General features: G+C 44.6%; 1 protein-coding gene and 1 pseudogene across 2 annotated transcripts; both read right to left on the reverse strand.

Annotated features, from left to right (window-relative positions):
• Positions 1-9543: 9543 nt before the first annotated feature.
• Positions 9544-67434, reverse strand: Morc2 (MORC family CW-type zinc finger 2). Of its 2 annotated transcripts, XM_048343308.1 has the most exons (28): positions 67404-67434; positions 50328-50709; positions 42753-42806; positions 41908-41942; positions 35083-35151; positions 34465-34555; positions 30525-30633; positions 26805-26964; positions 26588-26699; positions 26238-26363; positions 25679-25758; positions 24518-24600; positions 24187-24272; positions 22189-22329; positions 21941-22095; positions 21678-21806; positions 21007-21112; positions 20557-20689; positions 19064-19138; positions 18602-18985; positions 17931-18056; positions 17444-17522; positions 16517-16658; positions 16187-16411; positions 16002-16095; positions 12054-12242; positions 9937-10615; positions 9544-9895 (listed from the first exon to the last, which is right to left on the reverse strand). In XM_048343308.1, exons 2-27 carry the CDS (start codon positions 50393-50395, stop codon positions 10547-10549), a joined length of 3120 nt encoding a protein of 1039 aa, XP_048199265.1. In that variant the 5' UTR covers positions 50396-50709; positions 67404-67434; the 3' UTR covers positions 9544-9895; positions 9937-10546. The 2 variants fall into 2 exon arrangements, with proteins under 2 accessions (XP_048199265.1, XP_048199264.1); XM_048343307.1 differs by lacking the exon at positions 67404-67434 and having other exon boundaries at positions 50328-51817.
• Positions 49988-50123, reverse strand: LOC125349791 (annotated as a pseudogene).
• Positions 67435-124854: the final 57420 nt, after the last annotated feature.

Here is a 124854-nt window from a genome sequence, read left to right on the forward strand (position 1 = left end):
TCTGCTGGGTTGTCTGCAACTTTCTGTATAGACTGGTTAAAGAAGCTTAACCTAAGGCCTGACTTTAGTGGAATCTCCTAATATTTTCCTGGTTGCTTTTAAGTACACTGGTTTTTGCAGGCTAGCACCCCACTGGTTTAGGCAGTGGCCCTTGGGTTAATTTACCAGAGCAACAACTTTTATGAATCAGATATTTCCAATAAGGCTAGGATTTTCTAGGCAGACATAGAATGATTGGCCTGTAACCATTTCTCACAAGTGACGTCTCGATCCTTGTACACCTGTTAGCACTGTCGTTTTTATATGCCTCTTCCTTTAATCTATCCTGCCTCATTTAGCAAAAATGTTTCTGGTCCCTTGATCTTTTTTTTTTTTTTTTTTTGGCCAGTCCTGGGCCTTGGACTCCGGGCCTGAGCACTGTCCCTGGCTTCTTCCCGCTCAAGGCTAGCACTCCGCCACTTGAGCCACAGCGCCGCTTCTGGCCGTTTTCTGTATATGTGGTGCTGGGGAATCGAACCTAGGGCCTCGTGTATCCGAGGCAGGCACTCTTGCCACTAGGCTATATCCCCAGCCCTGGTCCCTTGATCTTAAAGGGGAGCTTCTGGGTAAAGATCATCCACCTTCTGTAACTTCTTCAGGCTGACTCAGGGGTGATGACCTACCTAGACAGAAACCTATAACTTTAGTCTACTTTACCAAAGGGTTGCCAGGATCAGATGTCCATTAGGAGCTTTACTCCAAAGTGGAAATTACATACAACAATTAACTTTTAACAACTGCACAACCTTTTTGGACTATATTCTGCTTTGTAAAAGCATTTTCCTGGCTGGCTAGGGAAACTGATCTCTGATGGCCTAACAAGGCCTAAATTACCTTTGCAGGCCTTAGACAGATCTTGATAAGGATACAATCTCAGGTCCACAAGCTTCCTTTCCTGAACAGATATGCCAGCTCAAAATTCACTCAGAGCTTTGAGCGGATGCAGAGGGTTGGGATTTTAAACTATCCCCCCATTTGGCAACCTGAGCTTTTGACTACCCACTATCACAGGTGACTGGCAAGTTCCTGCCCAGTTACTTAGTAAAAAGCCTTTAAAAAAAATCAAGAATGGGAAGTGAAACTTGTCCTAAATGTTTGGCATTAGAAAGGCATGCTTACAAACTATTATCCTATGACCTCCTGTCTCTGATTAACTTTTGAAGGGCCCAAGCACAAGTGACTCTAGGATCTGACACCATCTCTGCCATCCAAACAGTGGCTTGCTGCCTCTGGATGCTCCATCACTTGTCCCAGAAGTGTCTTTTCCATGCTGGGATAAATGCACCTTTTGCATTTCCCTTGGTCAGTTGCTGGTTTTGAACCCAGGGCCTGAGCGCTGTCCCTCAGCTCTCCAGCTCAAGGCTAGCACTCTGCCAATTTGAGTCCCAACACAACTCACAGCTCTGTTCCCAGAACTCTACTGGCCAAGTAGAGATGAAGACTCTCACAGGGACCTTTCTCTGCCCAGGCTGGCTTCGAACCGCAGATTTCAGATCATGAGTCTGTACATAAGGCCACTTGACTCCAATTAAAGCATCAAGGTAGTCAACACAGAAGTAACTTTTAAGCATGATCTTACATGGAACTTACTAAACTTGTAATAATCATCTGTCCTTTTCTGTGGGCCTGCTGGACACTGTTACAGAAACCTCTAGGCAGGGCTGGGGATATGGCCTAGTGGCAAGAGTGCTTGCCTCGTATACATGAGGCCCTGGGTTCAATTCCCCAGCACCACATATACAGAAAATGGCCAGAAGGGGCGCTGTAGCTCAAGTGGCAGAGTGCTAGCCTTGAGCAAAAAGAAGCCACGGACAGTGCTCAGGCCCTGAGTCCAAGCCCCAGGACTGGCCAAAAACAAAACAAAACAAAACAAAAAAACTCTAGGCAATTAAACAATCATCTTGGTAGCCCTAATTTTTCTTTTACCCAATTTGAAACAAACATTTAGGACAAGTTTCACTTCCCAGTCTTGATTTTTAGAGGCTTTTATTAACCTCTGCTTTAACATTTACGCTTTAGCTTTCAATTGCATTTGAAGACCTCTGAAACCTAGGGACACTGGGTTCAGCACATTGCCTCGGGGTGGCTCGTTTTAAAAGGGCCATTTTTTTTTTCAGTCTGAGTTACTGCCTAGAAAACCTTAAACTCAAATGACAATTTTTCCTTAATGCAAGAATTACAAGCACCCAAATTACAAACACAAGAATCCAGACTTAGCACCTTTGCTTTTTTTTTCCCCCAAAATACATCCAAATTGCAAAATAGCATAAAAATCAAATTACATCATACAGATAAACCTTGTAACCCTCTTTTGAAAAGTTTTTTTCAATTTTTAACATCCAAAGGGATAGTTTTAGATGCCAATTAAATCATTTATTTTTACCATCAGGTTTCCAGTATTCATCTGCAAGGAAAAGATACAGGACAAAGAAAGGCCTCCATTGGCCTGTCCTACAGACCGAAATCCCCATCCTACTCCTTGTGGCTTGACGGTCGTCTTGGTGCCAGCTTACTCTTTCCCCCCACGCGTGGACTTGTTTAGCTGCACCTTTGCCAGTTCACTCCTCACTCCTGAGGACAGGCACAGGCCCGTCCTAGGTTTTTCCTGTCCTATTCTATTGATCTCTGACCGAGAAGCCCAAAACACTTTTTAACAGTGATAATCAAACCTTTCTATCCAAATTTCTGACATTTAGTCCCAAATTTTAACAGTGGAGGGAGACAAATTTCAAGTTCCCAATGCCTTTTTAAAAAAAAAAAAGCCAGATAGCTTATTACAGTGCAAACAGCCGTATGCATTAAGATACCAGATTTTTAAGTATAAATTAAAGAAATCTTTTATAGTTTCTCTTTAAACAATGCAATAATCCTTTAAAACATTTGGTAACACCCAAACTTGATGGCCTTTTTGGAGTTTAAACTTAAACTCACACTTTTTTTTTTAACATCATGGCTGACAGTTTTAATCTTGAACATGTTCATATTCACACAAGCACACACACACATATACACATACACTCGTGCCAACGTTCTTAAAGCATGCAAAATAAATATCGGCCCTTCATTTGCCAGTGGCAAAAGTATTTTTGCCAATCTTACTTTTGCAGATGACTGAGATTTAAGACAAAACTTTTAACAAATGACTTTAGCATTCTCCAGCCTCATTTACCAGGGCTTGCTTGTATTAGCAAGGCATTTTGGCACGCCTAATACTTTTATGCTGAAGAAAGCTGGGGTCCCCCCCCCCCGCGAGCAAAACTCAGCCCACCCAGTACTTGTCTCTAGTCTTAGCCCAATTTTGACTAGAGCATTTAAAATTTCAATTTACCTTTTGAATACCTTCAGTTGGGGAAGAAGGTGGTTACCTGAAGCTGATCTCCTAGCCCATCAGGTGGCCTGTCTTTTGCCAATTTAGGCAGGAGCACTTTACAATTTCAATTTATTCTGAGACTAAGATTGGCCAGCTGTTTGGACTAGGTCCTCAGCTGCTTGCACCCTCCCAACTGCCTTCCTTGCAGAAGGGGACATAGCATATAGCAGGCTCTGATTCCCCCCCCACATAGATTCCAAATGAACACCAAAAACATGGGAAACAAAGATCTATATTTAAAACTGGTACCAATTCTACTAACAGAACAAGATAGCACAAGGCAAAACAGAGAAACAGAATCTTACCTCCCTGATTGGATGGCATGTCCAGCGTTGACGAGCTGGTCACCAGGATGATGGAAAGACCAGGGGGCCCTGAAATGTTTCAGGGTGTGCCTTCCCTGTGGAGATTTCCATCCCTCGGCAGTCAGCGCCCCCAAGGCCACCTGCCAGTGGCTTCAAGGAACCCAGATGCCCAGCTCGGCACTGGGAAGAGACAAACTAACCCACAAAAATAGGACAGTAACAGACAACACCAAAAGTGGCTGCAAGATGTTATAAAATAAGCCAGGCTGTTGCCACCAGCCAGGTCTATAAGAACGGACACTGACAAACATGAATACCGTGCTTTGAGACCAAGAAAGTCCAAGAGAGAGGACTTAAAGAGACAGGTGGAGCTCACAGACAGACACCCAGGTGGGACTCAAACCCACACTTTGGGGGACAACATCAAGTCTCTGTTCCAATGGAGTACCCAGGAGGGGGCTAAGGTGTCCCTTGCCCGCCTCAGCCTCTGACAGCAATACTGCATCCAGTTTCTCTCCTTGAGGCACTCAGGCGGAACTCCACAAAAGAAAACAGACACAGGTGGAGTTCCACAAACAGGTAGAGCTTCACAAAGCAACCAGAAAAAGGAGGAGAGAGAGAGAGAGGAGAGGAGAGGAAGGAAGGAGGAGAGAACGGAGGGAAGAAAGGGGGGGGGATATGGCTCAAATGGTAGAGCCCAGAGTTCAAATCCTAAACATTGGAAAGGTGCTCTACTATCATAAGAACTAAAGCAATACAAACTGAATCCACAATGAGATGCCAATCCACACGATCAGACTGGTAAAAGATTGCCAATCTAGCAATATTAAATGTTGGCAAAGAAGTAGGAAGTAGATGGTTATACAAGAGGCCAGCAACTACTAGTTTGCAAAGTAACATTAGTAAAGTGACAACGGGAATGAGCTATAACTCCGCTAATTATAATTCTGCTTTTATAATTCAAAGTCTTACATGCATGCAACAGGAGACAAGCTTGCTCACAGCCAAGCTGTAATAACAAAAGGTAGCTACATACCCAGCAAAAGTGGCTCACACCTGTAAGCTTTGCTACTTACAAGGCTGAGAGGCTAAGACTGGGAAGGTCAAGGTTTGAGGCCAGCCTGGGCAGAAAAGTTGTGAGATTCCCTCCTCAAAGGAGAGCTGGGTACAATGACCAGTGCCTGTTATCCTTACTATAACAGGAAGTCTAAGAGAAGTGTATTCAGGCCTAAGCATATCACCTGGCAGGAAGCAAGACCCTATCTCAAAAAATAAGCAGCACAAAAATGGCTGGAGGCATGGCTCAGTGGGAAGAGTGCCCACTTGGCAAGCATGAAGTCCTGAGTTCAAACTCCAGTACTGAAGAAGAAAAAAAAAGGAAAAAGAAAACACAGGTGTTAAGTATAATTCTCTTTTCATAATGGTGTAAAATACGCTACCTACATTCAATAGCAGGTGACTTTCTGGAACATACTGTTGAAAGGCTAAAACAAACTGCAATGTAGTAAATAATCTCGTCTGTCCATCTAAATTGGATAACAGGCAAAGCCAAATGGCAATAAACACAAATCCAAGTCTTTAAAGTGTAACAAAGCACAGAAAAGATTCAAGATGGTAGTGATTTCTGAGCAGAGGGGGATGGTAGCCAGGAAACTATGTTATCCCTACTCTAAAATACTTAATATGGAAAACATTGCCACTACTAGTGTCTGGTAAAAATAGCTGTTGAAAGCAGCAGCTTTAAGGAAAACACTATATATAACTTGAGGTGGGATTTGTTGTTTTGACAGGGTTTGGCTAGCTCTGCCTGGCCCTCCGGCTTGCTAGGATTGCAGAAGTGAACTATGATAGGCTATGAAGGCCACAACCCTCATTTTATTGTGCGTCTGCTGCCCCCTAGTGACCAACTCAGAGCTATGGTGAATCCCAGAAGACACAAGGGAACTTTTAACCCTTCAAAGTCCATTTTACTCAAACCAGGCCAATACCCCTGCTCAACCCTCACAAGTGATTTCCCTTCACATTAGGAACAGCACCTAGATAATTAGTCACATTCTTTCAGAGATTCCCTCAAGGAAGAATTTGCAATTAAGCTCTTACACTGGCAAATTTACAAATTGTCTCTTTAAAAGTTAAAATAAAAAACCTTCAAGTGTAGTGACAGGGAAAAGTATTCCATCACAATAGTGATAAAACTCATAGATATGAATTTAATCAAAGTTATACAAGCTGTATAAGGAAATTAAAACGTTTATTGACTGGGTCAGAACCTTTATGGAGAAATTATAAAATACCACTGGAGAACATGAAAGAAAGAAATCTTAAGCAAATGAAGAGGCATTTCATCGTCTCTCAAGAATTTTAATATCATAGAAACGTCAATCCTCCAAAAATACTAAAAAATTTTATGTAGTCGTAATTTAAATCCCAATAGAAGCATTTTTTTTTTTTTGGCCAGTCCTGGGCCTTGGACTCAGGGCCTGAGCACTGTCCCTGGCTTCTTTTTGCTCAAGGCTAGCACTCTGCCACCTGAGCCACAGCGCCGCTTCTGGACATTTTCTATATATGTGGTGCTGGGGAATCGAACCTATAGGGCCTCGTGTATCCGAGGCAGGCACTCTTACCACTAGGCTATATCCCCAGCCCCCAACAGAAGCATTTTTAACGGCTGAGGTGGGACAGAATTTTTGCAAAGTGATTTAAAATTTCATGAGACTAAATTCTAATGTTTTTTCCCCACGCCGGCACCAGAGCTGGGCCTCAGGGCCGGCGCGCGCACTGGGCTTTCCCGCCCGACCAGGTGAGCCTCGCCGTCAGCCCGGCGCGCGTCCTTGTGAACTGGAGTTTCACGAAGCTTTCTTTCCAAGTCCTCCACCTTGCAGAAACAAGGTCGCGGGGCCGGAAGGGCCCCCCCCCCACACCAAGCTCCCTGCGGATCCGCACCCCGAGCGCGTGGCGGCCCCGGGGCGGTCCACGCGGCCTCAGGGACGACGCCGCTCGGCTCCGTTGGCCCGCACCGCCCGCCTCGCGCGCCGGCCCCGCTCAGGTGCCCCGGGCGGAGCCGTTGGGCGGCCGGGTGTCGGCCCCGTAGGCCTCCGGAGCTGCGGCTGGCCGGGCGAGAGGCGCCTGAGGTTCCCACGCAGGCGATGGTTGCGCCTCGGAGCCCCGTGATTCGCCCCCTCGCCCGCCCAGGGACGGAGCTGGGTGAGAAAGCCGGGAGGGCGAAGGACTTCCAAGGATTCTGGGAGCAGCGCCCGGAAGCGGGGTGTCTGCGCTCGCCCATCCCACGCCCGCGCCCCCCTCGGCCCCGCAGCGCGCCAGGGCCCAAGCCGCGCCTGCAGCGGGGGGAAAGCACCCGAAGGCCGGCCAGACGCCGATCGTGCGCGGAACGGAGGTCGAGGCCGGAGGCTCCAGGCCCGCAGCTTCGGGACTCTCCGGCTGAACAAGCCGGGAGCCTTCCAACCCTTGTTCTACTTTAGAGGAGGAACGGAGGGGCTCATCGTTAGTGATGCCGGTTGGGCCTGGCACATGGCAGTTTTCTGAATAAAAATGGCAAGACTAGCCAGGCACCGGCGGCTGCAGTCGTCCTCAGGAGACTGAGGTCTGAGTATCGCGATTCGAGGCCAACCTGAGCAGCAAAGTCCATGAGACTCAACTCCAGTTACCCCCAAGACAGCAGTGGAGGTGTGCCTCAAGTGGTAGTGTTCCTTGAGCAAAACTGCTCAGGGATAACCCCCAGACCCTGAGTTCAAGCCCAGGACTGACACAAAACAAACTGGAGATCCGAAGGCGTATTTTCTTGGAGTTCTGCCTTCTGGGCCGAAGCTGGCTGTGCAGCTACCCTGAGCACCAAGCACAACGTGGCCATTTCACAGGGAGCCTCGGGCCCCACCAACAATGGAAAGAACACTGCAGTGGAAACCTCAGAAAGTTCCAGGCACCTTGGTAACTATCAATGACTCCCTTAAAACTTGGCTCAGTTGCACAATGACCTTCCAACCGGGTCAAGTAGCCACTGGAGGCAGAGTACCCAGGTCAGCCCTTCTATGTAAGTAGGAAAAGCTGGGAGCTCTATGGGGCTTGCCTTGTTGGTTCTTATTGCTGTGCACTCCTGGCTAACACTGTCTGAATCCAATTCAGGAAAGGAAACTGGACCCAACAGGGAAAAGCCTCGAAACCAAAAGGCAGTATTCCTCAAAGAGGGAACCAGAAATGTTTACTCTCAAATCCTTGCCTCCCTGTAGTAAATTAAAATGCCATGCCCTTGTCCTCTGAACGGCAGGAGACAGCACTTACTCCAAGCTGGAGTTGTTACCTACGTCCCTGGGTTAATTAAGGGCAAAGATACGACACTTTCCTATGGGGATATATTACCCTTTGTTTTACCATCTGATTTACAAAGGGCACGGTAACCCGAGAGTTGGAAACGCATACAGCCCTGTACCCGAAAACACAACTGGCTAGTGAAGTTAAGCTCAATTCCATCTGACTCATAAGTCCATCACTTCTCACATTAGCAAACTGTTGAAAGAGACGTAATTACAATACTGGTAAGTGAAGGGGTGGCCATGTGGTCTGTAGAAGCTGGAAGGCAGTTGGGGAATGTAGCTTCAAATGGTTAGTGCACCCACTGACAGCAGCCTCCCCTTCTGGAATCTACCCTCTATACAGGTGTAAGTTAATGAAAACACAGCATCTTTCAAAATGGTTCAAAACCCAAATGTTTATCACTCCGGAGAACTGTTAAATGACAATATATCAAAAACAATGACATTCCCTGTGGTGGTTCAGAATAAAGACGACCCATATAAATCACTTCGAAACAGGCTTTTAGATAGACTCGGTAGAATAGGTGGAAACAGAACAGGGTGTGTGTGCATGTGCTCAGGATGGATATGTCCTCCATAGTCCAGCCGTGTAGTGTTTGGATTCTTACCATGCAGTGTGCTGCTTCCCTCCCAGATGGCCCAGCCCATCTCTGCCCTCCCACATCATCAGACCGCTCCATGCTGGCTGGCCATGGAGACACACGCATTGCATTTTGTCTTCCTATCCAGAACACCAGGAGCTCTGCCTGGTAAAAAAGCTGCAGAGGTCAGAACACACACCTCCAGAGTGAAGTTAAAACGTGGCAAGCTCAGTCTTTCCCTTTCTATAGATGTTTTAGGAGGATGCAACTGAAATGAGATGGGAAAGGTCTTGAACACCATTAAAGTCACGGTACAGAGAATAGAAGAGGAAGGTTCTAGATTTCAGAGAACACAGTTTGAGAGTCTCATGGAGAGTTTATATAGTATTGCATTTTGATGACATGTATGTAAGTAAAAAAAAATTGAATATTTTTACTTCAACCCTCCAGTAAAAATGCAGGATCAACTTCCTTTCAGATGGAAACAGGTTTGGGGACAAAAGTGGCCCACAAACTCACTGCCTGAGGGTCAACTGAGAGCTGGGTAAGTGGGTATAGCCAGTTCAAGAAATCTCAGGTGCTTCAAATGTTCCAGAGGCGGGATTGCTTCTGAGCAGCCTTCTCTTGGGGGCATGGTGTAAGGCAGCCCAGGACCTACCCGTCACAGGTGCTTCCAGCACACGTGGGAAAGGACATCAGATTCCATGCTGGCTGGGCTCCCTTGCATTGCTTCCCTGTCTTCTGGAGACCTCACTAGGCAGCAGGATGCCCCTGCTGACTTGGGGTAGGTAATGTCCAAGAGAGTGAGTCACTGGTACAAGGTCATAGTTAACGTCTTGAGGCCCCAGATAAGGAGTTGAGGGGAATGGAACCAGAGTTCTTTCAATGTTCATTAGAGAATACTCAGCAGCTCTTTCTGACCCTGAGAAGTTGTCTGAAGGACACAGCTTCTGGGGCTGTGACTGGGCAGGGAGGGAAAGCCAAGTGTGCTTGCTGCAGAGATGCCTCTTAAGTCCCTGAAGTAAGAGGTTCCCTGGTCCCCTCCTTTTAGTGTTCCATGGGGCACAAGAGACAGAGAAGCAGCAGGAACAAGTACCACTGAGGCAACCATGGATGGAGGCCTCCTCCCCGGGAGGGCTCCTTCATACTCCTGCACCTTCCCTGAGGAATCGATCCTTTGGAGTCAACACCTGGAGTGCTATTCAGGCCAGAGGACTGACCCATAGGAGCAGCTGCTCCTCAACCTTGATGCACACTACCAAGGCAGGAAACCTGGCAGCCTATGGCTGAGGAATCGCTCCCCCAAAGAAAACTTAGGTGGTACATGGGGAGGTTGAACAGCAAAGATCTTTCTTCCCCAAACTAAATACCACAACCACTTGGGTCAACTGCAGACGAATACATCTGACAAGAGGAGCTAGGAGGGGAGTCCCCTTGGATGCTGAGCCTGCTCTGACCACTGGCCCCGGGGACCTCACAGCTCTGGAGGACTCTCGCCCACCTGCATCTCCCAGATTCCATTTTCAGTCCCCTGGAAGAGAAATCACTGTCATCCCTGGAGCTTCTCCAACTTTACCCTGGCACTAGCCTCACCACAACTGAGGAGCCAGGAGCCGGAGTGGCTCAGGCTCAGCCAGCCAGTGTGGCAAAAGTAGGAAGGTTTTCCATCCTGTGCCTGAGTCACAGGCACAAAATGTATGGTCTCATGGCAGGCGCAGCATCGTCTCTTTGTAAAAAATAAATATTTATAAACTTAGGGAGGAAGATTCAAAGAAGAGGGTCTTTTCCTCCAAAAGCACACATGTCCTATGTAAGTCAAAACAAGTTATCAGTCCAGCAGCTCAGGAAGGTACCCTCCTGAGGAGCTGCTGTATGGAAGGGCGGGGGGGGGGGGGGGGGGGCGGATCCCTGGCTCCCGGCCTCTCAGTCCCCCTTGGTGATGAGGTCTTCAATGTAGGCATCCAGCTCATCATCTGTGTTGATGTCTATGTCCTGGAACAGAGCATGGTGGGGGGGTTAGCTGGAGCCACAAAGTGAGGAGTGGTTCCTGGGGCTGAGGCCAGGGTCCCCTTTCATTCCCTTCATTCCATCTGTCATTCCTATCTTTTTCTATCTGGTATTAGGATTTGAACTTGGGGCCAATTTTAGACATACTCCCAGCCCTTTCAATACTTTGTTCATTTTACAGAATGAATCTTGTGTTTTTGCTTGGAAACAGCCTCAGACTACAACCCCTCTACTTATCCTGGCTGGGATGAGAGGCATGTACCATCATATCTGGCTTACTGGTTGAGATGAGATCTCATGTTCCTGGGCTGACCTTGAACCAAAATTCTCTCATTCTCCTCTGGGATTTCAGACAAGAACCACATGTTTGCCACCTTCCTGTTTGCTTTTTTCCTTTTGGCCAGTCCTGGGGCTTGAACACAGGGCCTGGGCACTGTCTTGAACATTTTGGGTCAAGGCTAGCACTCTCTCCCTCTAGCCACAGCTCCACTTCCAGCTTTTTGCTGGACTTCCAGACTTTCTTGCTGGCTTTAAAGAGGACCCTCAGATCTCAGCCTCCTGAGTAGCTAGGATTACAAGTGAGTCATGGCACCTAGCATGACCTGTCTTGATCACCTAATGCCCATAATTTTCTCGTAGGATATCCAGGCTTCTTGCTCCTGCCCTGCCTCTACCACCAACCTCCCATTTACTTCCCTCAGATAATGTGGGAACTTTATTACTGGATTCCCTTGTTCTAAACCGCATGCCCCCACCCAGTGTGTCTTATACTGAAAAGTATGGCACCCCACATTTTCCCAGTGATTTGCTGTTCTCAGGATCAAATCCCACTTTCATACCAGCCTGCCCCTCCTGCAATAATCAGCTTCCAGTCCCAGCTCAAATATCTCCTCAGATGCCACCCAAATGACCCTAGTCAAGCAGCCAACCCTGGCATTTGGTCTCTTATTTGTTACTTCATGGCACCACCATTAGTAACTCTGACTCATCCATCCCATCATACTACGAGGCTGCGAGAGCTGGGACTTGCTCTGCCCTGTCTCCCTCTCCCAGGACCCCAGGAACAGACGCAGAACAGGCACCCCATGTTCACTGCCTGGAGTACCCTAAGGGGCCCCTTCCCACTTCCAGACTACGCAGTTCCACCCCAGACATCATCTGGAAAAGCAAGAACTTTATGGTTTGGAAGATGCTCAAATCAGGCTGTACATGGGAGTGTCCAAACAAGGGACAGAGATGGGTTCGGTGGCTCTGGAGGGGAAGGCCCACCTCAAGCCCTCTGGTCAGGATGCTGTGCAGCCAGGGTTGGAAGCAGAGATTCTTATGGGTAGACAGAGTCCTGTGAGAAGGCGGTAGGAGGTGCCAGGCCCCCTGCCTGAGAGACCAAGTGGTCCAGCTGCAATGGAAGGGCTGCCTGGCTCACCTCCTGCACCTTTTGCAGCAAAGCCACAATGTTGGTCCTCAACTTCTGCAGCTTCTCCTCTGTCTCACGAAGCTTCCTCTCAGAGGTGCGCAGACTCTCCTCAGAGGCCTTGGCCCGGGAGTCGGCACGGCTTTGATAGGAATTGCACAGATTCTGGAGCCCTGCTTCATACTGCTTGAAGTATTCTTTCTGTGGAAGGAAGCCAGGTGGAAGGAAGCATGAGTTCACAGGACCCAGGGGAGAGACCTTAGCACTATCTTACACGGCTGCCACTTTAGTGTACAGTGTCTTGAAGATAGCCACAGATGTGTTTTCCTTCTGCTGTTTTTATATTCTGAGGAAATTATAGATTGACAAGCAGCTATTCAATATTTTTTGTTGAGAATGTAATTTTTATGCTTTATACAACATAACGGGGGATTATGAAAAATGGGAAAATTAAGTCTATATGAAAAATGGGAAAATTAAGTCTAGTTAATAAAGACATTTTTTAGGGTTGACACTGTCTTCTACTCTGTCTCATGCAGTACTGTAACTATAAGGATAGAATAACAGAAGGCCCAATATTCCTGTAGGTAGCAATCAGAGGTCCCAACTAATACACACCTGATTTAAGGTTAACAGAAGAGGAAAATGCAACAGAAGAATCAAACTGAAAGAATCACTCAGAATCCTTTCTACAAGGAATGAAATCAGAGCAGTCAACTCTTCTGCTGTCTAAGGCCACGTGAAGTGCCATGCCAAGCTGGCTAGAATGACCAAAATGCACAAGAAGGGGAAGAAGAGGTGGCTTCAATGAGCTCACAGTGGCAGCTAGGAGTGTGGTGACAGCACATGGCCTCACCTCTCAGCACATGTCCTGCCAGAACATATATGAATGCAGACTGTCTCCAATAAGAAAGCTCTACAGGGGCTGGGAATATGGCCTAGTGGTAAAATGCTCGCCTCGTATACATGAAGCCCTGGGTTCGATTTCTCAGCACCACATATATAGAAAAGAGCCGGAAGTGGTGCTGTGGCTCAAGTGGCAGAGTGCTAGCCTTGAGCAAAAAGAAGCCAGGGACAGTGCTCAGGCCGAGTCCACGCCCCAGGACTGGCAACAATAACAAAACAAAAGAAAGCTCTACAGCAACCACTCTATTGGACAATATAAATTCTTTCATCTGGGGGAGCCTTTCCAGAAAGAAAACGCAGGGAACAGACGAGCTACTGTTAACCCTGACTATCTTGAGATAAAAGCTAGCAGACTGATGAGTTTCAAATCTAATCTTTTGTGAATACAAGCCATCGACAATCCAAGATGTGATCTTCTAAGGGAAACATTCTGAGGGTCTGGCAGCATAAATGCATCAGTAAGTTTATAATAGGGTATTTATTGTTCAATCAGACTCCATTGTGGCCAAGATAAACGACATCAGCATATCTGGTTCACCTCTGTAGTTTTTGAGATGCTTTCAGGATTTCCCTAATTCTTTTATGGCTGAGAGAAGCATCACAGTCTGTAACCCTTCCCCTTCTATCTCAGTGCCAACGAGGCATGAGCTGTAGTTCTGGTAATCCCAATTTACTCTCCATGAGGTCCAGGAAAACCAAGAATGCAATATAAACTTGAGTGGCATTTCCCACATGCAGCTCCATCATTTCTAAGTACTTAGGGTGGCGGCCACTCAGGAGTCCTTGGGGGCCCAAGGGTGAGCACCACTGTCCCCCTGAAATCAGCACTGCCACTGCCCAGAGTCAGCTCAAAATCACAATGCCCCTACATGCCAGCCCATGCCTGGCCAGAAGCCTACATCCAATTTTTTTTTTTCTAAATATTTAATGTATTTGCAGGGCCTCTGGAAGGCTTTGTGAAACTCCTGGTCTGGCATAACAGGAAAAAGAACTAGCATTCACAGACTGATAAGGTCATATGAATTTAGCAGAATCAAGTCCCTGACCCACCCCCACAGCCCCACCCTCTCCAATTTAAAAGCTAGAATGGTTTTAGACATTACAACAATCAGAAGTTCAATGATGCATGCTGAAATTCTATTTCTCTGTACAAAATAAGCTGCTATTATTTAGAGACTCAGACTCACTTTGACTTTGTTTTGGACTGACCAGTCAGGTTCACTGAGTTCCTGCTGTATCCAGGCTTTGCACTGAGTTTGGCAACAATGTTAAGCCAAAAGCAACAAATATGACTGACAAGATACCAGCCAGACCCAGCTGTCCTGTCAGCTGCTTGTTGTCCTGAGATCTGCCCAGAGCACCCACAGCCTAAACAAGGGCAAAAGCTGAAGCCTCCAGTTTTGTGTGCAAGAACTGTCACAGGCTCCTCAAGCACTTTACCCTCTCATGCACAGTGACAGCAAGACGGCATTGTGGCAAGAATCAGACCTGTGCGAAGAAGTGCCTGAGTTTCTTCAACCCCTATCATTTCATTTTTGAAAGTAGAAAAGCGAAAAGCCCCTATTTTTCTCTCTTGCAAACTATCAAGCAGCACTCAGCTACCACAGGAGGCTCCACATTCTGGAAACTAATCCAAACTCTACTGGAATCTTCCTCCCTTCCCTAGGAAATCTTACCAAAGAAGTATCCCTCATCAGAAGGATGAGGCTGAGCTCCTGACCTCTCATCTCTGCTGGCCCTTTGCGTATCACCAGGAACATAGTGTAGCACAAACCTCAGCTCATCACTTCCCTTACACTTGCCCTGTTTTCTCTCATTTAACTTCTAATTCCCCACAAGCCTAAAGTTCTGCTTCTACTGTCACATATCACTCAATGACAGTCTGTCAACACCCTCTGGCCCTTTTCCATAATCCTGGCTTCCATTCCAGTCCTCTCACCTCTGACCTTTTACAATTAACCTCTCTGCCTCTCCATCCAGCATCTATCAATCCTGTCCAAACATACTACTACTACTACTACTACTACTACTACTACTACTAAGATACCCACTTCAGAGGCTGGGCAGCAGACTACAGCCCCTGGAGCAAATCATCCAGCTGCCTGTGGCTACTTTCATGTCATGGTGGCAGAGCTGAGTAGCTGCCACAAAGGCTAGATGGCCTGCAAACCTGTACTTGCTAACTAGCCTTCTATGAAAAAGCTGTAGGCTCCTACCCTGGACATGGTGCAGAATGATGGCTCCTGCAACTCAAACCTTTGCTGGTCCGGCCATTCCCTGCAGAGGTTAGGCCAGCATGGACACCCAAGAGGCACCACTTCCTACTCTGTCCACTTCTCTCCTAAATGCTCAACTCAGAACCTGCTGCCCTGACCCTATTGCCATCTTCCCTCCCCACCCCACCTGAGCCTCTGCCAGTGGAGTCCTCACCTCAAACAGAGCACTTGCTGGACCTTATTTCTTCATCCTTTCCTTCCCTGGCTGCTGCAGGCCTGGCCACTATCCACCTCTCCCTGCCCTCGGCATGTCTCTAATGCACCTTAAGTGTCAGAGAAAGGATTGGAGGAGGTGACACATCAATATCCGCTGGGCCATGTGAGCCTTGGTGCTCATCACACACCACAGCGTCTGCCTACCTACCACTCGGCCTCATGTTTCATACTTTTCTGCTACCTGGGAAAAGTTTTTTTGTGTTGGAATAAAGAACAGGTATGTTAAACCGTATCTGCTGACTGCAAGGAAAGCTCAACATCTAGCATCTGCAGTGAGTGAGGCTGGCTTTCTGCACACTAGAGTCTGCTCCAGTCAAACCACATTTTCTCCACAACACAGTCCCTTCCTTCCTTCTGAGCAAAAAGAAGGGAGGTCAGGAAATAGAGTTGTGGCTCAAACAGCAGAGCATCAGCCTTGAACGAAAACTAAATTCCAGTACCAACACACACACACACACACACAAGCTGAGGCGGAGTGCAAAGCTGAGAGCTAGCAATCTCAGGAGCAATCACAAGCACAAGCATGGAATGGGGACGCAAACCAAAGGCAGGCAAGACTTACCAGAGGAAAAGATATTAGCTCGTGTGAATTCATAACACTCAGCTCCTTCTTGGAAATGGGAAAACTCGGAGGCAGAAAATATCGTAAGCAATTCCTAAGCAAGAAAGGAGGTGGGAATGAGGACTTGGAATGGCGTGGTGTGGAGATCTACTGTCAGCCTAGAGAATAAAGCCAAAGACACAAACCGGAGAATCTGGACCAGCAGGTCAATGGTCTCATGGCTGGTGTTTGGAGCAGTGGTATCAGGCTCTATGCGGGCACATTCAGAGGTAGAGGGCTCTACCACGACCACAGGCTGCTGGACCAACACAGCCTCCTCTTCTTCTCCACCCTCTTGCTGTGTGTCAGGGCTTTGATACTCTGGAGAAGGTGGCTTCATCAGCCGCACATCTTCACTGCCTTTCTCCACCCTATGGGGCACAGAGCTGTGTCAGAAGGTCCTGGGCTCCTAAATGCTGCCTCCTCCCTTTGTCCCTGCTGACTTGTCATCCTGTCCTCCTAGAAAAGGACATTACCAGCGGTCTCTCGGTGTTACATCTGTGGGCACGTAGTCGAACTTCACCTTCCACCGTACCACATTCTTGCCCACTTCCACAGCTGTCACACGGCCAGTATACCACTCCTTGTTCACACGAACCTCCACATGCAGCCCTTTATCTGAGAATTCAGAAGTGAAAAATCAGAGAACTAGATTACTATCCCTAGTCAGGTCGGGGGGGGGGGGGGTGGAGGATAGGAACCCCAGACACTTGCCCTACTATCCCAGGGACCCAGAGTCCACCATCTCACATCTGCCATGACACTGCTGGAAAGCAAGAGGATGAGTGAACACCAAAGAATTGGTGTTTATAAAAAAAAAAAAAAAAAACAAGCTACAAGACAAACTATTGTAAACTAACTGTACAACTTGGGGGGGGAGGGTTGGGGATGAGGGAAGGTAAGAGAAAAATGAGGGAGGAAGTAACAAGTTAGACAAGAAATGAACTCACTACCTAATGTTTTAATGCATGTAACTGTAACCCCTTGACAATTTTTTTTTAAAAACCCAGGCATAATGGCATATAACTATAATCTCAGAAGGCTGGGCAAAAGGATCACAAGTTCAACAACAGCAAGTTCAAAGCAAGCCTGGCTACATAGTAAGACTGTCTCAAAACAATACTACATATCCATATGCACAGACATACACATCATACAGCAGGGTTGGGAACATGAATAGTTCAATGATAGAGCAAGGCCCTAGGTTTAATCATTAGCACTACAAGCAAAATTAAAAACAAACAAACAACCCACTTTGGAATTCTGCTTGGGATTCTACTGTGATCACTTGTTGCACCAAGCCCAAGCCCAAGCAAGACCTCCAAGCCTTCGGGAGCAAACTGCTGCTAGTGAAGGATCTACTTCACCACAATGGCAGGCTGCGGGGACCTCCCCAAGCGCACCTTTCTGAGCATTTTTGAGTTCAACTTGGTCCTCTTCCCCAGCACTATCTGATTGTTGCAAGGAGGCATCTCCAGTGACCTGCAAAAGACAGACTTATGTATTACTGGCCACCCACAGTCATCAGTGGTGTTGTCTTGTGCTGCAATTTAATTCACTCTCTAAAATCATGGTGCTAGGTATCTTCTCTTCTGTCATCTTTAAAATAAATTAGGTAATCCCTCTGTACATCATCTTTATTATAATAAAAAAAAGGATGAGGCATATCACAGATATGGGGAAACAATGATCCCAGACCCCCAGCAGGGCACCAGTGGGACTCTGAGCCTGTAATTAGAGCCAATCTCTCTCTAAATCCTTCTTGATACTATATTTCAGTTACTTGGTTTGTGGAAAGCTCAGGTCATCAACACAATGAGAACCAGCACAGACTGTGAGCACACAGGGCATGAGGAGGGAGGCTTTGAGAACCTCACTTCAACCACCCACCTCGTTTGATTCCTTCTTTTCCTCCTTCACAGCAAACTTGCCCCGTTTGCACCTCTCCTTTCTCTTTTCAGCCTCTTCCTCAGTATCTTCATCATCAGAGATCACAAGACTCCGCTTTCGATTAGCCTAGAGTAAGAAGGTAAGAGATCATTCAGGTGTAAAGACACAGGAAGACTCTGTGTAGGCTAAAGGGGGCTATTCCCAGAGAGGGCTGCACCCTGGTCCCTGCATGACCTTTCTCAGTATACAGGGAAGCAACCTCCTGGCCCTTGCATCATGAGGAACTTTGCTCAAAGCTTGTTCTTCGAATGCCTGCCTGGCTAGCCAGTTGTAGCCTCCCTGACACATACTGACAACTACTCGAGCCCACCAAAGCCACCTGTCCCCAAGACACCAACCTCTGCCTACACAATGAGAAGCCAGTGCTAGTGACTCCATTTGTGGAAGATCAAAGCTTAGGCAGGAAGAACTTCCTGGACAGGAAATCAACCTATTCCATGTCACTGAGCAAATCCCGTTAGTTTTCTTGCTCTTTCTCCTTGGGGCAGCAGAAAACCTGCTAGGTTTGGTGACCTTCCTATGGCTCTTCTAGTACAGCAGTGATATAGCACAATTCTATTCCTATAACACTTGCAGTTGAGTTAGGGGTCTGGAGGGTCAAAGCAACTCACCGGGGAGAGTCTAATAGGTGTCTCTGGTTTCTTCACCACTGGATTCTTGATGGCTTTGGGGGACGGGATCTCCCGAGGGTTCTTGGAGTTGGGCTGTACAGATGATGGCGGTGGCTGCACCAAAGGGGCAGGCCGGGAGACAGCCTTGACAGGAGCACTCAGAGGCTTTCGGGGTGGATCGGGTAAACTGGGCAGCTTGGAAGTACTGGCCGCCTCTGCTCGAGCTGTCAAAACAGGAGGCTTTGGGGAGCTGCTGACAACAGGAGCCTTTCGAGATTGGTTGGTTGATCTGGCAGTCTGCAGGGAAGGGGGTCTGCTTGGTGCATTCTTGATCACAGCAGGTAAAGGGGGTGACCGAGGACGCTGAGGTCTCCGTGCAGGTTCCTAAAAAGAATCCATGAAGAGCAAGAGCACTGATACCAGCATAACAGAGGAAGAGCCCCACCATGTCCTGGGCTTTACCTCAGAGGATGGTCTAGTGGTCACTTCTAAGGGCAATTTCTTCAGGTCAGCTTGTGAGCGGATGGGTGTAGTTTTCTGCAAGCCAGACATGTTAAAGTTGTACATCTTGACACATTCAGGTGAACACTTTTTGAACCCTCACTATGGGTCCCAGACAGTAAATAGACAACTAAAACCTGAGCCATAATCCTAGTCCTGACAAACCTCCTACTCTTACTGGAGAGTCAAAAACTAAAGTTTAGGGCTGGGAATGTGGCCTAGTGGTAGAGTGCCTGCCTAGCATGCATGAAGCCCTGGGTTCGATTCCTCAGCACCACATAAACAGAAAAGGCTGGAAGTGGCGCTGTGGCTCAAGCGATAGAGTGTTAGCCTTGAGCAAAAAGAAGCCAGGGACAGTGCTCAGGCCATGAGTCCACGCCCCAGGACTGGCAAAAAAAAAACAAAAAAACAAAAAACCCTAAAGTTTAGACTATCAGCAATTACAGGATACTATGGGATTCATCCAGCAACTGAGAGACAAGGAAAAGTGTTAATGGAACAATTTCTCTAAAATGAGCCACAAAATGGGAGAAAGGCCTAATAGAAGAGAACTTTTTCTAACAAAACCAGAAAAAACAGGTACAGTACAAAAGACATTTCAATTTAGAACATTGCATAAAGCCAGAAAGGAAAATAAATGCCTTGCTGTAACAGTTATGAATCATGAAACATATCTAGAAAAGTATCTAAAAAAATCTAGTAAAGCTGAGAAAAAAGAAAACAAATGTTGATATAATAAATTTAAGAATTCTAAAGGAAATACAAGTGTACATATAAATAATTGTCCAATCTTAAAAATATAAAAGAAGCCAAGTACTGGTGACTCATGCCTAGCTACTCAGGAGACTGAGACTGGTGGATCTGCCTGCCTTGGCAGACACTTTTCCCCACTGAACTACCAAAAGAGCTGGAAGTAGAGCTGTAGCTCAAGTAGATGCTAGACTTAGGCAAAAGATGATCAGGGACAGTGCCCAGGCCCTGAGTTCAAGCCCAGAACTGACACAAATAAACAAATTACATAATGCGTACCTTTGCCTATCTTTTACATATGCAGAAACTAACTTTGGGAAGTTTCTTGAATTTCACATCTAGAAACTCATCAAGAAAGATAAACAGCAAAAATATATACAGGTACATATATGTGTATGCATGTAGATAAACAATATAGCACATGAAAAATTAGAAGGATATTTAGTTAATATTGGCTATGTATTTTCTGGAGTTACACACTCTAAATAAACTGGACCACTTGGGAGCACATAAGCAAAACTGTTATTTGAAAAAATAAGCAAGGTATACTTAAAAAACAGGAGGTTTGGACCTAAGGCCCAGGATGGAAAGCCTTGCTGAGCACACATGGTGAATGAAGAGCACACAAGGGTCACTAAGAGATTCCAGTCCCAGGCAGACACAACACAGGATGGTTGTCTGCCCAATGTCCAAGACCTACACACCTGAAGAGCCTCCAACTTCTCCTGCTGCTGGCGAATTTTCTCTGTCAGCTGCTTTTGCTTCTCTTCTTGTGTCTTTGTATCCTTTTTCAATGTTCCCAAGGGGACCTTCTGCTTCTGTTCAGAAGCCTCACACCTGGAGAGAAGGGATTATGGAGGTCATATCAGAACAGGGCCCTGTTCCTCAGCCAACCCAGCTGTCTCTCAAAGGAGAGATAGGAGCAACCAACTGAGCTCCAATGCATGGAACTGGCATGTACTATGGGACATATTTTTCCCTCCCTCCTGGGTGCTAACTATGTGCAGCAACCCAGAGATGCAAGGATATGAGCAATGACTCAAGAAACAAGTTTCTTATTCCAAGAGTGAATGGAAAAGGGATGATGGGCTGTGTGTGCCTGTGTATATGAGTTGGGGGAAGAGAAAATACCCACAAACCCCATTAGGGCTCACCGGTCCTGCTCAGGATCAGGGTTCATAGAACAAACCCAGGTGTCAGGGTAATCTTTTTCTACTGAACTAAGCTGGAAGGGGAGAGTCCTCCACTTCAGACACAAATCTGCAATACAGAAAACACCCACAGATGTTCCAGCAACACCCAACAGCATTATCTGGAGTCTTCCTCATAGCCAAGCCCAAGCAAAGATGCCCCAGACTTTTCACACAAAGATCTTTCTTCTGCCGTGTCCTTATAGAGCAGTAAATGTTCTTGGGGACAGTGATTAAAACAAGAATGAAAACTTATTATTTTTTGGTGCTAGGGACTGAGCTCAGGTCATTATGCATTCTAGGCAAGTTCTCCGCCACTGAGCTACATTCAATATCCTGGGCTCTTAATGTCCCTAGCCTCTCTCCTGCCTGCACTGGGATCCTGCCTTAGTCATCCACTCAATGGCATCAAATCCACTGCATCCGGCCTGGAAGGTTAGGTAACTTTCTGCTTCATCTAGAAAGCAAAGCACTGGCATAGCCTGAAGACTATACTTACAGGAAGGACCATATAGTCATTCGGATCCCTAGTATGAGCCAAGTCAAAAAGTGCCAGTCAAATCAGGACACTGATGCAATGGACACTGGGCTACTATGGGAAGAAGTCAGAAGAGGGTTCTGGCCACTCAACTCACCACACTGAATAGTGGTTGGGATTTCCATAGCTCTCCGGCGTTTGAAACGCAGCTCACTAGATGGGGGCTGGTTCCAATTGGCAGAAAGGTAGCCAAACTCATCCCAGAACTTGATGATTCCACGCTGGGCTGAAAGGCAGGTACATACCTGTCACAGGCGCCAATCTCACCCTCTTCCAAAATTCACCCTCCCAGGCCACAAGAGCATCTTAAAGCTATAGGTAAAGAGAAAGGACAGAAGCCAAGGAGCCTGACCCCATTACCAATGGCAATGTCCTTCCAGTACTGTGCTAGGTGCTCCCCCATTGCTCGGAGCAGGTGCCGGTACTCCTTGGCATCAGCGAAGTCCTGCTTGTTGTGCGTAGGCTCCAAGACCAGGTAGGGCACATCAACAACTCCAACAACCCCACCACATGCCCTGCACAGAGAAAGAAGACACAGGTGTCACCTCACTGAGAAAAGGCCTGCATCCATGTCAGGCTGGAAAGCTCCCCAAAGGTAGTTTACTCACATGCCCCCTTCCAGCTGTGGGCCTACTTTCTCATACATCTTGATCAGGCGACTACAGTTATAGATGAACATACCATCAAGATCTCGGTGTTCAATGTTGACCCCAAAAACAAAATTTAATTCCTTAGGTTCTTTGAGTGCTCTAAAAAAGATAAAGGAATTCAGATAGATCTAGTCATAAACACACAAACACCATGGTGACAAAGATGGTTAAGCTTAAACTTGAGATACATTAACAATAAAAATGCATCGCCAAGAGTAGATGTGTGATGTATTAGACTTGATAAGAATCTGCACTGATAATGACTCTAGCTTTCCTTAACTAAAAGCACACAGTTTTTCATTTTTTGGTAACAAAATAGGAATGGGCTATTAATGGGTTACTATGAAGCTGCTGCAAATCTTTGCAAAGATAGTTGTGTGGTAGAACACAAGGTCATCTTCATACCTTCTTTGACACTCCATCAACTAATAAATACTCTATAGTGATTTCTTGTGGTGGCTTTTCTAGCCCAGGTTGGACTCAAATTCACAATTCTCCTGCCTCAAGCTTCCTAAGTGCTATCATGTATGACCACATCCAGTTCATAAACTAACTTTCTGGAGAGTAATATTAGGGTCTGAATCCAAGGTCCTCTATCTTGAGCCATGCCCTCAACCTTGGTAGATTAATTCTGAGAACAAAAATTCACAAGAACATGTAAGACACTACCACATGATTGGATCAAGAAAATCTTGGAACTGAAAAAGCAGATACGGGCTGGGAATGTGGTAGAGTGCTTGCCTACCATGCATGAATCCTGGGTTTGATTCCTCAGTACCACATGCATAGAAAAAGCCAGAAGTGGTGCTGTGTCTTAAGTGGTAGAGTACTAGCCTTGAGCAAAAAGAAGCCAGGAACCCGGCCTAGAAGGCCACTTGTGGTCACAGTTTCAGCTCCGAGTCTGGGCTGCAACCCTGGCTGGTCAGTTTGCTTTTTACTTCCCCAATAAATCTATCCTGTTATCATCTTAAAAAAAAAAAAAAAAAAAAGGGCTGGGGATAGAGCCTAGTGGCAAGAGTGCCTGCCTCGGATACACGAGGCCCTAGGTTCGAGTCCCCAGCACCACATATACAGAAAACGGCCAGAAGCGGCGCTGTGGCTCAAGTGGCAGAGTGCTAGCCTTGAGTGGGAAGAAGCCAGGGACAGTGCTCAGGCCCTGAGTCCAAGGCCCAGGACTGGCCAAAAAAAAAAAAAAAAAAAAAGCCAGGGACAGTGCCCAGGCCCTGAGTTCAAGCCCCAGGACTGGCAAAACAAAAACAGAAATTAAAATAATTATAAAAACAATGAAAATTTTAAAAAATATTTTAAAAAAACCAAACAGGAGGAAAAAAAAGAAAAGCAGATAGCTAAGCAATGGACTTAGATGGAAGGAAAAGGAAACCTACACCTAGGGCAAGGAGGCCAACCAGAAGCAAACCAGCAATTCATGCCTCAGAACCCAAGCAGCTCCACACAGACACACAGAGCTGAGACCAGGGACAAATTTAAGGCCCAAGGCAATACACTGTCTAAACAAGAAAGTTGACTTAAAACAGTATTCTACATTTGTAGCCAATGAGAGCAGAATGAACTATGGATATGTATGTGCAAAATTAAAAAAATTAATATATTGCCAGGTGGTGGAAGCATAAGAAAGTTTTAAAATTTTATTCCTTAAATGAGTATTTTGTAGAACCAAAAAGAGAGAGAGAGAAAAGAGAAAGAAAATGAGAGAAAGAAGGAGAGGGAGGGGGAGGGAGGGAGAGAGAGAGAGAAAGAGAAAGAGAGAGAAAGAGAAGTGATTAAGGGCTGGCAAGGGCAACTTGGTGTTCAAGGTATCAGGTCTGTCCTTTTTCATACAGAATCAAAGACTAAGAGCTCAAGGTAAGAGAATTTGACAAGCATTCGGGATCACAATATTAAAAGTAAACTAGCTGTCACAATGGCAACTTGGCCACAGAAAGCCCAGGTGCTCACCGTTGCTTGGCCTCCTTAATCCTCTTCTTAACGTCAGCTTCTCTACGCAGGGTGATGGCAGTGTTCTGAACCTGCCGTAACATCACCTGGCAATACACAGCGGCAGCGTATGAGGGACAAGCACTCCAGGACACAGCATGTATAGTTTTACGGCTTTACATGGAAAACATCTCACTGACATGGATGCAAAATCACACCTGAGGATTTCCTGCTTTCTGCAGAAAATGGCTGTCACCAAACTTGTATGCTCTATTTCATTTACTAGGCTCACTTGCCATGGTCTTCTCTAGGGCTAGAAACACTAGAGAACAACATAAGGCTAGGACCTTACCCTAGAGTCCCGTGTGAGGTCTCCACCCAGGCGCACTTCTAACGTCCGAGCTTTGCTCTCTGCCTCCCGGGCCTTCTCTTCAGCTGAAACCCAGAAGAAACCATCATAAAGAATTCTAAGGTTCAGGGCTAGGGGTGTGGCTCAAGTGGTGGAGCATTTGCCTACTAATTACAAAGTCTTAAGTTCAAACCCCAGTATCACTAAATTAATTAATCAATTAATTCAGAGGTTCCAAGTTGTCATTCCTCTTAGACTTATAGAACTGCCCCTGCTACACCAGAAGTGTGTGCAGAAACAACAGCTGCTAGATAATAAGGGGAAAGACTCCAGTTCTGAGCTGCACAGTTGCTTTAACCTGTCATTCAGAAAGATCATATAGGCACAAAGGCTTATGCCTGTAATCCCAGCTACTGGGAAGGCAGAGATAGGGAGGATCAAGGTTGAAGGCCAGCACAGGCAAAAACATACCCCTTCCCCTCTCAATCAATAAGCCTGTACCTGTAGTGGCCTGCACATGTGACCCCTGCCATAAAGAAGGCTGGAAGTAGAAAAACACTAGATCCTACCTGAAGAATAACTAAAGCAAACAAAAAATTTTAAAGGCTGGGGTGACAAAATGCTGCCAAGCAAGCATGAGGCTCTGAGTTCAAACCCAAGTAGCACCAAAAATTAGTAATGAGAATCATGGAGACCTCAAGAACAGGAGACACTACATATACTTGAATTGTGCTTTTCAAACTTCACAAAAAGCACTTGAGGCAATGCAAGTTAAACCCTTAGCATAAACTGAAGGTTAAAGAAGTCTTCAGTCAATCACTCCCATCAAGCAGCTAAGAAGACAGCTGGGAGCCCTGGGGATAAACCATGAGATTTCTGCCCTGGAGCTGAGAAAACCAATTACACAAGTATTTGGGGCAGGAGGCAATGTAGGATTCTTCTTGACACTATTTTAGGTAAGTCTCTGTAAATGATGGAAGGAGGGAAAGCCAAATCCGGAGAGAAGTTCTCAGGGGGTTGGACATGAGAGAAGTTCTCAGGGGGTTGGACATGAGGAAAGAATTACAGGGGAACTAGTTCTGAAGAACAGTCTTGTCCGTGGCTGGACCCCCCACATGAGCCCCACTCACCCATGCCCTCCCCCAACATAGGGAGCAGCATTACCAATCCGAGCTACATGCTCTGCTTTTTTCACCTCCTGCTCTGCACGGGTCTTGAAACGGCTTGATGTGTACTTGTACATCCTGAACAATGGAAAAAGGAACCTAAGGGCCCAGGAGCCGGAGGCCAGTAGCCAGCCTGAGCAACTTCTTTCCATGCTGTGCTGCCCTGACCCCTTGTGATGAAGCAAATCCAAACTTATTTTACCAAAAAGATCCAATTCCTTACTGTGTTTTTGCTATTCACTCAGTGTTGTTAATCTCACATCAGAAACAAGCCTCCATTGGGAGGCTCTTTTAACTTTTCTATGTAGCATTGCCCTAAGAGCTCACCATGCCACTTTCCACATCTCAGAAGGCAGTATGCTCAGAAGGGTCAGCCAGCCAAATGCTACAGTTGACCCATCACCTCTGCCCCTCCCTCAGGACCCAGAATTGACTCTGGCAAATCAAAAGCTGACCAAATGCAAACATCAGTGAGAGTCCCTCACTCAGAGTGCACCACTCTCAAAACGCAGCCAGGCCCTGTCCTCAGCCTAAACCGAGGCAGGGCAGGCCCCTACCTGGGCTTGTACAGGCAGCAGGAGAGCCTCTTGGTCTGCACTTTGTGTCCATGGATAAATATCCTCATTCGGGGATCAATATAGAGCACAGCAGCATAGGCACGGAAAGAGCGCCTTTCTGGCTTCCTGGAGGCAGAAAAGAGCGATGTCATTTGTCCTACAATGAACACAAATGAGTAACAACCAAGGCAGTACACCTTGTCATGTCCCCAGCACAGGTGCCCCATATAGGCGGCAGCTCTCAGCTCCAACAGCTGTGATGCAGGCACAAAGAGAAATCCAGAGGAGGAGCTCTCCCCTCTCTCAAGTCATTTCTTGAAAACAATCCACTCTTCCCCAGCCATACTCACGTTCCCTCTGGGGAGGTCTCTGCCATCTGGATATCTTTCGGATTTGAGACTATGTCTAGTTCAGGCTCTCCATTGTCCATGAGCTTGAGATTAAAAATGATCACCAGGGTTCCTGAGGAACAGAAAGCCTTCTATTCTGACAGCCAACTCTGGCCCATACCACTTTTGGCCCTGGAGATCTTAGATTCTATAGGCTGCAGGCTCAAAGCCTCCTTACCGCTGTTCCCAGGAATCTTCATGAACTGGGTCATCACTTCTTCCTCAGTGCGGAAGGGAGAATACTTGTAGATGAGTTCTGTCTCAATAGCAAACTTTTCTACATTGTCTGTGACAGGTTCCCGGGTCCGAGAATTCCAGGTGGGCAATGGAACTATCACCTTTGGAGTAAGCACAGGTGAACTCTGGGAGTAAGGACCCACAGCAGCCTTCCCACAAAGGAAGCAGTCTGCCCCTCCCCAGTGATTCCATACAGCCTAGAGTTAAGGCCTATGCATTGAAGTCTGGCACCAGAGGTTCTGTGGCTTCTCCTAAGATTCATAATGGTTTATGTCCAGCTGCAAGGGCAAGTTCCTGCTTGGGATATCCCTACCTATTTTCTTCATTTGGTTAAAAATTTTACTCTTACAGCTAAGGAAAACATACTTGCAATGACCTAGTGAATCTAAAAATGCACAATCTACTACTCAGCAATTCTACTCCTGCATAAATATCCTATATCCTACAAATGTACAAATGTACAAATGTACCTGCAAACAGGTGTAGGAATGATTAAATATACACTAAAGACTGGCTATATTAAATAATGAAATATTTATACAGAATATCACATGATAATGAAAATGAATAAACTGACAACTTGGCATCAAACATGGATGAAATCTCAAGAACATAATGTTACATGACAGAAAGTATGAAAGAATTCTTCCAGTATGACTTCATTTACATAAAACTAAAACCTTAAACTCCTAATTGTAGATAAATATACAGGTGACAACTGTGTAAAAAAGAAGATAATTGTCCCCAAAAGGACCTGGAGGTGTTTTCTACAGTGGCAAAATTAGGAATCTGATTGGTGAGAGGTTCACAGGAAACTTCTAACATTTGTTATAATGGCAAATGCATGGGTGTGGACTTTATAGTTATCCTCTCAAATGTATATTTATTTGAGTACATTCTTCCACATGTACAGTTTGATTTTGCTTCTAAGTAATGTTTTTGAAAAGTATTATCTTTACTTGAACACCTACTTCAAACATTATTCCCCCTAATACTGCCAATCTCCATGCAGAGTCCATCGGAGGCTGGCTGAAGGGTATTTCTCTGTACAGCAAACCAGTTGAGGTACCTCAGGGGTCTGAACCAAATGGCCCATCCTTAGGACAAAGGAACTCTATCTCCACAAGTGCCAGGGTGATAAACTCCAAGAGTTTTGAAATACTTCTGGTTTCTAAGAAGCTTCCTACTGAAAGCATTCAACCACAGGGCTGGTTTGGACACATTCCACTGAGTCTAAACTATGATCTTTATTTTGAAATCTTGGCTGAGTTCACACCAGAGTACAATCCAAAATAGTGACATTCTAGCACCAAGTAAGGAAAAAATTTCAACCTAGCTTCTCCACCAAGGGAAGTGAGATCCATTTGTGTTCTGAGAACCTGTATCTTCATCTCCATTCTTAACAGCAGCCTTGGGTGACAGTGGCATCAGTTTGGACTGTAGGCACTCTTTTCCACAGGCTCATCACTCCTGCTGGGCACTTCTCCTTCAGCTTCAATGTCACATGCTCCTGCTTTTCCTCCTACCTTTTGGGTTGTCCCTGTGTCCTTTGCTGCTTTCTCCTCTCCCTGATCTTTCCGTGTTGGCATGCCCAGATCCCAGGTCCTCTTCTCACTTCCCTCTCTCCTTTAAGTGAGCTTATCTACTATCAAGAAGCCAAGCACCCAGACTTTTCCCAAGTCCAGACTCAGACTTCACTTACATAAACTTATACTCTCCCTTCCAAACTGCCCCCTGCCATTCTTCCCCAGCTCTGGATAGTACACCATCCCCAACTGCCACATAAGATCCTTCAAATCACCCACAACCCCTTCTCTTCCTCCAATGATCAGTCACCTGTGGATCCTTTATTTCTCTCACCTACCTGCTATGATTCTCACTAGGTAAGCACAGCCAGGCTTTCTCAGCTTCCCACTTCAATGCTCACACACAGCCCCATCTTTCTAAGCTGACTTTTGTGAAGGCATCTGACACTAGCACACCCTACTCACTCAACAAAGCCCTGAGGTCAAGCCTCCCTGTTCCCAGAGGCTACCACCAGTCCCACCCTCACCGGACTTCAGGGCCTGGAGCAGGCTGTTTACACTGACATGAACAGTCCTCTACCAGGAAACATTTCTCAACACCCCAGCCCCACTATGCCTTCCTGTCCTACCTTCTCTAGGAAGCTTGTTTTTTGTTGCTACAGCATACCTCTCACTCCAGGTATGCTGTATGAAGTGACATACTGCACCAAAAAGATGGAAAAATCCATGGGCTTGCTAACTAAAGACAGTAAGAAAAGACAGGCTGCCATTTCCGACATGAACTAGTTTACTATGATTTTTTTAATTTGATATGATTTTAGATCTCAACAGAACCAATATGAATTCACTCACAGCTAATCAACCAGCTGAATTCCACCAGCTGCGCCACGGACCTCTTTCTTTCTACAAAACTTCTCAGACCCCCTCAAGCTCTGACTTCCATTACTCACAGACAGAGGGAGCTAAGTCCAGCCAATGGCCAGACACAACTTTCCTATCTCCCTCAATTAAGAAACAGCTCCGCAGATCTCTGAGCTACCCAGCCACAAAGAGAAGCAACTGAGTATGTGGGTAGCTTACCTTGTGAATTACTAAAATGTTTTTAAAATAATACGCTGGATTTATTATTAGGCCATTTTTCTAGCACAGCAATAATCTTTGGGGCTATGTAGCAGCCACTCCTAAAATGAGACTAACAGTCAGCTGCCACTTCTACTGAGCACACAATGATTTTTTTTTCCATTCTCTTGTCTACTTCACTACTTGCCTGGGCTCTATAGGTGTCTGGTCTATGGCTTCTGATACAGGCAGTTTCAGAACAACACATTCTCTCAAAAAGGAAAATGTACTCACAATGCAATGCACAAAATTACCATTATCTAAGAAAGACACCATTATTCTATTATTACTACCAGCTATGATTTTTTACCCAGCGCTCAGGAAGCCCCCCAAATTCTTTTTTTTTTTTTTTTTTTTGGCCAGTCTGGGAACTTGTACTCGGGGCCTGAACACTGTCCTTGGCTTCTTTTTGCTCAAGGCTAGCACTCTGCCACTTGAGCCACAATGTCACCTCTGGCCTTTTCTATATATGTGGTGCTGAGGAATCGAACCCAGGGCTGCATGTATATGAGGCAAGCACTCTTGCCACTAGGCCATATTCCCAGCCCCCCTCCCCCTCCAAATTCTTCACAGCTAACACGGCTCTCTGCAGTATTAGCTTGCACAGATGAGATCCAAAGGATGCTGCAGGTCTAGAGGAGTTGCAAATCCAACTCTTGGTTCCTGCCACTTGATGGCCTCATTCTCAGAAATAGATAGCACTTCAGTGCTCTCACATTTGATTTCTTGCCCCTCATAGTGGCTCATGATTATAATCCAGCCCAAACCATTAAAAAATGGACTGGGGGTGTGGCTTAAGTGGTACAGTGCTTGCCTAGCAAATGTGAAGCCCTAAGTTCAAATCCCATGAGCTCATACACAAAAAAGAGATTTTTCCTCTCACACTAAGCTATTATCTGCCTTACCTTCTGCCCAATTCATGTGCCCAGCTAGTCCCATAACAATGACCATGTGCTACAACCAAGCAGCCCTAGGAATCTGCAAGTAGCAATTCAGGCCAAAGGGGAATGACATACCTCATCGATGCCTTCTTCCTCATGAAAGGTGCGGGACAGGAAGAGACAGGTCATGGTGTCTTCTTTCTTGGTGAAGAGAATAAAATCTTTCCCAATACGCATTGAGCCTCTTTACAAAACCAAAGGAGAAAACTGGTTATTCTCGCAGGAATTCAAAAGCTCATCCTAAAGAGAAGTAAACCCCACTCCCACCCCTGCCACATGACTGAAACTGAGAGCTCTCCTCAAGGTCTCTAAACTGAGATCCGCAGCTCTGATCAGTCTTCATTCAGCCAACACTCTTTCCTTTGCTTTTCTGCTAGCTTGTAATTACTAGGCTTTACCTACAACTTTCTCAATCATACTTAGCCTCTCTTTCCATCTTTCATCTTTCCATCTTTCCAGTTATTTACCACTGCTCATGAGCATCATATTAGTTGGATTCTCAGCCTATCATCACAAGGAAAACAATTTACTGCTCTTGAGCTCAGGGTTCATCCCAGACACGAGGGTCACAATGTGCCGTATGCCATCAGATGCCATTTCAGTAGGTGGCACCAGGAACACATCCTCTCTCTATGTGGGCCAAATTCAGTTCCCATTCTGGCTTTCCTTAACTAACAAAACACGCTTCCTGTCCACTTAGCAAATGGTAGAACCAACAGTTCAATACCTATGCTCATGTATGTTCCAAAAGCCAGAATGAAGCCAAGGCTCAACCAAACACAGGGGCTTTTGACAACTGTGTTCAATGAGACTTATGACTGACTGGCTGATGTGTTAATAACCGCAGCCATCCTCTGTCTCAGAACTGCTTTGCCATCTGGAGCTCCTTTGGACAGGCAGGTCAGAACTGAGTCTTCCAGAAGCAAAAAAGTCTGGAATTGATAGCTTCCTCCCATCTTAACTACATTAATCCTTGGGGGGGGGGGGGGGGGGCAGCAGGGACAGGCCTTACGAGGCAGCATGAGGAAGAGCAGAAGCATGAAGCACCAGTGGGAGGTCTACCCACTCAATAGTAAGGCTGTTTAGCTTCTTTCTTCTCAGAAGCTTCCGGGGCTTTATGGCTATTATCTCACTATTAGTCCTCACAACATCCTCAGGAGATGACAGAGGTGGAAGCCTCGTTATTCTCATCTGAGCACAAACACAAACCAGACAGCATGCCAAGCACACAAATGAACGTCATGCCCCATTTCCCCAAGCACTCAGGGAAACTCCTGGGACACTTTCTAGAGATGCCCTGGGGGCTGCCAAATCCTGTTTCTTCTTCTCCTCCAGCACCCCAAGTGCTGGTATGGCTCCTTCTCCTTCAATTTCACAGTATTTCTCTTTGTTCCCAAAAGCTTATGACTAGCAAAAGGAAGTACATCTCTGCTTTCTGAAAAAGCTGTGCTTGCTCTAGCCTGGCAAAGACACTCTCTCTTTTCTTTCCTCTTTGATGATGACTATAGATAAAGTCTGGATACCAAGAACCCCAAAACCTGCTGGTTTCCCTGCTTCTCACAAGTCACCTTTTCCTGGTACTCTTTTCCAACTTCTGAACTGTTACACAGTGCAACAGACATTACATGGTTCCCATTTTAATGGAACCTTCACAAGTCTACTGAATATGAAACCTATAAGTGTTCCTTTCCAGTCTTCTATGTACTTTCTGAGTCACATTTCACTTGTTCCCAAACCTCCCTGTACAACAAAGAATGTCACATGTCAAAACCTCATTTTCTTCCTTTTTTGTCAGTTGTGGGGCCTGAATTTGGGGCCTGGGTGCTGTCTCTGAACTGAGCTCTTTTGCTCAAGGCTAGCACTCAACCACTTTGAGCCACAGCTCCACTTCGGGTTTTCAGGTGGTTAACTGGAGATACGAATCTCGTGGACTTTCTTGCTTGAGCTAATCTTGAATAATGATCTTCAAATCTCAGCCTCCTGAGTAGCTAGGATTATAGGTGCAAACCACCATTACCTGGCTAAAACCTCATTTTCTAGATTAGGAAAGACATACACTTAGAGAAGTGAAACTGAGCCCCAAGAACTGATAGGATAAGATTCATAGAGGATAACCCACAATCCAGATAGGAAATCAAGGGTTTCCACTAACTCTAGAGAGACCTCAGTTTTAGGAGGACTTAGATCACCTGTATGAGAATCCCTCGAGAATGTTCCCAGATGATTCACTTCAACTGGGAAAAATACAGTTCCCTTGATCCTATCAAGACTCACTAAATACTAAGCACAAGGGGCTTATACATGTTACTCTGAAAGATCATGGTTCAAAGCAAGCCTGGGCAGAAAAGTCAGTAAGAATCCATCTAGCAAAAGCTGGCCTGGAGGCATTGCTTAACTGGTGAAGTACCAGCCATGAACAAGAAAGCTGGGCAAGAGCACTAGACCCTGAGTTCAAGCCCCAGAATCAACAAAAAACCATTAACAATAACAAAAAAAGAATAACAAAAATCCCCACTGAATTAGGATAAGAGCTTGCCATGGAAAGATTTGAGAAGCTAGAAGCTAGAAACCAGACTAGGGATTCTCACAGCAATGACAGCAACCTTTAATTATTTGGTATGTATTATAATCTCTATTTATTTAAAAAAAAAAAAAAAAGAAAGAAACCACAGCTTACAGAAGTGGGTGAGACAAGATGTGAACTTTTGTCTGACTGAAATGAACTGAACATCAGCTCTAGCATATAAATACAGTTAGAAAGACCTGTTTCATATTCTAGCTGTGCAAATAGATGCTTACACTTTTGGGTAAGTCACTTCACCCCTACAAAACCCCATTTCATTTGAAAATGGGAATATAGTCCCTATGTATCACTAGGTTACAAGAATTAAGTGAGACCACCTATGTGGGGTTTTCAGCAGTGCCCAGACTAGGGTAAATGTTTATTTTTACCATCTGGTTTCTAATCTTGAGAGAAAAATCAAAGTCCAGGAACCTAGTCCCCGATTTCTTTGGAAGCATTCTCTTTCTCCTCCACCCCAGAAGCATATGGCACATGAGGCTCAATAAAGATTGTTTGTTTGTTGTTGTTTTTTTGGCCAGTCCTGGGGCTTGGACTCAGGGCCTGAGCACTGTCCCTGGCTTCTTGCTCAAGGCTAGCACTCTACCACTTGAGCCACAGCGCCACTTCTGGCCATTTTCTGTATATGTGGTGCTGGGGAATCGAACCCGGGGCCTCATGTATACGAGGCAAGCACTCTTGCCACTAGGCCATATCCCCAGCCCCTCAATAAAGATTGTTGACACATCAAACCATCAGCCTCTCTCAAACAAAACAACACATTTTCACAGCATGACTGGAAACGTGACTCCTAATTCCATTTGCACACACTCCAATTCCACTAAATCTTATTCCATCCAAAGGTATGTACAGCTGGAAATGAGCATTTCAGAAATAGAAACCTTCCTCTTGGGGCTTCACTCAAAACCAGAACAACATATTCCAAACACTTTATAAACAAGTGAGAACCAAGGGTTGAGGGAGTGGTCTCAGGGGATTTGGAGATATGAGGTAAGGGCCTTTCAAGAAATGAAAGATAACATCCACCCGGGGGAGTTCTTTCTCACACACACTGGCTCCTCAGTACTTAGCACAAAGCATGACATACAACAGGTCCTCAGAAACACTGATACCATGAAGTCAACCCCTCACCATCTTCTATGTATCCCAATTCCATAAAAGAACTACTCATGTCCTCAACCACAGAAGAATTTTCAGTACAAGGAGAGGCACAGTTCTAGACCATCATGCTCAGAGAAACACACAGCTTATTTTGACCGCTTATATTTTTCATTCTGTACAGCATGTTGAACTGGATAAGCAGTTGGTAAACTACTCCCAAATCACTTCTTTGTAATTTTTTAGAGTTACAGTCATGGAGGGGTTAGTGGGAGGACAGTAAGGGCATCACGTGTTTTTGTGTTCAGCCCTATGACGGGCTTTTAGTATACTTACGATTTTAACCCATTCCCATATTGCCCGATCTGAGTGGACTCCGGTGTTCGCTTGGCTGACTTCCCAAACTGGATCACACTGGCAGCATCACCTGAAGTGGCAGACACAAGAGAAAGTGAGAAGTTGGTAATTATCTCCCAGGCTTCTCAAAGTCTAAGGTCTAAGCCTTGTTAAATCCAGGTATGGTTGTGTGTGTGCTAAAATCTCTCTCCGAGAGAACTGGCAACCATGAGGCACATGGAGGCCACAGGCATGGCTTGTCAGGACTATTGTTGTGCCATGTTTTCTGTTACCAGAACATGGTAACAGGCTGGGAGAGACCTCAATCCTTCTGGCCTCAGAATGTTGGGCAAACAGATGAATACCACATCAAGAGACAAGTAATCTGACTTCAAGTTGCCATTCAGATTGTATCTCCTATGTTAGGGCAGGACCTAGCAGATACACAGTGGAATTAAACTTGAGATGATGCAACTGGTCTCTCACTTGCCAGGTTTCTCACTTCCCCTACAGCAACACTGAGGCCATAGAAAACAAAGTTTAGTAAGTATTTAGTAAGTATTTTATAAAAATGGTTTATGTCCTCCCCAAAAGAAAAAGAATCATCTCATCACTTACTCGGATCCATTCCTGCTCCATCATCCAAAAAGCAAAGCATAAATCCTCCTCGAAGGTCCTCTCGTCTTTCTATAAAAAGAAGCTGCCATTAGTAGGCTGTTCTTCACTAGAGGTCAGCACCATGGGTATGAACCAAAGAAGAATCAATGTGAAACTTAGTACAAAAGGGTCAGGTCAAATCTAGCTTCTCCTGTCCTAGATGATGTGAATTTCAAAACTCTTCAGGATATGAATCTCATCCCAAAGTTGTTCTAATGCCAATGTATAACAAAGATTTGAGAGAATCTTAAGAAGGTGGTATGTACTACCTAGTCCAGCATATACCCATACCGGGGCCCACTGAATATGTGCAATTTCACATATAACATCAGTCAGCCTTGTCTCTTAGCCTGGATTACTATCACATCTGCCCTATGCCATGGACTCCATACTCAGTAAAGTACTCTACTACATGCTGTTCAAATTCAGAGGGTATCCCTTTTACTTTGCGACTTAAATCTGGGAAAGCCTTTAGTAAAAAGGATGAAGCGGATCATGATATGACACAATGGAAGCAGCTACCATCTAAAAGAATTACTATATGACATTAATATATGCTCTTCTCCAGGACAACTACAACTTGGGGGCTAATTTGTACTCATCACTTTTCCTACTAGCAATGGGTCCTTGAAAGGGGGTGAAATGATACAAGGTACAGTGTGGCTGGACCTGTCTGATTACAACAGTCCTCTGGAAATAAGATCCAACAGCCATGATAAGACTTCCTGGCTAACAAGAAAGAAGTGGCTGCCATTTCAGTGGGAAGATGAAGTACTTCTCTCAGCAGATGTCTCCTGTAGCAACATGTGGTAACCCAAAGCAGCCTGGGTCTGGCATGTCAAAGACAATGAAGAAGAGATTCCCAAACAGGGAAGGTGTTAGACTAGTTTCCAAAGTACATTTTGACTTAATAGTAGGTGCTAGTCTTAGAATCAGAAATAATTATGAAAGAAAGACTAAAGCAGAGGTGGAAGCAGGGGATCCAGACTAGCTTAGCTAACATCAACCACCCAAGTACAACTTGCTGTTCATGGTCCACTGCTTGGCACAGGGACAAAAGTAGCACTGCTACTAAAAAGGAAGGAAATCTTTAAGTATAAAAAGGACAAGCCTAAGGGTATTTGGAGCCTCATTCATAACAGAGGACTTTTTTTTTCTTATTCTCACACCAACCCTGTACAACTATTACTGCTGGCACATCTCTTTTAAATGCTCTTTGTCCTCCCCTCAGGCCAAAAACTCAAGTGAGTTATTATTGCCCCCTGGCAAATAGACTGGTTAAAATAATTTTAAAATGCTATTTGAAAGGGCTATAAACCACAGAGATTTTCAAGTATCTTAGTGTTCAGGAAGCTGAACACGCATCTCAAGTGCCTCTTGAAAGTTCAGGGTGGAGGGTCTTCCTGGAAGCACTACTAGTAAGAAAATTTCTCCTCATTACAATGTCTCCTGTTACTAGAGAGTCCAAATGAGATGTGGTAAGCAAGAACAAATACAAGAAAAGTAGGGGGGAAATATCAGTGTTTCCATCTGGCAGAAGCAAAATGCTATATTGAGATTCAAGCATAGAGTCTGCTGGCAGTAGAGTTCTAACTTTAGCTTAGAGCCATTTGCATACACAATGCCATAAAAAGTACATGAAACTCTAGGATCTTGAAATTGGCTCATACCAAATACATCTGAAAAGTCCCCAAGATTACTGGCATTCCTTGAAGTACCTAAGAAGCTACTTTCTAAGCCTTGCAAGCTGTTTCAGCACAATCATCACTTAACAGTGGCTCAAGGACTTTTTAAAAATGTATTTTACAGGGCTGGGGATATGGCCTAGTGGCGAGAGAGCTTGCCTCGTATACATGAGGCCCTGGGTTCGATTCCCCAGCACCACATATACAGAAAACGGCCAGAAGTGGCGCTGTGGCTCAAGTGGCAGAATGCTAGCTTTGAGCAAAAAGGAAGCCAGGGACAGTGCTCAGGCCCTGAGTCCCTGAGTCCAAGGCCCAGGACTGGCAAAAAAAAAAAAAAATGTATTTTACAAGAGTTAAGAGACCATATGTTAAGACCATATAATGACTGTAAATGTTCAGGAGTGTCCAGGTCCGGAGAGACTAGATAATTCAGAATTAACTTCAATTTATAAACAGTATGGTGTCTTCATGTGGTGGTGAGGTACATGTAAACCACTCTTTATACAATGACTACTAAAAACATTCTATGGTAGGGATAAGAACAGTGACCAATACAGATAGATGTGCCTGATATCTTCATGGAGTTTGTAGTCTAATGAATTCTAATTTCTGTCACTCTGCAGCAGAGGAGATAAAGGATGGGAGAGTTAACTAAAGGAGAAGCTGGGGCAAGAATCCACAAGAGCAAAACATAATGTGCCTCAGAATCTAAGAAGAGCTTGTAAAAAGACACACTCTGGGTTGGACCTTAGTCTGACTGCACAGATCTAAGGTAGGGTCTGAGAATTTACATTTTTTTCTAGGTATTGAAATGTTCATGGGGTGAAACACCCTTTAAGAAACACTGATGTAGCTCCAGCAAGAAAACTCAGCAGGAATCCCTGCTCAAAACTATCTCCTCAGACATTCCACTATTCATTCCTTAACAGTTGCTATTTGACCAATCAACTGAGTGATTCCTAAAGCTTCCAACAAAAAAATCAGGATGGATGAGAAATTCTAAATCAAGGAAAGTATAAAAGCAGCTGGGGTTGTATGCGCCCTTCCACAGGTACCTCTTGGAAACAAGAAGAAAAAGCCAAATTGGCTTCTTCACAACTGTTTCAGGTCCTGATGGCAGCTATGCAAGGTTATCAGAACTAGGTGGAAAACTGAACTTTTAAATTTCTTTTTTGACACAGGATCTCACTATGTAGTTCAGGTTTACTGGGACTCTCTGTGTTGGTTTTGAACTTGTGATGCTTCTGCCTCAGACTCTCAAGTGTTATGATTATGGTCAAGCACACCAGCAAAGGGCTGCACTTCTAAACTCCTCTAAACACTTGTCAGTCTAGCTTCTCCAGCCAAACCTGATACCCCTCCATTTAACTCCTGCTGAGTTGGAAATAGGTGAAGAGACAGGTATAGTGGTGTACAACCTGAACTTCCAGTACTTAGGAGAGTGTGATAAGAGGATCTTGACTTTGAGGCCAGCCTGGGCTACATACTGACACCGTCTCAAATGAAAAGAAAAAAGAAAGTAAAAAGAGATATGAAACAGAGCTCTAAGTCAAAGTTGTAAATGATAAATAATGGTGTCCTTTACAGAAGCTGTTATGAAATGACATGCAAGTTCTTCATTTTTATTCTGTAGTCTTAAACTTCACATACTCCAAATGAGCAGAATTGGTTATTTCACCTTTGTTTAGTCTCCACTTACTATCGTCTTGGATCACAAAAGTGATCCCTCTTAGAGAAGGCAGGTTACTAACGCTCCCAGAAAGATGAAAAAGTCAATAAAGGGGCTGGGAATATGGCCTAGTGGCAAGAGTGCTTGCCTTGTATACATGAAGCCCTGGGTTCGATTACTTAGCAACACATATATAGAAAATGGCCAGAAGTGGCACTATGGCTCAAGTGGCAGAGCAAAAAGAAGCTAGGGACAGTGCTCAGGCCCTGAGTCCAAAGCCCAGGACTGGCCAAAAAAAAAAAAAGTCAATAAAAACTCAGAATCTAGGCCAGGCACCAATGGCTCATGCCTGTAATCCTAGCTGCTCAGGGGGCTGAGATCAGAGAATCACAGTTCAAAGCTAGCCCAGACAGGAAAGTCCACAAGACTCTTTATCTCATGGAAGTAGAGCTATGGCTCAATTGCCGGGGGGTGGGAGGCGGGGGAGAAAAAAAAAAAAACACTCAAGAGAGTGTCCAAGCCCTGAGTTCAAGCCCCAGAACCTGCACTAAACAAAACTCAGAATCCTCATGTAACAGGCAGGCACATCTTCACGGTCAGGTTGTAACTAATAATACTTTGGGTAAGTGAATACCTCTGTACTTTGAAAGACTGGCTCCTTTCTCTTCCTAGCTTGTTGTGTTTTTTGTTTGCTTGCTTGTTTGTTGTTGCTGGGCTTTTTGTTTAAAACAGGTCTAACTATTTAGTTCAAGCTGGACTGAAATTCACCATCTTCCTGCCTCAGCCTCCTACTGCTAAGATTACAGTTGTGGTATCATGCTCAGCTTGCCCTTCTTAGATTATTTGATGAGCTTCCCAGGTTCAATGTCAATCCAGTTTCTGAACAGGAGATAAGACAATACTTTTCCTCACTAGAACTATAAAAGATTATGATCCCATTGCTTTTATCTTTCCTTTGAATGCAGTTAGGCACTGAGGTAAAGTGTGAGGTAAAGTGTGAAGTTCAGGATACCTCCACCAATACTTGCAATCTCAAAATACTATGCTGCTTTCTGCTTCCATCACACCATTTAATCCTTAACTACCTCGACTGTTCCCTTAAGATCTAGTTACCATTTTCTAATCATTTGTAGTGTGTTAATTGTCCCTCCAATTAGAGACCAAGACCTAATTAGAGCAAAGGCCTAATCTCATGCACTCTACATTTCCCAAAGCACAACAGGAGGAACACTAAGCTCAGAACAAATGAGCACTGGGCATTTTTCAATTAAGTTAAAATCCAACTGTTGTGCATCATTCTGAACAACAAGAACTATATTTTCTTGTAGAAATCCACCCACTGAAGGTGGCATGGGGGGAGATAATCTTTTCTTTTAATGTTCTTCCAAATACTCAGGTATGAGTATGTGTTGCTGATATCATACATCTTTGGAGTGAAGGCCCACTTTTCTCTGCCTCATCACCTGTGCAATGTTTAAAACAGCCTCTGTTCTTTTCAAAGTAACTGCTACCATTGTTGAAAGCACATTCAGGTGCAGGTTGAAAAGGCACTGTCTTTACTAACCTTCTTAACATTCTTCTGTTGTACCACTTTTTCCTGTTTCTAAATCTAAATAGCGTCACAAAGTGAGACCCTGTCTCAAAGGTGGGACCACTTTTCAACAGAGGACTTTCAGAATTGAAGAAGTGTAGCTGATATGTACATGTTCTGAATATTTTCTTTGTTCCAAGTATTTTATTTATTTTTTGGCCAGTCTTGGGGCTTGAACTCAGGGCCTGAGCACTGTCCCTGGCTTCTTTCTGCTCAAGGCTAGTACTCTGCCAACTTGAGCCATAGTGCCACTTCTGGCCGTTTTTCCCCCCTATATATGTGGTGCTGAGGAATCGAACCTAGGGCTTCATGTGTACGAGGCACGTACTCTTGCCACTAGACCTGTTTCAAGCACTTTATACATGAGAACTTCCGGATCTATCTGGAGCTTCTCCATAATTATGTGACATTAAAGGTTTGAGAACTATTACTTGTGTACTTGTTCCCAATCATCAAGTGAGTTCATGAAGAGGGGCTGATAACTATATAACTATATAACACTGTGTAACACATAAAACACACAGACTTTCAGAAGCAAGACAATGTTATTTAAAATACGACCTCAGCCAAGTGCAGTGGCTCACAGCTACAATCCTAGCTAATTGGGAGGCAGACATGAGAAGGGACACAAGTTGAGGTTGGCTGGGAAATAGGCGTGACCTCATCTCAACCAATAGTTGGGTGTGGTGGTATGCACCTGCCATTCCAGTTATGTAGAAACCAAAAATAGGAGGATCACATTGGTCTATGTTAGCAAAAACACAAAGCCTATCCCCAAAATTAAAGCAAAAGGGCTAAGGACATGACTCAAGTGATGGAGCAGCTGTTTAGCAAGCAAAACGCCTTGAGTTCAAACCTCAGTCCCAAGTACATTTCCCACTATACAGTGTGTGTATATACATGTAGATATAGGTAACTCTATAAATACACACACACACACACACATACACACACTTCTCGACAGATTTCAAGAAGTGTTAGGATAAGTCATACCAGTCTAACTGGGTTTAAGAGCTGTCTTCCTCTATTCTGTCTCTAGATTTTTAATGTTTAAATGACCAAAAATGGTGTTGGTACAAATACCAAACAACAAACTATTAAAAATAAATAAAAGGCCAGCCAAATCTGAGGATCACAGCTCAAAGCCAGCTTGGGCAAGAAAGTCTGTGAGACTCTTATCTCCACTAAACTACCAAAAAGCCAGACTGTGGCTCAAGTGGTAAGTGCTATCCTTGAGCAAAAGAAGCTCAAGGACAGTACCCAGGCCCTGAGTTCAAGCCCTAGGACCGGCACAAAAAAAATAGTAACTAAGGATTTTTTTCATTGTTTCAACTATTCTAGGAAAAAAGAGAAGATCTTGCTATAAAACAATCAAAAAGCAGCTGTTATAGGTTCCAACTCAAACTACACATTCCTTCCTATCAAGGACAGGGTTACCTGAGGCAAAACCAGTGCTACCTCACTGGCAGCTCTTTTCTGCAATGGATACCAGCTACACTCTGGCTCGGACCGTTGTTTACCAAGCATGGCAGGAGAAAAACCCCAACAAAATCTCCCTTTCCAGCAAGAAAACCAGAACTCAGTCATTTCAGTCCTCGCTATTCGACTCCATAAGCCCACAATTCTACTGGTGCTTCATGCACACAGATTAGGAGATCTACTGCTAAGTTTCCAAACCAATATTCTTGGTTTCCATGACATGTCTGATGAGCTTTGGCCTGTTTCTACCTATATCAAAGAGATTTTGCCATTTCCCAGACTCCAGAAACCAATTATTTCTCATCTTCTTGGGTACTTATTAAGAACTGGACATTAGAAGAAAAGTTTAAGGTGAGACTTACCAGCATAAATATCTATTCTGGTGGCATCAGCATCTCTGCAAAGAGAAAGGCAAGAGCCAAAAGAGAATATGAAATATCAATCAAGTTAATTGTACAGGCATTGGCAACTATAAGCAAGTTCACTCAGAAATGATTTCAAAATACTATGAACTCTTATCCTCCTCTTCCTGCATAGTCAGGAATGGCCAATAAGTTGCATGCTTGAATGTTATTTCCATATTCAAGAATAAGAACTCCAAGACAGTGTTTTCATAGGATAGCCAAAAATAAAATATTTATTGACTAAGATCTTGGACTATGAATGAATCCCAACTTGTATTTAGTCTTTCTACAGTGACATTTATATGCATCTATCACTAAGAACTATTAACAGTGCTAAAGAGTGATTCCTTCCAAGTACAGCTCCTAACAATGATGTTCTGGGAAGATACAAAACTCTGGCCTAGTTACACACACACACACACACACACGCATTCATTAGTGAACTGCCTTAGAAACACAAATTAAAATCACAGCTCATCTGTCCCATTAGTTTGCCTCCTGTTTCTATCATATTTCTTTGCTTTTCACAATTATTAAACTCTAATACACAAAGGAAGGTGGTTAGGGAGATGACATTGACTATTTTTAGGCTAGGACAGAAATAATAATGAGCAAATTTAAGCTAATCAAGAAACAAAATGGAAGTGCCAATTAATGTGCTAGTAAAAATTTTTGTTGCTAACAGGCCCGTTGGGAGTTGCAGCTACTACAGAAATGTCTTCTTCTCAAGTCTTCAGAGAGCAAAGGTCACAGTGATCCAAAGTTTCCATTCCAAGCAGTTTATATGCTAGCAGAGTACATACCTTGCATTATCAACCAATTCAGCAAGAGCACCAAACAGGAATTCATGAGTAGTTCTGAAATTACAAATGCAGACACTCAGCAAAAGAATTATGAATAGATATTAATTCCTACTAAACCAAAGCTCTAAATATATAAGAGATTTTAGGAAAAAGGAAATAAAAATCTCCATTTGCATTATTGATTTATACTACTGAGTGGGTGTGTGTGTGTCCAGTCCTGGACTGAGGCTTGAACGCAGGGCCTGGGTGCTGTTCCTGAGCTCTTTTGCTCAAGGCTAGCACTCAACCACTTTGGGCCACAGTGTGGATTCTCTTGCAAGGGGTGGCTTCAAACCATGATCCTCAGATCTCTATCCTAAGTAGCTAGAGTTACAGGCATAAGCTATCAGTGCCCAGCTATGCAACTGAAATTTCAAGATTTTGTAGAATTCCCTTCAAGTGGTAAGCAAGTCCTTCTATCTGCTGAGAAATGTTTACTCTTCCTATTTTGAGTTGAGCAACCTATTCTAAAGCATTAAAACTCTAAATGTACTAAATGTTAAAAGTAGAGATATTCTGTCTAGAAAAATGTTTGTATTTTATATTTCCTTACATTTTGCTTTCGGTCAGGTTCTACATACCTCATGGGAAGAATCAGAAGTATACATTACATGTGTACACATCTTTACATTGTGAATGTAGTACTTGGGTATTTTCTCAAACTGAACTTTCAGCAGTTTCCTAAAAGAAATGATCATTGGCTCCCTCTTCTAAAAGGAATCAAACAGGATTCCCAGGAGACCACACCAAGATCTTGTCCTTAAAAAGGATAAGAGAGCATTGAATTCCTTTCTTTAATGTCTTTAACCAAAACTTGAGAAAGTCAGGATTACTATTATTCTCTCCTGCTTTCAAAGGAATGCTCTTGCTTTAAAACTACACAAAAGCATATGTGTTTCCTTTTCCAATTCACACTTTCTTTAGTTTGTGCCTTTTCCAGAATAGTCTTGATTAAATCTAGTAGCATATGGTCACATAGAGCCACCTAGAAAACCAGCTTGACTTTCATCTTGAGAAAATACAAAATCACTGACTCATACAACATTTAGCATCATCAATTTTTCCTAAATATTCAAGTAACTATTTCTGCTTTTTTTTTCTTGGCAGCCAATACACAAAGTGAACTTTTCTAAAAATGAAGAACACAACATAACAATATTAACTAACCAGCATCTAAAATCTCTAATCATATCATTATATTGTCATAATATTTTCATACTGTTATAAACTGTAAAAACATTTATTTATAAAATACTCAACTGAACTGTCCAGGATACAAGATACGTTTTATCACCAAATAACTTAAAAAGTAGTAGAGTTTGAATTCTTCTGGCTAAAATGTAATTCTTTTCTTGTTTAGGTCCCAGATAGGGACTGGAACTCAGTACCTGCTGTTTTTGCTCACTGGCTATGGCTCTACAACATAACCACTCTTCCAACCTCTAAAATGCAATTCTTAATTATTTCACAAGGAAAAACTCAATTTCTAAAAGCAAACCTGCCTAAAAGAGCCATATGTTTATATTTAACTCTCAGCTGAACATGCTGGTATATGCCTGTAATCTCAGCACTCTGGTGGCTGAGACAAGAGGATCCTAAATTCTAAGTTAGCCTGGGCTACAGAGTGAAACTCTGTCTCAAAAAGAAAAATGTGAATCTAAGAATTGCTCTCAAGCTTTGAGTTTTCTACTAGTCTGATTGATAATGACTCATAAACTTACAAAGTAAGTTAGTTTTCAATACTCTGAATCCTTTTAACTAAGAATTGCTGCTTAGGCATATAAAATAACCAATTCTGTTGTAATATTTCTTACTTAAAATGAATCAGTACTCTAATGTTAGGTCAAGTAATCTCAGAAATACAGCTCCTGGAGAGAAAAAAAGCACTTCTGTACTAAGAATAACCGTAATATCCAAAAGCACTAGATTTGGAATGTGAACAAAAAAATGAAGTTTCTAGCCTTTGGTGGCAAGAACAGTGCATAGGAATTATCAGAAAAATTAATTGACACCTCCTGCCATGAAGGCATGGAAACTAAAAATAAAACAGCAATTGTATTTCGGCACTACCTATTCCTGATAATTGCAAATGAAAGCAGTATTTAGAATGCAGTAAGATCTCAAAAAGACAAGAACGAACTACTTCTAAATTTTCAGTGTTTTGTAAAAAGTTTAGAAATATGTCTTTATACATGTAGAATCTAAGAAAGAATTCCAGAGACTTGAAAAAATTCCAAAGTTTTCTTGTCCCACATAATATCAAATTGGTCCACACATACATATTTCAAATATGCTAACAGATACCTTTAAGTGACAAATTTTGGTAAGATCAGACATTCAATTAATAATAGATCTCTCAGATGCTAACATGATAGTTTGAAATATTTCTTAAAATCAAAAAAATGAAAGCATGCCAACTGCAAAAGTTCCCTTTTTTAAAAGATATTTTGCTAAACAATAATTCAATTTCAAGAGAGGTACTCATTTTAGATGGCACTTGAGATATGTATCAAAAGAAATTATTTTCTTCATAGAACTAAAATTCCTTTGGATGTGATCCAAGAAAGATCATCCATCTGGTAGAAGACATTTTTTTTTTTTTTTTTTTTTTGCCAGTCCTGGGGCTTGGACTCAGGGCCTGAGCACTATTCCCTGGCTTCTTTTATCTCAAGGCTAGCACTCTGCCACTTGAGCCATAGTGCCACTTCTGGCCGTTTTCTGTATATGTGGTGCTGGGGAATCGAACCCAGGGCTTCATGTATAGGAGGCAAGCACTCTAGCCACTAGGCCATATCCCCAGCCCCGACATTTATTTTTATTAACTTCTGCTTTCAACTGGTCATGCCATAGTAGAAATAGTTCTGCAGCTCAGCATTTCCAATGACAAATTCATATGTAAATTAATTAGCTTGTTATCTAAGGACAATGGTCTCCCTATTTATAGTCAGTCACCAATAGATTACCCACAAGTCCATAACACACTGGCAGTTTTTGCTGAGTTATTGGTTATGTTAAAAAAGAATTGCCTTAGTTAAAGAGAGTGAATTTACTTTGTTAAAAAGAAACATGGGGGGGCTGGAGATATAGCCTAGTGGCAAGAGTGCCTGCCTCAGATACACGAGGCCCTAGGTTCGATTCCCCAGCACCACATATACAGAAAACGGCCAGAAGCGGCGCTGTGGCTCAAGTGGCGGAGTGCTAGCCTTGAGCGGGAAGAAGCCAGGGACAGTGCTCAGGCCCTGAGTCCAAGGCCCAGGACTGGCCAAAAAAAAAAAAGAAACATGGGAATAGGGTTCTGGTGGCTCCCATCTGTAATCCTTGCTACTCAGGCTTAGGATCACAGTTCAAGGCTAATATAAGCAGGAAAGTCTGTGAAACTTCTTTCAACCACCAAAAAAAGCTGGATGTAAAGCTGTGGCTCAAATGGTAAGAGTATTAGCCTTGAGAAGAAAAATAAAAGCTCAGGGATGGTGCCCAGGTCCCAAGTTCAAGCTCCAGAACCAACACACACAGAAAAGTTCTGTCTCTGATCTTACAAAAATTCTGGAGCAACTATTTTACATTCAAATGGCTTGTAAATGATAAGAAATTGAAGTCTCTGAGTTGACAGTGTTCTCTAAGTTCACTTTACATATGGCTAAAACAACTTAGAAATATCATATGTCAAAGATAAGTTAGGGGCTGGGGATATGGCCTAGTGGCAAGAGAGCTTGCCTCCCATACATGAAGCCCTAGGTTCCATTCCCAGCACCACGTATACAGAAAACGGTCAGAAGGGGCGCTGTGGCTCAAGTGGCAGAGTGCTAGCCTTGAGCAAAAAGAAGCCAGGGACAGTGCACAGGCCCTGAGTCCAAGGCCCAGGACTGGCAAAAAAAAAAAAAAAAAAAAAATCAAAGATAAGTTACTCAATGTGTCAATAAAGACATAAAAAATAGCCATCTTGGAAGAAGAGGGATAAGAAAAAACAGGATTCTGATCAAAATACACCATATACGTGTATGGAAATGTCATGATAAAACTATATACAGTTTAATAAATGCCAATTTAAAAACTTTATATGGAAAAAAACAGCCACCTTAATTAATACTTAAGCATCCTGCTCCATCAGATCACACAGTGGATGTCAAATCAAGTGATTTAGGATATACATCTTATGCTAAAGGATATCACCACCACCACAGTAGCAACAGTATTCATAAAATCCACCACCAAAGAGTAGTTAACAATGTAAGATGACTTTTATGTAAAGACTCTAAATTTACTAAGAATTTTTCTGCCTTAATGACTAAAATCACAATACACTAACTTGGGGTTTATATAAACTAACATAATATCTGGGCATAAGTGGCTCACATAATCCTAGCTATTTGGGAAGCTGAGATCTTTGAGGATCAAGATTTAGTCAGCCCAGGAGACAGATCCTCAAGACTCTTATCTCTGATCAACTAGCAAAAAGCCAGAACTGGAGGCTGGTTCAAATGGCAGAGTACCAGTTGTAAGCAAAAAAGCCAAGTGAGAGTGAGGCCCTGAGATTAAGCCCCCAGTATTAGCACAGATGTGCTACTAATGAGCTACTAATACTCCCCATTATTTGATGTGCACCATGTATGAGCTAAAAACTTTATATCATTTGACAGTGTCATTATAAGCACTACATTACCAGATTAGCTCCATAGAGGAAAAAAGAAATTGAAGTTCAAGAAGCTGATGTCCGTCCAAGGACCCAGCTATGAGTCAGTCAAATCTAAGCTGAACTACCTCCTGAGACCAGACTTTTCCCTAAACCACAATGACGTCCATCCTTCTACTTTGGGCTTTGCAAGTCTACATTAAATAGGAGGTAAACAAGACACCATTTCTTTCCTAATTCATAATTCAGCAATACTGCAGATGTCGCACATCTTAGAATGGTCTTGTAGTTTAACATTTTAACAGAGCTGACAAGGTACTTTAATAGCAATTTTTCTTCCCTGAAGGTGTCTCACTAAGCTACCTAACATGGAAAGTTCATCTTCCACTACTGTAATTAACATTACAAGTAATAGCAGGCGAGAATTAATTTTTTCATTTCCTCTGAGAATAAATGTCCATTCAAGTTATTACAACAAAGAAATCTCTTGAAATTAGTTACTAACAAAACAACCCAGATGCCAAGCCTGTGGAATGTGCTAAAATTCCAGCCTTGAGGAGACTGAAGTAGAATATGGACTTTGAGGCCAGCCTGTGCTACCTATTAAGCCTGTCTTAAACAAAAAAAAGCAAAAACAAACAGAAGGGGAAAAAAACTGTTCTACTGCTATTTTCTTCTGTTTAAGACTAGACACAGGGCTGAGAATAGTGGCAAGAGTGCTTGACTCGTATACATGAACTCCCCAGCACCACATATACAGAAAACGGCCAGAAGTGGCGCTGTGGCTCAAGTGGCAGAGTGCTAGCCTTGAGCAAAGAGAAGCCAGGGAAAGTGCTCAGGCCCTGAGTCCAAGGCCAAGGACTGGGGAAAAAAAAGACTAGACACATTCAAAAGCAAAACAATTTCAAAGGTCAAAGTTGTGATCTAGATAGGAAATTCCAGACCTCCCAAAATGATATCCAACATTATGTTCAAGCAAATAATTTCAGTTCAATATGGGTAGGTAAAACTCACAAAAAAAGTTCCCCAACACTACCTTGAGCACATAACTGGTATTTGATTCTTTGCCTTGGCACTGCCCACTTACCATTAATAACCTATGCAATAACAAAAGAAAAAAAAAGGGCAGGGAGAAATAGCTCATAATCCTCAAATTAGATAAGCAAACGCAAAATCTTTTAAAGCTAAAAGCAAAGTCTTTTAAAGTCTAAAAGTGCTTTATAGACAAGAAAGCAGGCCCATCTAAGTAAGACTGACTGGATCAGCACTTTTGTTTAAAAGCACTAAGCACTGAGGCCAAATCAATTTTGTACTTCAAGGTACCTCTAATCTGACACTCAGCAGGTGTAACCATTGGTACATTATCACTTTGAGACTATTTCCTCAAATAAAAAACAAAAATAATCACTAATCCACAGGTTTCCAATGGCATGAAGCAATCAACTGTCGACCCTATTATTTTACTGCATAAAACCTATGGTCAAGCTGGAATAAGAACTCAAGACGCCGAAAGAGATTTTATGGTCTTTTGAGATTTTGGCTCTGATCTATTGTTTGAAAGTCTAAAATGGAAGTCATTCATGGAACAAAATCATCTATAAACATCTAAGAAGCCTTCATTTGAAGGCCATTATATACAGCAGTTTGAAGATAGAAAAATGATATTGAAGGTTTTGCCTATGGTTGTACTACCGCCTTTGACCAGTGATCTCATCTAACTAGGTTCTAGATTCATCATCTATGTGGGAATTGACCTGTGGTACCTTCTCTAAAACTGAGCTCAATAAAAAGCTTTCTAAACAAAGCTAAACAAAACCACCCTCAGCATGTGGCAAATCACTTAACTACTCAAAACTGAAAAAGTATTTCCCTGACTAGAAAAGGAGGGGGGGAGTTGGACCTCATGAAATTCATCATAATTAAAATAATAGCATCTGCCACAAAAGCTAAAGTTCACTGTATGATTAATGGATACGTGAACACTCAAATCTGAAAGTGGTTCTTCAACTAACTCTGGGACATTCATTTAGGTGTTCCATCACCTCATCTTTCAACATAATTGTAGAATACTTACCTTAATCTCCAAAATAACAGATGAATGTATTAAAACAGAAAACTTTTGACCCCACTGGACAACCTAAAGATAGTGGGTTTAAGGATTAGCCGTAAAATATCCCAGACCAAACTGAAATGATGTCTTGATGAACTCAAGAAGCATGAACTGTACAGCATGACTCTGTGATTCGACTATCTATAAAGGGTTTCCATAGTACAAACCATACTGGAATGTAGGGACTTATGGGCCAGGAAGATAAAGCCAACTGCTGAAAAAAAAGTTTTCTTGTCCTAAAATGGTCTAAATGTATTCTTTTTGGTTAGAAATACTTATCAACTTTACTGTCTATAAACTGTTGTCACTAGAGGAAGAACTGTTGGTGCTAAAATAGTCTAACTTTCGACGATCCAAAGAGCAGTACTTGCAGACTTTCTACTAAACACCTGAAACAACTCAGTAAAACTGACTTCACACAAAATCTGTACTTAGAATTCTTTTTGTTGTTGTTTTAGGGGAGAGCACGCATAGTCCCTATCAAAAATTACGCAGTCACATTTCTCCTATGAGGAGAAATCGCAGAGGTCAGCGAGCCCCAAGTGCAATGGACCCGCCTTGCCCTGGGAAAACCACCTGCCTGTGTACTTAGAATTTTTGATCCAGTAAATGAACATCAGATTCTTCTGGATTAGCAATATTTCACTGGTCTCAGTTCTTCAGTACAGAGCTCAAGATATCCAATGTTAACACTCCAGTGATACATCCCAGAGTGCAAACGCAAAAAAGAAAAACGTTTTTTCCTGTGCTGAAAGGATTTCCATATTAACCTGAATGGCCCCTATAAGATACTTACGAATTTGTGTGCAGATACTCAAAAGTTAGTTGAGCTCTATTCAGACTGCTGTAATTTGTGAACGCCATGACTTGGCAAGGGTCTCCAAATCTTCTACCCACTACTCAAAAAGACATGAAACTCAACAAAGTTTCCAGGATTCAGTCCAGTAAAGGTTAGGTCTGTGCGCTTAATATCAGCTGAGACAAGTTACCTACAACCGTGTCCTCCTTCTAAGTAATTTCCTAATCTTCTCAACAATTATGATGGAATATTTTGGAAAGAATTACGTCATAAACCCGTGTCCTAAACAAGTCCCTGTAGAAGGTTCTGGAGTCGACGACGGGGTCTTGGAGTTGGTGGTTTATTACTGCTTCATCTTGACATTCTTCAAGTCTTTTTTCTTTTAATTTGTAATGTGTTGATTTATTATTGTTGCTCTTGTCCTAAATTCCTTGATTAGGAAAACTTACCAACCCTGAATTATTTACCCAATTCTGTCATAAAATTGAACATTCACTCATGTCTTGGCCGCCGGTGACGTCAAGATCCTTCAACAGGCTCCAGACAGAAGACCACGAGGTCGCTAGAGCACATATGGCGCCAGTTCCGGTTTCTCTTGGCTTCCCAACTGAAGCGTGGCAACTGGCCGATCCAGCTGGCGTCGGCGCCCGGATCGCCACCGCAGAGCCGTGGGGGTCAAATTACCTCACAAAGACCCGGATGCAACCGCCTTCCCGACGGTCCCGCCCCAAACCCCTCAGGCGGGGGCCGCGCCCCTCCCCCACTTCCCGGGGCCTCAGTCCCGCGGCCGCCTCCTCGCGGAGAGAAGTTAGTCCCGGCTTTTCGGGGCCCGGATTGAGGACCCAGGTGCAGGGACCACGCGAACGGGCGTTTCCCGGCGCTCGCAGCTGCCTTTGTCCCTCCCCGCGGAATTGGAACTCAACAACCGCAGCGCGCTCTTGGAACCATGTGCTGCCGCCGCCGCCTCTGCCGCTGCCGCCGCCGCCGCCGCTACCGTCAACGCCTCCGCTGCCGCCGCCCGCGCACTGCGCTTGGATGAATTGGAAGAAGGACTCAGCACCTCGAAATTTTGCTTTTTTTTCCTCTCTTCTCGGAGTCTGCCGCTACCGCCACCTCACTCACTGCTTTGTCTCCGCTAAGTGCACACAGCCCCGGCCACCTCACTCACTCCCCGACGCCCCAAACCCCCGAGGCCTCCGCGGCGCATCCAGCCAATCACAACGTCCGAGACTCCTCCCGCCTCCGCCCAGCTACCCCGCCTATTAATTGGCAGGCAGTGTGTGCCCACGTGACCGGATCTTGGTTGGCCGGACCCGCCCCTGTCACGTGACAGCGCGCGCGCCTCTCTTCCTGCTTTCCTGACCCCTCTCCGCCATTTAAAGAAACAGTACCGGGGGCGGGCCGAGCGACGCAGCCGGGACGGTAGCTGCAGCGCGGACCGGAGGAGCCATCTTGTCTCGTCGCCGGGGAGTCAGGCCCCTAACTCGAAGAAGCCCTGGCGCGCCCTCCCCCCCTCCCCGGTCTGGTAGGGCGAAGGAGTGGGCGCGCGGTCGATCGAGCGATCGGTTGGCGGCTCTTTCTCCTGCTCTGGCATCCAGCTCTTGGGGCGCAGGCCCGGCCGCCGCGGCGTGCGCCCGGTGGCCGTTGGCGCTCGCGCCGCGTCTTTCTTCTCGTCCGCAGAACTCGGGCGGCGGCCTATGCTTTTGCGATTCGACGAGGAGTCGTCCGGGTGGTCGGTGGCGGCGGGCAGTTGCTCCGCCCCGCTCCCGGGGAGGCGGCGGCGGCGGCAGCGGCGGGTTTTGGCGCGACTGGGGAGGCGGGGGTGGCCGGGTCGGGCCTGGAGGCCTGGCGTCACCCTTCGGGGCCTGCAAGGACCCAGTTGGGGGGACAGGAAGGAGCTGGAGGATGGTTGGTGGTGGGCTTCCTACTTTGCCTTTTTCTCCTTATGCCACCTTAGTGAGAGGCGGGAGCTCTGTCGGCAGCTCCGGGGTGGGGATTCGAGCTCTGGAGTCGGAAGAGCTGGGTTTGCTTCCGGGCCCAGCCATCAGCTGGCCGAGTGACTTACTTTAGGCAAGTCGCTCAGTAATTTTGTCTGCGCCTCAGTTTCCTCCTCTGCCTATCAGTGTGTGTGGGATTGAAAGCGCTTTTTAAACTATAAAGCGTCGGTATTATGTGTCAAGGACGATTATTGTTTGTAGAGAGTGTGTGTGTGTGTGTGTTAATGCTTGAGTTGTAAGAAAACTTAGCAATTGCCCATTCCCTGAATTTGATACCTGGGAAACCTTGGAGTTGCAGATCTTGAGACTCCGTGCATAGACGCAGCAGTCTTTGAGACCTTGCATTCTAAGGAATGATGATCCATCGCTAGCAAGTTTTCAAAGGGGGCTGTGACCCAGAAGAGTTCACAACACTTCCTCTGTGCCACAGTGAGGAAACAGGACTAGATGTCATTTGGGACCCTTCACAACCAATTTGAAATACCTTCTCCCTCCCCTCCTCCTGTTTTGAGTCCCTGGGATATGTGAGCTGTTTCTGTGCATAATGAGTATGGGGTAACATTTGCCCCAACCCTGCTGGGCTTCTGAGTCGTGTCACCAAGGGGTGCCTGAAGCATGGCTGAGGCGTAAGGTACAGTAGCACCCAATATAAAGCAGCTACTATTCAAAGTGGGTGTGTTCTGCAGTATGAAGAAGCGTATTTAATCTTTGGCCTAGAAATCGTTTTGTTTTCTGCTGCTTATACTGGTGCCTGACTACAGTCCTGTCTTTTTCCTTGACCATTTTCCATTGACCATGGTTGCCATCTATCATTTGCTCCTGTTTTGTATCCCTAGTTTGCGTGGTTGGTAGTGAACAGGCTTATTAAAATGGTGCTGTCAAGCCCAGCTAATTAATGGTGCATGTGGATTTTAAGTGAGGGGGCTCACTGGAACTGACTGAACCAGGAATGGAAAACTTGAAAGATGCTTTGGGAGTTTTTTTTCTTTGCTAATTGGAAGTTAACTTGCTCTGAAAAGTTTTGCTAGAACTGCTGAACTTCAATTTCAGATATGGAAGTGATTCACAGCTTGTTTCTGGCCTGCCTTGTATTCTTATTGCTTGCTGGTGTGTTACTGAGATGGCAAACTGCTATGTTTTGTTTCTTTGTTACTTGTCAGCTGCTTTTTATCAAAGTCCAGGTCATTTTCCAGCAAACACTAAAAATGTTTGAACAGTTGAATTTCAAACATTTTCATTTTGTGGAGTGGTGCTTACCAAGTGGTACAGCTCTAAGCAAGTGAACATTTCTTAAACACATTTGAGTGCATTTTTTATGATTAGATGTTTGCTAATTCAGCTATTTCATTCAAATGTCCGAAAAGAATCAGGCAGAGATATGATTTCACTTCCAGAGAAATGACTTTTGGAGAAACATATTGCCCTGTAGCTCTTTTATAATTAAGTCTGGATGTACCTCAAAAAGAATATTAAGACTGTGGTGATAAGCAACCTTCCTCTGGAGAAAGGAGGAAAAAAACAACTGGAACTCCAAAGCTTGAAGGTCTGTGACAAGACAGGAGATGTCCAAGATTGGAACTTGAGGCGATTTTGCTTCGGTGTTCTGCAGATGTTGGAGCAGATATCGTTCAGTTTATCAGCAGCCATGGACTCCAGATTCTCAAGAACTGGACCTGTGACCCACAAGAGTTTGTCAAGTTGGGGCAGGAACTCTGGAGGTAGTTATTTTTCACTTTTGGATTTTGGAATTGAGGACCTTGCTGTGAGGAAATTAACAACTGAGCATGCACTGCCACCAGCGCTGTTACTGGAAATTAGAAAACCTGCATTTCTGTCCAGACTCATGCAAACTGACCACACCATCCAAAGTGAATTACGGTACTTGACTTTGTCCAAAATGCCTTATTCACTATTTCTGCACTTATGTTCATACGCTCTTTCTCTACCCTGAAATGCCTTTTTTTCTGATTCACCACTTCTCACAACTCTGCCATTTTCCTCAGTATTCAACCTACATGCTGTCCTCCCCATGAATCTCTTTAGCCAGAATATCTTTATAACTTCTGTTACATCTTCGTAATCTCTTGTCTATCTTTGTATGCAAAAATCTTGTAAAACAGTTATTTGCATGCTCCTGTTCTCTCTGTAGACAGCAAATTCTTAGAAAGGAATAGCGTTGGTTTTATCCACCTTTGTCCATACATTCCATCACTTCTGATAAAGTGTTTGTTAGAAAGGAGAAGTTTAGAGAGCGGGCCACTTCTGAATCAGCACTTAGTGTGTGTAATCACTGCATAATAACTAAAATTACTCTTGGTTAAAAGGAATCACTAACTGGACTATGTTTCTTAATATTATTTCATGTTTTACTTTTTTACTTGGTGGACAAAGAAAAGAGCTTTATTAATAAGCTCAAATGTAGGAAGATCATAGGTTCTCACCTTCTCACAACCATCTTACCCTTTTCCTTATGGGAGCATCTTTGTATGATTTGTTAAAGGAAGGTATGTGGGTCCCTGACAAGTAGTTCCTTAATTGTTGAGTGTTTCAAAAAGTAGTCTCTGGTGAAGTATGAAATATATACATCTTATTTGCATCATCAGTGGGAAATTGCAGCCCAGTGGATGATTTCAGAAAGTTTAGTTATCATGGTGTAGCTGAGCAGTTTATGTCATGGCAAACAGGAAGCAGAGAGCACTACTATGTAATTCTAAATTTAAAAAGATCTAGAGACAGGTGTGGTGCCTCAAACATTTAACTCCACCATGAAGAAGTCTGAGCCAGGAGGCCATCAGAGTCAAGGCCAGCTTAAGCTGTTTAGTGAAAACCTGTCTCCAACATAAATGAATAGCTAAATATATAAGTAAATAAATCTAGGGGGTCCCCTCAGACATGAAGAATTGATAAGTTAAATGGGGCACTAAATACAAAAGGTCAAGGATCTAGGTCTTCCTCCTACTTTACATAGAATCTTATTAAAGTAAAACAGCAGCTTTTAAAAGATCAAGGTCATAATACAATTTGAGACTACAAAGAAGGCAGTGTTCCCTTTGATTTCTTACTGATATATAAACATAAAGTCTCGCTTCTTCTGCCATCAGTGGCACAAAAATATATTCCCACAAACTAATGCTTGGCAGCTTGAATAGAATCAAATTATTATCACAGTATATTAGGGTGTTCTTGTGGATGCATCCCTTTTACAGTTTGCTCTCAGGAGCCAGGAGATTATCTTTGCCAGGGAACTCTTTGTATTACCAGTAATTATTAGTCAGGTTTTTTTTGTGTTTTTTTCTTTTTTGCTTAGCACAATTTATCACCCATCAACCCTTCTAAGTCAGGCTTGTCAAGCATTATTTGTACATGTCAAGCAGTTGGTGTACTGATAGCAGACCCACTTCATTATCAAAATCTTGTGTTTGTAATTCCATGCATTTTGTCCCTATTTTTTCCCCTCCCTCATCTAGTCCTGTACCTCCTGATTGCTGAATGTGCACTTGGACCTTCTGATGACCTGCCTTCTGCTATTCCATCAGCCTACAGACCTGGTGTTTGGATTTTAGCCCAGGATGATTCCTACCACCTTACTACTGAAGAAGAAGACACCATTCCAGTGGACCACTGTGACCCAAAAGGCATTCAGCCATCATGATGTGGCCTTTATCTCTACTCCTGTTCTTACTACCCAGATTCAGCACAGCCCCTTACAATGCAATCAAGAGTTCTCAAGCCAGATAGCTAAAGCTACTTTTATCAGAACAAAGGCCCAGTTTGTTCCATAAACGTGTGTTTCATTTCTTAAGTTGAATCCTGCAGAGACACAGTATGGACCAGGGGATTTTTCATCATCAGTACAGTCTGAAGAAAGGCAACATCTCTTTGAGAACATTGGAACATACCCCACAATCTCAAATGAAGTTCATGAACTAATAATTAGGATCCCATCAAGACTGGATCCTGATCTTTTTCTACTCCAAATCTGTAGTAGCCTACTGAATGATAAAGCAGATACTCTGACTGGGATCAAAACCAAGGCACAGTGAACTCCTAGCATCTTCTTTGGGATTACTCAGGAACCAGAACGTTTCATACAAATGTAAGAAATTCTACCAAGGAATCCCTTAACCTAACAGCATTTCACAAGGCTTCAGTCAGATTCCAGAAAAGGCTACTTGATACATCAAGATAGAACCTATATGGTAATCTCCTCTTGTTTATTTAGCACTTTACAGTTTCAAAGCACTTTTACTTACATTTATCTCAATAAGAAACAGAGTAGCCTAATCCTTTTTTTAAATGAGAGAAGAGAAATTTTAAGATATTACACAGTTGTACAAGGTTCCAACATGGTGATGCCAGGCCTTTTGACTCCCAGTCCAGTGTTGCCCTTGGCATTAACTAAGCCTTGTCTTTACTCACAGTGTTAAAATGGCTAGGGGTTGGCAAGTAGAAGTTTCATCTTCCTAATCTGTGTAGGGTGTTGTAAATGTAATCATTTACATTTACATTTAGACCAGAGTTGCATGACAGCATCTCTAGGTATAGAAGCAGACTACCCCCATGGTGTTAGATTGTACAGTCCAGTCAGCACGTGTTCACTAAATAACAAGACTATGTGAAACACAACTACTTATAGATGTTTTGTCCATTTTTATGGTTTTTCTCAAGGATGGCCTATTAGAGATCCCTGTTCATATACCTTTAATTTTTACTAGTGCTTCTAGACACCAAGAGGTTATAGTGTTCTACCCCCAAACTAATATTTATACAAAATGAGCCATCTTTTTTTAAAAACTATCTGTATATAAGATATGTAGAGAATTTCTTCTAGCCAATAAGGTGGCTAAAACACTGTAATATGTATCCCTTCCCCAAACCTACAGTACATTGTGATGTGTTAAAGGATCTCAGAGGACTTGCACCAGAAAGCTTCATTTAGCTGTTTAGCCCATTGCATCCTGTTTAATAAACACAGATTGCTGCTTTTTTTTTTTTTAGCATTCCTTTTGATGGAAGGGTAAATTGCTTTAGAGCAGCATACCCAATACTTCCAGATTAACAGGTTGACCTGGAGACCACATAATAAATACAATGTTTTTGAAATCCCCTTTTCTCATACCTTGTCATTAACTGCTTTGTACATCTTAATCATTACCTTTGCTTTTTGTCAAGGTAAACTGTAGAAGATTTTGGAACTGGGCTGTGGGGTGGGTAATTCTGTCTCCAGATTGAATGAGTTCCATGACATTTAGCAATATACTCCCTAACACTGAGATGTAAACTTTAAAGATATTGAATTTCAGGTTAGTGAGGAGGCTAGAAAGGGAAGATAAGGGGGAGAAGTGAGAAGGTATGTTTTTAGAATTTGAGTTGTGACTCATTGAGATCTTACTGCTTAAGAGTAATTATCCAGCCATGGACTTCCTGGAATAATATTTCCAAAGAAATTGTTTTGTAGCTTATTTTCAAAGCTTCACTGCTATAGAAACTTAAAGCCAATAGTTTTGTTGCCTGGTAAGTACAATTGCAGGCAATCAAAATGTATACAGAGCAGACTTGAAGTTTTAATTCCAGTCTATATATGATCTACATCAGGGAAAAATAAGAAATCACCTTGTCTTAGAAGACTTTGCTTACCCTCTTTCTGGTTTGTGTGACCTATTTTTTGTATTTCAGCATTTTGTGAACAACTTACTCTTAGATCATTGGTTTTCCAAAAGCTTTGTGGCCATGAAGCCCTTTGAAAACTCTGTGGAAGCCCAGAGTAAAAGTGAAGCATCTCTGGATGATGTAGTGAAGCAGGAGTGGGGGTCTGCCTCAGCCATCACCACCCTGGTGACACCTACAGGGACTTCCTTACAACTTGTAGAATTCTTCAGGACACAGTTGGAAAACCACTGCCCTAGACAACATATTTGACCGGAATGACATTCTGATCTTTTATGTACCTCTATTCAATGTAGTTTATATTGAGTTGATAAAGAACATTTTTAGAAATACTTAAATGTGTGTGAACTTAGAAAAGTACAAGAAGATGGGCGTGCCCTTTCCCCAGAGAATGGGCATATGGGCTGAAAGTGGTGTCAAGTAACCTTAGCACTCCACCCCAGATGGACTTAGAGTGATTCCTGGAATTGGATATAGCCAGAAAGAAATCTGTAAGCACCCTACCTGGCAAACCAGTAAACCTTTGCACAGACTCCAGACCTACTAGTGGTACTTGAAATACGTAACTTTGAAGTCTTGAGCCCTCCTCGGATATACAAATTGCCTACAAGCTGGTATTGAAGCTGATGCCACATTATACCATCTTAGAACAACTTTCACATTTGACCTTTCATCATTGGCTATGGTACTCCAAAGGATAACCATTAATTATGAAAGCAGAATTCAAATCCTGGCCAACATTCCCTAGAGGAGCTGAGTATCTGGTGGTTATTCATCTTTAAAATACAAATCTGTTTATGGCTCAACTATAGTTAACACCGCTCCCTGGTTTCTATTCAGTTTAACTGCTGTTTTCAGGTTAAATGAGCTAATACCTTTAGAAACAAAACAGTTCCTCCATTACTGTCATGTCTGCCTATTCAGAATTAGGACTTCTCATCTCTATACATAATACTGACTCCTGAAGATAAAATCCTTGAACAACCTTATAAGTGTGATTTAAAGTATAACCTTCAAAAAAAAAATCTGGTACCATCAGCTATATGTGACAGTAATAGTTGGACCCAGGCCCTTTGACTAGGCCATCATTGCATATTTGCTTGGCACCTCAAATAGTATATTGTCTACCTTTTTGCATATTGACTTGGGGGAAAAAAATTCTACAAAGATGGCAGCTAAAGATTTTATCAGTCTCAAGAGCTTCTGTCCTTTGTGGATCTTGTGTTGGAAGCACATCTGTCTCAATACTGTTGTTCTACACTGATTTCTAGAGAGCCTGACTTTCATTTTTACTATGAAATACTCTTAGGCACTAAGACAACTTATGTCTGTAGAAAGGATTCAGTTGCCGAACTCCCAGACCATATTTTAGTGAACAAGGAGACTTCAGTTTGTGTCCTGAGAAAATCTTATTCCTTTACAGTCAATTTAAGGACCAACTATCTTCACTTACTCTAATGAATGCACTGGTTAATGTTGGAAATGGTTTATATCCTTGTCTTTTTACCCTCTAATGGTGATTGCATGGTTTACTCTACAGATGATCAAATGAGGCTTAGGGCTGGTTCCTCTAGACTGCTGACCCTCAGTAGAATAAAATATGGATGACGGTTCTGCCTATATCTACAACTGTTGCTCATAAAGAAGAAATCAGCTATCAGCTCACTCTTCTACTGCCTCCAAATTGTCAGCTTTTTCCCCCCTCTGCCTTTTCCTGTTCTTACAGGAAGATACTGTTCTACACTGCCAGTCATTCCCTCTGATCCCACCATATGCAGTGGTCAAAATGAGGAACTTAAGAAGAGGAAGATCATCTCAAGAGTCTAATGTAAGCTCTACATAAGAATTGGTGACTGGATAAACAAAAAAGTCTAAACCTTAAGGCCAAAGACCTAGGGGCTTGCCTCAGATCTCACCGAAAGCTTTCAACAGTGCCACCCAACCAGTCTGAGGCCTTGACTTGCTTGTAAAATGGTTCTTGAAGATAGGCTGAGTTACAGAAGATGAAGACTTGATTACCAAAGAAAGTAGAGCCAATTTTGACAAACCTGGCCCTACCGACCCTGTTGCTCCCAGATGTAGCATAAACTCCTAAACAGAACCTGTAGTCTGGATTGAGAACATGGCCTTCTTGAGCTGACAGTTCTTGGGCAGATAAGCAGGAAAATACAAGCTGCTGTCCCTAGTCCTTTACAATCAGAAAATTAAATCCAGAGTGTGTTTATTTACTCTGGAGTACCCAAATGAACATTAATTTATAGGGCTTCATTATTATTAATCTAACTTTTGTCAGATTTTATCTTGGCTATTGGTATGGCTGGCCCTACCCTGCTGAAATTATCCTGCTTGTCTATTTACCTGAATCAGCTCTTATCCTGCCTTTTTTTGACATGCTGCTGCAATCCAACTGGCCTTGAGAAGACTACAACCCATTTCAGCCTACCTTGTGCCCAATTCCACCAAGGATTTCTTAACAGAAGTAACTCACACCTCACTCACTAGAACTTAAATGTTCACAACAGTGAGGACTTTACTGTGCACTTATTGACAAGCAGCTTATTTTTGTTAAGTGGAAAGTAAGTCCATGCTTTATCGTTTTCAGCACCTGGGACAGCTACCAAATTGGAAAGGAGGTGTACAGCAGATTGAAAACAGTCCATTTCTTCTGCAGTAAGTAAAAAGTGATTGATTCACCTGGACTCACCAGTTAAGCTTGGCAGAAGACTAACAGGAGAACGTGAAAGTTTGCACTGAACTCCATTTAGAACTGACACAGCCTCACAGAACTATTTGCCAGTATGAGGCTGTCCATTTCACAACACTCAGATACTCTTAGACTCAGTTGAGTTTGCTTGTGCTGAGACACTGGTGTGACATCAAGTGTGCTCTTCATCATGAGTGTTTCTTCCCAATGGACTTTAGATAGGCTTCCTGAGGTCAGGACAAAACAACCCTCAAAGTTGTTTTTTAGAATAATTCCATTACTAATGAAGAAATAATGCTAGCTGTTACCACTAAACTTCATGATCATATCAGAGATTAGATAATCTTCAGTATCTGGGCTTACCCTGGACATTCGTTTTTTGTTTTTTGTTTTTGCCCAGCATCCATTCCATCTCTTCGTGACAACTCCTTGATGTTTCTCGGAACTGTTTCTTCCCATGTTGATTCAACTTTGTTCCGTGATACTCAACCCTAGGAAGTTTGCTGAATTGTGGGAGAGGAACTCTTTACTGAGAATGCTGTAGCTTTGTCGGATGAAAAACTCACACCAGTTTGTCAGTATGTTGAATGAGCCAATCAGAAAATAAAGCCAGTGCAGAGGGTAACAAAGCCAAAAGATGGAGAGACTTGAGTCCTGGTGACATTTATGCCGCTGGATCCAGCTGTGCCTGAAGCTAGTATATCCCCTGGACTTTCAGTTATGTGAACCAATAAATACCCTTTTTTGCTTAAGCTACTTTGAGTCGGGTTTCTATTACTTGAAACTGAGTCTGTATTTACCAATTTCAAAAATAAGATAGGTCTGGGTTGGGAATGTGGCCTAGCGGTAGAGTGCTTCCCTCGTATACATGAAGCCCTGGGTTCGATGCCTCAGCACCACATATATGAAAAAGCCAGAAGTGGCACTGTGGCTCAAGTGGCAGAGTGCTAGCCTTGAGCAAAAAGAAGCCAGGGACAGTGCTCAGGCCCTGAGTTCAAGCCCCAGGACTGGCAAAAATAAGACAGATCTAAATATTAAAAATGAGGTAATGGCCACACTGAAATTTATTTTCTAGAGAAAACAAGAATGGAGAGAATAAAGTACTACAGAAGCATAAGTACATGATACATGATAGAAAATTCAGTAAAGAACTAGTTGAGAAAGACAACAGTTCAGGGCTGGGAATATAGCCTAGTGGCAAGAGTGCTTGACTCATACATGAAGCCCTGGGTTCAATTCTCCAGCACCACATATATAGAAAATGGCCAGAAGTGGCGCTGTGGCTCAAGTGGCAGAGTGCTAGCCTTGAGCAAAAAGAAGCCAGGGACAGTGCTCAGGCCCTGAGTCCAAGGCCCAGGACTGGCAAAAAAAACACAACAGTTCAGACAAGGAAATCTACTTATCTGCTTAAATGCATATGATACATTGTGATTAAACATGAAAGACTGGCCATGATATATTAAGTAAAACTATTGATAGACAATATATAGTATGAACTCCAGATATGTGGGTTTGTTTGCAAATGCATAGAAAAATCAGTGGCTTTGAACAATAGGTTACACAAAAGTCAACTTTATACACTTCTGTATTTGAGTAATTTACACAATACTTTTAAACTTTATTTAAAAATAAAGAATTTTGCCAGGCACTGGTGGCTCACGCCTATAATCCCAGATACTCAGGAGACTGTGAACTAGGGAATCACAGTTTAAAGCCAGCCAGGGCAAAAAAAAAAAGTCTCAGACTCGTCTACAATAAACTACTCAGAAAAAGACTGGAAGTGAATTCCAGCCCTACGACTGGCAAAAAAAATGCTGGAAGTAGCACTGTGGCTGTGACTCAAGCCTGGAGCAAAAGAGGCTCAGTGGCAGCATCCAGGCCCTGAATTCAAGCCCTAGGACCAGCACACATTGAAAGAACTTTTAAAAGTGTATGCAATGCTTAGCCCTGAGCCCATTTTTATCAAATGATCAATAACCCTCCTTCAAGGCTTGATGTGGCTATGTGGGAGAGCACCTGCTTAGTAAACACCTGGAGTTTAGAGTTCAGAGACTGTCCTACCAAAAGGAAAAAAAAAAAAAAGGGATAGAAGTGTGGCTCGAGTGGTAAAATAATTTGGCAAATGCAGACCCCAGTACCACTACCAATCATTTAAAAAAAAAAAAACTTTATGCTAATGACTTAGAGATGTTTATTATTCAAGGTGACAGATTGCAACACTTTGAAGAACTCAACTCAGAAATTGTTCCTTAATTTTTTAAGCTTATGTCTTTGAAATTCCAGTATTCGGGTTATCAAAACTTCATGATTTCACTGTCAAAGATGATTTCAGTTCTCGAGTAGCCACATTAGGCAATGAGAAGTCACTTTTGTTTTTAATCCTAGTTATTATGATGTCCCTATACTGAAGTTCAATAATGAGCTTTTCAGTTCTACATCTATTGCATGTGCACATTGCCCTGCCGTAACTTTTAGCACATAATGCAACCCTCACTAGCATCTTCCCTAAAGGTTGTGACAATAAAGCCATTTTCACCCCCAAGTTCTTGGCCACTGCTGCATTACAGTGTGCTCCCAGCACTTAAATGGTGTGATGGATAGTCATTGCTTTGGCCTGCCCACATCACTTCCCTTTCCCAGTCTACCTTTGAAAGCCACTCTTCTGAGTGGTTTTAGTGGATCTATAGGTTGGGGTGTTGTAGCCTCAGACATTCTGGCTAAGATTTGAGCAATTCAAGTTTGTCCTATCAAAATCTCACACACACCAGGACTTTGAATCTTAAGGAGACATGACAAAGTGTCATAGTTAATTCTGATAGCAGTGTCTCAAAAGAACCTAGATTCCTGTTCTGGAGGCTGGATTCGTTTTTGTTTTTTGTTTTTTCCTTTAATCGTAGTCTACTGTATGTTCTTACAAGTTTTGTCAACCACAGTGGATTTCTGTTGCTTGTAATCAGATCAATTCCACAAATTGATAGTTAAAAGGTAGTCGTCACAGCTTCAGGAAGGAGCATCTAGAATTGATTGTTCCCAGTGATGGAATTAAAGGGATCATTAACTTGATCTGTGTTCGTGGGGGAAATAGTCTATTGTGATGAAACAGCTACTAACAATCTCCACTCCCCTTTTCATACAGATTCAAGTGCCAACCATACGGCAGGGCTGCTCATTTGGATCCCATTAGATAATTCAAACAAGAACCAGCTCAGACCTAGAAACTCAAAGCAGAAAACAAGACCGAGGGCCTTTTTGTATAGGTTGTGTGAATGCCTATGTGAGTCCAAACTGGCACTTGGAAATTGATCTTGCAAATTGCCAAATTACATTATTTGAATTTGGAGCATTACTGAGATCTCTTCAGAGAATCATAAAATAGAATGTTGATATTTGGGAGCCTCCAGAAAACCTGGAGAACCTCAACCTTAAAATATCTCAGGAATGAAAATTTGGGGTCAAAAGTCCTTGAGAAATTTTATATATGTAATGTATAAGAAAAATGTATGTATGTTTGTTTGCTTTGCTTTTTGCCAGTCCTGGGGCTTGGGATTACAGGGCTTGAGCACTGTCCCTGGCTTCTTTATGCTCAAGGCTAGCACTCTACCACTTGAGCCACAGTGCTACCTCTGGCCTTTTTTTTTTTGCCAGTCCTGGGCCTTGGACTCAGGGCCTGAGCACTGTCCCTGGCTTCTTTTTGCTCAAGGCTAGCACCCTGCCACCTGAGCCACAGCGCCCCTTCTGGCCGTTTTCCGCATATGTGGTGCTAGGGAATCGAACCGAGAGCTTCATGTGTAGGAGGCAAGCACTCTTGCCACTAGGCCATATTCCCAGCCCCACCTCTGGCCTTTTCTATAAAGGCCAGATTGGTCCTCAACCTTCCACTAGGCCACTCCCTACAGCAAAGAAAGAGCTAACCACCAGGGCTCTGAATTCTGACAAACACCTATTATCTATATCTATTCTTCCTCAAATAAACCCCACTTTTCCCAGCCTCCTTGGAAGATTGGTCTAACTAGTTTTAGGGTTTCCAGAAAATCAGAAGCAGAAAATGGAGAATTTGGGAGAAGCAAGTTCTCCAAATGCTGGAGTACCTGGAGTTGTCATGTTTAAGGGACCAAGAAGAAGAGAAGTTATGCCAGATGGACCGAATCGCTGTTCCTCTTTGTTCTACCTAGGCCCCAAGTGATTGAAGATGGGTCATCCCTATCTAATCCATTCAGACTGGCAAACTAATCTGTACACATTCTCAGACACAAGTTTATGGCAAGGTGCTGGTGGCTCATGCCATAATCTAGCTACTCAGGAGGCTGAGATCTAAAAATCACAGTTCAAAGCCAGCCTGGGCAGGGAAGTCTAAGACTTCTCTCCAATAAACTACTCAGAAAAAAACAGAAGTAGTACTGTGGCTCAAGTGGTAGAACGCTAGCTTGAGCAAAAGAAGCTCAGGGACAGCACCCAGGCCCTGAGTTCATACCTCAAGACACACACAAAAAAATAACAAATACAGATATTGTTTTGCCAGGTTTTGTGGTACTCTTTAAATCCAGCCCAGTTGACACTCAAAATTAACCAGCACACCCACTGTCTAAATTGTAGCCAAAGAAAGAATGAGCAGCTTCCAGAATTCGCCTCTCAAAGAGTCCTGCTTCTTTGAGCCTGATGATTATGACTGGAGCATGCGCCCGTTGGACTGTGATGGAGAACACATCAGAAGAAGCTGAAGTTCCTGTTAAGTGTGGAACCAGTATGCCAGACCTAAACTGTTTCCCTCCGGACTTCATTTACAGGATGAATAAATGTCCTCTTCACATCATTGGTGTTTGAGATTTTTCTCTACCCTCACAATGGAACTTAACCTGCCCACAAATAGTATGATCCTTCTGAATCAACCTGCCCTTAGCTGGACTCACCAACAAAAGGGTGTTGCCCTTGGTGGACAACTAGTTGAGTTATTAACCAATCATATCTCTCATCATAAATGAATGAATTGGCCCCTTTCATTATTCGATAGAGGGCCCTCTGTCTCAAGAAGCTCACTGCTATGAATATCTCTTGCTTTCATCTGCCTTGTATCCATCTCTATCTCTTTCAGTAAATGCATATCAGTTTCAACCCTTCATTACCTATCCATACACTAACGACTTCTTCTAGAAATGAACACAATACTGTTGACTTAGCAGAGCATCACAGACCCATTACCAGGGTAGTTGAATAAGAATTATGTGATCTAAGCCAAGCTAATTTTATGCAAATAGAGCCATTCCTTGAAATGAAAGAAGGTATTTTTTTAAACCACTGAATTGTAAGGTGGTAAACTTGTATGATTGGCAGCCATCTTGTCACCACAAAGTGGTTACCCATCTGAGAATGAAACCTACACAGGGAGCTAAGGGACAGATTCCTTATGACATTATTGTCCCCTAGATCCAGCCTTGCCTGAAGTTAATCTAATCCTGGACCCCTTGCAAGCCAGTAGAGCCAATTTGCACTTATTAAATATGAGTGGTCTTTTCATGAAATGGGCAACCCTGACTCAACCAATTAGCAACACCTAACACACACTGGGTGCTGGGAAAATAATGTGGGATCCATTTATAAAGAGGCTCTATTTGGGTAGTGAGCCAAGAAAGTTTCTGCACTAGCAAAGCTGTGGATGTTAAGGTAACCAATTTTTAAGTGTTGTTTTTCATCAAAAGAATAGCATCAATCTCTTCCCTCAGAGACTGTAGATTTGGAAGTTGGATGGTAGCTAGACACTAGTGGCTCATACCTGTAATCATAGCTATGCAGGAGGCTGAGATCTGAAGATCATGGATCAAAGCCAGCCCTGGCAGGAAAGTTCACAGGACTAACCACTAAAAATTCAGAAGTGGAGCTGTGGCTCAAGTAGTATGATGCTAGCTAGCCTTGAGTGAAAGAGCTGAGACCACACCCAGTCCTCAGTACCAGCACCAAAAAAAAGAAAAAAGGAAGTTGGATGGTGAGCATACACATCATAGGCCCTCAGTTGATGGCAATTGCTAGTAACATCACTATGGAGATCAGGCCCCAGAAGACTCAACTCAGCCCCCAGCCATTCCCTTCCATCTTTTGAACCTCAGCTCCAATGCCAGCATCTGTGCCATGCATACATGCTCACATTCAGTCTCTGTTAGAAGGGAAATCAATTCCTGACAGGCCCCTCTGCCCCCAGGAATTCTAGTAACAGGAAAATGTCACATTCTGTTTCTTCTCAGAGGTAGAGGCTCTTGGAGGCCACCCATGCTACTTGGCCTGTTAGCAAATTGGGCAAGAGGCCTGGATTTAGGAAGCCCACTTCTCCTATTGAGAGAAACACATCATTCCTCACCGGTATTAGAGCAGGAGGCCACTGCTGGGAGCCTGCACACTCCCTATGGATGAATGAAATATCCACTTTACCTCACATCCGGGAACCATATACTTATCTGCCTCCTGTTACAGAAACATGAATGAATCCATTAAAAAAAAACAACCCACAGATCTGTTAGCCAGACACCACACTTATAATTCTAGCTACTCAAAAGGCTGAAATCTGAGGATCGAGATTCAAAGCCAGCCTGGGCAGGAAAGTCCATGAGACTCTTATCTCCAGTTAACCACCAGAAAACTAGAAGTAGTGACTCAAAGAGGTAGAGTGCTAACCTTAAGCTGAAGTGCTCAGGTACAGTGCCCAATCCCTGAGTTAACAAAAAAAAAAAATATTTTTCTGTTTAAGTGTAATTCTAAACTATTAGAATATCCCAGAATACATCACAGACTTCTCCCAGGATGCCATCCTTATCCAACAGGCCTCCGGGCCTGAGGAAATAGCTGAAATGAGAGTCATTGGTTCCACTGGGTAGAAGTCATACCCATGAGCTACCTCATGGAACAGCCTTTGGGGAAGACCAAGTCTCATCCCCAACATCCTCCTGAGGCAATAGAAGCGGGACCAAAGCAGAGCACTTGGCCTCTAACACAGATGCCTGGGACTTGAGAGTTAGGGGGAAGATGGTTGGCCAAGAAAGAATACAAATCCACTGTGATGTGAGACTCAGGAGACCCAGTAGGAAGACCATAGAAGTGAGGGGACAGAGGGTTATCAGGCCCAGACCACTGAGATCACAAATATTCGCTGACTTGCTCCACGGTGCCAGCCTTCAAGATAACATTCAATTCAAATCCTGCCTCAGAAACCACATCTGGAGTACACTGTGAATTCAAGCTGATTACCTCGTGACAGGCACAATTATGCTGAAATATATTCTACAATACTCATTTTCCAATGTGATCATTTAAGGAGACCACAATTTTGGAAAGGATATGGCCAAGCTAGTATGAATCAGCCTAGGGTGACACAAATATACTCACGTGTGCACACACACACACACACTCATGCACTCAATACTCATGCCAACACTGATCTGATTCACACACACACACACACCTTTTTTTGGCAGTACTGGGTTTTGAACTTAGAACCCTGTGCTTGCTAGGCAGGCACTTTACCACATAAGCTACACCTCCAACCTCTCAAAGTCAGCTCCAGAGACTATAATAGATGGGCTTCTGATGAAAGGCATAGCAAAATGTAGGTCCTCCTGAGAAACAGGGTAGACAGGTATATCCTCCTTCTGTTCTTTCCTAGTCCAAACAAGTGCTCCCTCACCCCCAGCCTCTTTTCAGACTCCATAATGTCTAACTATGGGAAAAGTTTATGATGAAAAATAACTGCAAAAAATCTCAAGAAACCTCAAGTCTATAATAGCAGGCATCCTTGGCTTCAGCCACAACACAAATTGACACCAAGTTGTTCTTAGCTCCTCGCCAAAAGGAGTACTGTTTCCTCTAGCCTGGGGCACCCAAAAAGGGAATAAAAGTCTCTGGCTATGTTTATGCCTCTGCCTGGATTCCTCTCCTAGTCCTTTTTTTTTCTTTTTTTTTTTCTTTCTGTGCCAGTAACTGGGCTTTGAGCTCAGGGCATGGGTGCTGTCTGTCCCTTCACTTTTTCACTCAAGGCTGGTGCTCTACCATTTGAGCCACAGACTCTACTTCTGGATTTTTTGGTGGTTACTTGGAGATAAAAGTCTCACAGAGGGACTGGGAATATGGCCTAGTGGCAAGAGTGCTTGCCTCTTGTACAAGAAGCCCTGGGTTCGATTCCCCAGCACCACATATACAGAAAATGGCCAGAAGTGGCGCTATGGCTCAAGTGGCAGAGTGCTAGCCTTGAGCAAAAAGAAGCCAGGGACAGTGCTCAGGCCCAGAGCCCAAGGCCCAGGACTGGCCAGAAAAAAAAAAGTCTCACAAACTTTACTGCCTTGGCTGGCTTTGAACTATGATCCTTAGATCTCAGCCTTCTCAGTAGCTAGGATTGCAGGCATGAGCCACTGGTTCCTGGTCCCTTCCTTTCTTCCTTGCTTCCTGTCTCCCCCCACCCCCCTCCTTTTACCCTCCCTCCCTTCTTCCCTTCCTTCCTTCCTTTTTTCTTCCTCTTTCTTCCTTTTTTTTTTTTCTTTTCTTTGCTAGTGCTAGAGTTTGAATCTAAGGCCTCATGCTTGCTTAGGCAAGAACTCTAAACCTAAGGCCACATTCCCAGCCCACTTTTGCTCGATTTGTATTCTTATAGACTCACATTTTTGCCCATCCTCCTACCTATAGCTTCACAAGTGGCTGGGATTGCAAATGTGTACCGTCATACCCAGCTTGTTGGCAAAGATGAAGTCTTGCTAACTTTTTTACCCAGGCTGGCCTCAAACTGTGACCCTCTTTATTTCTACCTCCATTTCCTGGTATTGCACTACCACACACAATCACCACTCTCTTTTTATTTCAAACTTTCCCATGGTCCTGAAACACTGAACACTTAAGGACATGGGGATGGGGTATGAAGGAACAATATTGGCCTTCTTTTGCTGAGACTGGGCTAGGGTCAGAACCTGCTAATGACACAAGGTGTCTTATATTTTCTTTCAATAACCTGCCATGTGTCATCACCTGAAGAATCTTTGACAGGAAAGAAGCTCTATGGTCTAGAGCTAGGAAGTGGCAGGGTCAAGATTCAGAGATTCCTCTCTGACCTCACATTCCTTATCATTGGAGTCACATGGAGAGGGCTCACTTAGTACTTCCGAGCCCCCAAACTAGCCTACTGAATTTTTTTAAAAGCTGCATTAAAAAAAAATTTCCACAGGCTACCTAGGAAGATTTCTCCAATTCCACACAGCCTCATAATATTACGTGTAACAGATAAGCCCTAAAGTGTTTCCACCCGAATCCTTCTCCAATGATCTGTGTCTTCTGGTGTTTCTACCTGACATAGCTCAAGTTGCTCTAACAATACCATGCACTGGATGGTTTGAACAGCAGAAATTCCCTTCTGACAGTTTAGGAGTCTAGAAGTCTAACCCAGGGTTATGTATTGCTTTGATCTCTGCTGAGGGTTCTTTTCCTCACTTGTAGATGGATGCCATCCCAATATGTCTTCACACAACCCCTGAGGCCTGCACATGGAGAAAAAGAGAAGCGGGGCACCAGTGGCTCACACCTGTAATCCTAGCTACTCAGGAGCCTGAAATCTAAGGATTGAGGTTTGAAGCCAGCCCGGGCAGGAAAATCTGTGAGGCTCTTATCTCCAATAAACTACTCGGAAAAGGGTAGTGCACTCCCTGGAAGTGGTGCAATGGCTCAAGTGATAGAGTGCTAATCTTGATCTTGAGCACTCTCTTGAACACTGGGACAGTGCCTTGAATTCAGGACCAGCAGAAGAGAGAGAGAGAGAGAGAGAGAGAGAGAGAGAGAGAGAGAGAGAGAGAGAGAGAGAGAGATCTTTGTTGCACCTCCTCATAAGAACACTAATCCCATTAGATCAAGGCCCCACCCTTGTGACCTCATTTAACCGTAATTACTTCCTTAACAACTCCATCTTCAAATAGAATCCTACTGCCGACTAGAACTTCAACACAAATGTCTGGAAGCAGCCAGTCTATAATAACAACTTTGTGGTTCTTTAAATTGTTTTTGTTGATTTTGAGGGGGTCTTTTTTGGTACTAGGGATTAAATTCAGGACATTGCACTTGCTGGGCAAGTGTTTTACCACTGAGCTACATCCAAGCCCAACAATACCTTTGTAATTCCTTCCGCTTGAGTTGGATTTCCTCCTAAAGTTGGAACTGGCCATTTGTTTCAACCAAAGGTGTCTGGCAAAGGTGGTAGAATGTCATCCTGTGCGTTTATCCCATCCTGTAAGACATTGTATTATACAAAGCACACCTGTTCGCACACTTGTTCTAGAGGCTCTCTTTACTGTTGTTTTGAATAAAGTGGCCACATTTGTGAAAACCCAGCAAAAGAAATTGGGTGGCCTCCTGGGCACAAAAAGTGACCAACCAAAGGACCACAAGAGTTGGGCCTCTTTCTACAAAGAGAGGGAAGTGAATTCTGCGAATAAGCCCAGTGACTTTGAAAATGAATTTTTTTCTTCATTTGTCTTAGTTCATTTTCTGATGTTATAATAAAATATCTGAGACTAGATCATCAATAATCAAAAGACATGCATTGCTAGCCAGGCACTGGTGGCTCTTGCCTGTAATCCTAGCTACTCAAGAGGCTGAGCTGTAAGGAGCATGGTTCAAAGCCAGCCCGAGCAGGAAAGTCTCTGTGAGACTCTTATTTCTAATTAACCACCAGCAAACCAGAAGTAGAGCTGTGGCTCAAAGGGTAGAACACAAGTTTTAGCAAAATGGCTCAGGGACAGCACCCAGGCCCTGAGTTCAAGCCCTATGACCAACCAAAAGAAAAAAACTGATTGCTTACCACTTTGGAGACAAAGTGCCAGCCTCTGTAGGACATCAGGTGGGATCTTTCTTTCTACATTATAACATGGCAGAGAGCATCACATGGCAAGCATTCTTTCTCAGGTCTCTCTTTTATAAAACCACTAATAACATCATAGGAGCCCACTTTTATGACAGATTTAATCATAATTACCTTCTAAATGCCCCCATTTTAAACTATTTACATATGACTTTGAGGATTAAGTTTCCAATACATGAACTTTTTTTTTTTTTTTGCCAGTCCTGGGCTTTGGACTCAGGGCCTGAGCACTGTCCCTGGCTTCTTTTTGCTCAAGGCTAGCACTCTACCACATGAGCCACAGCGCCACTTCCGGCTTTTTCTGTATATGTGGTGCTGAGGAATTGAACCCAGGGCTTCATGTACATGAAGCGAGCACTCTTGCCACTAGGCCATATTCCCAGACCCCCCAAAGCATGAATTATTTTTGTGGGTGTTGATACCTAGGGATTGAACCAGGGCCTCATACTTGCTAGGCAGCCACTCTACCACTCTAGCCATGCCTCCAATCTGACATTTTGCTAGTTAATCAGAGATGATTAATGACCAGACTGGCTTTAGACCAAGATCCTACATGTCTCAGCCTCCTTAGGATTACAGGCATGAGGCACCAACACTGGACCTCCAACACATGAACTTTTGAGGGACACACTCAAAATATAGTACCATTCACAGCCACAGATGTGAGCACAACCAAGCCCAAACCTTGATGTACCCTTCTAAGGTTCTAAGCCATGCTTGTTCTCTGAACTCACAAAAACTGTTATATAATAAGTGTGAATTTGTGCTTATTCATTACACAGAAACTGACAACTAATTAGAAAACCCTCCAGGCACTGGTGTTCATATGTGCAATCCTAGCTACTCAGGAGGCTGAGGCCTAGAGAATCAGGGTTGGAAGCCAGCTCAGGCAGATTCCATTTCCAAAATACCCAGCAAAAGGCAGCACTGGAGGCATGGCTCAAGTGGTAGAATGCCAGCACACACACAAAGCCCCATGTTTGAGCACCTGTACTAGCAAAATGAAGTAAATAAATTACATAACTCTACCATCTCCACCTCCTAGATAACGTGATACTTACTCTGCTTGAATAATTCCTCATTTTTTAAAAAATTCTACCTAGAAGCAATTTATGTGTTCACCAGGATGACAAAGTGCCAAATTGCCTCTGCTTTTAAAAATGTTTCCTCAATATCTTGAAGATAAAAAATAATAGATGTATCATTGTAAGAAAATTTGAAAGCACACCAAAAAAAAAAAGGACCCGGAATAATTTTTTCTGCCCCCTCAGATAACCACAGATAACACATTGGCAAACAGCCGTCTTCAACTTAGTTCTTTGCAGAAAGGCTGGATAAAGTTTCTCACAGGAACACTCTGTACAGACTGTTTTGTAATGTTCTTTCCATACCATCAGCCCACATTTGCTAAAGAATTTGAAACATCATGGGGGGTTGCATTTGTTCCTGGCAGTCTGGAACATTGCCAAATCCCACTTTAATGACCTCAGGTTTCTTCCAGATTGGGCTTTGGCTAAGAAGTCTTTCATAAGGAGGAATCTGAGCCAGGAGAAAGGAGGACAAGGCCAAGTTCAGATAACCTGTGGGCATCCAAAGATTTCTCCCCCTCAAAATTCCCCAGAACATTGTAGCTTAACTGCTATATTCCCAAAGCTGGTAAACTTGGAGTTCTGATTAGAGCTCACTTCTTATGACTCTGCAGCCTCTCCAATCAATTTAGACGAACTTGAACTCTGGAAGCCAGAACCCTATTGCCTGAGATCTGACCAGTCTATCATCCATGAGACCCTATTCTCCTTTGGCCTCCAGAGCACTGGAAGCTTGACTTCTGGAGCCTCATTGTAGAACTTTTAGAGTATGACCTTCATTTCATTGTAAACAGAAAGATAAGGGAAAAGAAGGCAAAAGGAGGCAGGAATCGTTCATTTGATAAATTCTCTTAAACTTCTGAAAAGTTTAAGTCCCATGGTAGGCAAGGAAGCTATAGAGAAAGGAAGATGACATCCTAGTCCTGAACAACCCTTCTATGTTTGAATGTGACATAATGTATGAGGGTTATTTTTGCAATTAAAATATGGTAGCCTGGTGTGGTGATACATGCCTCTAATCACAGAACTGGATGAGGAGCTTAAGGCCAGCCTGAGAGAAAGAAGAAAGAAAGGAAAGAAGGAAGGAAGGAAAGAAGGAAGAAAGGAAGGAAGGAAGAAAAGAAAGGGAAGGGAGAGAGAAAAGAGAAAGGAAAGGAGGAAGGAAGGAAGAAATTAGAAAGGAAAGGGAAGAAGAGGAGGAGAGGAAATGTTTAGCAAATACTTTTTTAAGAAAAAGAATGCTTAAGTTAGACATTTATAAACTACTTGATCCAATGTTTCTTGCTGTGTAACAAAGCACTCCAAAACTTAGTAGCACAGAATAGTATTTTATATACTGTTAGTTAGCATTCTATTTCTATAACAATTACCTGAGGTAGAGCAACTTAAAAAGTAGAGGGCTGGGAATGAGGCTTAGTGCTACAGTGCTTGCCTCACATACATGAAGCCCTGGGTTCCATTCCTCAGCACCACATATATAGAAAAAGCCAGAAGTGGTGCTGTGGCTCAAGTGGTAGAGTGCTAGCCTTGAGCAAAAAGAAGCCAGGGACAGTGCTCAGGCCCTGAGTTCAAGCTCCAGGACTGGCAAGAAAAAAAGTAGACAGTTTCATTTGGGATCATAGTTTTTATTCCAGTCCACAACTAATTGACCCCATTACTTGGGGCCTATGGCAACTCATCATGGCAGGAACACGTGCTGGCAGAGGGATATCCACCTCATGGCCAGGAATAGGGAAGAGGGAAGGGATTGGGAGCTCATCATCTCTATTGAGGGCTAATACATCAATAGCCTGAGATCTCCGACCACCTCCAGATAGCACCAAGCTGAGGACTGAGTCTTTAACACATAGGCCTCTGAAAGACATTCCATACCCAAACCATAGCATATATTTATGGCTGTGAAGGTCAGGAATGTACCAGAGCATAACAGATAATTTATTTCTGGGCTTAGACATCTAAGGAATTGATGGGTATGCTTAGGATGGCTGAAGACTGCTGGGAAGACTGTTCAACTCAGGTTATATGTCCAAACTCTCAGTTATTCTCTATGAGTCTTGGGGCATGTATGTCCAGCCCATGGCCTGGGAGTAGTCAGATTGCTAGAGGTAACTTGAGCATCACTGTGATTCCACACAGTGGTAGGGCTTCCTTTTAGCATGGTGGCCTTAGGAAAGCCAGAATTCTACGTTAGAGCTGATTTTCTCCAACTCAAGTATTCTAATAAAGAGAAAGTAGAAACTTCTGGGCCTTATTAAGGCAACCAGAAATGAAGCCACAGGACCTTTGTGTAACCTAGTCTCCAAAGCTTACAGCATTATTTCTGCAGTGGATCTCTAAGTTAGCCCACATATAAAGAAAGAGAATTAGCTTCGTCTCTTGAACAGTATCAAAGAAGTGGACATAGGTTGTTTTCAAAAGCACTACCAGGGCTGGGGACATGGCCTAGTGGCAAGAGTGCTTGCCTCCTATACATGAAGCCCTGGGTTCAATTCCCCAGCATCACATATACAGAAAATGGCCAGAAGTGGCACTGTAGCTCAAGTGGCAGAGTGCTAGCCTTGAGCAAAAAGAAGCCAGGAACAGTGCTCAGGCCCTGAGTTCATGGCCCAGGACTGGCAAACAACAACAACTTGAGGGGGAGGGAAGTCAGGGGCAGGGAAAGTAAAAGAAAATGAGGGAGGGGGTAACAATGTTCAACAAGAAATGTACTCACTACCTTACGTATGTAACTGTAACCCTACTGTACATCACCCTTACAATAAAAAAAAAAAAAGCACTACCAAACACAATCTACTTTCCATAGACCATTAGCCACCTCTTTCCCCCTCCGGCTCAATACAAATCTGGTGCCTGTAATCCTACTCAGAGCTGATTCCCTGGAGGATCTCAGTTCAAAGCCAACCTGAGGGACTGGGAATATGGCCTAGTGGCAAGAGTGCTTGCCTCCCATACATGAAGCCCTGGGTTCAATTCCTCCGTACCACATATATAGAAAAGGCCAAAAGTGGTGCTGTGGCTCAAGCAAAAAGAAACCAGGGACAGTGCTCAGGCCCTGAGTCCAAGCTCCAGGACTGGCAAAACAAAACAAAACACAAAGCCAACCTGAGGGGAAAAGTTATTAAGACTCCAATCCGTGATTAACCAGCAAAAGCTGAGCTAGATATGTGGCTCAAATGGTAGAGCACCAGCCATGCAAGCCAGCTGAGCAAACATGAGACCCCAGAATTCAAGCCCTAGTACTGGCAGAGAGAGGGAGGGAGAAGAAGGAAGGAAAGGAGGGAGACAGAGAGGAAGTGAGAGAAGGAAGGATGGAGGGAGGGATGCAGAACATAGAACCAGTACAAATTCTACCATTTGTCTCATAATGAGCCTCTTTTTCTCTCATTTTCTCTCATTTCTCCCATACACCTCTCTCTTATGTCCATAAGAATTTATTGGTATTTTTTCTCATCTCTTAGACAATACTGTCTCTTAAATGAGCTGCTAACCATTGTTAAAATGTGTATAGAAAAATGAATTTAACTGAAAATCCAAATATCCAGCCATACTGTTAAGTGAATGTGAAGCCAAAAGAAGATGTTTGAAAACAAGCCGGCTCAAAAACGTTCCTCTTGAAGTAGATAGAGCTCAAGTGGTAGAGTGCTAGCTTTGGGCAAAAGAGCTCAATGCCTTAGTTCAAGTCCCAAGACCAAAACAAACAAACAAATGAAACTTGTCTCTCTCTGTGTGCCCTCACTGAAAATAATTAAAGATGTGTTTCAACAAACTGATAAATTCAGGAAAGTCAGGTGTCTGTGAATCATGTGCCTGTCATCCTAACTACTCAGAAGGCCGAGAGCCAGAGGATCACAGTTCAAAGCCAGCCAGGGTAGGGCTAGGAATGTGGCCTGGTGGTAAAGTGTTCGCCTCGTATGCATGAAGCCCTGGGTTCGCTTCCTCAGCACCATATATATAGAAAAGGCCAGAAGTGGCGCTGTGGCTCAAGTGGCAGAGTGCTAGCCTTGAGCAAAAAGAAGCCAGGGACAGTGCTCAGGCCCTCCTGAGTTCAAGCCCAGGGACTGGCAACAAAAACAAAACCAAACAGAAAACACAAAGCCAGCCAGGGTAGAAAAATCTGAAAGACTCCATCTCCAATTAACCCACTAAAATCTGGGCAAGTGGTAAAATGCCAACGAAGTGAGTATAAGGCTTTGAGTTCGAAATCCAGTACCACACACACACACACACAAAAGGTGAAACAAAGCCTCATTGATTGCTTTCTTGGCAAGGAAAAGCCCTGTCAATCAAGCATAAGTTCCACAGGTCTGAGCAAAAATTTAAGTAAACAGATAAAGGGCAGAGGAGTGGAAGGGAGGGTACCAAATAAGGCAAGATTCGGAATTAAGGTCTGCAGTTGGCTCACAAAGCAAACTACAAATGGATCTTCAATTTCTGGGTCATGGACACAAGAAAATCCTGCTTTCTAGCAAGTCTGAGAGAAGTTCATTCAGCAGAATTACTTATGTAGGCATGTTAAACACTTACCGAGATTTTCTTCTTGTTTAAATTCATCTGAGACAAAGCCAGGCACCTGTTGGCTCACGCCTGTCATCTTAGCTAGTCAGGAGTCTGAGAATCACAGTTCAAAGGCAGCCCGGACAAGGAAGTCCAGGTGACTCTTATCTCCAATTAACCAACCAAAAGCTGGAAGTAGAGCTGTGGCTCAAGTGGTAGAGTGCTAGCCTTGCATGAAAAAGCCAAGGGACAGTGCTCAGGCCCTGAGTTCAAGCTCCAAGACTGGCACAAAAAAAAGGGGGGGGAGGGAGGGAGGGAAGAGAGGGGAGGGCAGAGAGGGGAGGGAGGAAGGAAGGAAAAGAAATGCTTAAAAGTTGATGAAGGGCTGGGGATATGGCCTAGTGGCAAGAGTGCTCGCCTCCTATACATGAAGCCCTGGGTTCAATTCCTCAGCACCACATATACAGAAAATGGCCAGAAATGGCGCTGTGGCTCAGTGGCAGAGTGCTAACCTTGAGCAAAAAGAAGTCAGGGACAGTGCTCAGGCCCTGAGCCCAGGTCCCAGGACTGCGAAAATAATAATAATAAAAATAATAAAAAAAAGTTGATGAAAACTGGGCTGGGAATATGGCCTAGTGGTAAAGTGCTCACCTCGTATACATGAAGCCCTGGGTTGAGCCACAGCACCACATATATAGAAAAAGCCAGAACTGGCACTGTGGCTCAAAGTGGCAGAGTGCTAGCCTTGAGCAAAGAGAAGCCAGGGACAGTGCTCAGACCCCGAGTGCAATCCCCAGGACTGGCAAAAAACAAAACAAAACAAAAAATTGATGAAAACTGTGCATGATACCCAGTGGCCAGTACAGAAATAATTTGACCAAGAAATAAAGTAAGGTAAAACAAAAACAAAACAGTGGCTCTTGTAATCCCAACTATTTAGGCAATAGTGACAAAGAAGTTTGTAGCTCAAGGCCATCCTAAGTACACATTTTTACACATTTTTGCTTTGAAATGAAACCAAAGGATCCCTTCCTGAAAGAATCTTGTAGAATCTTTAGTGTTGGCAGGATTTTTAAAGTCAGAAATTTTAAATGTGCTAGGAGGTGGCTAAAGTCAAAAACAAAAACAAAACCCTCTTTATACCTAGCAATATTGTTTTATGTTCAAGTCATAATGGGAGCTTGTGTCTCTCTAGCTGTTGTTTATAGGAAACAAGCAAAGGATGTAGCCTACACTGTCTCCTTTAGTCACCCCATGAATTAAAGACTCATGTCCTCTTACCTATGAGAAACTGAGGCCCAAAGGGCTTGAGGATTCTCCCACAGTGAGAAAATCATACATGCCAAAATATTCAACTTGACAGCCAAGACATGAAGTCACATCTGTTTGGTGCTAGGGTACATTCATTGGCTGACCAGACTTCTTGAAACAGCACTTTGGAGCAGGTAGAATAGAACACACGAAACTTCCTTGCCTCAATTTCTTTATGTGTAAAAAAAATAAATCCCTGGTAAGTATCGACCTCATGATGATTGAATGAAACACAGACTATAAAACTCATTCAAATGGCTTGACATATAATACTTATGGAGCCCAGATTACTGGAGTTAATGATAGGTCTTATCCAGCCAGCAGAAATCTTAGACCTGTGTGAGTTAGGGAAGGACGCACCTCTTCCATCATGCTTTCCTTTGAGTGGATGTAAAGAAATCACATAAAAATAACCAGGATTCATGCTGCATGCCTGTAATCTCAGAAGGCAGAGACAGGAGAATCTCTGTCCAAGACCAGCCATGGCCAAAAGAACAAAACCATATCTGAATAACAAGCAAAAGCAAAGGGCTAAGGCATAGCATAAATGGTAGAGTGGTAAGCTCAAGGCCCTGAGTTCAAACCTTAGTGCCACTAGAAAAGATAGAAAAAAAAATCACACACACATAGTCTTGCTTCAAAAAGCTACACTTTATTAAGATCTTGAGTTAGTTACAAGCATTTTTAATTCAGAAGATCTTACATAAGAACATGGATTTCCAGTTTCTTTTTTTCTTTTTTTTTTTTTAATGGCTAAACCACAACTCCAGCTCCCAGTTTCTCTTGACGGATTAGAAACTCTGCAAGTATTGGATGCCTATTCCAGAGTATCAAAATCATCAGAGCTGGGGCTGGGGATATAGCCTAGTGGCAAGAGTGCCTGCCTCGGATACACGAGGCCCTAGGTTTGATTCCCCAGCACCACATATACAGAAAACGGCCAGAAGCGGCGCTGTGGCTCAAGTGGCAGAGTGCTAGCCTTGAGCAGGAAGAAGCCAGGGACAGTGCTCAGGCCCTGAGTCCAAGGCCCAGGACTGGCAAAAAAAAAAAAATCATCAGAGCTGAGAGAAACACCCCTCCCTCTCCCCCACCTTTTCTTTGTTATTCCTTGAACTCAGGGCTGGGCACTATCTCTGAGTTCCTTTTGTTCAAGATTAGCCATCTAGCACTTTGAGCCACAGCTCCACTTCTGGCTTTCTGGTGGCTAATTGGAAGTTAGAGTCTCACAACTTTCCTGCCATGGCAGGCTTTGAATCAAAAGCCTCAGATCTCAGCCTCCTGAGTGGCTAGGGTTACAGGAGTGAGCTGCCAGTGCCTGGCTGAGAGAACAGTTTTGGAGCATGCACCTCTGTGGGCCTTTCTCTGCCACAGTTTCCACCCCTCCTGACTGGCTCCAAGATGGAAGGCAATGTGTTGGCTGGCAGTGTTGTTTTTTCTTAACTTTTTATTATGGGAATGTTCAAATACTCACATTAGTGAAAGAAAGCATATAACAGATTCCATGTTAGCTTCTTAGCGCAGCTGAAACTACCCTGGGACAAGTGTCTATTCCTGAATGGTTCTGAAGGTCAGATGTCCAAGGTCAAGCCAAGGCCATGGTCAGGTCACGGCTGTGCTCCCTCTGAATGAAATCCTTCCTTGCTTCTTGGGAGCCCCCAGGAATCTGCATTCTTTGGCTTCTGGCTATACAACTCCAGTCCGTGGCTCCATCTTTACATGCTGCCTCCTCCGAATCCCCTCTAACTTTATCAGAACAGTGATCTTTGACTTTAGTGCTTACCTTGATCTTATATGACTTTTGGGTTGTTGTGGGTTTGTTTGTTTTTTGCCAGTCCTGGTCTTGAATCCAGGGCCTGGACACTGTCCTTAGCCTTTTCTGCTCAAGGCTAGTGCTGTAGCACTTGAGACACAGCTCCACTCCCAGATATTTAAGTGGATAATTGGAGATAAGAATCTCACAGACTTTCTTGCTTAGGCTGACTTCCTATCATCATCCTCACATCTCAAGCTCATGACTATCTAGGATTATAGGTTTGAGCTATCACATCTGACCCCTGTAGTCTTATATGCACTGTGTGTGTGTGTGTACACATGTGTGCCTCTGTACAATTTTATCATGTATAGCTTCATGAAAACACAGTCAAGATACTGAGCTATTAGGGCTGGGGATATGGCCTAGTGGCAAGAGTGCCTGCCTCGTATACATGAGGCCCTGGGTTCGATTCCCCAGCACCACATATACAGAAAATGGCCAGAAGTGGCTCTGTGGCTCAAGTGGCAGAATGATAGCCTTGAGCAAAAAGAAGCCAGGGACAGTGCTCAGGCCCTGAGTCCAAGGCCCAGGACTGGCCAAAAAAACAAAACAAAACAACAAGATACTGAGCTATTAGAACACAGGGTCTTGCTTATGTTACTTTTTCTTTTCTTTTCTTTTGCCAGTTCTGGGGCTTGAACTCAGGGCCTGAGCACTGTCCCTGGAGCCTCCTTTGCTCAAAGCTAGCTAGCACTCTACCACTTGAGCCACAGCACCACTTCTGGCTTTTTGCTGATTAATTGGTGATAAGACTTCCCTAGACTTCCCTGCCTGGATTGGCTTCAAACCACAACCCTTAGATCTCAGCCTCCTGAGTAGCTAAGATTACAGTCATGAGCCACTGGAGCCTGGCTTTTCTGAATGTTATATGGTTTTGGTTTACACATGATCTATTTTAAGATAATTTTACAAGTTATTAGCCTTAGGTTGTGATCTTTTTTCCTTTTCTTCTCTTTTGTCTTTCACAATGATATATTGCAAATTACCATTCTTGCATAGGATTTTTTTTCTCGTTTGTCAAAAATTAGCTGGGGGGCTGGGGATATAGCCTAGTGGCAAGAGTGCCTGCCTCGGATACACGAGGCCCTAGGTTCGATTCCCCAGCACCACATATACAGAAAATGGCCAGAAGCGGCGCTGTGGCTCAAGTGGCAGAGTGCTAGCCTTGAGCAGGAAGAAGCCAGGGACAGTGCTCAGGCCCTGAGTCCAAGGCCCAGGACTGGCCAAAAAAAAAAAAAAAAAAAATTAGCTGGGCAGGAGCTGAGGGTATGGTCATGTAGTAGAATGAAGGCTTAATATGTTATGCGATCCTGGATTCTGTCTCCAGCACCAAAAAAACAAACAAAACAATATCTTAGGGCTGGACTATGTAGATCTTTATCTGAGTTTTCTATTCTAATCTATATATCTCTCCTCTCATTCATTCCTAGATAGCTATATGGTAAGAAGAGCAATGGGAAGAGTGATTGCTCCCATTGTATTCTTCCTTTCCTTTATTTATTTTCTATTTTTTCTTTTGTCAGCTGTGGGGCTTGATCTCAAGACCTGGGCACTGTCCCTGAGCTCTTTTTGCTCAGGGCTAGTGGGCTACCACTCTGAGCCACAGCATCACTTCTGGTTTTCTGGTTGTTAATTGGATATAAGCATCTCATTGACTTTCCTGCCTGGGTTAGCTTTGAACCGCAATCCTCAGGATCTCAGTCTTCTGAGTAGCTAGGATTACAGAAGTGAGCCACCATCACCAATTAGGCAGACATATTTACTTCCTCTAAACTTCTGATCTTCCATGAACATGGTAGATCTACCCATGAATTTAGATCTCTGATTTCTTTTCTCAGAAGTGTTGTGTTTTTATCAGACAGATACTGTTCTTGTTTTGCTAGGCTTATATACTTGAGTATATAATTTTTGTTAAGAATATATGTTCTAGGCTGGGGATATAGCCTAGTGGCAAGAGTGCCTGCCTCGGATACACAAGGCCCTAGGTTCGATTCCCCAGCACCACATATACAGAAAACGGCCAGAAGCGGTGCTGTGGCTCAAGTGGCAGAGTGCTAGCCTTGAGCGGGAAGAAGCCAGGGACAGTGCTCAGGCCCTGAGTCCAAGGCCCAGGACTGGCAAAAAAAAAAAAAAAAAAAAAAAAAAGAATATATGTTCTGAGCCAGGTGCTGGGCTTTCTCTAGCTGCTTTCGATTTGTTGCTGTGCCTTTAGTTTTTAGAAGTTCAATTTTCAAGGTATTTTTATGTGTATGTCTTGGTGTTTGTTCTACTTAGAGTTTTCTTGGATCCTTTTATCCCTATGCTGATGTTTTCCACCAAATTTGAGAAGTTATCAAGTATGGTTACTTTGAATATTCTTATGGCTTTGCACTCCCTGTCTTCCACTAACAAAAGTCCAGTAAGTTGAAAACAGTGGGCAGTGGGTTTGATCTCAGGGCCTCCCACCTCCTAGGCAGCTACTCTAGTGCCTCCAGCTCTTTGGGCTCTGGTTTTGGTTTGCTTTTTAACTTTTTCTCCTTTTATTTCATTGCTATATTACAAAGGTAACATACAAAGGGGTTACAAGTACATAAGTCAGGTAAAGAGTACATATCTTTTTGGATGATATCATCCCTTCTTTAACTCTCTCCCAGTTTTTCCCTCCGTCCCCACCTACAAGTTGTACAGTTCATTTTCTTTTTTTGTTTGTTTTTCTGTTTTGCTTTGTTTTGGTGCGAGTCCTGGAGCTTGAACTCAGGGCCTGAGCACTGTCCCTGGCTTCTTTTTGCTCAAGGCTAGCACTCTACCACTTGAGCCACAGTGCCACTTCTGGCTTTTTCTATATATGTGGTGCTGAGGAATCGAAGCCAGGGCTGCATGTATACAAGGTGAGCACTTTACCACTAGGCCATATTCCCAGCCCAGTACAGTTTATTTTCTACATAATATCTAGTGAGTATCACTGCTACGTTTGTTCACCCTTTGCCCCTGCCCCACTTACCCTCCCAAAGACAGATAAACAAGACAAAAAGTAAACAAATACAGCAACAAAGAAAAAAACTCTTATTACTGTTTGAATAAACATTATTTCATATGATCAGATACACATAGGCATTGCACCTTTGTGTTTCTCTCCTAAGAGTATGACTCTGGATGTTTTTGAAGATACTTTTGAGATAAGATCTCATTGTTTGGCAGGTCAGCCTGGACCTCAGTCTTCCTGTTTGTGCTTCCCACAATAGCCGAGCACACAAGAATGCACCCTGACTCCCAGCCAGCTTTTTCTGTTGAGATGAGGTCTCACAAAATCTTGGCCTAGACCCATCCCAAAGCACAATCCTCCCAGTCTCTGCCTTCCAACTAACTATGGTTACACAAATCCCACTATACAAATACATCTTGTGCTTTTGTGCAAACCCATAAGGCTTTTTGTTCATTTGCTTTGTCTTTTCCTTCTTCCACTGTTCACAATGAGCAAATTTCATTGGTCACTAATTCTTGTCTCTGCCATCTCAACTCTACTACTGAGTCTATTAAGCAAATTTTTCATTGTTATCGTTTTTAGTTCTGTAAATTTCTATTTGATCCTATTTTTTCCTTTCCTTCCCTTTCCTTTCCTTTTTTTTTTTTTTTTTTTTTCCAGTCTTGGGGCTTGAATTCTGGGCCTGGGCACTGTCCCTGAGCTTCTTTTGCTCAAGGCTATCACTGTACCACTTGAGCTACAGCACCACTTCTGGGTTTTTCTGTGGTTTATTGGAGATTAGCATCTCATGAACTTTCCTGCCCCTGCTGGCTTCAAATGGTGATCCTCAGATCTCAGCCTCCTGAGTAGCTAGGATTATAGGCATGAACCAACAGTTTTCGGCTATTTGATTCTTTTTATATTGTCTATTTCTTTGCTGCAATTTTCCTCGCAATTATTAAAGCATTGTTATGATGATCTACTTTAAAATCCTTGTTAGGCTGGGCACTGGTGGCTGACACCTGTAATCCTAACTACTGAGAAGGCTGAGATCTGAAGATCGCAGTTCAAAGCCAACCAGAGCACAAAAGTCCCCATGAGACTCTTATCTCCAATAAACCACTCAAAAACCGGACTTGGAGCTCAAAGTGATAGAGCACTAGCCTTGAGCAAACAGAGCTCAGGGACAGTTCCCAGTTTCTAAGTTCAAGCCCCACAGCCAACAATAAATAAATTAATTAAATTTAAAAGATAAAATCCTTGTTAGATCACTCTAGCATCAAATTCACCATGCCATCTTTATCTGCCAAATATTTTTTCATCAAATAATAGTTTTGCTGGTTCTTGTAATAATAATATAATATAATATAATATAATATAATATATATATTAGCAGTGCTAGAGTGTGAACTCAGAGCATGGCACTTGCTCTGCTTATTTATCCAGCTAGTACTATACAATTTGAGCCTTGGCCCCAGTGCCACTTTTTGCTAATTTGGGAGATGGAGTCTTGAGGTATTTTCTACCTGGATTGGATTCAAACACTCATCCTCAGGTTCTCAGCCTCCTAAATAGTTAGGATTCTATGCATGAGCCATCCGTCTGCCCTATTACCAATTTAACCTATCCTAAAATGTAATAGTCATGGTGAGGTCATGAGACAATTTTAATTGTTCCTCTATGACAGATAGCATAATAAAAAGTATTTGTCCTCATACATAAACGCCCAAGGCCACTCTGGAGAGCCAACTCCTAACACACCAACATACCAAAAATTTGTAGGCTCTATCTGACACCCTGATGAGTGCAAATAAAATCCCAAATGACTTAAAGCCATTGTGTGCTAGAGAACATTCTAGAAGGGGGCTTAGATGTTGTCACATGACCATTTTTGCAGACCAAAAATGATGATGGGGCTAAAAGTCTGAAGGCAGCCAAATCCTACCCTTGGTGTGGAAGCTGTCAGTCTCACCACGAGCCACACACCCACTGCTTTATGTGTACTATCCTGGAGGCTGATGTGATTGCTATTTGCATCTTTATCCCCCTACCCCCCATTTTTCTTTCTGTAAGTTTGACTTAGAGTCTTGTACTTGCTAGGCAGATGCTCTACTGCTTGAGCCATATGCCCTAGTCTTTTCTCTTTTTCTTAAGTTTATTTTTCAGACGGAGTCTCTCATTTTGGTCTAGTGCTGGCCTTGGATTATGATCTTCCTACCTCTGCCTCTCATATAGCTGGGATTCCAGGTGTGACCTGCCCTACCCAGCCCATATGTTTACTTCTTTATGGACTTCCTGCCTATGTAATTATACCTGTCCCAATTACTCAATTGTTGGCTACCCAGGTACATGATTAACCCTCCCACTTACATGGTACAGGCTTAGTTTACATGTTTACACCTGCACTTATTGCGGCATTTCCCTGCTTACACTCTTATATATGTACTGATTACATGCAAATATCTGCATGCTAGCACAGTTGCATACCTTCTTGCTTATCTGCCTGTCTCAGGGCTTGGGTACTGTCCCTGAGCTTCTTTTGCTCAAGCCTAGTGTCTTCCCACTTGAGCTACAGCTCCACTTCTGTTTTTTTGGTGGTTAATTGCAGATAGGAGTGTCACAGACTTATCTGCCCCAGCTGGCTTTTAAGGGAGGTCTTCAGATCTCAGCTTCCTAAGTAGCTAGGATTACAGGCATGAGCCACTGATTCCCAGCCTCTGCCTCTCCTTTTATCAGCTTAGTCCCTCATGTAACCCACCAATACAAGTATACATGTGTGTGATTGTGAGCTTACACAGTTACATATCCACCCATTTCTACAGTGCCAGCTTGAGACCCAATTGGGTTCCAGCTCCTAAAAACATACGGAAGCCAGATGCCTGTGGCTCGTGCCTATAATCCTAGCTACTCTGGAGGCTGAGGTCTGAAGATTAAATGAAGCCAGCCAAGTCAGGAATGTCCATGAGACTCTTAGCTGCAAATAACCACCAGAAAAATCTGGAAGTGGAGCTGTGGGTCAACAGATAGAGCACAAGCTTTGAGTTTAAAAGCTCAAGAGACCATGCCCAGGCCCTGAGTTCAAGCCTCAGCACTGGCACAAAAACAGACTAAAGAAAGGAAAGGGGGTGGGGATTCCAGGCTCTCGTCACTCTTCTAGCTATGAGTACACTCTCGGTCCCAGCCTGTCTGTCAGGAACAGCCAGCCATTCCCTGGCCCTCAGCAGTTGCCAACTTATTTCCTATGGTCCGCACATTCTTGTGGAATGTCTTTCCTTGGTCTCTTTGCGTCTCGTGCTGGAAGGGAAACAGCATGGCTGGAAAACTCTCGTCTTCTATGTATTCTCCTCCCCAGCCTTTCTGGCCACCGGCCTGGGGGCACAGTGTGAGTCAGAGCTGATTTTCAACAGGGGGGCATGCTGGCTCTGGGAAGCTTGTGCAGAAATCAATCTTCTCATCTTCTGCAGGGAAGAAAAAACAACAACTCTGAGTGTAGAGGAAGGAGAAGAGCACAGGACTGGGAGTCCCTAATCCTGAATTTGGAATCCATGAGGGGAAGATGGTCTGAGCTATGTGTCCTTGAAGGAGTCTTCCATCCTCTCCTCATCTCTCTTTCCCCATGTGACACTAAGAATTCACTGAAGACCTATGGAGGTAGATATACACCAGGTGTTTTTACCTTTGTCCTCCGTCTGTCCCTGGGTTCTGATGTACAAAACACCCTCAGTGAAGGCTCTTCACAGAAATCAGAACTTGGCAAGACAGCCACACTCCTCTAAACAAGTGAAAAATGTCACTGGGCAGTATTTATCAAAGTGGGGCCCCTGGCACCGCAATCACTGCAATGGAGACCAGGCACCGATGGTCCACACTATAGTCCTAGTTACTCAGGAAGCTGAGATCTAAGAATCATAGATTGAAGCCAGCCTGGGAAGGAAAGCCTGTGAGACTCTCATCTCCAATTAACCACCAAAAGTTGGAAGTAGAGGTGTGGCTCAAGTGGTAGAACACCAGTCTTCAGTGAAAAAGTTCAGGGATAGTTCCCAGGCCCTTTGTTTAAGCCCCGAGATTGGTATCCAAAAGGAAGAACGAAGGAAGGAAGGAAGGAAGGAAGGAAGGAAGGAAGGAAGGAAGGAAGGAAGGAAGGAAGGAAGGAAGGAAGGAGAGAGAGAAAGAAAGAGAGAGGGAGGGAGGGAAGGAGGGAAGGAGGTAGGGAGAGAAGGAAGGAAGGAAGGAAGGAAGGAAGGAGAGAGAGAAAGAAAGAGGGAGGGAGGGAGGGAAGGAGGGAAGGAGGTAGGGAGAGAAGGAAGGAAGGAAGGAAGGAAGGAAGGAAGGAAGGAAGGAAGGAAGGAAGGAAAAATAATCATTACAATGTTGAATAAATGCAACTCTTGGATCCCAGCAGCATCCAGAAAACACCAGAGGGGTCACCTCACAGGGCCATAGGAGGCCATTTCTGCTGCCTCCCTCTTCCCCATACAATGGATTCTTCTTCATCTTTCAAAGTCAACTCCAATGTCACCTCCACTAGGAAGCCTTCTGTGACTGACCCACACAGATGAAATCACCTCCTGATTTATGAGTTGATGGACTCATAATTATCTTATATCTATTTGTGTCCCTTGAAACAAATCCAGGTCTCAGTGCATAGTAGACACATATTTTTTAATTAAATAAAATCCCAGGGGCTGGGGATATGGCCTAGTGGCAAGAGTGCTTGCCTCGTATACATGAGGCCCTGGGTTCAGTTCCCCAGCACCACATATACAGAAAACGGCCAGAAGTGGCACTGTGGCTCAAGTGGCAGAGTGCTAGCCTTGAGCAAAAAGAATCCAGGGACAGTGCTCAGGCCCTGAGTCCAAGGCCCAGGACTGGCCAAAAAAAAAAAAAACCCAAAGAAACCCAAAGCTAGAATTAGTGGTGTAATCACAGCTATCTAAAGGCAGAGACAGGAGATGGTGAGTTCACGGCCAACTTGTCTCCACAACAAAATAAAAACTAAAGAGCTGGATGTGTAGAGTTATTTGCCTAGCATACACGTGGTCCTGGGTTCAGTCCCCAGTATAAACTAATCAATTGAAATAATCAAAATAAAATCCAATTGCCTTACTCTGGCTGATGAGGCCTTCAATGACCTCACCTTGTCTCTGACCTTAAGTTCCTACCACACTCACCTTCCTTCTGTCCCTTAAACACACCAAGCTCACCCATTTCTTTCCTCTACCTCTGCTGCCTGTCCATCCACCCTGAAGATTAGCAACACCCAGTCTCATCTTGCTCCCCCCATTTTTTCCATATTCGGGTTTGAACTCTTTCCACATTAGAAGTTTTTCAAAAAAGGGTCTCACATGGATGGACAGGTTGCCTTGGACTGGGATCCCCCTGTTTATATGACCTGGGTAGCTGGAATGACAGATGAACGCTACCATACCCAGCTTTTAATTGGTTGAGATAGAGGATCTTAAACTTTTTTGGGGGGTGGGGGGAGGCAGGGACTAGCCTTGAGCCTCCATCCTCCCGATGTCCCCTAAGATTACAGGCATGAACCACAGGCACCCATTTCATGTTTACCATACATATATCCTTTTCTGATCGGTTTTTAAAATTGACTTGTATTCTGCTTCTCCATAACAAAACATAAGGTCACGAGATAAAAGGTCACTTTCAGTGTAGGTCAGCTTATTCAAACCAGGGCTGTTTTATTTTTGTTGTTACCCCTGGGAAACATTTGGTAATGTGAAGGAGAGTACAAGTCACCGGGCATCACAAAGCATTATCCAGCCCCAAATGACAATCGTGACATGGGAGAGCAAAGCCTTGTCTAGCTTGTCTCCTCACAAATTATACGCAGCTCAGACACGAGCATTTTTGTGGCATGAACGAATGAAATGTTTGAATTCAATGTTGGATTTAATTTTAAATCCTGAAAGGTCCTAAGAGAACAATTATGCCCCCAAGTTTTCACACTGTACTTCTGGAAAGCTCCAGCTCTTGGAGGTGGAGCTCTCAAGAATTCCTCAAGCCAGCAAGAATTTCCAGCTAAATGCTGAAGATATAAACTTTGAGACTAGAGTCTGTTTTATATACTGAGGCCTCAGTAAAAATATTTGAAGTGGAGAAGGAAGAGAAGAAAAGGAGGAGGAGGAGAGGAGAAGAAAGAAGAAAAAGAGAGGGAGGGAGAGGAGGAAGAGGAGGAGAAGGAGAAGGAAGAGAATTGCCAACTAAGCAAACAAGCCAAGCAAGAGCCCAAGGCCTTGAGAACCAACACACACACACACACACACACACACACACACACACACACACACACACCAAGCTGAAACCAAACATCCTTTCATATCACCGAGAACTAAGTCTGTATTTCCAGCATATTCAACTGGCCTTGCTCACGGATCCCCTATGGCTCTGTGATTTACCAACAACACGATTTCAGAGCAAGGGGTTGTGGCAGAAGCTATTTCCCAGTCCAGCCCATCTCTTCCTCCCAGCTCTGCCGCTTAGCAGCTGTGTGGCCCCGGAAATCCACTTAACCTCTCTGAGCCTCCAAATCCCTACGGATCTATCACATGGAGATAATAATAGGAGCGACCTCACAGAGCTGGGATGCAGATGGAAAAAACGCTTGCCACAGTGGCAGGCATAGCAGCAGGGCTATCTATACACAGGGCGTCCCGTTGGCCTACTTGCCTGGAACTTTCCTGGGTTAAACATGGAAAAGCTTGCATTCCAGCATAGGCCTGGGTCTGTGCAAAGCAAGACAGATGGTTGTTGTAACTGTTTAGTGTGTTAAGAGTTTCCTTCCTTTATTTTCCTTTCTTTCTTTTTCTCTGTGGGGGGTGGGGGTGGGACTTGAACTCACCCCTAGATTCTCTCCCTTATGGCTCCCTTAAGACTCTACCACTTAACCCACAGCTCTACTTCCAGTTTTCTAGTTATTTGGAGCTAAGAGTCTCCCACACTTTGCTGCCTAGTCCGGCTTCGAAACACAGTCCTCAGAACTCAACCTCCTGAGTAGCTAGGATTCCAGGCACAAGCCACAGGTGCCTGGCAGGACTGGAATCTTGAACTCAGGACCTTTGCACTTGTCAGGTCAGCACTCTTCTACTTGAGCCACACCTCAAGCCGGGTGTGTTGAATTTTTATGAAAAACATTTAGACTGGAGGTTTAGCTTGGTGAGTCCTTACCTGGCATGTGTGAGGTCTTGAGTTCAATCCCCAGCAAAACAACAACAACACACACTGCATTCCCTAGTTAACTGTCTCTTTTCACAAAGGGAGGATTAGTGAGGAATGGATCCCACAGAGGAGACTCCAGAGATAGCTTTAAATGACTTGCTACTTTGGAAGTAGCATTCCCTCCCTCTATCAATTTAGAACAGAACACAGAGCCTCTATGGTGGGAAAATATGTTTAGTCATTATTTGTTACTAAATGTCCTCAGACAAGAGAACCTTGTTTCTTATTTCCAAAGGGATACATTTCCAATAGTTCCCAGCAACACAGAATCTTAGAGCTCAAAAGAAGTCTAGAGTCAGGAGCTTATGCCTATAATCCTAGCTATTCAGAAGGCTAAGATCCAGAGGATAGCAGTTCAAAACTAGCCCAGGCAGAAAAGTCTGTGAGACTCCATCTCCAAAATAACCAGCAAAAGGCCAGGCTAGAGGAATAGCTCACATGGTAGAGTATCAGTCCATGAGCAAGTCAAGCAAGCATGAAGCCCCGAATTCAATCCCTCACACCAGCACAACGTTTAGGTATGTACAGTGTACTGTTTACTGTATCTCGGAATCCTGCATCCAAGGATTTAACCAATTCAATTCATGAGACCTGGGTTTCATCCCCAGCCTCTCAAACAAAAATGCCAGGGGCAGTAGTGCATGCCTGTAATCTCAGCTACTCAAGAAGAGGAGGCAAGAGGATCTCCAGTTTGAGGCCAGGGCCAGTCAGTCCCAGTGTGGGGGTGGAGGATGGGAGACTATGGGGCTTGAACTCAGGGCCTGGGCACTGCCCCTATGTTTTATTGATTAAGGCTAATGCCCTACCACTTCACTTTTAATCCCCATCTTTTAAAGACCAATTTACACACAAGTAGGAAGAGTGGCTGTATTTAGTTCAATCGTGCCATTTCCCAGTTTGGAAAACTGAGGCCTTGCTAACTCTCTGTAGGTGACACACCAGGTAAAGAGAGCCTGACATTTGGGCTCAGGGTTCTGACTTCTGAGCCGTGTGTGTGTGTGTGTGTGTGTGTGTGTGTGTGTGTGTGTGTGTGTGTTGGTACTAGGGCTTGAATTCAAGGCCAGGGTCCTGTCCCTAAGTTGACTGACTCAATGCTAGAGCGCTAACACTTGAACCACAGCTTCAGTTCTAGTTTTTTGGGTGGATAATTGGAGATAAGTGTCCCATAGACTGTCCTACCCAGTCTGGCTTCTAACTGTGATCTTCAGCTCTCAATCTCCTGGGCCTTGGACTCAGGGCCTGAGCACTGTTGCTTCTTTTTTCTCAAGGCTAGCACTCTGCCACTTGAGCCACAGCGCCACTTCTGGCCATTTTCTGAATATGTGGCGCTGGGGAGTTGAACCCAGGGCTTCATGTATACGAAGCACGCACTCTTGCCACTCTTCCCAGCCTCCTCCTGAGTAGCTGGGATTATAGGCATGAGTTTATGGGTGGTGACAGAGTAAGAAGCTACATCACTGCAGTGTCTCCCCCCACCTCTGCCCCCTCCTCCCCTTTTTCATGTTGACCTTCAACTGAACCAATGTTTGCAAAAACAGTTCATCTGCAGAAAAAAAAAATTAAAACCACTCAGTTCTATCACAGGATTTACATATTTTCTTCCCTGGAAAATGTTTCTCCCATAAAGAAAAACTTTAACCTTTTCTTTGAACCACATTTTCCCCCTCAGCCTGTTAGACTTTTTCATGTTTAGGCTGGGGGGAGGAGGGGGACCAAACGGAGACATAGGCCCTTTACAAAGAAGCCATCAAACTAAAAGACTTTTCATTTGCCTGCACAGCTGGTGAGTCAGGTCTTCAGCAATGGCTGGCCCACTTGCGGGTTCTCATGCTGCTTAGAAAAATACCACTCAGAACAGAAAGGAAAAAAAAAGCCAGCATTTGGGATCTCTTGATGGAAGCTCAGAGGAAGAGTCTAGGAGGGCTGGGTGTCAGTGGCTCACACCTGTAACCCTAACTACTCAGGAGGCTGAGATTGGAGGCTCAAGGTTCAAAGCCAGCCTGGGCAGGAAAGTCTGTGAGACTGTCATCTCCAATGAGCCCCCAGAAAACTGGAAGTGGCACTGTGGCTCAAAGTGGTAGAGTGCTAACCTTGAGTGAAAAAATGCTCAGGGACAGTGCCCAGGTCCTGAGTTCAAGCCCCACAACCCACAACAATAACAACAACACTAAAACCAAACAACTACTCAACATATAAAGGTAAAAAATAGATCTCTCAGTGGATCACAATAGCTCAAAAGCTATGTATGTATGTTCATATATGACTATTGTTGACATATAGTCTACTGTCGACATTACACTTAAAGCCCTAGGTGAATTTTCTTTGGCGTAGGCCACGTGGATACTGTATATGTTCTTGGTACACTGTGTATTGTATATATGTCTACCTGACCTAGGGAAGGGAAAGTAAAACAGGGTGTAAGATATCACAAGAAATGTACACACTGCCCTACTATGTAACTGTACCCCTTGTGCACAACACCTTGTCAAAAATTTTTGTTTAATTCACAAATAAATTTTTAAAAATAACAACAACACAAAAAAAAAAGTCTAGGAGGGCCTAAGGTGGCCAGTCCCCAGGGAGCAGGATGGAGCCAACAAAGGACAGACAAGCCATGTGGTACCCAAATCAAGGGTCTGGGGGGGTGGTTGTGTGTGACCCATGCCTTTCCCCACATTCCGATTTTAAACGGAGACAGAAAACATCCTGGGTTCCCGCCAAAAAAATAGACAGATCCCAAGAAGGCAGGAGTTCTGGCATCTCCCTCTAGTGGCTCCAGACATAAAGGAAGGATCCTGAGCTGAGAGCTGACAGCTCAGATTTCAGACTCTGCGGTTCTGAATCCTGTCTCGGCCAACTCCCAAACTGTGCAATCTCGGGCAAGTTACCTCGCCTCTCTGGCATCCTTTTCTAACGATACCTTATTGTATGGCCATAAAGAAGGATCCCAGGGGAGTTGTACTTCTTCCAATACTTCAGAGCCAGGAAATAGACACCCTCCCTTCTGGGTGAAGTTCCTACTTGGTTTTCCCATGGAGGCCAGAGCCTGCACTCATGGTGCTCGTCCCATGTTCTGTTCACCAGGAATTATACCTGCCACTGGGTGGTTGAGATAGCTTTCTGTCACAGTAATAAATACCTGAGAGAAGGTTGGCTTTAGCTTGCAGTTCTGGAAGGTTCCAGTCTGTGACTGGTTGGCCCTGTTTCTTTGGGCATGTGGTTGTAAGGTTTATTAAAGTAGGTAGCCAATAAAGGAGAATACCACATAGTATTCAGGTTGGAGAGAAAAGTTTATTCCCACGCTGCTGGCCTGTGGCCAAGATGATGCATGGCCAGAGAGAAGGGCTGAACCACTGAGGGGCCATCCATGCCTTATCTAGGGCAGGGCGGGAGGTATGGCCAGGTGGATTGGATGTGACCTCAGAGAAGGGGGGAGGTAACTGCCTCCAGGTGTGCCAGTTACCTAGGTAGCACAGGTACTGGGCAGAGACTTAAACAGGTGGGGGGGGGCATCTGCGTGGAGCCCTCCCGGGGGTGGGCCTTACAGTGGTGACCCATCATGTCAGAAGCCCACTGTTCGAGCAAAAGGGAAAAACAAAAGGATCTGGGTCTCACAACCTCTTTGGAAGCCATGCCCACTCCAATGAACCAAAGACCTCCTACTAGGCCCCACCTTTTAAAGTACCTACTAGCTCCCAATAACATCATAGACTTGGGATCAAGCCTTGAATGCATAGACCATTAAGAGAGACATTTAAGACCCCCAAACAGAATAAGACTGTTCAGAGTAAGGCTGTCTTCACTGTCATTTGAACCAAAATACAAAACACTGAGAGATTGTCTCAGTGTTTAGCTGACTGCCTGAACACAGCAGGGACTCAGGAAATACAAATGACAGACTCAGTGATGGAAGAAATGAAAGATTGAATATGGGTGAGTATCTCCTTCCAGATGATGGAAAAATAAGGAGGACAAAAAAATGTGGGTTTTTTGGTTTATTTTGTGTCAGTTCTGCAGCTTGATCTCAGAGTCTGGGCACACTCCCTATAGCGCTCTACCACTCCAGCCACAGCTCCACTTACAGCTATTTATTGGAGATAAGAATCTCATAGACTTTCCTGATCAGGCTGGCTTTGAACCTTGATCCTAGATCTCAACCTTCTGAATAGCTAGGATTACAAGCATGAGCCACCAGCACCTGGCTGAGTTGTCCCTTCCTTGCTTCCTTCCTTCCTTCCTCAACATCGTTGAGATATAAGAGCAGGCAAGATGAATCTGTGATATTGAGACAATTCAGCATTACCTAGATGCTGGCAGGAACAGACCAATATTTGTTCCTCTAGTCTTGAGGCTGGTGTAGACACTTGATAAAGTTCTGCTCTGTGAGGTTCAAGTGGAATTGGTGGCAGCTCTAGTAGAAGACCTGGTTCATACTCTTTTCCCTCTTGTCTTTTCTTCCTCCATTCTTCTCTCTGAATAGAGACTGTGATGGCTGGATCCTTTCTGCTTGCTAGACAAGTGTTCTACCACATCCCCTTGCCTTTGGGTTTTTGGGTTTTTTTTGTCTTTTTTTTTTTTTTTTTTTTTTTTGGCCAGTCCTGGGCCTTGGACTCAGGGCCTGAGCACTGTCCCTGGCTTCTTCCCGCTCAAGGCTAGCACTCTGCCACTTGAGCCACAGCGCCACTTCTGGCCGTTTTCTGTATATGTGGTGCTGGGGAATCGAACCTAGGGCCTCGTGTATCCGAGGCAGGCACTCTTGCCACTAGGCTATATCCCCAGCCCTTTTTTTTGTCTTTTGTTTTTTGTTTTTTTTTTTTGGCCAGTCCTGGGCCTTGGACTCATGGCCTGAGCGCTGTCCCTGGCTTCTTTTTGCTCAAGGCTAGCACTCTGCCACTTGAGCCACAGTGCCACTTCTGGCCATTTTCTGTATATGTGGTGCTGGGGAATCGAACCCAGGGCCTCATGTATACGAGGCAAGCTCTCATGCCACTAGGCCATATCCCCAGCCCTTGTCTTTCTTTTTTTTTTTTTTTAAGGCAGAACCTCATAATGTAGCCTAGACTGGCCTTGAGCTTGTAGTTCTCTTGCCTCTACTTCCCAAGTGCTGGGATTACAGGGATGTGCCACTTGACTACAACCCACCTTTTTAACCCCTCAGCCACATTGCTGCCTGGAAATCATGTAGCACTGGTGTGGCTATACGAATCTATGATCCCAACAGTCTGGAGACACAGGCAGGAGAATTTTTAATTCAAGGCCAGCCTGGACTATATACCAAGACCCTGTAAGAAGGAGGGCAGTGAGGAGGGAGGAAGGATAGAAGGGTGGGAGGGAGGCAAGAAGGAAAGCAGAAAGGAAGTAAAGACTGAAGGAAATCAATCAACTATATGGGAAGGAAGGAAGGAAGGAAGGAAGGAAGGAAGGAAGGAAGGAAGGAAGGAAGGAAGGAAGGAAGGAAGGAAGGAAGGAAGGAAGGAAGGGAGGGAGGGAAGGAGGGAGGGAGGGAGGGAGGGAGGGAGGGAGGGAGGGAGGGAGGGAGGGAGGGAGGGAGGAAATCATGTTCCATAGTCTCCTATCAGAGTCTGAAAGCTCCTTCACAGCCTCAGCTAACAGATAACCAGCCTCCACTTGCATACCTCCAATGACACAGTGCCCATTACATTTTAGGTCTGCAAAAGAGAAGATTCTAAGGAAAGACTTCCAGTCCCTGCCTCAGCTCTTCTTTCTCTTGCCTGGCCTCAGCCTTCCTGCAACTTGCCCACCCCAGGGATTCTCCCTGGAATTCGTTTTTTTCCTTGTTGGTTCTCTCTGTCAGTGGGAGGCGGGTGAAACTGACAACACAGTTTCCATCTCTTCAGTCTCTGTGTCCTTGAAAAGTAAACAAAACCACCAAGACAGACAATCAAGCAACTCCTGGAAAATGCATGTGTGCTGTGACCTGGACATCTCCCCTTTCCCAGGTGCCTGACGATGAACAGGTAGAGAAGCCTCGACTGGCAGTGTGTATGGTGTGCCTATGGCCAAGAAGCCAAAACCCACCATTGGTAGGGGTCTGGTTTGGACATCCAAGTGTGCCCACCCAATGGTCTAGGACTGGCCTGGCACCAGTGGCTCACACTTGAAATCCTAGCTACTGAGGAAGCTGAAGCCTGGAGGATCAAGATTCGAGGTCAGCCTAGGCAGAAAAGTCCCTCTCCAAAATAACCAGCAAAAGCCTGGACTGGAGACATAGCTCCAGTGGTAGAGCACCAGTCAAGCAAGTGGTAGGTCCTGAGTTCAAACCTCAGTGCATGCACGCACACACACACACACACACACACACACACACACACACACACACACACACAATTAAATAAAGCCCCAAAGAGAAGGAAAGCCTGCTGTCCATCCCCCAGGCACCTTTATCTATAATTATTGGACCATTCGGTGTAGGGGATTGGTATTTGAAGCAGGACACTAATGGGAGGACTTAAGGAATGATTTTTGTCTGATCCCTTTGCTGTATGCATGGAGAAACTGAGGCTGGGAAAAAAGGCTGGTGGCACAGGCCCACCCAATACCAGGGGACTCACTGGGCCTGGGGTCCAGGCTGAGGTCCCAGCACAGAGGAGGCTTCCAGCCCCGCCCCCACACTGCATTCTGAATAAATTGTTTCTCTTCTCCAGGAAAGGGGAGTTTATAAATTTGGCCACATTTTGGAACAACAGAACCATAAATGGACATGACCAGAGAGGCTGGGACGTACCTGACCTTTAAGGCTGGGGGGAGGGGGGCTGTGGAGACAGGGGGGAGGGAGAAAGGAGCAGGCAGCCTCAGACTGCACAATTCCTCCAGCCAGGGGAAAAGAAAATGGGAAAGAGAGGCTGGAGTGGGGGATGGGGAAGAGCAAACACTCTAGGTTCCAGTACCCATTCTGAAATCTACAGATCTTGGGCAAATGCCTCCATGTCTCTGAGTCTCCGTGGTCACCAGGTGAAGAAAAAGTGGGAAAAGCTGGGCACTGAAGATCGTGGTTCCAAGCTAGCCTGGGCAGGAAAGTCGATGAGACTCTCATCTTCAATAATTTACTCAGAAAAAGCTGGAGGGCTGGGAATGTGGCTTAGTGGTAGAGTGCTTGCCTAGCATGCATGAAGCCCTGGGTTTGATTCCTCAGTACCACATATATAGAAAAAGCCGGAAATGGTGCTGTGGCTCAAGAGGTAGAGTGCTAGCCTTGAGCAAAAAAAAAAAAAAAAAGCCAGGGACAGTGCTCAGGCCCTGAGTTCAAGCCCCAGGACTGGCAAAGAAAAACAACAACAACAACAACAACAATAACAACAACAAAAAAAACCAGCCTGTTCAGTCCATGAGATCCTTGTCTCCAGTTAGCCACCAGAAAACTGAAAGTGGACCTATGGCTCAAAAGTGGCACAGTACTGGCCTTAAGAAAAAACAGCTCAGAGACTGTGCCCAAGCCAAAGACAACCAATGACAGGATGAAGTGTCTGGAGATCACACACACACACACACACACACACACACACACACACGTGCGTGCGTGCGCAAAAACAGACCCCACAGGGTGTCTCTGCTTCCCAAGGAAGACTGGCTTCCCAGCCAGGATTGCCTGAATCTTATCTGTATTTGAAACACACACACACAGAGCAAACAACCCCACTCCCAGCCTCAGAAGTTGGCTGAGGCCCAGAGGACTGTTTATTTGTTTTTGTTGGTTGTTGTTGTTTTTGTAAGTACGTTTTTCCCACTGAGTCTTCAGTTTCCTTTTTTCCAACATCTGACACCCACCCAGGGGGACAAGTTAGCTGGGACAAACAGCCTCCCATGGCTTTGTCATTGTCCTCTACAGCATGCAGCAGCTTGTGGCTAGCTACAGTAAGGGTCATTTCCTGTGGTCTCAGCAAGGATGGAGGACGAGGTGGGAAGGCCCGGATGCAGCTGGTTAGCAGATAGGACACTGGGGGGGGGGGGGCAGAGGGCAGGAGAGTGGAGTAGGGCAAGGGAGAACACAGGGCTGGGGAAGGGAGGGGAGGGGAGCAAGCAGGGAGGAGCTCAGATAAGCAGGTCCTTACCAAGTCACTAATTTGAGGATTAACAGAACAATGGGGTAAGGTTCCCAGGCTAGCTCTGAGGAGATCCTATCCCTTGGAGAATCCTTTGTCTGCCATGAGAGGCACCCAGCCCCACTAGAAAGTCTGCATCTCGTGATTTCAAATTGAGCTCCAGGGATCTGGGCAAGGACTGAGTCTCTATGGTGCAGCTGAAAGACAGAAATACCGCTCTCTGACCCAGTATGGTGGCTCATGCCTGTCATCCCAGCTATGTGAGAGGCCATAGGTAGAAAGATCATGTCCAAGGCTGGCTCCAAGGAAAAAGTGCAAGATCCTATCTATAAAATGACTAAAGCAAGAAGGACTGGAGGTGTGGCTCAAGTGAGAGAGCATTTGCCTAGCCATCATGAGACCCTGAGTTCAAACCTCACATCTGAAAGAAAAAAAAGAAAAAGAAATGAAATAGGAGTGGAAGCACGTGTGGTGTTTCCTTCTTTGGTCGAGAAAAAACATATCCTTCCAATTCCCTTTCCTTGCTGACATTGCAGAGTTGCATCTTCTGTGGTACTTTGGGAATAGACAACATCGAACTTCGGAGACAACGTAATACAAATCGCTTCTGGTAGTTGTGGTTTTCCCTAAGAAGAAAACACAAGGATTCCTTGAATATTTTGTTATGTGATTCAGACAGAGAAACAGCATAGGCCAAGGTCCTGAGGCAGGAAGAAAGATTCCTTCCTGCAAGGTAAGCCAGTGGGACCGGAAGGAATGAGTGAGGAAGAATGGCCTACGTGATCCCAACGCAAGACCCACAGATTTGCACGCAGGACAGAAGAGATAGGAGATAGGAGATCAGATGCAGTCCCTGTACCCTCCTGGTTCACCCTGGGGGCAGAGCTCCAGTGTAAGAAATCAGATTGTAACTAAAAGGGCAGGACCCAGGAACTCAGCCAGCCAAATTTGGTGCCTGGGGTGATCATTTGGATAAAAGGTAATCCGAGGGCTGGGGATATGGCCTAGTGGCAAGAGTGCCTGCCTCGGATAATGAGGCCCTAGGTTCGATTCCCCAGCACCACATATACAGAAAACGGCCAGAAGTGGCGCTGTGGCTCAGGTGGCGGAGTGCTAGCCTTGAGCGGGAAGAAGCCAGGGACAGTGCTCAGGCCCTGAGTCCAAGGCCCAGGATGGCCAAAAAAAAAAAAAAAAAAAAAAGGTAATCCGTGTTCCCCATACCTGGAGCATTCTGTCTTGGAGGTTATGTCTCAGCCTGAATGGAGGAGTATTTATTTTCTTTTTTCTTTGGTGATACTAAGAGGTTTCAACTCAGGGCCTCATACTTGCTGGGCAGGTGCTCTTCTATTTGGGCCAAGTCCCAAACATTTGCTTGTTTTCGTTCCTTTTCAGATAGGCTCTCCGGCTGTCCGTCTCCAACCATGATTTCCCTTCCTATTGGCCTCCTAAATAGCTGTAATCACTGGAGTCAGCTACCTTGGCGGGCCTATCTACTCACAGTTCATTGACTGGAATCAGTCACATGCCCCCCTCCTCATAGCAAGGGAGTCTGGGAAGTGTAGTTTAGTTGTGGGTTGAAAGGGAGACTGTTCAGGCCCAGTGGCAACAGGAGAAGAAATGGGCATCCGGACCCTGGACAGGCAAAAGTCTCACATGACCTGGTATCCTGGGGATTCCAGGGGCACCCAAGGCTCCTGGGCCTGTGTCCACCTTTTCCTATGAATGTAGAAGTAATTAGTGACCAGATTTAGTGACCCAGAGCAGATTCTCCATATCCCCCTGCCAGCCACCTCTACCTAGCCAAAGGCTGTTTGTTGCCAAGGCCTATAACTGCCTGACTGCAAACCAGAAGTGTTGGGAGCCCCGGAAGCAGCCATATACTGGGGAGGTTTGGGGACTTAATGGCGTAGGCACCCAGGCCCCCTAACTCCTGGTGGGGCCAGGTGGGCAGCTCTATGCTCTCTCTGATAGTTCCCTGGAGAGGCTGGCATCAACTACCCACCTTCATCAACTGCCCTCTCTGTCCTGTCCCATCTCCCCACCTCCTACAGGGAGATACTGGGGTCCCCTACCAGACAGAGGACTTGCACTTGAATACTTGTGTTGGGGTCTGCTTCTGGGATCACCCACATTGGTTCCCCAGGAACAGGGAGAGTGACTCCTGTTCTTCCCTCCTAGGCACAGCCTAGCATTTGATACTTTGCGTTTTTGTTGTTGTTGTTGTTGTTGTTTTGTTTTTTGCCAGTCCTGGGGCTTGAACTCAGTGCCTGAGCACTGTCCCTGGCTTCTTTTTGCTCAAGGCTAGCACTCTACCACTTGAGCCACAGCGCCACTTCTGGCCTTTTCTATATATGTGGTGCTGAGGAACTGAACCCAGGGCTTCATGTATACAAGGCAAGCACTCTACCACTAGGCCATATTCCCAGCTCCCCCCCCCCCTTTTTTTTAATGTATGCCAGGTTAGCCTTGAATTCAAAAGCGTCCTGCTCACCCTCCCCAGTGCTGGGATTACAGGTTTTTCACCACTACTTCTGGCTCAATCATCCTTTTTGATGACTGCTTAGAAACTCACAAAACAGAAGCCCACATGAAGTGACTCATGTCATCAATCCCAGCTACTTGAGAGGCAGAGATCAAGAGAGTCTCAGGTCCAGGCCAGTCTACACACACACACACACACACACACACACACACACACACACACACACACACACACACACACACACACGAGAGTTAAGAGGACTCCATCTCAAAGAAAAAGTCAGATATGGTGGCAAACACCTGTAATTCCAGCTATCCAAGAGGTTGTAGCTAGGAGGATCAAGATCAGAGGCCAGCTCAAGGAAAAACTACACAACACTATCTGACAAAAACCACAAAAGCTAAAAAAGGCTGGAGGTGTGGCCCAAGTGATAGAGTTCTTGCCTAGCAAGTATAAGGCCCTAAGTTGAAACCCCAACACACACACACACACAACAAATGTCGGTGGTTTTTTATCTCTGCCAGAGCTGCTGCTGTAAGCATACAAGAGAGAAAGCAGATAGCTCCATGCACTTAGAAGAAAAGAAAAGAAAAGAAAAAAAAAGGCCCAGTGGATTTATCTACTTCTCCTGTCTCTTTCCCACACACAGGAAACCCTGGACAGGCGGGACTTCCTGACCCCAGGGAAAACTCACAGCAGCACTGACACAAGATTCAGCTCCTCATGAAAAGTAAAAGATGGTGTGGTTTGAGAGGAACCATACTGCTGTCTTCACTGCTGGGAAGGGGGAGGGGGAGGCCCAGTCCTGAGGCTCCAGTTCCTCCTTGTCACTCCAGGCTGTGTCCCCACTAGGTTTCTATCAGCGTTCCTGAATCATTCTGCCTTGAGGAATCTTCACATCCTGACCTAACATGCCTCATTACTTGTGAAAACTTTTACGGGACTCAGAAAGCCGGAGCCAACAATTTATTCCAAGTATTTTGCAAACCAATATTAACAACTACGAGGAAGACAGAGTGGGTTTGGTTGTGTGTGTGCTTTTTTTCTTTAGCTGGAGTTTTTCTGTGGAAAAAAAAATTTAATATATATTTTCTTGGACTTGGGTGCAGCTAAGTAGTAGAACACTAGCCAAATACAAGGGAATACCTAGATTTGATCTCCCTCACAGGAAAAATATAAACTTTTTTTTTTGCCCATTCTGAGGCTTGGACTCAGGCCTGAGCACTGTCCCTGGCTTCTTTTTGCTCAAGGCTAGCACTCTACCACTTGATTGCACCACTTCTGGGTTTTTCTTTATATGTGGTGCTGAGGAATCGAACCTAGGGCTTCATGTATGTGAAGCAAGCACTTTACCACTAGGCCATATTCCCAGCTCCTATAAACTATTTTTTTTTCTTAATAAATCAGCAGTCAGCCAGGCACTGGTGGCTCACGCCTGTAATCCTAGTTGCTCAGGAAGATGAGATCTAAGGATTGCAGTTCAAAGCCAGCCTGGGCAGGAAAGGCTGTGAGACTCTTATCTCCAATTAACCACCAGAAAACTGGAAGTGGCTCTGTGGCTCAAAGTGGTAGAGCACTAGCCTTGAACAAAAGAGCTCAGGCACAGCACCCAGACCCTGAGTTCAAGCCCCACAACTAACAACTACAAAATCAGCACTCATTAGCTACTTATCTCATTTCCCTCCTCCTCAATTTTGTTCCAATTTCTATCTTGCAGCTCAGGATACCTGGCCTGTTGGGTCATGTTTCTTTCCTGCCAGAAACTGACCTCTGGCCACTGGGTGCCCACTGGGGCCTCCCATGATGCTTTGCACGTGGCAGATGACTCATGACTGAAGTAGATATGACCTCCACATTACTGTATTCTGGGAAGATGTGTGAGATAAGCTTGTTACAAGTGTGTCTAAAATAAATAAAAGGGCTATGAGTGAACACCTAGTCTGTGTGAGGCCCTGAGTTCCAGCTCCAGCACTAAAAAATAATAGAAAAGAAAACAGATCACAGTGATACATCTGTAATCCTGGCTAATCAGGAGGCTGAGGAAAGTGGATCACTTGAACCCGGGGCAATATAGTGAAACCCCAAATCAAGAAACAACACACTGGATGGCTGAGAATGTGGCTTAGTGGTAGAGTGCTTGCCTAGCATGCATGAAGCCCTGGGTTCAATACCTCAGTACCACAGAAACAGAAACAGAAGTGGTGCTGTGGCTCAAGGGTGCTAGCCTTGAGCAAAAAGAAGCTCAGGGACAGTTCCCAGGCCCTGAGTTCAAACCCTAGGACTGAAGAGAGAGAGAGAGAAAGAGAGAGAGAGAGAGAGAGAGAGAGAGGGAACACAAGCTGGGAGCTAAGCAGGAGGCTGAGATCTGAGAATGAACAAAAAGCAAAACAGAACAGAAAATATAATGAATAAAAATTTATCTTCAATAGCCAAGTTATAAAAACAGCCCAGATGCCCTACAATAGATGAGTGGATCCAAAAAATATGGTACTTATGCACAATGGAATTTTACACAACCATTAGAAAGAATAATATTATGTCATTTGCAGGGAAATGGATGGACCCAGAACAAATCATGTTAAGTGAGGTAAGCCAAGTTCAGAGAAACCAATGGCACATGTTTTTTCTCATATGCGGAAGTTTGGTCTAAAATACACTGGGATGTAATAAATTATACAGGGCTCTCAGCATTCACACACAGTGAGACCAAAGGAAGATACTCTTATTAGAGGAACACAAAGACGCAATGCCTATGTGCCTCTCATATTTGTAGAAGTGAATTCCAGGAGATGGAAACAGTGAGTGTTTCTTTTTCCCCTTTGGTATTTTTGTTTTCTTTTCTTTTTGTCTTGTTTGTTCATTTATCTGCCTTTGGGAGGGGAAGGGAGGGCTCAGAAATAGAAGGACAAAGGGGGAAGAAATGCAGCAGTGGTACTCACTAGATACTATGTTGAGAATGAGCTCTACAACTAGTGGGTAGGGAATGGAAGGGAAAAACTGGGGGAGAACGAGGGAAGGGGTGACATTGTCCAAGAAGAAACATACTCATTACCTGATTTATGTAACTGTAGTCCCTCTGTACATTCCCTTTATAATAACAATAAAAAGATTAAGTTTATCTTCAATTCATGCTGTGCTCATATGAAAGCCACTTCCTCAGAGGTTCAGCTACTTGCTCCGTGTGTTGGGGCTAGTTGTTTTGGGGATGTCTTTGTTCTCCCTGTGTGGACAATTGAGCATCCTTGCAATATGGTTGTTTCCACGTCTCCCTCAGTGTGGAGGGCCAGGCAGAAGGTACAGTGGTCTTTAAGTCCTCTGCTTGGAAGTCTCTGTTTGCAATGAATAACTAAGCCCACCCTACAACCCAGGGGAGAGGATGAGTCCTCACCTTTTGAAGGGAGGGTCATCAAAGAACTTACAGAGATGGTAGTTTTAAAACCACCAGATTCTGGGCTGGGAATATGGCCTAGTGGTAAAGTGCGTGCCTCGTATATATCAAGCCCTGGGTTCAATTCCTCAGCACCACATATATAGAAAAAACTGGAAATGGTGCTGTGGCTCAAGTGATAGAGTGCTAGCCTTGAGCAAAAAGAAGCCAGGGACAGTGCTCAGGCCCTGAGTCCAAGCCCCAGGACTGGCAAAAAAACAACAACAAAAACAAAAACACCAGATTCTTCCTGATGGAAGGGGTATTCTGGGAAAACCAAAGTGAACAGGAGTGTCATAACTTGAATAAACCTATCTTCACTCAGCACTCCTCAGAGATACACTGCCACTCCCTTAAAAAATCAGGGTGCAGCTAGAGAGAAAAGAGAGGGAAAGCTAAAGGGGAGATGGGCACGAAGGTTCCATGAAGATGATGAATGGGGGAGGAGAATAGAGTTCCCAGAAAAATGGTACTCTATGAGATGTATGGACTCAAAAAGCATGATTGTTGACCCGGTGCTCCGTTTCCGTTGGTTAAATCTAGCTCTACTAGGTAGGGAATTTGTCTTCAGTGGTCATGGTAGGAAGTCAGTGAGAGGGTGGAATTTGGAGAGTGAGGGAAGGAGACCTGGGGTGCTCAGGGTAGAACCCAATGTCTCTTAAGTCTCAGGCAAGTCGTGACATCATGCTTGGATAGGCTGAAGTCTCTGCCACCACCTCAACTCCACACCCACCACCAGCATCACATCCCACTGGCGTTTAGAAACAGCCAGGAAATGGGCATGGTGGCTCACATCTGTAATCCCAGCTACTTAGGAGGTGGAGACCTGGGGACTGTGGTTAAAGACTAGTGTGGGATAGGAGGTAGAGATGGAGTTCAAGGAAATCCATCTCAAGCTGTGGCTGGGGGTGGTAGCTCATGCCTGTCATCCCAACGAGCCTTCCAAATAAGAGGATAACAATCCAGGGCAGCCTAGGTTTAAGTTGAGACCCTTGTACTTCAAAATAAGTAATGTAAAAAGGGGTGGGAGAGGGCACCTGCTTAGCAAGCACAAGGGCCTGAGGTCAACACCTCCTCCTACTTCAAAACATGCATACATGCACACATGCACATGCACACACACACTCACATCCAGGAAGCTCTAACTCAGAAACACCTCCCTTTCTAATTCTCAGAAAACTAACTCATCAAGCTAAAGTAGAGGGCTGAGGGCCATGGTGCAAAATCTAGCTAAAATCCACTCTCTGGTGGTCTACACCTGTAATCCTGGCTATTCAGAAGGCTGAGATCATGGGTCAAGAAAAGTCTGTGAGGGCTGGGGATATAGCCTAGTGGCAAAAGTGCCTGCCTCGGATACATGAGGCCCTAGGTTCGATTCCCCAGCACCACATATACAGAAAACGGCCAGAAGCGGCGCTGTGGCTCAAGTGGCAGAGTGCTAGCCTTGAGCGGGAAGAAGCCAGGGACAGTGCTCAGGCCCTGAGTCCAAGGCCCAGGACTGGCCAAAAAAAAAAAAAAAAAAAAGAAAAGTCTGTGAAACTCTTATCTCCAATTAACCACCAGAAAACTGGAAGTGGAGCTGTGGGTCAACATGATAGAGAACTAGCCTTGAGTAAAAAAGGGCTAAAGGACAGTGCCCAGATTCTGAGTTCAAGCGCCATGACCAACCCCTGCCCCTCCCCCCCAAAAAGAAAGTAGCTAAAGAGTATGGAAACCAGCAACGTCACTGTGCAACCTCAGGCCACGCCCTCCACTCTCTGGGCCTGCTTGCCTAAGCCAGCATTGGTCTAAATTATTTCCAAGGACCCCAGTACGTGGCCTATGTGTCTTCCTCCTCCAAAAAAAACTCAGAAGGAACGAAGAACCACGGAGTGATTTCTTTCATCCCGACTCCAAGCCAAATCTAGACAAAAATGTCCAGTGTGACATAGATTTAACATAAACAGTGTGCATTAATACTCACAAATACCCCAAAAGGAGTCCCAGAGGGGCTATTTTTAGTCCTTGAACCACACACACATGCACACACACGCACACACACAGAGTCACACTCACTCACATTTCAACTCCCACTGGCTAATTTTCTCCAGTTGGTTTTTACAAGAAGACAGCCTTCCAGTTAAAGGCACTAATTAAACAGCTTTGACTTGGGGCGGGAGGGAGGCTGGCCAGAGCCTCCTGGCGAGGTATGATGTCACCACAATTGTGGGGTTTCTCATGACCCAAGAATGTGAGTTTGTTTGCATTGCACATTGGAGCCGGTGATGCAAATACAGCTGGTAAACAGGCCCCAGACAGGCAGGCCCTGTGCAGAGCCGAGATGGAGCCGAGCCTGGTGCACAGCCCTGGCGCGGGCCCAGCTCCTTCTTAACTCCTTCCTGGCACATCTGGCTGGTGGACACTGAGGTTTGGTGCAGGACCCTCCTCCACCCAATTCCTGCCTCTCACCCAACTCCTTGCCCTGGTGATGACCAGCCCTACATAAGGAATCACAGAGACCAGAACCCGTGTGTGTGTGTGTGTGTGTGTGTGTGTGTGTGTGTGTGTGTGTTGGTCCTGAGGCTTGGTGCACAGGGCCCCAGTGCTGTACCTGAGCTTTTGTGCTCAAAACTGGTAGTCTAGCACTTGAGCCACGGCTCCACTTCTGGCTTTTTGGTGGTTCATTGGAGATGAGAGTCTCACAGACTTTCCTGCCTGGGCTGGCTTCAAACCATGATCCTCAGATCTCCTGAGTAACTAGGATGACAGGCATGAGCCACTGGCGCCCAGCTTTCTCTTCTAATTGAGATGGCATTAGCCACCAAAAGGCCAAAAGTGGAGCTGTGACTCAAATAGTAGAGCTGTAGAAAAAGCTCAGGAACGACATTCAGGCCCTGAGTTCAAGCCCCAAGATTATCACACACATACACATGCATGAGCACACCCATATCCACCAGATAAAGCATTCCTAACAGCAGAAATTATCTTTGATTGGAGATATATGGCCTGAGTCCACTGTATTTCTTTTGATATTCTTTTTTCTTTTTCTTTTTTTCTGCATCCTGAAATCCATTCAGCCCCAAGAATCTTTATCAGAGGTGGTAAACCCAAGGCATCTCTCTTTAGCCTGAGAGGGGACTTGGCAGGCAGCTGCCTTCCAATAGCATGCCAGCCCCTGAGGCTTGGGGTGTGGGTGGTGGGGCTCTGTCCCTCGATGTCCCCAGCACCCGGCTCAGTGCCTGGCACACTGCAGGCACCAAGCCAACAGAAATTGTCGAGCCCTAGCTGAAATCTTTCACTCCATCATGCAGGCTATGGAGGCTCTGAGCGGGCCTGCTCCAAATCTTTCCCACACATGGAGTGTTGCCTTCCCCCAGGGAAGGTCACGGCTCATAATTCTCTGCACAGTTCTTAACTGGCTGCCCACAAACGGCCTGGCGACCCCTCTCACATTCCAGGATACCTCCTCCCTGGCTGGCTGGTTTGTGGGTACTGAAGAGTTTTCTTTGGCTGAAGGCTCTGCTGATGTATATATATATATATAAAGTGGGCCCCACACAGAAAGGCTGGGGGTCCGGAAAGGATGGCCTAGGATAGAGTGGGGCTAGAAAGGGTGAGGAGGAGATCGAATTTAAGATCCAGAGCTTGAGCCTCCAGAAAACTGTGAATGTGTCCATCAGCCCCCTCTCCCTAATCTTTTTTTTTTTTTTTTTTTTTGGTCAGTCATAGGGCTTGAACTCAGGGCCTAGGCACTGTCCCTGAGCTTATTTGCTCAAGGCTAGTGCTGTTATCACTTTGAGCCACTACTCCACTTCTGATTTTCTGATGGTTCATTGGAGGTAAGAATCTCACAGAGTTTCCTGTTCCAGCTGGCTTTGAACCACAATCCTCAGATCTCAGCTTCCTGAGTAACTAGGATGACAGCTTTGACCAGCACCTAGCTTCCTCTAATCTTAAGGCTGGAGAATTATCCAGCCCTATGAGAGGCTGCCAGGAAAGAAAAGGACTCCCCTCCCCCGTGTGATTTGACCTCCCCTTCCCCACCATGGCTGTGGAGCCCTAAGTCACTTTCTTTCCCTCCCTGGGCCTCAGTAAGACAGGGATTAGAGAACTCAGAACAGTTAAGTCAACCTGAGGTCATGGACACAGACAAAATATAGACCTTGTCATAAAAACTGAAGCAAAAAGGGCTAAATATGTGGCTCAAATGTCAGCGTCTATCAGATGTAAGGCCCTGAGTGCTGTGACCTCCCTTAGGCTTCCCAGCTGAGATGTGCAGTGATGACAATGGCCTCATCGGGACTATAATAAAGACAAGATTAAACTCATTGTTACAGCAGCTCACTCTTGCTGCTATAACAAAAAATATCTTAGAATGGGTCATTTATAATGAAGCATATTGCCCACAGCTGGAGAGGCTGGGAAATCCAAGGTCAATGTGCTGGCAGAGCTGGCCTCAAACTTACAGTCATCCTGTCTCAGTCTCCTGAGTGCTGGAATGACAGACATGCACCACCACATCTGACTCTGATTGTTTGAATATATCAATGATGAAGGGCACGTGGAAACTCTAGCACCCATGGCTATTGGTTGAGCAAATTACTTGCTGGCCTATTTGTAAAGTGCCTGCTAGAGAGGTGCATACTGGATGGATAGATGGATAGATGATGAATGGATTTACAGATGGAGAGAGAGATGGGCAAATGGGTGGGTTTACAGTTAGAGGAAGGGATGGACAAATGGATGGACAGACAGATGAACCAGTAAATTAGTGAGCAGATGGATGGATGGATGGATGAAAGGATGGATGGATGTACAAATGAAAAGACGCTGGTGGATGGACAAATGGATGAATGGATGGGTAGATGGATGGATAGACAAAAGGACACACAGATGGATGGTGACTGGATGAATGGACAGATGGAGTGATGGGAAAATGGATGGGTGGATGGATAGATGGATGGGTGGATACAGGATGGATGGATGGATGGATAGATGGATGGAGAGTTGGAAACATGGATGGATTTACAGATGGAGGGAGGGAGAAATGGACAGACAGATGGATGTACAAATGGATAGACTGATAGATGGAGAGATGGATGGATGAATGGATGGACGGATGAAGTAAGTCATGAAGGTACTGTACCCAATGCCACAGCCGGGCACTGCAGACACACTGGAAGCAGGTCATGAGCACCACAGCAAGCGGACAGGGACTGCAAATAGAAACCTGCAGAGGTGTTCTTGGTGCAGCATGGATAGGGGACATTAGTCACATGTCCTCTTTCAGTCATTTTTCCACCAAGTCCTGGGGAAGGAGCATCTCCCAGAATCCTCTGGAGCAGAGCCAGCAAGTAGAATGGAGATTAGGGCCCCATGGCCCGGGGCAGGCGGGAACAGACCCAGCCTGGGGATCTGGCCTGAGAGGGCCATATTTGGTGTTGAAGAAACTAGGGAAGTTTCTCGGAAGTATGACTGCCCACGCGCGAGGGCCAGGCCACCCACAGTTGCTGAGTCAGGGAGGCAGCTCAGTCAGAAACAAAGGCCCCACAGTATGGTACATGAAACAGTGGTTCAGAGCCTGACTTGAAGAGTCAAGAAGACATGGGTTCAAGTCCTGCCCAGCTACTAATGACTATATGACAGTGAGATGGAGTCCACTTCTCAGGGGCTCCATTTTCTTTATCTGTAAAATAAACCAATAGTGGTAAAGACAAGCATTGTTACTAACTTTATTGGGTGCCAACCTATGCTAATCACCCTACTGGCATTACCCTGTGTCATTCTCACTACAATAAATAGATATTATTATTGTCCCCATGAAATAAAACCCATAGGGCCTGCCTCTCTCATCTCTGCCATGGTAATTTGAACTCAAAGCCTTTGTTCATGATATATTAGAGAGAGCCTCCCTCTCTAACAAACTCTCATATGTCCTTCAGTACCCTATGTGAGCTATCCAAAGCATTACTTCCTAACTTAGAGCCTTGATGTCCAGATGAAGAAATTGAGGCACAGAGAGGTAAATTCACATACAACTAAAAGAAAGAACTAGGAAGGTTTAAGAAATTTCTCACAACTTTTTTACCCACTCCTGAATTCCTATTTCCCTGCAAATCCCCCCTACCCAGCACATTCTACAAATAAAGCTCAGTCTCTGCTTTCCCACTTCCAGTTTCCATATTCCTGCTAAAGTCTAAACCGAGCCCTTCACAGAAGCCCTGTACAAAATGTTGGTTAATGAGGCCTGGTGGTTCATGCCTGTAATCCTAGCTACTCAGAGGCTGAGGTAGGAAGTATGAGTACCACTAGAGCCAGCCTGGGTAACATAGCAGGACCTTGTATCAAAAAAAAAAAAAAAAAAAAGCAAGCCAAGTGCCAGTGGCTCACACCTATAATCTGAGTTACTTAGGAGGCTAAGATTTGAGAATCACAGTTTGAAGCCAGCCTGGGCAGGAAAGTCCATGAAATTGTTCTCTCCAATTAACCACCAGAAAACCGAAAGTGGTGCTGTGCTGTGGCTCAAAGTGGTAGAGAGCTAGCCTTGTGCTCACCCCCCCCCCCAAAAAAAGAAGCTCAGTGACAGTGCCCAGGCCCTGAGTTCAAGCCCCATGACTGGCCAAGTAACAACAACAAAAAAAAAGCAAGTTGCTTGAGACCTTGTTAGCCAACCAGAAGAGAAAGCACAAGTGACCCCAGGTGCTTTGTGACTCTCAATTCCAGCACATTCTCTCCACCAGAGTAAGCTGACCTCAAACATTTTAAGACAGGAGGTTTCACCCCACATCAAATCCCTGTGCAGATGATTGGGATAAAAGAGATAATTAATCTGAGATCCACTAGAAAGGAGAGGCTCAGTGGTAGAGTCCTTGCCTAGCATGCACGAGGTCTTGGGTTGAGCCCCCAGCACAGCACCACAAAAAGGGGGAGAGGGGATTAAAATTTAAAAAAAAAAAAAAACTTGGCTAGCACTACTAGTACATATTGCAAATAATGAAGACATGAGGTCTTTTTTGAAATCATGCAAGAATCAGGTGAACAAACAAGTCAAGACAGTTCTAAACCGGATTATGCCCGCGTGACGGGCAGGAGGCAAGAACGGTTCTTTAAGTCCATTAACTCATCTCACTCACCGTGGAGGGCCTGGAAGACCTGCCAGGCTCTGTGGTGGGAGCTGGGTGAGAGCCCTGCCCCAGAGGAACCATGGCCTACCTAGCAGCTCCTCCCCAACTGTGGAATTCCATGTCCCACAAAAGATGACTCCTAAAATGGGCACACACACACATACACACACACACACACACACACACACACACACACACACACACACACTATCAAAGGAAAAATAGTCCAGGTGCCAGTGGCTCATGTCTGAAATCCTAGCTACTCAGGAGACTGCAATCCAGAATATTGTGAGTCTGAGGCCAGCCTGAGAAGAAAAGTCTGCAAGACTCCATCTCCAACTAACCAGCAAAAAGCTGGCCTGAAGGCATGGCTCAAGTGGTACCGTACCAACCAAGTGAGAGCATGAGGCCCTGAATTCAAATCTTGATACTGGCCAGAGAAAAGGGAGTTAAGAGAATAAATGACTGCTTGTTATGACCAGCTCATAAAATTTCATGTCTTTAGGTTGAGAGGCGCATAAAACTTTCCTGACCACCTTAACTTTCCAACAAAAGAGGGAAGGAAGTTTTTGTAGTGGGCAGAGGAGGGAAATCAACCCATCAACCTCTTCTGCTAAGGACAGGAAGGAAACTTTCAAGAACAAAGGAAAGCAGGCATCTCTCTGTCTGTCCCGACTTCTCTCTGGGTGTTAGCTGTCTCATTATGCTACCTACAGACAGGGCTTGTCTTTGTCCCAGGAATACTGTGGCTACCAGCTTCCATGTGTAATATCTGAGCTTTTCAACTACCTAATACCCAACCAATCAAGTAAGCTCTCAGGTCCAGGATTTAAACGTAAAATCAGGGAAGGTATCTGATTGGTCAATCAGTGTCACCACTGTGCTGTGAGATGGTAAGAACATGGGAACTCTTGCGGGGTGGGGGTGGGGAGGAAAGGGAGGGAAAAGGAAGGGATAGCGAGAGGGGGAGGGGAAAATTGGGTGGACAAACTGTAGATGTCCACTATGAAAGTGATAAATGTCTTCATAGACAAGCAGGAAATGTGTCCTGGGCATGCCAGGGAGAAAGGCACCAATTCTAGTGATGGAAATCAAGAACTTCTTAGAAGAGGTGGCATTTGAACTAGGATTCAAGTTGAGAATAATTTGGAACATAAAGAGATTCAAATACCATCTCAATAAGAAGAGAAAGATGAGCACTGTACCAGACAAAGGATCACAAACAGGATCTGTATGATAATGTTTTAATTTTTTCTTGTTCTTTAGAGTTCTGTTGTTATCATTGTTTTGGAGATTAAACCCAGGGCTTTGCACTTGCTAGCACTCTCTATCAGTTGTTGTTTATTTCCTTTTTCAGATAGGGCAACTTTTTTTTTTTTTTTGCCCAGAGTTGGACTCAAACTTCAATCCTTCTTTATACCTTTATACCTTCTTTATACCTTATAGGTATAAATCACCACACCCTGCCCTCTTCCTTATAGCTTATTTTTTTAACTGAAATAAGATTCACATATAAAATGTTTTATGTTTCATTTTTGGTTCCAATATTATTGTCTTGTTTTAGACCTAGTTTATAGGTTTTTTTAACTATAAGAAATATATTTCAATGGATACATAGTAATTGTACATGTTTATCACATACAACCTAGCATTTTAATACATATGTACAATGTATAATACAAGTGTACAATGTATGATCATCTAAGCAGAGTAATTGGCATTTCTGTCAACTCAGATTTATAACATTCTAACTGTGTAAAAACATTTTACTTTTGCTGGGCACTGTGGTACGTGCCTATAATCCCAGCACTACCTCAGGAAAACAAAACAGGAGTCAGGAATTGGGCTGAGTGGGAGTCTTTGTCTAACATGCACAAGACCCTGGGTTTCATCCCTAGCACAGATTTTTTTTTAATTTAATTTGTTTCACATTTTGTGTGCATGCCAGTACCATGGCTTGAACTCAGGGCTCCTTGCTCTGTCTTGGCATTCTTGTTATGGCTGGTGCTGTACCTCTTGAACTATACCTCTAGTCTGTTATTTTGTTGGTTATCTTGGAGATAGAATCTTGCAAACTTTTCTGCCAAAGCTGGCTTCAAACTGTCATCCTTTGGATCTTAAGACTTCTGAGTAGCTAAGATTACAGGGGTAACCACTGGTGTCTTGACTCATTTGCATACCTTCCCTAGTTTTCTCTCATGTCACATCCTAATTAAACTTAGTTCAATGATCAAAACCAGGAAATTAACACTGATATAATTCGATTAACTCACCTTTGTAACATTTTGAATTCTGACAATTTTCCTTTCTATCACATTCAGGATCCTGTGTGACACTTCATTGTTATGACATCCTCCTACTCTCCTCCAATCTGTGAGACACCAGGCACCAGTGACTCACATCTATAATCATGGCTACTGAAGTGGCTGGGATCTAGAGGATAGCTTGAAGTCAGCCTGGGCAGAAAAGTTCTCAAGACTCTATCTACTAGCAAAAAGCTGGACTGGAAGCCAGGCACCAGAGGCTCATGCCTGTAATCCTACCTCATCAGGAGGCTGAGATCTGAGGATCACAATGTGAAGTCAGCCTAAGCCAGAAAGTTTATGAGACTCATCTCCAATTAACCAGCACAAAACTGGAAGGAAAGCTGTGGCTCAAGTGGTAGAGTACTAGCCGTCAGCAATAAAGCTCAAGGACAGCACCAAGGCCCTGAATTCAAGTCCCACAACCAGCACAAAACATAAAGCTAGACTAGAGGTGTGATTCAAGTGATAGAGCACCAACAAGCCAAAGAAAATTGAGTGAAAGCACAAGGCCCTGAGTTCAAGTCCCAATATGGGGACTTGGAAATGGGATGTTTCCATTTGAATAGCTGGTGTGTTCTCTCATGATTAGACAGGTTGCATAAGCCCAGTTGGCATGAATCCTCCAGTGATGTTATGCCCTTCTGGGTGCATTAACTCAGGAGCCACATCCTGTCCAAATCACTCAGTACTGAATCACTCAGTACTGCTTGTGCTGAAATTGACTATGGGGTTATGGAGTGGTCTACCAGGCTTCTCTTCTGTAAAGTGCTTCTTTATAATTAGTAACTTGGAGCCAGGCACTAGTGGCTCATACTTGTGATTCCAGCTACTCAGGAGGCTGAGATCTGAGGATTGTGGTTCAAAGCCAGCCCGAGCAGGAAAGTCCATGAGACTCTTATCTCCAATGAACCACTGGAAAACCAGAAGTGGTGCTGTGGCTCAAAGTGGTAGCTATCCTTGACCTGAAGAGCTCAGGGACAGTGCCCAGGCCCAGAGTTCAAGCCCCACGACCAATCAAAAAATATAATAATAATAATAATAATAATAATAATAATAATTAGTAACTTGCAGGAGAGGGCAGATACAACCATGCAAATGTCTAAATTTCTCATCATTTACATTTCTTTTTGTTTTTCCAGTCCTGAGGCTTGAACTCAGGGCTTGAACACTGTCTCTGAGCCTTTTTGGCTCAAAGTTAGCACTCTACCACTAGGGTTTTGATGGCTAATTGGAGATAAGAGTCTCCTGGGCTGGCAGATCTCAGCCTCATAAGTAGCCAAGATTACAGGCGTTAACTACTGGCACCTGCCTATTATTTATCTTCCTTTCTAAAAAGTGCTATCATGCAGGGTGAGGTAGCTTATGCCTGCCCCTTGAGAAGTGGGGATCATGAGACTTGAGGTTTGAGGCCAGCCTGGGCAAGAAGCCCTGGAGATCCCATCTTAACCAATAAAAAGCTGGGCATAGTCATGGGTACCAGTCATTCCAACTTTGGGGGAATCATAAATAAGAGGATTGAGGTCCAGGCCAGCTGGGGTATATATCTCAAAAACACCCAAAGCAAATCAGGAGCCAGTGGCTCACACCTGTAATCCTTGTTACTCAAGAGGTTGAGATGTGGAGGATCGCAGTTCAAAGCCAGTCCAGACAGAAAGGTCTAGGAGACTTCATTTCCAATTAACCAGCAAAAAGCCAGGCTGGAGGCATGGCTCAAGCAATAGAGTGCCAGCTGTGAGCAAGCAAGATACCCAAGTCAAGCACTGAATTTAACCTCAGAACCAACAAAAGGAAAAAAAAAAAAAGGAAAGCAAAATGGACTAGGGTTGTGGCTCAAGTGCTAGAGCATCTGCCTAACAAGCAGGAGGTCCTGAGTTCAAATCCTAGTATCATAAAAAAGTGGTATCAAGTGATATGTGTACCCTCTAATTTTACTTAACAAATGCCACCTGTTCATTTATGAGGTGCCAAAGTGTGTGGGGGTGGGGTGGGGAAGCACTGATCTCAGATGGGGGCTTGGTTATGTGTAGCCCTGTGACACTGCTAGACTTTACAATCCTCATCTGTAAAATGAGTACAGTGAGGCCTTCCTGCTTAGAGGGGCAGAGAACAGGGATCAGGAAACCGTTTTGGAAATACACCTGGGAACCTGAGAATTCTCCGCCTGCAGCACTCCGCCCAGGCTTCACCTCCCCTTTCTGAAGTGTGCTCCCCTCCTGCCTGCCTCTGTCCATGCCCCCAGGGCATCTGTCTGTCCTCACTGGAATGATGCCCTCATTTCCACTACTAGGTCTTACCCGGTGATGTCATTTCATAAGTTTTGGGCACACAAGGAAAGCCTTGTAGAGACTAACAGCTTGTTTTAGGAGCGTCTGTCTGTAATTGGGGGAGGAGGGCACTGCCTTCAGATGCAGAGCGCTACCTGAGAGCCATGGGTGGGTGGTGGACAAAAGATGGCTTCCAGTGGAAATAGGTGGAAGAAGTGGACCGTGACCTCCTCTGACAATGCTTGGCCCTAAAAAGGAATCTATTGAACCCAACTGAGGGTTTGGTTTTCCCAGTCCTGGGGGCTTGAACTCAGTGCCTAGGCACTATCCCTCTCAGCTTATTCCTCTCAAGGCTAGTGCTCTACCACTTGAAACACAGCCTTACCTCCAACAGCTTTTTGTTGGTTAACTGGAGATAAGAGTCTCCAGGACTTTCATGCCTGGGCTGGGCTTGAACCACAGTCCTCAGCTCTCAGCCTCCTATGTAGTTGGGGTTGCAGGAGTGAACCACCACACTTGGTTAATTGAGTGTTCTTATTGAAGAAGCCCAAGTAGATATTTCTTTCTTACTGAGATCTAATACAGGTTCAGTTGAAATTAAATTCCTACCATGTCACTCACTCCAGGTCCAAATTAATAGTCTAACAAGTACTTTTTAAAGGTGTTTGTTGTTATTGTTTTGGTTCGGGGGTGTGTGTGTGTGTGCACATGCACACATATGTTCATGTGTGTTTGGCAATGTTGAGGTTTGAACTCAGGGCTTCCTACTCCCAAGGCAGGTACTCTACTTCTTGAGCCATGCCTCTCAGCGCTCTCTCTCTCTCTCTCTCTCTCTCTCTCGGTCTCTCTCTCGGTCTCTCTCTCGGTCTCTCTCTCGGTCTCTCTCTCGGTCTCTCTCTCGGTCTCTCTCTCTCTCTCCTCTAGTTACCTCTTTCTAGTAGAGTCTCCAGTTTTTGCCCAGAGCCACTCTCAAGCAATCCTCCTACCTAGGTCCTTCAGCAAAGCTGGGATCACAAACATGAACCACCACACCAGGCTCCTTAATAGAAATGATGCTCTTCCAGCCTTGGCCCCCCCGAAGTGGTGAGATTACAAGTGTGTGTCACTCTACTCCTGGCTTTGTTTGCTTGTGGTCCTTGATCTAAGATTGTCAGTGGATGAGATATGATAAAGGTGAGAGTTGCTTAGCAACTCCTACAAAGCCAAGTGATTATCAGCTACTCCCATCCTGTAATGGGAGGGCAGATAACTAAGACCTGTTTTCCCCCAGCACCCAGCTGGTCTGAAGGCCTCCATCAACCCAGCCAGGCCACTCTGCCTTTCTTCAGTTAAGCAGAGGCACACTTTAAAGTCTCCTTTGTAGAGATCCAGTAGCATCGAGGACATTATTCTAGGTCCCAGTTTCTCACGCCCTTAGCAAAGCAAAAGGATGATAAAGTTTTACTAATGGGTAAGGCCAAGTAAGAAATTAACAATAATCAGGACTGGGGTCAAAGCTCAAGCGGTAGAGCACTAGCCTAATATGTGTGAGGTCCCTGAGTCCAATCCCCAACATCAAACTCAAACATACACACAAAAAATAAAACTTAAAAAACAACAAGGGCCGGGTACTGGTGGATCATGCTAGTAATCCTAGCTATTCAGGAGGCTAAATTCCCAAAACTCTTTTTAGAAAAAAGTTTGAGGAACTCTTCTTAAGTTGAAATTTTGACAATCTTTATATCATTTCTTTTTTTGGTTTTGTCCTTGTTCACAGGTAGGATTTCACTATGTCCATAGCCCAAACTGGTTTTGAACTCATGATCCTCCTGCCTCAACCTTCCGTGTGCTGGGATTACAAGTGTGCATCCCCACACCTGGAATTGATATCCTTTCTGATTATGGCCTTCCAATAAAGTCCCTTTTGCACAGCGTAATCCAGGAACATTTCTGGTATTACAAAATAATCTGGTTTTGTTTGTTTTTTCCTTCAGGTGCTGGAGATGGAACCCGAGGCCTACTCAAAATAGACAAGTACTTTACCACTGAGCTACACCTCCAGCCTAGAACAATAACCAAAGGATCTGGCCTCCCAGAGTAGGGCAGACTTGCTTCCTCCTCAGTCCCATACCCCCTTCAGATTAGTTCCTTCTGCCAGGTTAGACCTACTGCTTTTTTTGCAGGGGGAGGGGGGCAGGGGTTGGATGTGGGGCTTGAACTCAGGGCCTGGCCACTGTCCCTGAGCAATTTGGCTCAAAGCTAGCCCTCTACCACTTGAGCCACAGCAACACTTCCCATTTTTCTGATGGTTCATTGGAGATAAGAGTCTCACAGATTTTCCTGCCTGGGCTGGCTTTGAACTGCATTCCTCAGATCTCAGCTCAGACTCCTGAATAGCTCGGATTACAGGTGTGAGCCACCAGCCCCCCAGTTCTGTATATTGATTGTTTAAATCTACTGCAACAGCAGGAGAAGTTTTTGGAAGGTTATCTAGGAGAATCCTTCTTGCCCTCTCTGTTATTTTCCCAGAAAGAGACCTGAGGGCTTCTTGCTTCCCTTCCCAACCCAGATGTCTTTTGCACCAATTAACCAGTGACTAATTGCTCCCTAATTGCAAAGCAGCTGACCCAATCCTGGCTCCCACCCACACCAACTTTGTTGAATCCCAATGGTTCATTTGTTCCACAAATGTATGTTGCCAGGTCCTGGTTCTTCGTTTTGAACAGGATTATTGAGTAGGATGGTTCTGTCATTGGCTTTCATGGAGCTTACAGTCTAGCCACAGATAAATCATTTCAGATAATGACTGCCAAGTTGTTGTTGTTGTTGCTTGGGGCGGGGGGGGGGGGTGGGCCCGGTGGAATGTAATACACCCAGAGTAATTTTCAGGTAATTTAGACAGGTGTCTTGGGAAGGTCTTGCTAAGGTGGGCACATTTGAATTGAGACCAGAGTTGGTAATCAGGAGCCAAACAAAGACCATGAGAAGGAAAGGCAGGACAGGCAGAGACAATGACAAAAGCTCTGGGGAGTACGCTTGCGAGGTGTACCTGGGTCCCATCCATTTCCCCTGTTAAGCGCTAAGAGCCTCTGAGGTGAGAAGTCATGTTGAAACACACCGCTAAAATTCCAACTTGGCAGGGAGCGTGGTTTCCTTGTTCTGGATCCGCCTCGTGGAGGCGGAGCCAGCCCCTTGATTGGCCAGATTTCAGAGTCATGATTGGTCCTTGGCAGTTATGGAAGTGCTCTTATTTCAAGGTTCCAAATTCAACTGCCCAGTTGTGGGACAAGGCGTGAAGAAGCCCTGGGGAGCTGATGTTGGAGGGAACCACAGACCCAGGTGGAGACAAAATGAGGACCAAAAAAATTTGCCGATTGCTATAAGAAATATCCTGATTTTTAAACCCTAACAAGGAATTTAAAATGCTACCAACCGCAGATGACAGGCATGAAGTTGCTTGCCATCACTTCTGATGATGGCCTTTCAATAAACTCTCCTTTGCACAGGATAATCCGGGGAAGTTTCTGATATTATGAAAGACTCTTGTGAGGGTTTTGGGTTTTTTATACTCAACATGTCCATGGGCAGGACTTGGCCCACCTGTTGGGGTGTAGTGGGGCTTTGGTGGAAGGTTTGGAGGTAAGGGTTAGGAAGAAGCCCTCTGAAGGTGTCCTGGGTCCTGGGATAGCCCTGCCCTAGCAGAAGTGTGCCCCGAGAAGGTGCACACCACCACAGACACAGATTGAGCAACTACTGTGTACAAGGCTCAGAATTAGGCACTGTGGAACTACACCCTTCTCCAGGGCTGGGTGAAACCTGGATTCCTGTGCTAACTTGCCTTTCTATAATTGTGTGTCCTTGTCTGTTGTTCATCATCTTTCTGGGATTGGACACTCAGCCTCAACGTTGACACTCGTGAATTAATCCAATGAAGGAGGGTCAGAAAGAACCTTGAGTGTCTGCTCAGAGAATCTGGACTACATCTGAAAGGCAGTGGGAGCCTCTTGAGCAGAGGAGTAACACACTGAAAAGGAGAATATAGCAGGCCACCTGGAGAGAGATACATAAACTACCTACCTGTGCTGTGGAGGACCCAACTAAAGCTTCAGCAAATCAGGTATATCACCACTAGCTTACCACAAAGCTTTCTTTCTTACTGTAGACCACGGGCAGGGACCCTAGTAAGGCCTGCAACCTGTGCAGGTGCACTGGGCTCCACTCTTAGTTTAGTGCTCTGATGCCACCAATCTTACAATTCCTAAGAATTTGGAACAAGCCAGGTACCAGTGGCTCATGTCCGTAATCCTAACTACTCTGGAGGCTGAAATCTCAGGATCCCAGCTCAAAGCTAGCTTAGGCAAGCAAGTCTGTGAAACTCTTATCTTCAATTAATCAGCAAAAATCTGGAAGTGAAGCTGTAGCTCAAGTGGTAGAGGCTTGTCTTGAGCAAAAGAGCTAAGGATCAGCGCCAAGGCCCTGAGTACAAGCACCATGCGCATGCGTGCACATGCACACACAAATTTTGAACAAAAGACCCTGTGTTTCCAGGTTCTGGTGGCTCATACCTAGCTACTCAGGAGGCTGAGATCTGAGGATCATGGTTCAAAGCCTACAATTAACCACCAAAAAACAGAAGTGGAACTGTGGCTCAAAATGATAAAGCACCAGCCTTGAGCATAAAAAAGCTCAGGGACAGCACCTAGGCCCTGAGTTCAAGCCCAACTACCAACAACAAAAAGACCTGTGTTTTCCTTTTGTACTAGACTCCACAAATCAGAAACCCTTCCTTCTGACCCCTGCTCCTCTTCTACACATCTGAACCACACTCCTCCCTTATCCTTCCAACTCTAGTCACATCATCTCCTCATCAGTGGTGTTCCTGCCCTGGAACATTTACACAGCTTGTTCTCCTGGTCTGGAACCCCTCTACCCCATCCCAAGATCAACTCAGTTCTTTATTTTTTTTCTTTTTGCCAGTCCTGGGCCTTGAACTCAGGGCCTGAGCACTGTCCCTGGCTTCTTTTTGCTCAAGGCTAGCACTCTGCCACTTGAACCACAGCGCCACTTCTGGCCATTTTCTATATATGTGGTGCTGAGGAATCGAACCTAGGGCTTCATGTATACAAGACAAGCACTCTTGCTACTAGGCCATATTCCCAGCCCTCAACTCAGTTCTTTATTCAACAGATTTTGTATTCCCCTCCAAGATCCGAGTATAATTATCTCCTGAGAGACATCTCCTCTGACTTTCCTGGATTACCTATTTAGAAAAACCTTAGGGTTAAGTATAGTTTTTCAAGACCATAATTCCAGCTAGGGAAGTAGAGACAAGACAGAAGGATAGAGGTAAGAGGCCAGCTCAAGTAAATTTATGAGGAGAGTGACTCTGAAAGGTAAACTAAAAGCAAAAGGAATGAGGGCCTAGCATGCATAAGGCCCTGGGTTCTATCCCAGGTACAAGTTAGAGTAGCAGGTCATATGGGAAAGAAGGTGACTCCATCTTTCATTTTTGTTGGCTCTCTCAAGTGGGATGATGGAGAATTTTCAGGATGCTCAGACCACATCTCCCGTAGGCTCAACTCCAAACCTGGCTTGATCCCAGCAGGAGCCCATTAGAGTCTAGACCCTCTTTCCCACAGAGGAGCAATCTTAGAGATGGAGGGAGATACATTTTAGAAAACCAAGCTTTGTCTAAAGGAAGCAAGAATGAAGGGATCTCAGACCTCTGTCAAAAATGTGGTTGTAGGTGTTTGGGAACTTTATGTTTACCAAGGTTTGTCCAAAGCCAGGTGCTGGTGGCTTAAGTTTACTCAGGATACTGCAATCTGGAGAATCATGGTTCAAAGCCTGCCCATGATTTTTTAAAAAAAATGTCTAAGAGTCTCCATCTCTAATTAACCAGAAAAATACCACACTGGAAACATGGCTCAAGTGAGAGCACAAAGCCCCAAGTTCAAGCCACAGGACTGAGGGGGGAAAAAAGTTTGTTCATTGACTACTATCAACTAAGGGAACTATTTCCTTCTTTTAACCAAATAAATAAACCATTTACACCACCAGTGATAAAAAGAAGGGACAAGATGTATCCAAAATATAATAATGCCCTTCTGGCCAAATTTATTCACCCTGGCAAAATAAGATGAGAAACAGCAAAACTTCTCCTGATTGGATCATTAAAAAGACCCCATGCACAGCACAGCTAAGTTCGTGTGTGTGTGTGTGTGTGTGTGTGTGTGTGTGTGTGTGTGTGTGTGTTTGAACCCAGGGCCTTAAGCTTGCTAGGCAGCTGCTTTGTGCCTCCAGTCTAGCTTTTTGCTGGATAATTTGAGATGGAATCTCAAGGCCTTTTTGGTCTCTGCTGTCTTTGAACTTCAATTCTCTTAGGTCTCAACCTCTTGAGTAACTAGACTTACAGGCATGAACTACTGATGCCAGGTTCTCAGCACTTTTTGGCCATGATTATTTTCAAATAAGGTCTCACATTATGCCCACACATTAAGTCAGCTTGGACCTCCATCTACCTATTTAGGCTATTTATGTCTCTTGCATAGCTGGGATCTCAGAGTTGCATGCCAGCACTTTTTCAGACTCCCTTACACATGCAAAGGCATCAGTAATGGATTCCAGGGAGGATTTGAAAGCAGCCTGAGAGGGCCCTATCCTACAGCAGACTCCACACAAATAAGAAAGTCTGGGCTATACCACAGAGCTAATATGGTATATTAATGAATTATCACTACTGACATGGAAAATGCTTAGCCTGGTGGCCAGGGATGTGGGCCATGCTTGGCAATTTCAGGCTGCACGCTTCACTTTGTCCTCAGGAGCCAGTGGCTTACTTCTGTCTACCTCAGTTTCTCTGCCCATCAAAAGAGTTTATAATAGCCGGGCCTATAATCCTAACTACTCAGGAGGCTGAGATCAGAGGACCTCAGTTTGAAGCCAGCCCAGATAGGAATGTCCACAAGATTTATCTCCAATAAACTATTCAGAACAAGCCAGAAGTGGGGCTGTGGCTCAAGTGATAGAGTGCTAAGTTCAGGGACAGCACCCAGGTCCTGAGTTCAAGCCACAGGAATGGTGCACACGCACGTGAGCATGCACGCGCGCACACACACACACACACACTATAATAGATTTATGAAGCCTGTTGGAAGTCAGAATGAGTTGAATGGGGTCCCTGCCCCCCTCCACTGGCCAGGGCTCCAGGAAGTGCCTCTGCTGCCACTTGGCTATTATTAGGTCAAGCAGTCTTCATCTCAAATCCAGATGGGGAGTGAGAAGAGAAGGGCCTGGCCTGGCAAGTGGAGGGCTGGGAACATGGCTGGGAGGCTGGGTTTGGGTTTGGGCCCCACCCTGCTCCGCTGCCCTCCCTTGCCTGCAGCTGGTCCAGCAGCCACGTCTACACTTGGCTCTGAGGTTGGTGCAGAGAATTCCCTCCTCCCCTCCCTCTCTCCCTCCCTCCCTCCCATCATGGTCGCCTCCTCTGGGAAGCTTCTGGGCCCTTTTGCAGCCTCAGCACTTTCCTGCCTGCCCTGAAGAAGCCAGGCCTGCGTGGAAGCTCAGAACTCAATACTGCTGGCCTGTGGGTGCTGCCTGCCTGGGCAAGGGGGCTATTGCCCTCTTGTCTTCAGGTCTTCCTGCCTCCACAGAAGCTCACTGAATCAGCCCAGGGTGTAGGGCTCACACACCTGGTTCAAATCTCAGCCCTACCAAAACATGTTCAGGCAACTTGGACCAGGAATTCCCTCTGTGTCTCTCTTTCTGAATCTCTCTCCCTCTCCCTCCCTCCCTCCCTCCCTCCTCTCCTCTCTCTCTCTCTCTCTCTCTCTCTCTCTCTCTCTCTCTCTCTCTCTCTCTCTCTCTCTCTCTCTCTCTCTGTGTATGTGTGTGTGTGTATCTATCTGTCTGGGTGTATGTACTGGGACTTGAGCTCAGGACCTCATATGCTCACTCAGATTTTTCTTTTCGTAGTAGATGCTCTCCTACTTGAGCCACATGTACACTTCAGGCTTTTCAGTGGCTAATTGGAGATTAGAGTCTCTCGGACTTTCCTTCCCTGGGCTGGCTTTGAAACTGTGATCTTCAATTCTTAGCTACTGAATAGCTGGGATTACAGGTATGAGCCTGGCTTGAACCTCAGTTTCTTTACCTAGAAAAAATGGACTTAACCTTGGCACATAATTCTCAGAGCTGTGGGGAATGAGTGGATGGCATGAGGGGGTTACTCGGGTCATTTATTATTGTTGGGCCACGTTGGTGAGCCAGGCCTGAGGAAGACAAAGGTGAGTTGGGAAGCGGGGGTCTAGGGGTGGACCTGTCCCTTTCCCCTCTCTGAGATTCAGCTGAGCTACCTGGACCATTAGGTGAGAATCTAGGACTCCGGAATGTCAAGATCCAGCTGTAGTATTTTCAAGTAATGAAGGGGTCTTTTTTAAAAAATCTGACAATGCGGGACACGAGTGGCTCACGCCTGTAATCCTAGCTACTCAGGAGGCTGAGATCTGAGGTTGCAGTTAAAAGCCAGCCGGAACAGGAAAGTCTGTGAGACTCCTATCTCCAATTAACCACAAGAAAAAAACAGGAAGTGGCCCTGTGGCTCAAGTGGCAGAGCACTAGCCTTGAGCTAAAGGGCTTAGTGACAACACCTAAGCCCAGAGTTCAAGCCCCACTACCAACAAAACAAAACAAAACAAAACAAAAAATCTGACAAGGCCTGCACAGGCAGAGCTCCCAAATAGTGGCTGTCAGTATACAGTGATTAAGAACAAAGTTGGGGGGC

This window comes from Perognathus longimembris, chromosome 3 (genome assembly GCF_023159225.1).
Source record: "Perognathus longimembris pacificus isolate PPM17 chromosome 3, ASM2315922v1, whole genome shotgun sequence".
NCBI classification, from domain to species: domain Eukaryota; kingdom Metazoa; phylum Chordata; class Mammalia; order Rodentia; family Heteromyidae; genus Perognathus; species Perognathus longimembris.

What these genes read in the sequence shown, in the direction of transcription:
- Morc2 (XM_048343308.1), bottom strand. Translation starts at nt 50,395, where the DNA reads ATGGCGTTCACAAATTACAGCAGTCTGAATAGAGCTCAACTAACTTTT. An exon ending in CCACTAGACCATCCTCTGAG is followed by an intron (nt 18,986 to 19,063) that starts GTAAAGCCCAGG and finishes GATTCTTTTTAG; the next exon opens with GAACCTGCACGGAGACCTCA. An exon ending in AAAAGAAGGAATCAAACGAG is followed by an intron (nt 17,523 to 17,930) that starts GTGGGTGGTTGA and finishes TGTCTTTTGCAG; the next exon opens with GTCACTGGAGATGCCTCCTT.